The 144,179-nt window shown below is 43.6% G+C and overlaps 1 protein-coding gene and 2 long non-coding RNA genes across 3 annotated transcripts; 2 read left to right on the plus strand and 1 right to left on the minus strand.

Moving 5' to 3' along the window:
* The first annotated feature begins 7,987 nt into the window (after positions 1 to 7,987).
* LOC125939521 (uncharacterized) lies at positions 7,988 to 119,034 on the plus strand. The gene is made up of 3 exons (XR_007463079.1): positions 7,988 to 8,057; positions 18,845 to 18,932; positions 118,928 to 119,034. It is a non-coding gene; the product is annotated as an uncharacterized LOC125939521 (long non-coding RNA).
* A 6,928-nt stretch (positions 119,035 to 125,962) lies between these two features.
* Positions 125,963 to 129,056, minus strand: ID4 (inhibitor of DNA binding 4). The gene is made up of 3 exons (XM_049654978.1): positions 128,525 to 129,056; positions 128,074 to 128,132; positions 125,963 to 127,473 (listed from the first exon to the last, which is right to left on the minus strand). The coding sequence occupies exons 1-2, from the start codon at positions 128,963 to 128,965 to the stop codon at positions 128,088 to 128,090; spliced, it is 486 nt and encodes a 161-aa protein (XP_049510935.1). The 5' UTR covers positions 128,966 to 129,056; the 3' UTR covers positions 125,963 to 127,473; positions 128,074 to 128,087.
* Positions 129,057 to 141,848: 12,792 nt separating this feature from the next.
* On the plus strand, positions 141,849 to 142,960 carry LOC125939469 (uncharacterized). Its single transcript, XR_007463068.1, has 2 exons — positions 141,849 to 142,107; positions 142,782 to 142,960. It is a non-coding gene; the product is annotated as an uncharacterized LOC125939469 (long non-coding RNA).
* The last annotated feature ends 1,219 nt before the right edge of the window (positions 142,961 to 144,179 follow it).

The raw sequence follows: 144,179 nt of genomic DNA on the forward strand, positions 1-144,179 counted from the left end.
CTCTGTCACCCCTTTGTAGCCAACCCCACCCTTTATCTGCAGGCCCTGGCAACCATGAATCCATTGTCTGCTTCTATGGCTTTGCCTTTTCTTCTTTTAGGACATCTTGATTACTAAGGTTCGATATTATTTTAGTTAGGGGAGTCCCCATTAGGATGGCACAAGGTGCATGAATTTTAAAAAAGGATGGGAAAAAGAAAATAAGTGCAAGAGAATTTGAAAAGAAAAGAAAGGATCTAGAGAGAGGAAAAAGACCCAAAGTCGGGTGTGTGGTTGTGATAGAAGGTGCCTCGGATGTCACGGTCAACATCTGTTTGAAAACCTTTCCTGTCATCGTTGTGGGCTGACCCATTGTGCTGATTGGAAACTTGAGGGGACACACCACAGGCTGCATGGGAAGAGAAGCTTACCCCCAAAGCCACCGTGCTCATAATTTTGCGGTTAATGATTTGCATCCCAGATTAGTTTAGCTGTTACTTTCCTCCTGGCTTTACTACACTTTGGAAGGTGCTCATGGCTAAGTGTCTTGAGATTTGAGTTCTTTTTTTTTTTTATTTTATTTTATTTTTAATGTTTATGTATGTTTGAGAGAGAGAAAGAGAAACAGTGAGAGCAGGGGAGGGGCAGAGAGAGAAGCAGACACAGAATCCAAAGCAGGCTCCAGGCTCTGAGCTGTCAGCACAGAGCCCAATGAGGGGCTTGAACCCATGAACCGTGAGATCATGACCTGAGCCAAAGTCAGGCGCTTAACTGGCTGAGCCACCCAGGGGCCCCGAGATTTGAGTTCTAATCTCAGCTGTGCACCAACTAGCTGGCTAACTGCCCTGCCACCTCTCGGGGCTGAAGGGTAGGACTGTCAGGCTTAGCAAAGAAAAATATAGGCTGTCTGAGGTGCCTGGGTGGCTCAGTGGGTTAAGCGTCCAACTTCGGCTCAGGGCATGATCTCACCATTCATGAGTTCCAGCCTCAGGTCAGGCTCTGTGCTGACAACTCAGAGCCTGGAGCCTGCTTCGGATTCTGTGTCTCCCTCTCTCACTGCTCCTCCCTGCTTCCATTCTGTCTCTCTCTCAAAAGTAAACAAACATCTAAAAAAAAAAACTTAAAAAATATAGGCTTTTCAGTTAAATTTGAATTTCCAACAAACAACAAAGACTTTTTTAGTTATAAGTGTGTCTCATGCTGAGATAGGCTGTTAAAATATCCTGAAATATGCAAATGCCACGAAATGTCAAGTGGTCGCATTGTTTCAAAAGATATTCTTGACTGTGGGTGACCCCTAGTGATTTAGGAGAACAAATAGTATATAATCCTTGTCAGGGAAGGTCCTTTTGGATTCTAAGTACTGAAGGTAGCTTCAGTCTGTGAAACCATCCCGTTGTAATAGTCCTTGTAGTTCAAGGGTGGGAGGAGGGAAGGTGTGCCCAAAAGACGGTGTCCACTTGGGTAAATGGCGAGGACACCTCTAAGGCTATTAATATTTAAGGTAATAACACTGTTCCTAGTTCAGGTGAATTACATGTCCTGTGATTTTTAAAAATGTCTTCTGCGTCTCTTTTTCTGTTTGCTCATCAGTTCTTTTCGGTCGCCCGTTTGTGCTTTAAATCTTTGCCGTTTATTTTAATTTAGGATGTCATCCCCTGAAAAATAGATTTTTTTTTTATTCTGTGCCTCGGACACAGCATTGCTGATTTTTATTTATCTATCCATCTTTATCCTGCCTGAGGGAAAACAAGTATTTCAAATGTATTGTTCTCTTCATCTGTGAGTAGATAAATTTAGTACATATTTGCGACCGTGCCGTGGTCTACTTTCTTACTCGGAATTTGCTGTCGGCAATAACTTGGCCACAATCTTGACAGAATGTCTCTCCTCTGGGTATCTCTGTAGGGTGTCCATAGGCATTTAATCATGATAAGATGGGTAAGACTCTACTGAATAATGGGAGTGGACATTAGATTGTGACGGTTGGTTCTCACCAAAAAGTCAATTTAGCTCCAAGTTTTAGCTTTTTAGAAAATGTATTAAAAATTTCATAAGTTCATCTGTCCATCAAAAATCTAGTGAGTGCAGATCAGAATAACAGATTAATGTTAAACATGATTTCTGAGTGGCAGGAAATTTTGTTCTAGATGGAGCTGATGTCTCATACGTACGTGACTGACAGGTTCATAATGGCACACTACATTTACTCTATTCCTCTCGTGTGTAGATAAAAAAAAAAATCACTTACAATAAAGGTAGTCACATTTCTGATAACTTACTGTTAACTCATCATATAATGGTAAGTTCTTTCAGTTAGTACTCAAGAATATATTTTACATTGATTTTCTCTCGGTGATGCCTCTGGCTCCCCGGACCATTAGGTGCTAACTAAAAGAGGTAAGTTACAAAAATGAGATTATGCTTTTCTAAGCACGGGTCACTCAGTACTTTAGAGAATAGAACCCGCTAATAAAAACTGGCCTCCTAAATGTCACCTGGCACTTACACCCCACAGAGCTGGGCAGCGCTGGATCTGGGAAGGTCACTGCAGAGGACTATTCCTCCAGAGAAAGCTCACTGTCAGGATAATGGAGATCCACACCCCTCTGCAGTGGGCAGTGACAGAAACAAGGACAACACATTGGCATGAGCACGGGAATACCCGACAGAGTCTGGAGCTGAGGCATAGTTTTTCTTTCTTCTTCTTCTTTGTTTTTTTTTTTTTATTATAACCCCCAGCCATCAAAAGAACTTCAGTTACTTACTTTTGTTTTCCTTGTATAGAATGGAGAAATTTTGAGCTCAGAGGGATTTTAGAGACTCCCACCTCAATCATCTCATCATACCCATGAAGGGTCTAGAATTCGGATGGGGTAATTGAGCAACCCAGTGGCACGGATAATACTGGTAGAGTTAGGGGCAGGACTCGTTTCTCAGATTTTTAATGCTCTTGCAAATGTGGTCAAAGGGCATGAGCTTGGTAGAATCATATCTGAGCTAAATGACCTCAAGTAACAAGGTCCTGAACTCAGCTTCCTCCTCAGTAAAGTGGGGGTAATAACAAGACTTTTTTTTATGGGTATCTCATGAGATAATAAAGTTCCCTCCCCCAAAAAGAGTACCGTATTATTTTTTTTATTGCCACGCTAACAAATTACCCCAATCTCGACAGCTTAAAGAACCAACATTTATTATTTCACAGATTCTGTGGATCAGGAATCCGAGCCCAACTTAACTGGGTGCCTCTGGCTCAAGGTCTTTAATAAGGTTGTGGTCAACCTGTCAAGCAGACCCTTGGTCTCATCTGAAGGCTTGACTTGGGGGAGTGCCAAAGGAGCCTTTTTCTAAGGTCAGTTATGTGATGATTAGCAGGATTCCGTTCCTTGCGTGTGGACCGCTCTCTATAAGACCGCTCACAGCATGGCGGGTGGCTTCCTCAGACCATGTCAGCAACAAAGTGAAAAGATATGAGCAAGATGGAATCAAGTCTTCTTGTAACCTGCTCTTGGAAGTAATACCCTATCACCTTCTATTCATTAGCAGCAGACTACTGGGTCCCCACACTCAAAGAGCACGGATGATACAGGGCACCAATACCAGGAGATGAGGGTGATTGGGTCCACCTCGGAGGCTCCTACCGAGAGTATTATTCTCAATTCTGTGGTAATTACAAGAAACCATTAGATATTAGGTGTATGCCTGCTTTAATAAACGAAAGGTGGCATTAATACCTTCAAAAGCAGAGGGATTAATATCTTCATTTATTACTATTGATTGATTCTCTGGTCCTGAAAGAGATTTGAGGTGGCATCCCCGTCTGTCTACTTAGTATACGCTCTGTTCCCCCTGCTTAGAATGCCTTCCTTCTCAGCCCTTGTGCCCCTGAGAATTGCTGAGTCATCTTCTGCAAATCCACCCAAATGTTGGCTCCTGGGTATGTTACCGTGGTTCAGTTATTATGCTTTCTAATGTGAACTCGACCACAGGACACTGTACAACCTGGAACACAGTTGCAATTTTTAGCTGTATCACATGCCATTGATTTGTCTTCCCGGAGGAACAGTAATAAATGACCACAGGCAGGAGACCTATGTCTCACCGGTTAGTTCCGTTTTGAAGCCTAGACCTTGGATTATTTGTAAAGAATGCTCGAAATCTTTACAGGTACCTTGCTAGGGCTGGAGAAACCTAACGAAAACCGTTTGTCAAAGTGGGAGGAGGGGATCACCTGCAGCCCAAGGATTGGAAGGTGTTAAAAGTTCAGATTCCCGGGCGTTGCTCCAGGCTTACCAAGTAAGAATCTCGAGGGTTGATCCCAGAAATTTGTGTTTTGATTCTGATGTAACGTTTGATGAGCCTCGTTCGGAAGGAAACTTCTGAAGCTTATGAGAGACAGCATCCACACAGGTATTCTTATTTGCCTATATATTGGCTATAATTTGTGATGAGAGTTCTTCTAAACACCACTGATTGGACGACGCACCGTTATATTATGCAGTATTAAGAAAGAAAAAAGAAACCAACTCTGTTGATTATAATCTTAAGGGTCCGTAAAACCCATTCAGCTGGAGAGATGGTTAAAACATGAGAAAATTTCAGAATCAAAGTAATGTGACAAACTATCTTTCTTTTCTGACCTGACCAGATCTGAGATCAGCGCTCTATATTCTACTTCCTGAAACTTCTTTTTTAAATCCCTGCATTCATCCACCCAACCATTCCTTCCTTCCTTTCACGTATGTCACACAGAGTTACTGACGGCCTACTGTGCCAGGCACTGTGCTTGGCAGAGGCGATATAGTGGCGAATGAGATGTGCCTCGTGGGGCTTCCTCTATAGTGGAAAGACAGAAACGAAATAAGTAAAGACGCAAGTCAATACATACCTGCTAATTAAGTGCAATGAAGGACCAAGAGGAATTGTCACCTAGTAGTTACCTGGTAGACAGACACCATCAAAGGAATTGGCCCAGGTCTTAGGATACACCCCTCTGTGGGGTTGATGGGAGTAAACGAACAGTTGTGTCTGAAGAAGCTGGAAGTAATGGCGGGTGGGAGGTGGTTTGCATTAGCTGGACTCACGCCAGGGACTTCTTCAGGCCCAGCACAGAGACATGACTCTCGGAGCGTCCAGTTGACTGATGTCCGGAAAGACCAGCCATCCGCAGGTCTCAGCAACTGAGCACGGAGGACACCGCAGTCAAGAAGACAAGGGGAGGGCCAGGGGGGAAGGGAAGGCTTTGACTCCTTGGCAGACACAGCCTTTCAGAACCGGCCGCGATGCTGGGTCTTGTCATCCTTTCTTCCAACATTCTCCGGGCTTGAATTCCCTTCTGGGCTCACCACTGCCATTTGCCTTCCTGCCAACTGCACTTAATACCCCGAATCATCAGTGTCAACTCTGAGATGGATTCTTTACGATCCTTAATGTGACAAACTGGATTGATCCCCCGCCCGCTACCTGCCAGCTTGCTGCAATTTCTCCTTCAATCTCTTCTTCCCCCTCGCTCTCGCTTCCTACACTGGGCGGCAAAGGAAAGGCGTTTTCCTGCAAAGGCTCCACGGTGACACTGGGCGGTGAAGCAAGACGACAGGGTTCTGAGTTCTGGAGTCCGCTCTTGCCCTCCTTTCCTCTTTGTGCCAACTGGACGTGGTAGAATTCTGCAGCCGTGGCGGCGGCCTCGACGCACTTCAGTCTTTATTTTGGGAGACTTTGGTACAAAATCGAATCAATCTGGATGCCATCCGGCAGGCTAAAACAAACGAAATGGTAAAAATGTTTATCGCTGAGCCGTGATTTGAATACCCCCCTCCCCCACGCCCGTTACAAAGAAGGGAAGCAGATCAGTTGTCTCTGGGAGATTTAAAATGAAAGGTACTTTTCATCTTAAAAACGGAACTCGGGACGTCGTTTGAGTGTTCTGTGCATTCAGTATTCACGGGGTACAACATGAAAGAAATAACACGGATTTAAAAAAAGATATTATTTTTCTGCTGCACGCTGCTTCTACCAAACCACCTGAGAGGTGATTTGAGAAGGGCATTTTAGAATAAAGACATTGTTCTGACAGCAAATACAAATGAAATAAAATTGGCCCAAGGCTTTGATGCTGGAACCCACATGGAGAGCTGAGACGTAGCAACGCGCCAGCTTAATGCACTAGAGGGATAGAACCAGCATAATCTGTAGAAGTGTGTGAAGCAAAGATGAAAGAGGAAAATATTTAAAAAAAATTTTTTTTTTAAAAACAGGCACAGAGATTACAACAGACTTTTCTGGTTGTGTTAATTCCTTTACTGCAAGAACTTACCCATAAATATAACAAGGGGACAGAGTTAAGCTATAATATTTTTGTCCCCATTGTCAAGGGAAGATATGTGAGTGGGGAGGAATAAGCTATTTTCCTCTAATTTTTCAGAAAGTGAATAGAACGGGGACGTCTGGCTGGCTCAGGTGGTGGAGCGTGTTGTGGGTTCGGGCCCCGCATTGGGTGTCAAGATTACTTAAAAATACAATCTTGGGGCACCTGGGTGGCTCAGTCCGTTGGGCGTCTGACTTCGGCTCAGGTGATGATCTCAGGGTTTGTGAGTTCGAGCCCTGCGTCGGGCTCTGTGCTGACAGCTCGGAGCCTGGAGCCTGCTTCGGATTCTGTGTCTCCCTCTCTCTGCCCCTTCCCCGCTCACGCTGTCTCTCTCTGTCTCTCAATAATACATAAACATTTTTTAAAATCTTTAAAAAAAAAAGAAAGTCAATAGAAGAGAAGAGAGGGCTTAAGTCTTTTTTGGGGTACTAATGAGATTCTGGCTTCTGGCTGCAGCATACGACATACTTTGAAACAAACCCTACACATATTCTGAGTGGCGACCCCGATTTTCCTCACCTGTGAGCTTTGCCCTAAGAATCGGGAAGTTGCTTAAAATGGTTTCCAGTCAGTTAGGCATAAAACAAGCAAGAAAGGAACCAAAACAACAAGAAAATGAGACCAAAGCCATCTCAGCCTTTCCAAGTGACTGTGAGTTGTTCCTGGTGAGCAGGTATAAGAAGTTTAAGAAATAGGAACTTTCATTGAACACAGCTCTGAAGACGGTCATTTTCCTGTCGGTTTTAGACCCGTCACCAGGTACGGTAGCAGAAGACTGAAGGCAAGATCCTGAGTGCCTTTCCGGTGTGTTGGTGAAAAGCATGCCGTGCAGTGAGAGGTGGTTTTGTCATTCGGGGCAGGCAGAAGGAGAACACGCTTGATAACTAACTGTTCCGATAGACCGCTAAGTCTTTGGTCCCCATTTGAACAGCTAAAGCAATGCTGGCTGAGTTTAGAAAAGACGCTGTTTGATGTGCTCTCCTGCTCTTCAAATGTCTAAACAAAACAAATGAAGGCAAGGCAAAAGCTCGAATTAAAATTGCATTTTTATCTCATTCCTTAAATAATTAACTTCGTAATTTTTTTCCCCTTCTTAATAGATGATTTATCCTGGAGTGGAGGTCACTTGAGGTGTGCCTGGCACCGGCCACAATGTGAAAATAACACAGCACAAGCTCTGATACTTATTAGCCGTCTGATCTGGGGCAAGATGCTTCGCTTGAAACCTTGGAGTTTTCATACATAAAAATGGGATGACTATCTGCTTTTCAGGTTGCCAGAAGGATTAAGTGAGATATGTTCAATTGCTTAGCGTAGTGCCTTACACACATGGGCCACAAATAATTTCCCTTCTAAGGATTAATATTTAGATGGTTTTATTTCTCCCAGAAGGCCTATGAGAGGAAAAGTAAAAAGTTCCAGCTTTTCAAGTTTTCCAAGCCTATATTTTTTTTCTCCAACATATACTCTTAGAAAAAATCAAAAGACAAACTTGAAAGAAAAAAAAGTTACTGTGTTTCTCCTCATCCCTGCTTTTTACTTTGTACAGTTTTAGTCACCCAAGGCCAACACTGGTCTGTAGGCAGAAGGTCCTTCTTGTGACTTATTGTGACAGGGGCAATCTCCATCACAATGCCTGCGTCACCCCCCTCACTCCCTCCCTCCGTCTCATCACCGAGGCGTTTTATCATCTCATGTCATTACAAGTAGAAGGGTGAGTACAGTAGAATAAGATATGTTGAGGGAGAGACCACATTCACATAGTTTTTTATAGGATATGGTTACAATGTTTCTGTCTTATTACTAGACATTGTGGCTAATCTCTTACTGTGTCTAATTTACGCATTAAACTTTATTATGGGTATGTATGGATAGGAAAAAACATAGCGTATATAAAGCATCGTACTATCTGTGGTTTGAGACATCCTCTGGGGGTCTCAGAACGTGTACCCCGTGGATAAGGGGGGGACTGCCGTATTACCTGTAATCCCACCACTCTTACTATGTGTAAGTTACACATTTTCTGCATTTATTATAGTCTTTTAAAGACATTTTACCATTAGATACATAGATACATACAATTACAGCAAGAGCGTATCTTTTCTAAAATCAGCCAGCTTTTCAAATTCAAATGAGAGCAAAAGCAACTACATTTAACTACATAGTAGTCAAAACTTCGGGCACACATAATTTTTATTGGTTGTATATTCCACTTATATCATAAACATGTTTTGCTCTTGAAATTGACATTCAGATAAGTATATTCATGTATTTTCAAAGATGTACTTAACTCCCAAGTGTCTTCCGTAAATACATTTCAGGGCAAATGAATACTCACATTTTTAGGACTTTGGAAAGACCTGCCAAACTGCTTTCCTATAGAATGGGGTCAATTTATATTCCACAAGCAACGTGAGAACCTCACTTTCTAGTTTCACCTCTGCCTCGTGAATATTGAGTAGCATTATTGAAAAAGTTTTGCAAAGTGAAAAATGGTATTTTTGCTGTATTAATTTGCATTTCTTTATTACTGCGTTTGAATGCTTTCCTCTTTTGTGAACTGTTTGTTCACACCCTATGCCCATTTGGCTATGGGGACCCTCGTATTTTCTCGCTCATTTAAATGTACTTTCTCTATAGAAAAGAGAAACATTTGCTCATACTTGTTGGGAATATGTTACTAGCTTATCTTTTAGGGTTTTTTTTTTTAATACATTTGCTTTAAAATTGTATAGTTGTATTTATTCTTTTCTTATGGATTTTTCTTTTCTCTTAAGTTATCCCTTAAGAGAAGTTCCTGGGATTATTAATTATTTTTCTTTTGAAAATTTTGCCACTCAAAGGGTTTCTACACTGTACCAAAAAAAAAGCCGATTATTTCCTCTGTGTGTGTGTGTGTGTGACTCCAGTTAGAAGGAAACTAGAATGGAAGAAAAGATCACAAGCACCAACCTCAAACATAATGAAAATGGTACAAAAGTTTGTGTTTTTTCTTAAAAATTCCAAATGCCCATAAAATTTCATTGTGTGGTTTCAAGGCTTGGAGAGAATTAGAGCTACTGACAATAAAACGGAATGTTAAAACCAGCAGGCTTCTTGACAGATGCGAGAAACTATGAGTTCTATGAGGAGCTATTTGAGACAACAAGGGACGGTATAGTGAGACAGAATCTACCCAGACTTAGCGGCTCTCAAACACGTTTCCTATTTGCATTTGCCTGAGCCTGCCTGTGACAGATCTAAGCGAATCTGTGAACAGCCAAAGAGACACGAACGATTTCCAAACAGAAGGAAATCTCTAAGAATGTGATTCTTCCTCAAGCTAGCGGGGAAACAGTATGAAAAGTCTTTCTCAGTGTGTGGTCCCAATTAGGCTATCTGCATACTCTTTAAAGCAAATCTGTAACCCCACCCGCACCCCCACGAACGTAGTTGGCCACATGCACAAATTTCAATAAGCAAGACATTTTTTCCATCTCAGAATGTTCTCTATTTTAAAATTTCCTTTTCGGGGAGCCCAGGTGGCTCGGTCGGTTGAGCGTCCGACTTCGGCTCAGGTCATGATCTCACGGTCCGTGAGTTCGAGCCCCGCGTCGGGCTCTGTGCTGACAGCTCAGAGCCTGGAGCCTGTTTCGGATTCTGTGTCTCCCTCTCTCTCTGCCCCTCCCCTGTTCATGGTCTGTCTCTCTCTGTCTCAAAAATAAATAAACGTTTTGAAAAAAATAAATAAATAAAATTTCCTCTTCAAACATTAATCCTAGAGAGAAAGAAATCAAACCAGAAACTCTATACTTTTCAACTCTCTATGTGTCACAAAGTAAGTCATGAAGTCATGGGTTCTGCATGTAGAGGTACTGAGCAAACCGGATTATACAGACAGCGCACCGGGCTGCAAGGAATGTACCGTGTAAGAGGGTCTGTGCTGATTGCACTGTGTAAGGGACATGGAGATAAAGTAAGATAAAGACATTAGCTCAGTATCGGAATGAACCAAGAACACCACACATGATGCATACGTCAGAAGAGATATACATTTATTCACCTAATATGTGTGAGTGTGAGTATACTACGGGTCATTTGTGATTAGCACCAGTCCTTAGGGGACTTTCTGTGGGGCACTCCTTCATGATAAAAACTCTCTCAGTAAGGTGAAATGGAAGAGAAATCCTGCAACTTGCCAACACCACACTTATGACCATGTGTGTAGGTGACTCTACACAATCACCAGCAGAGGTGCTGGAACTGATGATCCTGGGGACGGCAGGAGAAGGTCCATTTGGTCATCGACACCACGCTAAAGACTTTGGGGTTAATTTCTAAGTGACAGGAGCCACGGAATACTTTTGGACCGAGGAGGAATTGGTCTGATTCTCGTCTGAGAAAACCCCTTGGGTCGGGTGCATGAAGACTGGCTTCACGGGTTTAATCCAGAAAGCAAAGAGAGCAACCGAGAGGACTTTGCAGTGGTCCCAGTGAGAAATGACATGGGACTGGACGAGGAGGGGGTGGATGGACAGCAGGGTGTACCTCCTGTACAAGGCAAGGGTATCAGAATGCGGCGCATACGGGAGCAAGGGAGAATGAGGAGTCAGGAGTAACGTTCAAGGCGTCCGGCATTGTTTGGGACCAAATGTGCATCAGTGCTTCTGAGCTGTTTAAAGCACTAAGAGAGGAAAACGGCACTTGGCGCAGAGGTGAGAAAGGAAAAACAATAAAAGTCCAAAGTGCATCTTTCTAAATGAGCTGAAATACACCGCGTCTTGTGATCTGAACACGCAGGCTGGGATTGCAATTCGTTAGTTTGTACCAAGTGATTTTTGTGTGTGTGATTTTGAGCTTTGGCCTCATCTCTGGGTGGGAGTTCGGTACATCTCCCGCACCCTCACGAAAGCTGATGGGAGGTTGGAAAGATTGCGTTCTATGAAGATCTGCCCACACATGATAATGAAGTTTTCTTTCAGTAGGTCTCTGGGAAGAAACTGTAAGTTATAATGAATGGTAACTTACCAGGGGAACTGTTCCTACTTTCTGAAGATTAGCATCCGTAATGACTTAGAGTCTGAACATAATGGTATCACGTTCTGAACTTCCATCCTTCATGTTTTCAGTTCTTTGCTGTCAAATGTGAAATATTAGAAGTATAAGAAGACACTTCGGGGTGAAAAATGCCTTTGCTTCCAGGAAAGCTTGCTGTTTTTCCTTTTCATTCCTGCTCACGTGGGAGTAGATATTAGCCCTTCTTGTTCTGTGGCTATTATTTGGGGGGGGGGGGATTACAAATAGAAGCCAAGAGTGTATTTTAAAAATTGAAGAGCACCAAGACATCACAGCCCGAGTTGGCCATCAAGATTTACAATTACATTTCCATCACAAAGAGCCTGGCCCATCATATTTGGCCACGACCATTTATGTTTTGATTTCTATTTCTTTGGCGGGACAACATCCCAATTAGACAGATGATCATCCCGTTCTGATTTTGGAGCACATCCTTGCTGGCCTAGGTTACTCCAGGGCTCCCGTGGTTCTTCCCTCCACTGTTCTTGCTCTCCATGAATTCTTAGCATATAAGAAGACGACGCAGGTTAATATGCTCAAGGTCCCTTAACCTGGATTATGGCTGAATTACCTGGATGATAGGCCAGAATTTTCCCCGAAATCTCCAGATTCTTATCTTTAAGTGCTTTTCACCTGTGTCGTGTAAATTGAGTGGAGGTGATAGGCGGTGGGTCGAAGGGCAAGGGCCCAGAATTTATTTTTCTCTCCTCGTATCCAGTAACTGGGTCATAATGTCTACTTTAGCCTCCCGGTAGCAAGCAACATTCTTTAAAATACCGCACGAAAATCGTAAGTAGAGAAGCATTATTATAAAGGGGGCGTTGTTGCCACGGATTCTGACTCGAGTGGAAAAAGAACCATTTTCGTTCAGGACTCCTGTCCTGCGAACACAATAGGTAGCTCCCCCATTCACAGTTGTATATTATGTTGTGCGTGGGTTCAGTGTACATCTTCAGTGAAGGAAAACAAAAGGAGAAACCACCAGACTTGTACTCCTTGTTAAGAAATGAGCCCCACAGTCACAGGACTTCCCCAGTTCTTCAAACCATTGCAAGAAGGAAAAAAAAAAAAATTAAAAGTGATTCCACAGACAGATTTTCCTTTCTTCAGGGTAAGAGCTGCATTTCCTTACTTTAAAAATGCTCGTTCATTCAAACAACACGAAATGCTTCCTGGTCTGGATATATAAAATTATTGGATGGCCACTGCCGGCCGTTCATCTGAGACCCCGATGTGCCCCACTCGATTTTTGAGAACCGCTCTGCCACTTAATGTGACAAACACCCAGCCTTGCAGTTTAAGAGATCTTTGAGAAAGGCCATCCCCACATGAAATGAATTTAACAGCGGCAATTTGTCATTTTGCCCTTCCTTTGCTAGGGAAAAAAAATGCTGGTGATTTCTTTTGACTTAAACTGGGCATTCAAAAAGCTGTTTTTATTAATGAATCATATTAAGCCACTAGTGAAAGGCTCGCTGACTCTGTTTAAATAACAGGCTATGATTCCTCTCCCCTCAAGCTCCCCCCTCCCACCCCCATTTGGCTCCGCTGCTATTAATTGAGGAGTTTCTTTGTTTCTTTCCTAATGAAGCTAACAGAACACATCTGTCAGGTGCTCGTATTCTTTGCCTGTCTATAGTATGTAATAGACCAGCTGGAGGCTATAATGCTACACAATACCCCTGGCCGTTACAGCAACTATTTATTCCTGGGCTTTTCCTCCGAAAGGGATTTGAAAAAAAAAAAAAAAAAGTCTGAAATTTGGGCCTAATTGCTATTTACCCAGCGATAGACACCTGTTCTAGCTGAGACATTGGCTCATGAATCCTACACCTGAGACCTTAGGGAGAGTCGAGGGGAAATTTCAAGCAGCTGGCAGTCCATTTAGATATAGACAGCTTTAGCTTGCGGGGTTTGTGTGTTTCTACGTATAGGCATATATTTTTAAATACTGTATGCTTAGTATGCACACCCATAACCAGAGGGTATATATTAAAAGCCATGTACTATTATTTCACGGTCAATTGCTTATCTGACGGCTGTACGCATCCCGGCGAACAGCTACAACCGTGACCGCTTTCAAAATAGTGCACTGGGGCTGAATTCAGTACCAAGAGCTGTCACATGTCCTTCAAAAAGTCCATTGCAGGCCTCCGGGGAAAAATGTCTTAGGATGAGTCTGGAGAGAAATCGAATTCAACGTAACTTTTCTCGGAGAGAGTCAACTTTGTTTTTTGCCATTCCCCTTGTCAAATAGCTCCCACTTCTCCCCTGAAAGCCCTCTGAACTTGTTTGTCTCTTCCTGTCTTGATCAGAGTGGCCCAATCTTCTGTGTGTGTGTGTTTACTTCTTGAAATCAGAAACACTATTTGTCCTTCCCGCCTTGGTTTGCCTTCGTAACACCTCTTTCGCCCACTAGCGTGAAAGAGAGAGAGTTCATGGTCATAGCGATGACAATTTACCTCTTGGGAAAACCACGAAAGCAGAAAGCAATTTTTAATGGAGGCTCTATGTCACTTAAGTTAGAATCCTGCCTCATGTGAAGTGTAGTAGTTGGAAACTGAAGTGTATTAAAATGCGATTCGCTCACCAAAGAGTACTGCCTTGCATTTGTAAGAGAACGGGAATTCCAGTAATAGCGTGGCCATACGTGCATATGTGAAATATCTCCTGACATCACACACTCCAATCTCACCGCCCTCTTTCTGTTTGAGATGCGTTTATGGGAAGAGAAGACTGGGGATACAAAGGTTTAGCTCAGGCTCATTGACAACAGAACAGAAATAAAACGTTATTGCCCTATTTTATCCGGCCTCTCTAACCAGAGAACATCCCTGATGCTGAGGGTTGGCAAGGGGAAGGCGGGGTTAGGTAGGAGGAAGGGAAAAGGAGGGGAGGTGGGTTTTTTTCCTCCCTTGTCTGGCCTTTTGTGTCTTTTTCCCATTCGGTCTGACTTCCGAGCTTTCTGAGGCACACTCCGTTGATACTGACGGAATGGCCTCCCATTTAGGTACCGTTGTGAGAAATTTGGCCTTGCCGAGCTAATCAAATAATTGCTGCCAAACACCATCTAATTTGTTACCAGACGAGAAAATTATTTATTATTTCTCCCAGAGGATACGGGAGCTGTATTAGATCCTGGGGTGAATTCGTGAGAATCCGTGAAGTGAAATTAAGAGGGTGTAAGGAGATTTAGAGGCGAGGCAGAAATACGAGTCGTAAAGGCAATAAAAATCAGCTGAGTGATGTCACGTGCACGCGCGCGCGCGCGCACACGCACGCACACGCGTGCACACCCGTGCTTGTTAAGAAATTCCCCTCGGTCTCATCCGCAGCCAGAGATGACCGAAGAGTCAGAGCCTTAGGAGGTGGCTGGCGACGACAGGAGAGATGGACAGTCCTCACATACAAATGAGCGCTTTGCCTCCGGGCTCACACGGTTGGATGGAGAGCTGATGCAGAGACGGAAATTCATTTCCCGGGGGGAAGGGGAGAAGTGCGCGGGGAACTCGGGGTCACACCAGAACAGGTGATAATGAAATTAGACTTAATGAAGGCTGGAAGAAGCCAAGGCCAGATGGGTTGGAGAAACTGCCATCCGAGATGCACGCTGAAACCAGACGCGGTGTCTCCGTGCGGGGAAAATCAATTTTGGGGGGCGCACAGTCCGGCAGTTTGGGGCGAGAGAAGAACCCCACCCTGTCTCGGAGGCGGGTCGTCTCTACTTCCAAGTGACAAGATTTTGAGTGTGGACGATTCCAGGAGGCAGGTTAGGCGACTGAGGGCGAGATGGGTAAGGTGTCTGAGCCTCAGTTTCCTTTCTGGTAAAATGGGGATAATGATACCGACCTTCCTCTTCTTGGGAAGATTAAATGAGATCGTCTTTGCAGAAAACACGGGTACACGGAGTTGGTATCCAATATATAACGTTTTCGTATTTCTTTACAAGTGGTGTCTATTCTTATAAAATTTCCAGTAAGGGCGATGTCAGTTAGCCTACCTGCGTAGTTGTGCACTTTCTAGAAGCCTAATAGTCAACATGCCACATCAGAAAAGATAAACGAACCCTAAATACTTCTTGCTGCTCTTAGTAGGTTTTAATATCTGTGGTGTATTATGAAAGATAAGGATTTTGTCAGGAGGAGACCAGAAACTAAGTGTTAGAGAGGTAATACACAGGACAGTTATTTAAATAAGGAGTTAGAGTCATTGCAGGGATCGCCGCCGGTTCTATGATAAAATGGATTTGGCGCTTCGTAGAGGTAATGATCGAGATAGATGAGCAGGCTTTTCCTCCCACCGTTCATAACACCACTCGATTAACTGTCGGGCGAGGCCTTTTGTGGGTCATCGGAGGCACAAACTCTCGTGTCTCTGGGCCGTGTTTCATTCGCCTTCGAGTACCTTTTCCTGGACCTCCGAGAACAAGGAATAGTGTCCCACGCGATAATATGCAACACAGTATCTGTGGCTGTTCAAAATCTTCTGGATCCTCTCTTACCCTCAACGCTTCCCACACCGCATCCCTGACATCTACTCGGGACCAGGCTACCTGGGAGCTAGGGTTCAGGCGCCTGGCCAGGGCTCTGCCAGTCAGACGTGTCCACATGAGACTTGGATGCCGGTGAAGCGTCCTCGGAGACCAGTCTCGGGGCGAGCCTGGTGGCAGACACGTACTGTTTTTCGGCACTGGTGCTGGCAATTTCTAACACCCAGTTCTGAATGTTGCGTTATCAAATGGCATTTAGAGTGTGTTTCGATGGCGAAAAGTTGGTGTGGTTGCATCGCTCTCTGGTCCAGATGCCCGGCCCTTCTGAAGATTCTGGGAGCCACACAAAACTTAACAAAATGCTTTTCTTTTGCCATCGGCCAGAGTGATTCCATCGTTTGCTATTAAGACTCTTGACCACTGCTTAGCTGTGACATATTTTTCTTTAATTTTTTTAAATGTTTATTTATTTTTGAGAGAGAAAGAGAGAGAGAGAGAGCACATGAGTGGAGGAGGGGAAGAGAGAGAGAGAGAGACAGGGAGAATCTGAAGCAGGCTCCAGGCTCTGAGCTGTCAGCACGGAGACCGATTTGGGGCTCGATCTCATGAACCATGAGATCTCGATAGGAGCCAAAGTTGGACGCTTAACTGACTGAGCCACCCAGGCGTCCCAATGTGTGATATATTTTTCTAAAGCTATTAAGCGTAATGCAAATTTTGCAGTTTAGTAGTGTTGTGGATGTAGGAACTCCCTCCCAAGCATCTATTTGCCCTTCTCTTGGTAATTACCCTGATGTTTTGGGGGGAGGATGTTGTGATCTATGATTCTGTAGCATAGTCATCTGGCTGGGGACATTAACTCTACCCTGACTCTAGGGACAGGTCATGTGGCTTAAGGCTATGCCAGTTGATATAATTCTACTGTTGGCCGTAGTTATGGAGCAGATATTTGGAGATATACGAGGAAGTGTTCCAGATGTTTCTAGGAAAGATCTCCTCAGAGAATTTCCAGAAACAACTCTTTCTCTCTCCATGCCTATCAGGAAAGATGTAAGTCATGGAGTTATTTGCTGCCTTATTTCATCCACAAGAAAGGAGCCATCTCTAGGATAATATAATAGAATGGAAGACAGAGTGGAAAGCCACAAAGAAGCCATGTACTGGTGACATTATTGGGCCACCAAATCTACCCAGTCCAATAGTCCAGCCTAGATATGGACTTTCTAGTTACAGGAAGCAGTTACTGTTAGTTCTGTCTACCGCTTTGCATGGAGTTTTCTGTTACTTGCAATGGAACGCACCCTAACTTACCCAATACTTTTTTTTTTAATGTTTATTTATTTTTGAGAGAGAGAGAGAGGGGGAGAGAGAGAGAGGGAATGAGCAGGGGAGAGGCAGAGAGAGAAGGAGACACAGAATCTGAAGCAGGCTCCAGCTCCGAGTTGTCAGCACAGAGCCCGACACGGGGCTTGAACTCACCAACCGTGAGATTATGACCTGAGTCGAAGTCAAATACTTAACCGACTGAGCCACCCAGGTGCCCCACCAAATACTTTTTTTAAAAAAACCCAGCAGGATGCTACTGATTATATGACTCACCAGTATTTTATAAACTATTAGGGAAACAAAATCTTGCAGTTAAACTGACACAATGTTTCTGTTCCTTAGAATTTTTGTTTTGTACTCACTGCAACAGCTCTTCTATACGTATTTAGACTTTTGTGTTTGTCATTTATTACTTTTGCATATATATTCTTCAACAGGAAAATATCAGTGAGACAAATTTGTCAAATATTCCAAACTTCTTCACGTTCTCTCTTTGTGTCTCCAGATCTGTTTGTCTGCCTTTCTCTGGCCCCGTGCCCTGTGGGGCTGACGCTATGGGCTGGATCTCCTGGGCTTCGTATCAACTGGGTGCTGGTTGGTTGAGCCAGTGAAGGCGCCATTGTGAAATGGAAGTTGGGTATGCCTTCTGGCTGTGCCTTAGTGGCTCTGGGAGTAGGTGTTCCCTCTCGGGCTACTTCCTCTCCTGTTCTTACCAAGCTCTTATCAAGATTTCCTCCCCCTATTTCTTCAATCTGAGAGGTAATAATGGCTTCTTGGTGGGACCACACTTTTGTAAGAAGTCCTTCCCGGGGGCACCTGACTGGCTCAGTTGGTGGAGCATGCAACTCTTGGTCTTGGGGTTGTGAGTTCGAGCCCCAGGATGGGTGGAGAGATTACTTAAAAAAAATAAAATCTTTGTTCTAAAAATTGTTTTGAGTTTATTTATTTTGAGAGAGAGAGAGAGTGAGTGGGGGGGGGGGCGGAGAGAAGGAGAGAGAGAATCCCAAACAGGTTCCACACTGTCGGCACAGAGCCCAACACGGAGATCGAACTCACGAACCGTGAGCATGACCTGACCTGAGCCGGCTACTTCTTTTTTGTTTTTTAATTTTTTTTGATGTTTATTTTTGAGAGAGAGAGAGAGAGAGAGAGAGAGACAGAGTGTGAGTGGGGGAGGGGCAGAGAGAGAGGGAGGCACAGAGTCTGAAGCAGTGAGCCGGCTGCTTCTTAAAAGAGTGGTCACTCCCTACTCCAGTGATACTTTCAAGAAGCGACTTTGAGAGGCAGCCCCATTCCTCGTAGTGACCTGATGTGCTCTCCTATGTGAAAATAAGTCTCTTACGCTCCTGTGCACACGTGTGCCTCCTATTTCGACACCTCTCCTCTCTTCCAATTAGGCCTGGCAAATACTGTCTTCCGAATAGCTCTGCCCCAGCTTTTCCATTTTTCTGCTTTTCCATTTTACACACCGCCGTCACACTCGTGCCCCCAAACTACCCAGTGCACCCCACCGTCTGCAAGATCAAACCCAACTCTTTGCCTGACGTTGAAGACCTTGTATTATCTCGCCTCCTCCAGATCTATTTTTTTTTTTCTTTCTTTGAAAAGCACACAATTTTCTTCTTTTTCAGTTGAGCTCCTGGCACGGACCAGCCACTATTCTAGGAACTATGGAGGCAAACATAAGACAGATATTCTCCACGTTTAGAAGACAGACAGGTAAGCCAATTATTATACCACAGTACAAATGCCACATATACAACCTGTTAGAGCACCCCAGTTTAGGGGCAAAAATTGGGTCGCGTGGACAGTTACAGGTATCATTATTATCTTTTACCGTCGTTGAGAAGGGTGACAAGGACCCCGAGCTATCCTACCTGGCGTTAAACCCCTGTTTCCTCACATGACCTCAGCCGTGCGGTCTGAACTCTCTGTGCCTCAGTTTCTTCATTTATAAAATGAGGGTAAGAGCCCGGACCATCTCATAGTGTTGTGAGCATTAAATAAATTTTAAAATAGTTGTAGAGTACTTAGAGCCGTGCCTGGAATGCAGTGATGGCTCAGTTAAAGTTAGCTGTTTCAGAGGGGGCAGTGTTTTTTCGATTCTTCCCCACAGCAAGACCTTCTCTTCAAAGCCCTTCCTGCCACCATCCTGCACACACCTACATCTTGTACTTTTGCTGTTCTTGGGCTCCAGCTTTCCTCGGCCACCTGAGGAGAAGGGAGCTTATTATAAAAATGCATGAAGTCTGGTACTGGTCCTCGGAAGCTATCTGATGACCTCAGGGAGGGTGGGGCAGCCGCTTCCCCTTTCACTCTCTTGTGGGCCCCAGGAACTCCACTCTGTGACATTTCTGCCTTTCTCTGCATGCCTCTGTATTTCTCTTATTCACTGGCTACTCTACCCTTTATCTTCTGGAGAGAACCCAACCGACTGGCTCAGAGGTTAGCCTTGCCCAACCAGACAGACTTTAGATGTTATATAGATCTCGTTATATAGATCAATAGCCAGCCCACGACTGGGCCCATCAGGGTGAAATGTTCAACCTGGTCCAATCAAGGGCTCCCCTTGTGCAAGGACCACTCTGCTTTGTTGGCTTGGGGAGCTTGGCTGGATGGTGGGAACTGGGATGCTATATGGGACGGCAAGAGTCACGAGACAGCATACTCTCAGTAGTGAGGCACAAGCTTTGCTCCCGGGGGACCAACATCTCACACTGTGGAGCGGAGTCCTAACCCCGGTTCTCCTGCCCTTCTACGATACCTGGAGAGGAAGGTCCTCTTTTATAACACGAGACCCCAGCTGCCCCTCCGGAGACCCTCTGTCAAGGGCCCACCCTCTACCCCCTTCCTGATGCTCCCGTTGAAACTCTTAAAGCCTGCTCACCATTCTGCCCTCACCTGATCCATGCCAGATTCAAAACTTCCAGCCATCTCCCTCTTTAACCACCAGAGACGTCCCTGCGCTTCTTACGGACTGTGCTTTTGGAGGATTTTTTCACAGCAAAGCTGTGATGCTTTTAGTACATGATTTTTCCTTTGCACTGACATTTCTTTTTTTCTTTTTTTAAGATTTTTATTTATTTTTTGAGAGAGACACAGAACACTAGCAGGGGAGGGGCAGAGAGAGGGAGACCCAGAATCTGAAGGAGGCTCCACGCTCTGAGCCATCAGCACAGAGCCCGACGCGGGGCTCGAACTCACGCACCGTGGGATCATGCCTGAGCTGAAGTCGGACGCTTAACCGACTGCGCCACCCAGGCGCCCTGTGCACTGATATTTCTCATACTTGAAAGATTTTACAGATCATTTGGGTCATCCGTGCAAAATATAGGCTCCTTCTCCCACCCGTAATTTCCAAATTGAGCTCTCCATGAAAGACACTTAGGGTCTGGACACATGGCCCCCAAATCTCATTCCATAAAATAATTTATTTCCTAATTCTCTCTTTCCATAACTCGTAGACATTGCAGGTGTGTTTGAGGTGGGAGTGGGTGAGAAGGGCTGGGTGAGGGAACAGGTTTGGGGCCACCACTGGACCACTGGCCACCCAGAGTATCATCCAGGCACCAGTTCCGCTCTGCAAAGTATCAGTAGCCTGGGTAAGAGAAGTACGGTGCTGACGTAAGGGTTTAGAACCCAAAAAAGGACGGACTGGTAGACCCCGTCCCCACTTCCAGCAACCTTGCAGTCAGTAAGTGAACATGAATTGCGATAGGGAACGAGGGAGTGTTCTGGAAGTGTGCATCGGTCGGAAGCTCGGGGAAGGCTTCCCCAGAGAGGCCACATCTGAGCCTGGGCCCGAACAATGAGCGTGTTACCAGGGCTGCGGGTGGTGGGGCGGGGTGAGCACCTCCCGGTGGAAAGCTACAGTGGGGTCCGGCCCAGAGTGTGAGGCCAGCAGGTGTAAGACAGGCGGGAAGGGCAAGAGAGTGCAGATGACTGGTTGCTGTCTGCGATGGCGACATTGTGGAGGGTTCTACAGAGGTAGCGGTGAGGGAGGACAGCTCTCTCCCAAGCCGTGCTGATCAGAATGCAGTGAACACACTTCTGGGGTGACTGGGGAATCAGGAATTAAAAAAACAACAGGACACACGCACACACACACGCACACACACACACACAGGAAACAAACCACCCCCAAACAAAACAGGTAACTCTGACAAAGTTAGGGAACTTTGTACTTTAGAAACCAATAGCAAAGAGAAATTCAAACAACGGATTCTGCTTTAGGGCTGTCTATACGTAATAGAAACCAGCGTATCGTATTATAACAACATTTATAGAGCTACTTAAAAAATAAAAAATTCAAGGCACATTTACTGAGTTTGGGAGCGACTACGTTAATTAGGTAGTCATATGGCTGGTGAACATAATGAAACATATTTTGGTTTTCTTCTTTCAACTTGCAAACACAACAAAGCAGGATTTTCAGTTTGTTTATTTGTTTATTTTTGATCAACCAAACTGTTTTTCAATGCAGTGAAAGTAGTTTCTTAGACTTGTTTGTAAATTTTTAGGTCAAACTTAATTCAGCAAACTTAATTTAAAATTATCTTCTAGTATGTGTTTCTCTTATTCTTTTTTTTAAAGTTTATTTATTTTTGAGAGAGAGACAGCATGAGTGGGGGAGGGACAGAGAGAGAAGGAGAGAGAGAGAGAATCCCAAGCAGGCTCTGCACACAGCCCGACACAGGGCTCGAACCCAAGAAACCATGCGATCATGACCTGAGCTGAAGCCAAGAGTCGCAGGCCCAACCGACTGAGCCACCCAGGCGCCCTCTTATTCTAACCATCTTTCCCGTTTTAATGGGCAAACTCAATCAGTTGGATACCTTTTTAACACAGATCCTTGCTCTATTTGTATGAGAGTCCTGGTTTTAACTTATTGACAACTGCTCTTGGACAGTGGATTTGTCTGGTAAAGTGTAGCATAAAGTGGCTCAGGTGTAAAGCGTATTGGCTTAGAGGATACGCAGCACCCCTCCCAATTGTACGAGTCCCCAAGGGTCCTCACCTCTATTCTGTGCACCCAATGGATGTGACGCTCCCGGGGAAATCTGACGTTGGCCAAAACGTCGAAGTCTCAGGTTCTTTCGGACTCAAACACTATGAATTTTCTAGATGTCACCGTTTTTTCTGACCGATCTGTGGTGTTTGTGGCCATGGTGATGAATAGCTGCTACATCATGCTAATATCATGTACATAATAATAACTTACCTAATGGAGCTTGACAGTCAGAGAGACTAAAAGGTGGGCAGGAAAGGGGAACCTAGCCCGCTGGGGGCTGTAGGGAGTTGGCACGACTGGCTTGAGGATGAGGGGACAAGGGAAACCGGCCTGGCTATGGATAGGTAGTGAGATCAGCTTGCAATGGGAGGGGTTCAGAATAGGCTTATATCATGAACTGATGGGAGGAGAAAAGGTTATGTCACTACCAATGACTCTCCTTTTAAAAGTGATTGGAGATGAAATTTTAAATTGTCATGTAAATACATTTTCAAACATGAGTGACTATGCTCTGTGTTCCTACAGTGGAAAGAATCACCTTTTAAAAATAATAGGAATGTGGCACGCCTGGGTGGCTCAGTCGGGTAAGCGTCTGACTTTAGCCCAGGTCATGATCTCACTGTTCGAGAGTCGGAGCCCCACGTCAGGCTCTGTGCTGACGGCACGGAGCCTGCTACAGATCCTCTGCCCCCTCTCTCTGCTCCTCCCCTGCTTGCATATTCTCTCTCAAAAATAAAGAACCATTAAAAAAATAACAGGAATATGTAAAGAACTGCGGAAAGACACAAAAGGGTATTGTGTTAGAATTCTCTGGACAAACTTGCGTCCCATCAGCGATTTGGACAAAATCTGCACATTCCTAAAGCAACGGAATGTAGCAATACATTAATAAGAAGGCAGGGGGCTAAGCTGTTTCATGTTATTGCAGTCTGATATTATTTACCGGAGAATATTCTTGATTAAGAAGAAAAAAACACTGAGGCTCAGGAAACATTAGAAGTCTGTAAAGGTTTTATCTTCTGTGTTTAATATTTTTCTTTTTGTTTGATTTGGTAAGGAACCCCAAGAAAGGGGTGTGATGCCTCAGTAACAAAGCAGGGTGGCTGATAGAAAAGAGTAAAAAGTCGGTTGAAAGTAATCCTGGGTCATGTCCCTTGTTTGCCAATTGGGACTTTGACTTTTTTCCTGCCTCAGTTCTCATTCAGTTTCTTCAGTTATTTCGAATGCACGCTTTTGCATTCGATTGACATTGCGAGTGTTTATTCTCCTACACTGCAATCCAACCTATATTTTCACTTGTTCTAAAAGGAAAGCGTTGGTTTTTCTAGCAGTGCCCATAGTCGATAAGCGGCTGTCGCTGTGTATCGCAGGGTAAGGAAGACATAGCCATATTCCGTGGGCAGGGGTGAGGACAGACAAACGAAGTAACTAAAGAAATCATCAACATAGCTTGGGTAGGAAAAGCCCTTATTGCTTCCAGATTACCCTAAAGCAAGAGTCTAAGAAAAGGAATGTTAGTTCTGCAGGTGGGTGGTACATTCAAGGGACCACAGTAGGCATTTTTTTTTCCATGTCTGAGAAAGCAAAGTCTAGGAAAAGCATTCAAGAGACTCCCTTGAGATGATGTTACTAGAAAATGATGTCTGAGACCTGGGGAGAATTTAAAGTAGGCTACTATGGACACCTATAGATAGCATCAAACAGCTTCCATTTGGCTGCCTAGGTGGGAAATGACGACCCCTGGATGTGATCAAAGCCCTCCCTCCCACACCCCCCCCCCCCCAGTTCTCCGGGGTTCCCCCATGAGTGGAACCATCGTAGCTCATTTAGATGCCACGCAGTATTTGGCAGGGGAAGGAGCTGCTTTCCTCCCGGTGCTTAACCTCCTTTCCCTTGGATACAAATGTCAATATTGGATTTAGTCTGGTTGAATGAATGTGTCAGAGGGGAGATTAGTGACTGGCAGTCACAAAAGGGTTTTTCAATTGGCAAAAGTAAATTTCTCACAAATGAATCAAAACAGTTTGAGGTGGAAAAGAAGCAAGGGGAAAAAAAAAGCCTTGCCAAGTTGAGTCATGATGCCTCATTTAATGGATCTGAAAACTTCAGGATGGGCAGTTTATCTGGAAGCTACTGGATTCAGCCAGCAGGAAGCGGGGGTGGAGGGGCGATGAGGGAAAGAGAGCATAGACCTTCATATCCTCAACAGAGCATTTTCTGTGCGAAGTCTCAGTATATTATCTCTTTTTATGACATAAAACCATCCATTGCCTAGCTTCGGATGATCAGAGTGCCTAGTTTATTATAACAATCCTTAGACCACTTAACGTAATAAGTTAAAATGATGGAAGTTTTTATTTTTATGGATGGTTACATTCATGCCTTTAGAAATTGGTTATGCTGTTTGCCTTGGCGTTTATTTGTTTGCTTTGAGTGCTTTTTTTAACAGTCATGCATCTCTGCTTTGGTCGAGTAAATGTAGGTGGTTCCCACTACAGAATCACCTTTTCTGTACAATTCACACTTGTGGCATAATTGCTAAGGCCATTGTGTCTGTGGTCACATTAATGCTTCCGGTCATTTTCAATATTAGGGGCATGTGGATTTCAAGGAATCTGTGTTCTAGAGTGGAAGGAAGAAGGAAAGACAACCTCTGGGGTGTAGTTATTGATTTATTAATTGAAAGCACTTCTGATTTATCCTTTTCAGGTTTAGCAAAACACATTAACAGTTATAAACTTAAAAGTTTCAAGAAGGGAATTTGAAGGTTATGGGAGAAGTGTGGGAAGTACCAAGTGTTCAACTCTGTAGATTCCTTGAGAGCTGCTGGCAGAATGTTTAGAAAAGTGGCCTCCACGTCCTCAGAAAACATCATTTTCATACACTACCCACATGTATTACATCTAAATTCAAGGCTATTGCCAAAGGACTGAAGAAAGAAATCGGTCAATTGGCTAAACCCTAGCGTTAGAGACTTGCTGCCTCCCTGAATTTTCTATATCAAAAGATAAACAACACCCGAGAAGTCTCTATGAGATTCATCAAAAAGACTTTGGAGGGTGGGGGAAGGGGCGCCTGGGTGCCTCAGTCACTTAAGCATCTGACTTTGGCTTAGGCTGCAATCTCCTGGTTCGTGGGTTCAAGCCCCACGTTGGGCTCTGTGCGGACAGCTCAGAGATGGAGCCTACTTCAGATTCTTTGTCTTCTTGGGGCACCTGAGTGTCTCAGTTGATTAAGCGTCTGACCCTTGTTTTCAGCTCAGGTCATGATCTCATGGTTTGTGAGTTTGAGCCCCACATTGGGTTCTGTGCTGGCAGCGCGGAACTTGCTTGGGATTCTCTCTCCCCCTCTCTCTCTGCTCCTCCCCAACTCGTACTCTCTTTCGCTCTCCAAAATAAGTAACATTTTTAAAAAGCCTTCTATCTTTCTTCTAGTAAAGAATAATCAAGGGGCGCCTGGGTGGCGCAGTCGGTTAAGCGTCCGACTTCAGCCAGGTCACGATCTCGCGGTCCGTGAGTTCGAGCCCCGCGTCAGGCTCTGGGCTGATGGCTCGGAGCCTGGAGCCTGTTTCCGATTCTGTGTCTCCCTCTCTCTCTGCCCCTCCCCCGTTCATGCTCTGTCTCTCTCTGTCCCAAAAATAAAAAAAAAAAAAAAAAAAAAAAAGAATAATCAAGCCATACAAGTTAGCGTTAGGTTTGGTCACGTATAACAAAACCCCACCAGCACTAATGTCTTTAACACACAAGGTTCCTTCTCGCACCTGAAATAGGTCCCGAGGTTCATGGGTGGAAGACCATTATGGAGGCTCCATGTGTAATCGGGACCCTTGATGGTTCTCTCTTAGCATCTGCCATCCTTTTCCCTGGCACCTTAACAAGGTACAGGTACTTGTAACTCTAAGTACTTTAAGAAGTTCTTTTGTAAGAGACAGGTACATAAAATGTAACTATAATGAATAAATAAAATAATAAGGGCATAGCAATAAGAAATATTTTTTCTTTCTTAAAGAATTTAGGAAGAATAATTGCCATGAAGCAGAAAAAAAATATGCGTGGGAAAAGAGTTTTGTGTATGTGTGTGTGTGTGTGTGTGTGTGTGTGTGCGTGTTGTGTTTGTTGTGGTTGTTAGCATTTCTTTATCTCCCTCTCTCTTATTTCTCACAATTAGCCAGACAATAACCCTGGCAATTCTTTCTCCAAAGTATTGTTTCAATTTTTCCTTCTTTCTTTCACATCCCCACTGATACTTCCCCTTCCCTGAAAATGTCTGAACTACTGCAGATTTTGAAAGATTTTGAAATGGTGTTTTTTTTCCATTTTTTTCTTTGATATTATTCTCATTTTGTCATTTTGCCTTAAAAAATTTAGGAGGTCTTGTCAGCTATAGGATAAATTTGGAACTCCTTAGCTTGGCATCCAAGACCCTTCACAATCTTTCCAGTGTTTTCTACAAAGATCTCCCTGTCCCCAACTAAACTATCTCCCTCATATTTCTTGAGCTCACGGATTCTGTATCTTTACACACATTCTTTCCCCTCTCTAGAATGCCTTATATATTTATGTTAAGAATCTATCCATTCCCAGGGCACCTGGGTGACTCAATCAGTTAAGAGTCCAACTCTTCATCTCAGCTCAGGTCTTGATCTTGGGGTCACGAGTTCAAGTCCCACATTGGGCTGCATGCTGGGCATGGGGCCTTCTTAAAAACAATCTATCCATTCCCTACCTCACACCCATTAGGACAGCTACTATAAAGCAAACAAACAAACAAACAAACAAACAAACAAAGAGTAGCAGGTGTTAGAGAGGAATTGGAGAAATTGGAACCCTGTGACACTGTGGGTAAGAATGTAGAATGGTGCAGCCACTATGGAAAACAGTCTGGTGAGTCCTGAAAAATTGAAAAATAAAACTACCATATGATCCAGTAATTCTACTTCTGGGTATGTATCCAAAGGAATTGAAAACAGAATCTTGAAGAGACACGTGTACACCCATATTTATAGCAGCATTATTTACAACAGCCAAAAGATAGAAACAACTCAAGTGTCCTTTGACAGAAAAATGGATACGCAAAATGTGGCATAAACACACAATGGAACATTATTCACCCTTAAAAAAGGAAGGAAATTCAGACACATGTGATCACATGAATGAACCTTGAGGACATTGTGCTAAGTGAAATAAGCGAGTCACAAAAGGACACATACTGGATCATTCCACTTATATGAGGTAACTAGAGTAGGCAACTTCACAGAGACAGAAAGTGGAATGGGGGATCCAGGGGTTGGAGGAAGGCGAGGGTGGAGACTTACTGTTTAACAGGTATGGAGTTTCAGTGTTGCAGGGTGAAAAGAGTTCCGGAGATGGGTGGTGGTGGTGGTTCACAATAATGCAACAGTACTCGATGGCACTGAACTAAAAACACTGAAAAATGGTGAAGATGGTAAATTTCATGTTATGTACATTGTAACACATTTAAGGGAAAAAAATCGCATTCCTTTAAAAGAGCTCACGTTCTACTTGTGCTTCGAAGCTTTCCCCAACCCATCCCAAGCTGAAATGCTTCTTTTCCTCTCAGATCTATGCTGGGGGGGGCATTTGACCCTGTGTAAAAATGGGAACAGATCTGGCTTTTCCCCACTCACTGAGTCATTTCACTTCTGAGCGGTGAGTTTAGGAAAAGAAACTGGGCGTGTTTAAGACACATCTGATGGCTTCTACCTTTCTCATCGACCTATTTATGGAGGCTGTTCTCTGGGGTCCTAATAGTAGCTGTCCTAATGGTATAGTAGCTGTCCTAATGGGTGTGAGGTAGGGAATGGATAGATTCTTTTTAAGAAGGCCCCATGCCCAGCATGCAGCCCAATGTGGGGCTTGAACTCATGACCCCAAAGAACAGGTACAGCTTGTTGTCCACTGGGACAGGGATTCCGAGGTAAATCAGTCTAACTCTGGGGAATACCAAAAGCATACCTAGCTACACATCTATGACCACATTGTTTATCACTTAAAAAGTTGATATTTTCATTTTTTTTCTCAGCTCCTATGTCTTATTTTTTAACTTCATCCAAACTCTATTGAAAAAGGAGTGTTTTGTACCGAGTGTCTAAAACCTTAATAATATACAGCATATATATCTATACATACATACATATATATGTGTCTGTGTATATATATATGTATCTGTGTGTGTATATATAGATAGATACATCTGCATGTATATCCATATCTAAGTTTAGATATAGATATAACTTTCCTTCAGCATATTGCTATTCTAAATTCCCACTGGTCCCAGGCACCATGACTTTGCCCAAGGCTTTGTGCCGTGATGCATTACAACAGGGTCAGAGATCCCCTTTCTAAAACACAGGTGGAAATTGGCAGCCATGAGCCAAATATGACCTGTAGTTATGAGTTTTTGATCAGCTTTTTAAAAATTAGTTACCAACATTTAAAAATTGAGAGATTTCAGAGAACAACTTGACCTCTGACTTCTCTTTAAGAATTAGATCAGCCTTGAGTCTCTGTTGGTAGAAAGCAAAATGCCTCTGAAACTGATCAGTTGCAGCCCTGAGAGACAAGGCACTCTTTCTGGTTTCCCATGGACCTACCCTCTCCTTTGCATCTTATATGACTTACTGGTCCTGCAGGCTCTTGTATTTGCAACTTTTTTTTTTTTTTTTTTGGGCAACTGCTGCTCTAAAAATTAAAAAAAAAATTATTTATTTTTGAGAGGGGGAGACAGTCTGAGCAGGAGAAGGGCAGAGAGAGAGAGAGAGGGAGACACGGAATCTGAAGCAGGCTCCAGGCTCCGAGCTGTCAGCACAAAAGCCCAGACCTGCATGGGGCTCAAACTCACGAACCTGCGAGATCATGACCTGAGACAAAGTCCCATGCTTAACCGACTGAGCCACCCAGGCGCCCCTCTGAGAAAGAATATTTGCACATATTACACTTAATTGTAATAAGACATTTCCTTCAGGTCAGGAATGATTTCTGGATGCTGATATTGGAGATCCTAGCCTGTGTAGTTAGTTAAGAAAAGGAGAAAAATTATTTAATAAAGGATAAGGAAGAAACAAAATTGACATTATTGATGAAGGGTATGATTTTCTAGGTAGAAAATCCAAGATAAAATACCAGAATCAATAAAAGAGTTCAGCAAGATTGTTATTATATAATATTCGTATTGACACAACACAAAATCAATGTGCAAGAGCAACTAACTATTAGAGGTCTAACTAGCTAGCTATCGTTCTGAATGATAAATCTAAAAAAATGCACAATAAATTTATGGAGAAATTTATAAAAATTTACAAAAGACATTTTAAAAGACCCTAATACGTTAAAAGGGACATGTGTTCATGAAAAGTTAAAATTCAATATTGTAAACTCAAAATTAATTTATGAATTCAAGGCAATGCTAATTAAAATCCTAAGAGGTTTCAGTTTTGTTTTTATGAAACTCAAAATGTACATTCTAAAATTTATATTGAAAATAAGGAGCCAGGACTAAGAAAAACAATTTTGTAAAAGAACAAGGGAGCATAAGCTTAAGAACTTGATATCAGGAGCTAGTATTAGGTTGAATCGTAAGAAATTTCTGTTTCTTTTCTAGTAATTGTAATTTGTAAGATATCGGCAATTCACCACAGAATTCAACCTGTACTAATTGAGACAGCCTAATATTGACCAAGTAATGAGTAAAAAGATCAATGGAAAAAAAATTAAAGACAAGAAGTAGACACCACATGTATATGGAAACATGACACTGAACAGGATTAATTTTCAGTGGAGAAAGGATAGATGAATAAATAAATGGTTCCGGAACAATTTGTTACCCATGCAAAATAATGAGAATCCATACTATTGTCTGTAATAAAAATGAAAGATTTTTTTCCCCAAAGTTGAAAGACACTGATATGTATGAAATACTTAAATGTGAAAGGGAAACTATACAATAATATAATTAGGAGGCAAAGTGAGAGACTATGTATGTAGTATCAAGGAAAGGGAGAATTTGTTAAACAAAACACAAGCAGGGTGAACAATAATGAAAAGGATAGATACAATTATATTGCAACGAATGCTTCCGTGCATCAAAAGACACCATAAAAAGTTGAAAATATAATAGACTTGACAGAGACTTAGGTAATATGTATAACAATCCCAGGATAAATATTAGAATATATAAAAAACGTCTAAAATCAGTAATGAAAATACAAGCAACCCGACAGAAAAAGAGGCAAACATTTCAATAGGCAGAATTGGCCAAGTTGTTCATGAAGATCTGAGAAGATAACCCAGTCTTCTCAATATTCAAGAAAACCCAGCTTAAGACTAAAGCCAAGATGACATGCATTTTACATCTATCAGAATGAAAAAAGTTTCAAGCACTGTAGTGCCCTGAGAGGATGTGGATCATTGGTAACTTGCATTCTCTGAGGTTCCTCTGAGGAACCTAGCACCACTTGGTAAAACGTAAGATGCACACACCCAGCAGTTTTGCTTCTATGTAGCTATCTCCCAAACGTATAAATGTTCTCATGGAGTCGCTCACAAGAATGTTCATACGACATTGCTTGTGGCAGCGAATGATTACCGATGTCTACCGTTAGGAAAATGGATAAGTATCCAAGAGTCAAAATGAATAAACTAGTCCATTCTTAAAGACTTAGGTGAATTTTACAAACACCGTATTGAGTCAAAAAGACAAAACAAAGACTACATCCAGTATAACACCATTTAAATAAAGTCTGGGTACATTTCAACAACACCACACATGGATAAAATAATAAAGAAATCCTTGAAAGTGGTAAACACCATGTTTGGAATAGCGGTTACTTCCTAGAGGAAGGAAAGGAGTTGATATTCAGGAAGGATATGCCCTGGATTTTAAAATATGTGTATAATACCTTATTTCTTTAGTAAGGTGGTGGGTATCATTCTCCATATGTTCTCGTATATCCAAAATATTAAAATAAAAATGAAGAGTGGATGGAATTGAGTAGAAAGTTCTTGACATGTCTGACCATGAAGCAGAGCAAGGTGGTAGAATCTGAAGGGAACTCTGGGTTCCACAAAGACTTATTACTGTAGTTGTCTTATTTTCGGTTGGTGATGGGAAGATATTGACTCTCCTGCTGCATACAATGCCCGACTCCAGAGAGTTCCATTTGCATAGCTTGGAGCAGGTTTGGATGCTGAGGAAGAGCTGGAGATACAGAAGAGAGACAGTGGCCACAGAAAGAAAGGGATTGCAGAGGAGGGGAACTTTGAGGGACCCTTTGGGGTGTTAATGGAGACAGTTATGCAGATTCGAAGATGGGAAGATGAGTGAGGGCCTCAGGGAGTCAGCGAGTCAGTACTTCAGTGAAATAGAGACAGAGCCTGGGGATAAGCAAGTGTGAAGGTATGAAATGGTCCTCCCTGAGAGAGTGAAGTCAAGCCCAGCAAATGAATGTAATTACTGGCAGTACTGAGTGCCGTTTAAAGGTGGTGTTCTTAGAGCCATGGTGACAAAGTCTTCTACATTACGGGCATCTCTCCAGTATCATTTGGCTACATCATATGGACAGAGAAAGTCTTCAGTGGAATCCATCCAAGAAAGTCATAAAGGTCTAGGGTAATTATATTGCTGGACCATCGAATATGAACTTGAGAAGAAATTCAAAGAAAAGAGGAAGAGGCTGATGAATACAGAAAACACAGGAGAGGGTTGAGGGGTTCAAAGATCTCAATGAGGTCAGAATTTTCTTTGTATGGAAAGTGAGTGGGAATGGGGGGGGGCAAACAGGGGAGTGTTTGCATTCCCTGAGGGATACTGGGCTGCCTAGTGGTATTCAAAGAAACATCATTCCAACCTGCAAGGAAGCATCAAAAGCATTTAAAAAATTTTTACTGAAATGCCTTGAAAAGGGGCAGAGAAGAATTACCTTCCTTGTCACAGCGAAGTATAAATTCCCCTTGCTCCTCACGTTCCCAGCGTCTCCCTTCTCACCTTCGTTGCAGCACCAGATAGAACTCCAGCCAGCGGATCCAGTGTTTTTCTCTCCACGTCACTGTCATCTTCCAGATCTCAGTTCTGCAGGGAAGAGCTTTGGGTCCCTTATAACATAAGTCAGTCAAGCTCGCTTTGCTCTATCTTGTTTCTCAGCGGTGCCCATTTTCTGGGTCGACACAACCAAAGCCCTGTCGCTTCCATTTCTGGTTCCTATCATTTGAATTCACAATCTTTTTTTTTTCTTTTTATGTTTATTTATTTTGAGAGAGAGAGAGAGAGAGAGAGAGAGAGAGAGAGCATGAGTGGGGAAGGGGCAGAGAGAGAGGGAAAGAGAGAGAATCCCAGGCAGGCTCTGTACTGTCAGCATGGAGCCCAATGCAGGACGTGAACTCACAAACTACAAGAACAAGATGTGACTGAAACCAAGAGTCAGATGCTCAACCAACTAAGCCACCCAGGTGCCCCTGAATTCACAGTCTTGTAAGTGGTGTGGTTTCTGTTGATAATGAGGCCAGAGGTGTAGCCAAGTGCAGCATAGAGAAAAAGGACATCGGAGGTGAGAAGACCCAGGATCTGAGAGGTCAGGGTATTGGACAGATTATTCACATAGAGCTCCAGGCTACGTTCAAGTGATGTCAGAAGTTGTGGTGAAGAAGATCCATTTTATGTTTTATTGAGAGAGAAGAATGACCAATAAATTGCTAGATGATTCTTGTGAGGAGGGAAAAAATTTCCATACGTCGCAGAATGATTGTTATTCAAGATGGAGGAGGCGTAATGGTCTCAAAGGAATAAGTTGAAGAAAAAAGCTTCCACCTAAGAGGGCTAGAGGAGAGCAGTATCCCCAAGAGAAAATCAACGTTCAGTTAAGGAAAGGAGACAGGTGGGGTAATGGTTCAGAGAGGAGGCTAAATTTCTGAGACATTAATGGAGAGAAATTTCCAAAAGGCACAGTGGGGGGCTGATTTTGTAATTTTTTAAATTTCATTTGATGAGGGACAGATATGGAACAGATTCAGGGATTTACTGCACAGTTTGGGGATGAGTGATAAGATAAACACCGGTGAGGTCTGTAACTTGCTGACTGAGGTACAGAGGGACAGGAGCATTTTGAATTTGGTTCTGATGGTCTTTTGGAGGCAAGTGAGTGCCTGGGACCCAGGATTGTGGTCCAAGGGTGTCCTGTGGGGAAGATGGCCCCGTAGGTCAGGCATATTTATGGCAGGACTTCTCAGAGCTTCTCAGAGACATGCAAGCTTGAGAACTTATCCTAAGGAATTAATCACGGTGGCATACAAATTTATGCCTGAGGATATTCACCACTCTCTTATTTTTAATAACAAAATCTGCAAGCATTTTAAATATCCAACAATAAGGAACTGATTTAAAAGGTTCTGACACATCCATGAGGGAATTCTGTGTAAACATAAGAAATTTCATATAGAAATGTGTTTAGTAAGATGCGGAAACAACAGAACGTATTTTTAAGTGAAAAATTCTCACTGGGCCCATAGGTAAATGTAAATTAGTTTTATTCTCACTCTTGGGTTGGAAATTGTGTTCATGGGTATACATTATAGTCCTGAAAACAAAACTAAAATAAGAGAGGTCTGTGGGTAAATAAAGGATGAGTGTATGTCATGATCCAGGAATTATGATTAATAAATAATGCTTCTGTTTAAAAAGAAAAGAGTAATTTAGGGGTGCCTGGTGGCTCAGTCAGTTAAGTGGCTGACTTTTAATCTCACATCAGGTCTTGATCTCAGGGTCATGAGTTCAAGCTCCGATTTGGGTAGGCATGGAGACTACCTTAAAAAAAGAGTCTCTCTCTCTCTCTCTCTCTGCCTCTCTCTCTCAAAATAAATAAATAAACGTAAAAAAAGTCATTTTCAAAGTAATGTATACAATGATCCTAATTTTTGCTTAAAAAATGTGAGCCACATTTGGTCTTGTCCCTCATTTCCTGGGCCTCTGCCTTATTGTTCATTCTCTGTATTTTAGCTCAGTATCACTGTTTTAGCGATCTCCTGTTGTGTAACAAATTATCCCCAAACCTACTAGCTTAAAACATTACACATGTGTTATTTCAGTTTCTGTGGATCAGGAATTTGGGAGCAGCTTAACTGGCTGGTTCTGGCTCAAGAGTTTCCATCAGGATATTGCCAAAGGTCGCAATTATCCGAAGGCTTGACTGGGGCTGGACGTTCTACTTCCAAGATGGCTCACTCACAAGACTCTCAGCAGGAGGCTTCAGTTCCTCACCTCATGAGCCTCTTCACAGCTGGCTCGAGTACCCTCATGACACGGCAGCCACTTTCCCCCAGAGTAACTAATCCAAGAAAGAGGGAGAGCAAGAAGGAAGCCATAAGACTTTTCATGACCTAGTTGCAGACGTCAGGCACCGTCACTTCTGCCACATTGTATTCACTAGACGGGAGTCACTGTGTTCACTCAAGGACAGAGAAGCAGCTGCTGGAAGTCGGAAGTTGGGTGGGCAGGCACAGGTGTAACAAGGCCTAGGGGGCTGTGGCTGGAGCAGCGATGGCTCTGTCACACCTCCCACTCTTGAAAAACTCTTGAGATATTAATCTGTCATTCCAGTCAGCTTTGTTTTTGTGCCTTCTCAGCATTGCCTCCCAGCTACAGTTCACGTCCTCTTCCCTCACCTTCCCACTAATGTCCAGATGCTCTCACCTAATTTATATATTACTTTAATTTAATTATTTTCATTGCACATCCTCAGTAGTTACTAGCATCCACCTGTCCACAAGTCAACCCTCCATCTGCTCTACACATTCTTTTAAAGTATTTCTCACAGGTGGTTATTCCGGACCTGCTTCCATACTTCTACTGAAAGGGGCTCACTACCTTACTACCTTACTGTAAAAGCTCTTGGTCAGCAGTGATTCTTTATTTTAGAAACCTGTCATATCAAAGACAGCCAGCTTACAAGATACATTAATAACACTGTGGCAGCCCGTGTTAGCTTGAGCCGCCATAAAAAAATATTGCAGAATAAGTGGTTAAAACAACAGAAATGTATTATCTCACAGTTCTTGAGGCTGAGAGTCCAAGATCAAGGGCCAGTGGGATTCAGTTTCTGACGCGAATTCTCTTGTTGGCTTGCAGATGGCCACCTTCTCCATGTGGCCATCCCACATGGCAGAGAAAGCAAGAGAGTGAGCAACCTCTCCAGTATCTCCTTTTATAAGGACACTAAACCTCTAAATCATAAGGCTCCCACCCTCATGGCTTCATAAATACAATTACCTCTCAAAAGTCCTTCTCCAAATATTATCACATTAGAGGTTAGGGTCATAGCATATGAATTTTGCGGGGGTGCAATTCAGTCAATAGCACAGACTCTAGAACTGCTTTTTGTATCTGAGATCAGATAAGAGATTTTTGCTCTTTGTCTTTTAGGGAGCTCATCCCTGATGCCTTTATAAGTACTTTGGCCAGAAATGATCATGAAGTGATGATTTTTTTTTTCTGCAATCTTTGCAACCCTGGCACTGACTTTAGGGTGAGGCTATGCCCTGGATCAGTTTTCTCTTCTCCATGAGACAGAAAAAGTAGGAAAAGTTCTCATTCTTGGATGCTGGCCCTGATTCTTCAGCATGTGAATAATGAGTCAGTACTATTTACCTAGGAGGTTTATAATGATTATTTCATGTTTCAAATTCAATCCTGATTTTTCTGCAAATGCAGCATTCAGAGGAAAAGAAAGAACTCAGCTGTCTCTACAAACATATGGAAATCAATGATAAATGGACAGAGACTGCACAGTATATTTATTAACCAAGCTCATATAAATCATAATTTTTCAACCACTTATTAAACTAATAGGATTGTTTTGGGAACATCAAAGAATTCTTTATTAGGTAAATAATCATGTTTATCCACTCAGTTATGGGGAAAAGCAAATCATTCACACTGCATTTACTCTGCCTCATCAGATTTCATTTCTCTTAAATGTCAGCCATTGATAATTTTTACCAAACAACCTGGTAAAAAAAAAAAAAAAAAAAGTCCAAATTTTTTCAGGCTTCCACCACCTCTCTGGTCCTAGAGAGTTCCACTGCTTTCTTCCCCAGTTGGGTAAATGCCCCATAAGGCTCAAAATGGCTCTCCCATACTGAACTCAAATTTAGGTACTTGGCTGCTATGGCCAACTATCTCTTTTTTCTTTCTTGATTCATCTTACGCTAATCTTTTTATTATATGACCACCCAGGCACATCTCTGCAGCTCGCTTTGTTGCTTAAACCTGAGCTAGATCCCCTCAACACCTGAAACAATCCCCTCTGTTTTCACTCTTCTTCTCCATCACACACCAGCTGATGTGGGCTCAGAGGACTCTGATGTTTCCCAGTGGAAATAAGAAGACAACACAATTAGGAAGTTAAGTCAGCTACCCGAACAAGGAAGACGTACTCCATGTTTGTCATTTTGATTTGTAATATTAATGTCCTGAAAAATTATTGTCATAAATCAGAATTATATAAATAAAAATGTATTTCAGCCATATTTAGCATGTCCCGGGGGAGTTAGAAATTGCATTTATTTAGGAAATATTTATCGATCGCTCTAAGGCCAGTAATTAGGCATAGTGGGGAATATGAAGATTTATTGATTTATTCAGTACACATTCACTGTGTTTCATCTATGTGCCAGACACTGTTTGACACACTGGGGATACAGAGGTGAACAAGAAACAAGACTCCTGATCTCAGGGAGCTGCTACCCCAGTGGGAAAAGACAGATGATAAACAAGAAAGAAAGCAAATAAAAATGACCGCCAAGTAGCAGCAAGTATTATAAAGAAAATTCAACAGAATAATATAAAGATGACTGTAGCAGTGAGGGAAGCACTCATTTAGATGGAATAGTCAACAAAGGTGTCTGGAAAGTGACATTTGATCCAATATAAATGATGAGTAGAGTAGGGCACATTCCTTTTCCTGGAAGAGTTTACAACCAAGAAAGAGTCCAAGATGCATTCAGTTTAGTGCAAAACCCCAAGCAGATGTCTATAAACTTTATGTTAGAAATGGCATAAAATCACACAACTCAAAGAATAAAATAAGTATCTACGACCCCACACTGATATAAATAAATTATTGAACAAACAAACAAGTGTGAAAGTGCGAAAGTAGGTAAACATTCCTACAGAAAAATTTTAAATAATATATATAGATACTCCTTTATCCAGAAGGGAGAGCATAATTCCATTCCTTTTGAGTATGATCTGGACTTTGTGACTTGCTTCCAAGGGAAAAAGAGAGGTGGAAAGAGAAAAACAAACTTTACAGTGGGGAAACCTGACAAACACCTCTTTATTGAAGTGATCAAGGTTAACATCACCAGGGATGAGTTATGTTGATATCATGGACCCTCTGATATGATGTGACAAGAAGGGCATTTCCCTTATGTGTTATCCATCCTGAAAACCCATAACCCCAGTTTAATCACAAGAAAACATAAGAAAATCCAAATTGAGAGACATTCTATAAAATTCCCAACCAGCACTCTTCAAAACTGTCAAGGTCATAGAAAACAGTAAAATGTCTATATCATTAAGATGGTGATACAGGTCATTCTTGACTTTAGTCACTGTCACAAAAAAGACCAGTTAGCAACTATCCATAAGCAAGACCCCATTGTGAAAATCCCAGAATCCGAGAATGAAGTTGAGGCACCCCCTGGTCCACAGAGACCAAGGAGGACCACATTAGAAGGGTAAGAGGATCAGCGTCACTCTGGAGGCATCACCCCTCCTCTAGACCAGCATAGATGCCACACTGAGAGAAGTCTCCTGAGACTATGGTTTCTCCAGTGGGGAAAAGAAAACCCAAGGTGGACATCCAGCTTCCTCAGTGTCGAAAGATTCTCTTCAAGAGGCCCATTCAGGTCTCTTCTCACAGAGATCACTGTGGGATGGATCACTGGGGATCACCAGAAAGGGGAGTGGGGTTTATGGCAACCAGAACTCAAATCTTTGTGCACCAAGTGCCTGTTTCCAGGAGTGCCAGAGTAGAAATCTTAGCCAGCCACTCTGCCCATTTGCAGAACTAAGCCAGTGTGGTCCTGTCTGGCCAGGGAGCTCAGCTCGCAGTTCTACCTGACTTAAGTTTTCAAGCCAATGGGCCATGACAGCCATGGAACTTATTCTAGACCCCATTCAGGCACAGGAACAAGTTCAAAGCCTCACACAACGGCTGAACATAGTGTTCAGTCCCATCCCAGAGAACCCAGCAACTGTGGAGCTTATCCTACAACCTGCTCGGCCGGGGATTCAAGCCAGCAGCCATGCCAAACCGCAGAGCATAGTCTCTATCCCTGCTTAATCAGGGAGTCTGAACAGTAACTCTGGGCTGCCTTGAAGCCCAATCTAGGATACCATCAATTCATGGAGCCCAGCCTGCAACCCTGCCCAGCAGTGGAGGCCAGCCTATGACTGTCTAACCATGGAGCACAGTCTCAAGCCCCAGTTAAATGCAGGGTAGAGCTGGAGGCCTTGCCCAACCAGAGAGCCTGGCCAGCGACATCATCCAACACCAAATACAGCCATGGTCTACCGGATTATGAAGCATAACGTGTGATTGTACCCAGTTTTGGGGCACAGGCTGTGGCTCCACCTGGCTGCAGAGAACAGCCTGAGGTCCCATTCAATTTCAAAGCCCTGTCTTCATCCCTGCCTGAACATGGAGTCCAGCCAGAAGCACCATCGGTTGGGGAGCACAACCTGAGGTGTTACCCAACCAAGAGTGGTTGCAGAGACCAACTAGTGGCTCCATCTGACCACAGAGCACAGTCAGTAGCATCCTTCCACACCCCCACCACATCAGAGAATAGGCAATAGCATAGCCACACTAGAGACACTGATAGCAAACCCCACCTGACCATGGATACTACCAGCCGATCTGTCTAGTACCCCAAACTGAGCCGAATGGTGAAGATCTTTCCCTGTTGGAATGAATCTGTAAAGTCTGGAAGAGGTAGCTTACTCAAATGCACAGATACCAATGGAAAGATACAAGGATCATGAAGAATCAGATAAACATGATAATAAAACTAGTAATTGACCATAAAGAAATGGATATCTGTGAATTGTCTGACAAATAGTTCAAAATGATCTTTTTAATGAAGTTTAGGGAACTATAAAACATGCAGATAGGTCACTAGACTAAATTAGGAAAACAATGCATGCACAAAATGAATTCAAAAAGAAATAGAGGGGTATCTGGCTGGCTCAGTCAGTTAAGTGTCTGAATGTTGATTTTGACTCAGGTCATGATCTCATGGTTCATGGGATTGAGCCCCACACCAGGCTTTGTGCTCTCTCTCTCTCTCTCTCTCAAAATAAATAAACTTAAAAAAAAAGAAATAGAATCCATAAAAAATCCAAACAAAAATCCTAGAACTGAATAATTCAATAGAGAGAATCAACAGCTGGCTTAACCCACATCCAACAGCAGCTGAATGAATACACATTCTTCTTAATTACACATGGAACTTTCTATGATAGATCATATGTTGGGCCACAAAACAAGTCACAACAAAGTCAAGAAGATAGAAATCATATCAAGTATCTTTTCCAACCACAATGGTATAAAACCAATAACTATATGAAGAAAGCTAGAAGTTTCACAAATACATGGCAATTAACACACTCCTAAGCAACCAATGAAGCAAAGAAGAAATGAAAATCAAAATTACAAAAATACCTTGAGACAAAAGAAAATGGAAGCACAACTTACCAAAATACATAGGATACAGCAAAAGCAGTTCTAGGAAGGAAGTTTATACCTATAAATGTATACATCAAGAAAAAAGAAAGATCTCAAATAAACAACCTAATATGGTACCTCAAGGATATAGAAAAATTACAAACTAAGCCCAAAGTCATCAGAAAAATGAAATAATAAAGATCAGAGCAAAAATAATTTAAATGTATAATAGGAAAACAATAGCAAAGAAACAAAACCAATAATTGGTTCTTTGAAAAGATAAGCAAAATTGACAGACCTTTACCTGGACTTTTTTTAAGAAAAAAAAAGAGATATAAGTCAAATAAATTGAATTATAAATAAATGAGGAGACATTACAAATGATAACACAGAAATCTAAAGGATCATGAGAGACTCCTATGAAAATTATATGCTAACAAGTTGAACAGCCCAGAAGAAATGGTTAAATTCCTAGAAGCATACTACCTACCAGGACTGAATCATGAATAAACAGAAAATCTGAACAGACCAATAAGGAGTAAGGAGGGTAAATCAGTAATAAAAACATCTCCCAACAGAGAAAATTTCAAGATTTAATGGTTTCACTGGTGAATTCTACAAAAAATTTAAAGACGAATTCATGCTAATGCTTTCCAAATTTTTCCAAAAGATTAAAGCAAAGGGATACTCCCAATCTCATTTTACAAAGCCGTAATTACCCTGAAACTAAAGTGAGCTAACAACACCATAAAAAAAGAAAACTATAGGTCAATATTACTGATAAATATAGACGTGAAAATTCCCAACAAAATGGCAGCAAACCAAATTGAACAGCACATTAAAAGGATCACACACCAAGATCAAGGGAAATTCATCCCAGGAATGCAAGGATGGCTCAACATAGGCAAACCAATAAATGCTATGTACCACACTAATAGAATAAAAGATAAAAATCATATGATCATCTCAATTGATGCCAAAAAAGCATTTGACAAAATTCAACATTCTTTCATGATAAAAATGCTCAACAAATTGGGTACAGAAGGAACATAATAAAGTTCATATATGACAAGCCCACAGCTCACAACACACTCAATGGTGAAAGGTTCAAAGCTTTTCCTCTATGATCAGTAGCAGGACAAGGGCACATGTTGTCACCACTCCTTTTCTGAGAGTCCAGAAATAAACCCATGGGTACATGGTCAACTAATATTTGACAAGGGAGTCAAGAATATTCAATGGGAAAAGAATCGTTTCTTTGCTAAATAATGTTGGGAAGCGGGATATTCATACACAAAATAATGAATCTGGAGCCTTATCTTAAAGCACACTTCTGTGTCCGAATATCACCAAAAAAGGGGGAGAAAACATGGAGATGGCAAAACGGATCTTGAATGCCATAGTCTAGAGGTGACACGTATCACCTCCTCTTATATTCCATTGTCAAGGGCTGGTTATATCACCACCCCCAAACCCAAGAGGATAGGAAATTAGGTGTGGCAACATATCCAGCAAGAAGTAGGGAATATACATATTGGTGAGTCCTAGCAGTCTTCATAGTTTTGTTTTTTTCCTTAAACTGTTGTGGATTTTTGCATATATGGGGCCTCTTCAACTATAAGCTCCTTGAGAGCAAGAATTGGCTTCTTTAAATCTACTATAGGGACTTATTAGAGTAGCCATCTTCCAAGATGACTCCCAATGTTCCCTATTTCCTGTAGGCATATTCTCATGTAATTCTTTTCTATTTTGAGTAGGCCAGGCCTGTATAGCCAAAAGGATCTTCAGGAAAGACTAGTGGAAAAATCATTGTGACTTCCACCTTGTTCTCTCTTGGATCCCAGGCTTAGGGAGGAGCCAGGAGCCATGTTGTAAGGGCACATAAGCAACCCTATGGAGAGATCCATCTGGCAAGAAATTGAGGTACCCTGCTATCAGCCAGCACTAACTTGCCAATTATGTCAATAAGCCACCTTGAAATGGATCTTCCCTCCATCCTCAGTCAAGACTTTGATGCCTGCACTTCAGAGTCATCAAAACTTTTTCCTACAAGATTCACATCCGTTCAGCCATTCAGCAAATTCCTTTCATTTGTTCCTCAAAAGATACGGCTGCATAATTACCTGAAGACTCCACCCAAGAAAGAGATGGGGAATTGGGTTCTTCCCACAGTCTCCATTGGTTGCTTGTGACCGCTAATATTGCTTCCAAGCCTCTGAGGTCATGTCCAAGAATAAAGGGTACAAGCCTTGATTCATCAGTAATACTGGCTAGGGAAACAGTAGTAGGGAGTTTGTAAACTATATATTTGCCATCCGTGGTCTAGGTATTCTGACTCTTGTTTTTCAAGGCTGCATCATCAGCTAGGAGCCCGTAGAGCCATTAAGTACCACTTGGCCTAGACAAGGGCCCTGGAGCTTCTGGCCTGATAAATGGCATAAGCAGAAAGCCGAAGCCAGATGCTTTTTGGTCATAAGTCAGTCAATTAAATCTGGTTTGACTTACTGTTTATTTATTTATTGTCTAACATGTGCCTTATACCATGTTGTGATACAAATTGGTCGCTGAGAATCATGTGGTCCGTGGATTTTGCAAAAGATCCCACGTCTCAGCTCTGACTTCATATTCTTGTGATTAGATTTTTCTAGCACCAGAATCAAGGGCAAAAATACTTGTTAAGTGACTACTGGAATTTGAAAGAAGCAGGAGAAACATTCTATCCTATCAGGGCTCATTTATATTCTAAGCAGAGTCTGGTGGCCATGTTCGCTAAATGCATAAATTTTCAGGTACTTGCAAAATGCCGGGGTCATAAATCTTTTTTAAAAAACAAAGCTTATTTATTTTCCTTGAATATAAAGAGGGTTTTTTTTTTTCATGGAAAATAGAGAAAATCTCAAAGAAGAAAACAAAACAAAAAAAATCCCACTATCCTATGATTCCACCTGTCAGAGCCAACCAATGTTTTTCTGTGATACAAAGTAGAAAACACATATAATGGGGATAATGTCATATATATATATAATCTTGTTCTGATTTCTTCAGTTAACTGCATAGAAAAAGCAGTTCCTGCGTTATTACTAACTCTTTGCAAGCATCACTTAAACTGTTTTCTATTTTATTATATTCCTTTATCAAAATGTATGAATCTATTTTCCTAGAATTAAGTTATTTTCATGGAGGGAAGGAAGGTGCTAAATGGCTATAAATCTTCAAATAAGCAAAGACAGTACTATTTCAGAGTGAGATTGTTCATTGACTCCTGCAGTCTTACACCTGCAAGGTTACCTTAAGTGAATGGATTATAATGCTTTTCTTTTGTAGAGGAAATAGAGGGCACTGGTTTCCGACTTGTGTGTGATTATCCAGCCCTCCAACACTACAACCACATTTAGAGCCTCATGCTTCTAGCAATTATACAGACATCAAAAGGAGAAAGTACATTTCATTAGTTAGGTGAAAGTTTCCCCCACTTTCTGAGAGTAGAGTGTTTCTATGAAAACTTCTATAAGCTGAAATGGAATAAAGCAAAAGGTATCTCCCACATTTTGAAAGTGTGTGTTTAGCCACTTTGCTTTTTTATGAAAGATCTACTTAGTACAGTCATGGTTTTCCTCCTAAAAGGGGAAATTCTTTTCAGATTTCTTTTTTAAAAGAAATTTACTTATTTATTTACTTTGAAAGAGGGAGGGGCAGAGAGAGAGAGAGAGAGAGAGAGAGAGAGAGAAAATACCAAGCAGGCTCCGTGCTCTCAGCACTGAGTCCAACTCAGGGCTCCTTCTCGCGAACCATGAGATCGTGACCTGAGCCAAAATCAAGAGTTGGACACTTAACTGACTGAATCACCCGGGCATCCCAGATTTCTTTTGTTTTAATTACGTTTTTATTTAAATTCCAATTAGTAAACATACGGTGTGGTATTAGCTTCAGGTGTACAATTTAAGTGATTCATCACTTACAAACATCAGCCAGTGCTCCTCTCGGCAAGTGTCCTTCTTAATGCCCATCACCTATTTCCCCCATCCCCCCCGCCTACCTCCCCTCCAGTAACCCTCGGTTTGTTCTCTGTAGTTATGGTTTTCCTCTCTCTTTTTCCCCCTCATGTTCATTTGCTCTTTAAAGTTTGTTTATTTGTTTGTTTGTTTTGAAGGGGGGGGGGCACAGAGAGGGAGACAGAGAATCTTAAGCAAACTCTGCACTATCAGCCCAGGGCTGAGCAAAATAGTTCTATCACCACCACAGAGGACATCTCATCTGCCTCCATTAGGGTTGGTAGATCAATTGCTTGAGGTTAACTCAACTTCAAGGCATGACTAGCAAGTGAATTGTAATGTTATCTGTGGGCAAGACTTGATCGTAACAAAGCTTTGTTCTGTCTTCTGCCTTGTTCAATTCTCCTTGATGCTTTTAGCTTCAATGGGAATTGACTCTGATGTAGTTCCTCGTGTGTTTGAGTGAAACATATTCTACTAGACAGTCCTTTGTAAAAACAGAGCAGAATATTTGCATGTCTGGGGGCTTCTGAATTCTCGGTGCTCTATAGAATAATAGCACAAGACCACCCTCACCTAGCCAGCTTTCTTTGCTACCTCATGTGTCTTCTACACTGGGACCGGAAGTGGCTGCCTTTAGAGAGAGGAAGAAAGGGGTACTAACTGATGCTAATGACATTAGCAATAAAGTTACTTGAGATGTTGATGATGCGCAGGAAGGCACGACCTTTCTTGCCATCCCTGTTGCTATTTGGCTGTGTACTGCTGAGGTTCCTGTTACATGAGTATCAAAAAACGATCGAGTAGGCATGGCAGGGATGAAGGGGAGTGAAGGTAGCCGTGTGGCTAAAACCCTCCAAATTCACTCTATATAAATCCTAGAAACGTCAAGGAGGTGGTACTGGAAGAAAGATTGGGCATTTCTGTGAAGGGAATACTCTCCGTTGTGGGATTCTTTTTCTTCATTTAATAAAGGCTTATTGAGCCTGGCAATGTTTGAAGCTCTAAGGATTCTGCCGCGAACAGAAAAGCCCCTGCTCTCGGGAGGGAAATGCTCTTTGGGTCATGTTCTTAATCTTTTATTTTTTTTTTTTGTAAGTTTATTTATTTATTTTGTGTGTGTGAGAGAGAGACACACACAGAGGGAGAATGAGTGGGGGAGGAGAAGAAGAAGGGGGGACAGAGGATCTGAAGCAGGATCTGTACCAACGGCAGAGATCCTGATGCAGGGCTCCAACTCCTGAACCGTGAGGTGGTGACCTGAGCTGAAGTCGGACATCTAACCGACTGAGACACCCAGGTGCCCCTGGGTGTCATGTTCTTAATGTTGGAGGGTAGAGGTGGTGCAGGGGTCTTTGAATAGGCTTATCCCCCAAACTTATTCCATTTTACAGAATCAGCCGTGATCCGCCCACTACCCCTTCTCTCACGTTCTGCCTCCAAACTGTCAGAAAATTCTGTTGACTCTTCTTTGCAGGTCCAACCAGAATCCGACCATCTGACTACTCGGTCCCTATTGCTACCTTCCTGGTTGAAACCACGATTATTGCAATAATGACATCATCTCCTACTGTCTCTCCCTGCTCGCTCACTCCAACGTACCAGCCCAATTTAAGGTTGTCATACTGGCCCTTTCCTCCCCCTGGAATACCTCTGTGCCAGACACACACTTAGCCAGTTTGTTCACTTCCTTTAAATCATTGCTCAAAACTGACCTTCTCAATGACACCGATCTGAACTACTCTATCGCATGCTGTAAATGGAATCCCTAACAAGTGCTCTTCATTCCTCTTGGTCTGTTCTTCTTTTTCTTCAGTGCATAAGCATTTCCCTTTCTAACATAATAAACCTCCATGATTTACCATGTTTATTTTTTTATTATCTGCTTTCTCTTACCCGTGTAAGATCCAGCAGGGTATTGGTTTTTGTCCACTTTATTCACTGATGTTTCTCAAGTAGTTGGGCCAGTGCTTGGCGATAAAGAGTTATTTCCTACATCCCGAGGTCCACAAACACCTTGAAATGGATTGCAAAATGTACAGATGTGATTGTCCACCAAGCAGTATTATAGCTTTTATTAGATAATCAAAAGGAATTGTGATGAAAACCAGTTTTAAAACCACTCTGTTAGGCTTACGTGTAATGTGGTTGATTTGGGGATTTCTTGGAAATAATTTAATTGGGAAAAAAAACACATGAAATTGTAACAATGCGTCTTATTGGATGGTTTCTTGACTCATGTACTGGCATGCCTAAAAATCTTCCTGGTGAAGACCAGTTCTAGAAGAAGACGAGAGAGAAAGAGGGAGAGAGAGTGCACACGCACAAGAAATAACTGGGAGTGTCTTTCTTAGCAAAAACCTCCAGAGCATGAATGATAATGATGCCGGTATGTTAATAATAATGCTAATACTCATAATTATTGTATGTGGAACTTTTCATTTGAAAGTCTCCAGGTGCCTTATAAACATTAATTAGTGACACTTCACGACACTCTGGTGAGACAAGTAAGGATTATTATACCTATCTTATACCTTTACATAAAAGAGTTTCTAAAGGTTGTATAGCAAGATCAGAATAGAAAGTCAAGTGATACTTGGAAATCCCCCTCCGCCAATTCCCCCTGTTCATCTACTCGCGCCCGTGGGGTTTGAGTCCCTTTCTTGTAGAACAGACTCATGGCCACGGATGTGGTGATGATGGAATGTTGAAGACAGTCACAGAGAAAGACAATCTTCCATGGTGGCCTCGGAGGGTTTGCTGGAACTCAGGGGTGGGTCTATTGTCTTGTTTTTATTTTCAAAAGAACTTTTCAAAGCAGGTAATATTCCCTTTGCTATTCTGTTCCCATCATTATCTTTCCTTTTGTGGGTTTGACCTGCGTTTCACTCTTTGGGCTCCATTCTATTTATTCCTTCTCCAGCCTCATCCGGAGCATGTATGTTCCGGTCCCAGCTGTCAATGCCACTAAATAACTGTGTGAAGCCAGGCAAGTCCCAGAGCCTCTTGAACCCCAGTTTATTCATCCATAAATGAGCACCCTGGCTTTGGCGTCTCTATGTTTCCTTTAACAATAAAAGACCGTGGTTTGATACGGGGGAATTCCTCTGAGAAGATTGCTTCAGGACAGCGTTCACCTTGGAGGTGTATTACGGCAAAAAGCTACCGCAGGGATACTTCTTCAATCCAGAAGAGAAGACTCAAATGTCTTGTTATTAAAAATTGTGTGAGGGGCGCTTGGGTGGCTCAGTTGGTTGAGCGTCCAACTCATGATTGATTTCCACTCAGGTCACGATCTCACGGTTCATGGGTTTGAGCCCTTGCGTTAACTCTGCACTGTTAAAACAGAACCTGCTTGGGGTTCTCTCTCTTTGTTGTCTCTCTCTGCCCCTCCCCTGTTCTCTCCCTTTCTCTCTCAAAATAAATCAACTAACATTAAAAAATTTTTTTTAATTGTCTGAAATAGATTTTGTGTCCTTTTTTATTCCCTTTGGAGACCCTTTTAATGTTGATCACAAGCTTGGATTTTGACATGGATGGGTTAGAGAAAGCAAGGTTGGTCCCTTCTTCCTCTTTTTTTGGGCTCTGAGAAAAGAGTACCTTTTCTTAGGAAAGGCTCTCTTTCTTATACTTCACCCACTTCGGTTTTTGCTTCCTTAGGAACCTCCCTGTCCCTCCCAGGGAGTGTCAATTCACATCTTAATCACATTGTGTGTAATCTCATTAGAGATAATCCCATTTGCCAGTGTTGGTATCTTTCCTTGGTACTGAGGCAGGGATTTCCATCATTTGTTTTGGAAACCCAATGCAGCTAGAGTTATAAATAGAGGAGCCATAGCTGAATTCTTCCCCTGACTTTTGACATTGGCACTGAAATATATGAAGTAATTCTTTAAACCTATCACACTAAGTTTCTATCTGTCTTAGCAATAGACAGAAACGGCATAATAAAAAAAAATAGGTTTTTTTGCACTTTAAATGAAGGAAATATTTTGTTCACTTACAAAAAAAACCTAAGACAACTTTGATAGATGAATCTAGTAATTATGTCCTCTTCTGATTACTCTGTTTTTCTTTGTGGGAATAGAAGTTATTAAAATAAGCAAACAAAAGAAGAAAAAAAAACATGACATGCACACACACACACGCACACACACACACTTGCACACACATACACACAAACACCAAAGACCTCCTTTCCTTTGTTGACACTTTGGACACTTGCCTTATAGGGATTCTCATCAGGCAGTCCTGGGAGGGCAAAATTCCTGATAATTCAAGCAACCATATTTGGTGATTGAACGCTTGTTTCAAGGAGGCCCAGGATCAAGCGCGCTTGGGAAGCGCGGCCACGTGAGCCAGAATCCATTTTTGCGGGACAGGCCAATCCGCCTGGCTCACGGTTTTTCATAACATACATCGCATTAAACGTGTGAAACAGCTCTCGCGGAAACCCCCATCTCGCTCTGTCGCTCCCCTTCCCCAATATGCAACAAATTCACATCCTCATCTTCTTCAAGTGGGGCAGGGTTGGGGGGGGGGAGGGAACAGCAGTCATTCTCATTTGACGGTTTGAAAAAAGCCACGACGTCGGCACCACTCACTGACTGGCTAATGAATAATCAGATTTCACAGCGTGAGCGCTGGGGTGGTAATTTGGTTGCACGCCATGCTCCAAACCCATGCAATAGTGCTTCATTAATGTGAAGACCTGTATAATCAAACAATTAGCAGTCTCTCTGCGACGAAGGCAGCTTTTCATCAGCATATATACTTCACCGAAAGATGAGTCCCCGATCGGTGGATCTGCCAGCGACTAGTCTTCCACTGACTCAGCGACAGTAACGTGGAAGGAGACGTGGGTGGTTTTCACCCATACCTTTAGCCAACGGTCCTACCTGCCACCTGTGTTTCGACATCGCTACAGGGGAGCAAATATTTGCAGGGAATATGAGATGGGGAGAATGTCTTCTAATTTTATGTATATACTCTCCTGTTTTATGACTCCTGTGTTTTTCTTCACTTCATACTTATTAGGGTTAAGAACCTTGGAAAGATACTTTGAATTATCAAGGGGGACAAGGAAAACTCTGATCCTTCTTTTATTGTGCTTATTCACGTCGGTGATTTGTGTTATCTTCTTCTGATATAGCTGATTAGCCTCTTTGGAGACTTTCTGGAACCATGGAGAAAGGATGCTGTTTTATGGTGGGCTCTCTCATTTGCGGTGTTGACTAATTCACATCAATGGATACCCAACGGGGCTGTTCATAGAACCAGGAGGCGGAGACCTTGGGTTCCTGGTGCCCTATGGTTTTGAGTCTCTTTTTACACGCTAAACAAGCCCTGAATATATTGGGTCGCTTTCAGCATATTTCTCAGCGGCAAGGAGATGAGAAGTCCTAACTCAATACTTTTTTTTTTTTTTAAAGTAAAATGTAAATTATCAAAGAAACTTCAATGGATTTGCAATAGCTGTATGATTAGTTAGGCTAGTCTAAATCAGGGATAGCAAACGTTCTCTGCAACAGGCCAACTAGTAAATATTTAGGCTCTGCAGGCAAAGAGGAAAAGCAGAGTTACCATGTAAGGACTTCTATAACAATTCATTGAAAACCATTCTTAACTCTTAGGTCTTACAAAAACAGACTGTGTGTTGACTTTGGCTGGCAAACCAGTACGTGGTCCAAATCACAGGTTTTAAAAAAATCTTTCTTGTCATTGAGCAAAGCAATAGCCTTTGTATATCTTAATTTCCTTACATACATTATTGTCGTTTTACTGGGGATAAGAAAATTTTGTGAATATTGTGTGTTTGTGCAACAGAAATAGTTAGGAATAATAAACAGAAATGAATGGAATGGCTAGAATTTATTGTGGTGAGAGAAAATGAATAAGCCTGACGTACTTTCTTAGTGTCTTTTCATTGGCTGAGCTTAGCAGCGGAGCAAGATATAACGTTCACTTGGGTCTTTATATGGATGAATTCCAGTTCACCTGATGGATCAAGGTTTGGGGTCTGATTCATGGATATGTATGGTGGTTTCACAAAAGGAAAAAAACACTGTTGCATGGCCACGATCTGTATCTTTACTCAAGTTAACTCTCCAAAAAGCTGGACAGACTGTCCCTGAAAGTATGGTTGGACCAAGGACGGCTAGCACCAATCTGGGAAAGAGCATGCCCTTCGTGAATAAAATCTCAGATTCTAGATTTAAACATTAACATGATTCTTTGCAAACACAATTACACAGCAAGTTGAAGCCAGGGTTCTCCAAGGGCAAGCTATCTACTAGCTCCAAGGTGGATTATCCAGTAGAAGGTCAGCCTCCAAAGGATGCTGGCTACCAGTCTGATACGGCCACAGATCGAGATTTCTAGTGACATGCCTGTTGGATGTTCTCTAGCGTGTTCTGTTCTACGTTTTTTTATTAAAAACTTGCATGAGGACAAAGAAGGTATTCTCATCAAGTCTGCAGATAATGAAAAACCTAGAGAGCTCACATTCAGTGGATTACAGGGAATCAACAAAACCTCTACCATTTACAAACACCATGAGTAAATCGAACAGAACACAGTTTTGCCAGGGTAAATCTACAATTTGTTATTTGAATTAAAGACAACAACTATAACTAATTATGCAAGCCCTGGATGGGAAAGTCCTTAGGAAAACACCAACGGAAACTTCAATTTTCAGTCGTCTCAATGAGCCCGCAGGGTGGTTAACAATAACTATGACTATGTTCAAAAATTCAATTATCTAACCAAGTTCACTTAGAATGCTAGGTTTTACTCTGTTCCATGCATGGCATATTTAGATGGTGTGTAAAAAAAAAAAAAAGAAGTAGATAAAATAAAAGTATATTTGAAATGGGTGCCTGGGTGGCTCAGCCGGTTAAGTGTTTCTGACTCTTGGTTTCAGTGCAGGTAGTGGTCTCACGGTTCATGAGTACGAGCCCCGTGTCGGGCTCTGCACTGACAGCATGGAGCCTGCCTGGGATTCTCCCTTTCCCCCTCTCTCTCTGTTCCTCCCCCGCTCACACATGCTCAAAAATAAATAAATAAACTTTAAAAAGAAAAAGTATTTGTGATAAAGAACTGCCAAGTCAGGAAAACAAAATTAAGTTGTATTACCATGTTGAATCAAGGACTATTGAAGAACTTGTGACTCTCTTCCCAGATTCCTGGGTTCTACCACAGACCTACTGAAGCAAAATTCCTGAGAGGGTGCCAGAGAATCTGCAGTACTAAAAAAATCTCTCCAGATAATTCTTTTAAAAAAAATTTTTTTTTAACGTTTAATTATTTTTGAGACAGAGAGAGACAGAGCATGAACAGGGGAGGGTCAGAGAGAGAGGGAGACACAGAATCTGAAACAGGCTCCAGGCTCTGAGCAGTCAGCACAGAGCCCGACGCGGGGCTTGAACTCACGGACGCGAGATCGCGACCTGAGCCGAAGTCGGAGGCTTAACCGACTGAGCCACCCAGGCGCCCCTCTCTCCAGATAATTCTGATGAGAAACCAGACTGGGGAGACCAGATCTTTAGTGAACGAACAATCCATCAAAATAGGTGAAATATTTAGTTAATAAACTTATATCTGATTCAGTTCTATTTCAGTAACTGTGTCATTTTTCTTCCATTTGTTCTGGAATCTTAACGCCAGACTGTGGCTCCTTTATTCAGGGGCCAAGAAGCCAGGGTTTAGAATTCTTTCTGTATGTGGACCAATTAACTGCTTGTTGGTGGGCTCAAACCCTGAGCCCCTGATGGTAGCCCCTTTTAAAAGAGAACTACATAGGAATTCCAAAGTCTAAGATTTGAAGGGAAGTACATACAGGGAGACGCAGTACTGAAGGAAGGGCTTTACGGTTCTATACTGCTTTATGTGCAACCATATCCCATATACACAACATCTAAATGATCAGATTAATGTCTCTTATGGCAATTACCTTTTTAATAGTCACCTACACTCAAAATCTAAGACTTCTTTCTTTACTTGCTCCTTATAGCTAGATATTTACAATTTCTCATGATCCCACCTCCAAAGTGTATTTTGAAGCCGTCTTTTACCCCTCTATTCTCATTGCTTTTTCCCTTTAAAATCTAGTGGATTGTTATGTTAGCCTTGAATCTTTGAATTCCCCCATCTCCCCTTCCCAAGGCTGTGTAATTTATCTCTTCAAACAAGGCCCTGACCCTGTTGTATCAGAAACCTACAAGATGAAGTCTGAGCCCCGAATGATGCTTCCAGGTCAGGATCCTAACTTTTGTTCATTAATTCATTCCAAAATAATTTGTTGAGCACCTACTTTTGGCGAGGCATCAGGGTAGCAAAGTTGAAAAAGCAATTTTACATCTAATTACATGGATCCCATGTTCTTGCTTTAATTCCTTTGCAAATGCTGGGTCTCTCCTACCTCCTGGTCTTTGAAGTTCATAAGTCCTGGTCCATAAGGTCTCTTGTCCTTTACAAAACATTCCCTGATTTCAACAGTGAGAAATAACCTATTCTTCTTTGAATGCCTACAGTGCAATGGTTATGGCAATTATCTCTTGTTAGTAATTTGGATATTTCTGCCAGGATGCAATGGTCATTAAGAGTGGAAACTAGGCCTTGTTTATCTCCACTGCCCCTAGACTGGTGGCCAATAGCTAAAACATACTTAGTTGTTGAAGGAAAAAAATGGCAACAAAAGCAAAAATAATCAAGTGAAACTATATCCAACTAAAAGGCTTTTCTGCACAGCAAAATAAATGGTCAACAAAATGAAAAGTCAAACTACAGAATGGGAGGAAATGTTTACAAATCATATATCTGATAAGGGCTTAATATTCAAAATATATAAGGATATTATACAACGCAACATCAAAAAACAAATGATCTGATTAAAAATGGGCAAAGAATTGAACAGACATTTTTCCCCAAAGAAGGTATATACGCATGACCAGCAACAGGTACATGAAAAGGTAGCTTGACATCACTACTCATTAAGAAAAAGCAAAACAAACTGCAATGAGATATCATCTCACATCTGTTAGAATGGCTATTATAGAAAAGACAAGTGATCACAAGTGTTGGTGAGGATGTGGAGAAAATGAAATCTTGTGCACTGTTGGTGGGATTTGAAATTGGTTTAGTCACTGTGGAAAACAGTATGGAGGTTCCTCAAAAAATTAAAAATAAACTACCATGTGATTCTGCAGTCTCACTTCTGGGTATCTATAGGAAGGAAATGAAATCACTATCTTGAAGAAATATCTACAATAACATGGAACTGATCTAACTGCCCATTGACAGGCGAATGGATGAAGATAAATGGATACACAACGCTGTATTGTTTTCCTTAAAAAAAAAAAAGGAAGGAAACCTTGTCATTTGCCATAATGTGGATCAAACTTGAGGGAATTATGCTAAGATAATAAGTCAGACAGAGAATGATAAATACTGTATGATGTTACTTATACGTGGAATCCGAAAAGACCAAACTCACGGAAACAGAAAAGCAGAGAATAGATTAGTGGTTTCCAGGGACAGGAAGAGGTAAGAGGAATGGGGAAAATGGGTAAAGGCGACGAAATGTGCCAACCTCCACTTGATGAATGAGTTCTGGGAATCTAATGTGCAGGAGGGTGACTATAGTTAACAATACTGTATTGTATTCTTGAATGTTGTGCTAAGAGAGGAGATCTTGACAAGTCTCACCACAGACACACACACACACACACACACACACAGTGGTAACTATGAGAGGTGATGGATGTGTTAACTAACCTTATTGTGGTAATCATATCACAGTATATACGTGTATCAAATCATCACCCTGTATACCTTAAGCCTACACAATGTTATATGTCAATAATGTCTCAATAAAGCCGGCAAAAACTAAAAATAACTTGTTTTATACTAAAATAAAAAAAGGGGTATTTGTTCAAATAAAGAATGTTTCAATTGGGCTAAAGACAGGGGCTTTATGTCTTTACGACATATGGTAACTGTGAAAAGAAATGAAGGATGTAAACCCTTCATGATTTAAATAAACGTATGCCCGAGTTGCTTGTTGAGGCCACATCATAACAGAAGGATCCCTCTCCTCCCGAACACAGTTAGCTCTGTGTGTTGCCAGTGGTCACTTTCTAGAAAGGCTGGAGGTTGACCCCTCAGTAGGTTTCTGCTCCCTGCACTCTAGGCTCAGCAGAAGGTGTATGTGGGACAGTTGGAATTTCAGTTACCTGCTGAGGTCCTGAATTTTCCAGCCCAGCACAAAGACCGTTTGAATGCATCAGACTCTACTTTTCAGCGATATGGAAAGGGTTACATTGGAGGAAGGCAAACACGTAAAATGGACATTGAACATTTCTGTTCTTCAAGGTCCTTTAAACACCTGCTTTGTCAGTCTCCAGCCTTCTGCTGTGTTAGTCCCCCTTTTCTATTTTTTTCCTTCCCCAAATTCCTGCTCCCTCCTGATCCAAAATTGTGAGCTGACTTTTTGTTGGTCTCCTTACATGCTATGTTTTTTCCTTCCCCATACAAAGTCGAGATGGAAAAAGATTTTATTCTCTCAAAGGTATCTTTGCCAGCCAGTCAATGACATTTTCTTCCCCAATTACGAGGACTTGAAGACAGGACTGGGACCCTGGAAAACCTTCAAGCATCACAGGATTGGGGGCTGGTCATCCAACCAAGTGTGTGACCCAGTAGCGGGTGGTCCAATCAGTTTAGCTCTGCAATCAGAATAGAATAAAAGAGGAAATATCAGCATTGTGCCATCTTTACAAAGGCTAAGTGCTTTGTGAAATTCATTTCAGTTGTGGGTTTCTGCGTGTGTGTCCTGGGTATGGAGTATGGAGTATTTCTTAAACTTTAAAAAAAATTTTTTTAAATGTTTATTTATTGAGAGAGAAACAGAGAGACAGAGCACGAGCAGGGGAGGGGCAGAGAGAGAGGGAGAAACAGAATCCACAGCAGGACCCAGGCTCCAAGCTGTCAGCGCAGAGTTCGATGTGGGGCTCGAACCCACAAACTGCGAGATCATGGCCTGAGTCAAAGTCAGACGCTTAACCAGCTGAGCCACGCAAGTGCCCCATATTCCCTACACTTTTAAAGTTACTTCCTTGACTTTGCTGAGCCTTGATTTCTTTATTGTTCAGCTAATGAGAAAAGAAGGTGAGCAGAAACATGGGAATGTTCTTGCCATTTCCTTACAAAGGGCGCTGCTTACTGGGCTCAGACCGAGACCCAGATATCTGGCAGAGAAGTGTGGCTAGCCAATTCTAGTTTCTAGTTCAAAAGTGCAGATAATGTAGCTTTTAAAAAAGTCATTAAAGGGGCGCCTGGGTGGCTCAGTCGGTGAAGCATCTGACTTCGGCTCAGGTCACGATCTCGTGGTCCGTGAGTTCGAGCCCCGCGTCGGGCTCTGTGCTGACTGCTCAGAGCCTGTTTCAGATTCTGTCTCCCTCTCTCTCTGACCCTCCCCCGTTCATGCTCTGTCTCTCTCTGTCTCAAAAATAAACATTAAAAAAAATCATAAAAAAAAAAAAAGTCATTAAAGGAGCCCCTGAGAGACTCCAGTCAGCTAAGCATCAGACTCTTGGTTTTGGCTCAGGTCGTGATCTCAACGGTGCATGAATTCAAGCCCTGCATCGGGCTGTGTGTGGACAGAGCAGAAGCTGCTCGGGATTCACTCTCTCTCCCTCTCTCTCTGCCCCTCCCCTGCTCACTCACTCTCTCTGTTTCTCTCTCTCAAGGTAAATAAACTTAAAACTTTTTTATGCCACTAAATAATTCTCAAGATTTTTGCAGAACTTAAAAGAATTATTTGATGATTCACGTGCGAATCTCAAAAGGGGAATTCATGGCACCTTCTCCGTTCTCTTATGCTCGATGGATTTCTAGTCTGATCTCTGCTGCTCTAGGTGGACGCTGGGCCAGTGTCCACACGAGGGCATGGCTGGTGCACCTGCCGGGTGTGCTCACAAAGGCATCTTGTGAGATGTTATTGTTACTGTGCGGGCTTCATCCCTATAGTAACACTCTAGTAAGATTACGGAGCCTCGAAGGATCTCATCCTCTGTGGTGGTACTCCAAAACCAACCAAGGAATGTTCCTCCTTTGTCGCCACGAATTTTTGGTTGGCGGCACGATGATGAAACTAAAAGCCAGCTCTTCTCCTGTGTCTTACTGTCCGTGTTTTCTGCTCTCCGCCACCTCCGCCCACTCCAGCCTGGGAAACCGAGAAACTGAAGCTAGACGTTCCGCGGTACTGACTGCATTAAACCCAGGCACTGCCGAGCCGGGGACAGTCTTCTTCAATCCTTATCTCTCTCCCTCCCAGACTCTTACCTTCTGGAAGGTTCTACCCACTCTCAGATAGCGCAGTCCTTGCCAGTGATGGGCCTTACTCCTTAGGCTGCCGTGTTTCAGAGGTGCTGAGAGAGAGGCCACCGAGGGCACAGGCACAGGATTTTCTAGGTTTCCTTCATCTCCCACAGGTCTGTCGCCTCCAGTCATTCACCCAGCACCCTGGGGAGAAGCAGGGCTATTTCCCGTCTTCCCCTGGCAATCCCTGCCATGTCACAGAGAGGCCACTTCTCTGCAGAAACCAGGAAGGGAAGAGCGAGGGCAGCTGTCCACACCCTGTGCGCACCATGGTCTGACAGGTGTCCCCTCTGGTCCTTTTCGTTGTGCCCGTCCCCAAACCCAAGCTGTGAGAAAAGGCCCATACAGCCCACGTGAAAAAGACTCAATTTCGCTGTGTCACGGGAATGTACCACAAGGCTGAAAAATGATAAGCAAAACTCGAATCTTGGGACCCCTCCCCTTTCAGCAGAGGGGACACTTCAGAGCTCAGAGACCAATGACTGGTTGACCTTGAAGAAACTGAGTTCGAACAGGAAGCAGGGTGAAGAAGAAACCAAGGCCCATTGTTTTTGGAGTACCACCACAGAGGATGAGATCCTTCGAGGCTCCGTAATCTTACTAGAGTGTTACTATAGGGATGAAGCCCGCACAGTAACAATAACATTTCACAAGATGCCTTTGTGAGCACACCCGGCAGGTGCACCAGCCATGCCCTCGTGTGGACACTGGCCCAGCGTCCACCTAGAGCAGCAGAGATCAGACTAGAAATCCATCGAGCATAAGAAAACGGAGAAGGTGCCATGAATTCCCCTTTTGAGATTCGCACGTGAAAATCGGGCTTGACTTGGGTCCAGAAACGACGGTTTGGGCGATGATATTTAAACTTATTTTTTAAAGTTCTGTTTACATGTAGTTCTTCTAAAAATCATCGAGAGACAATAGAAAGATTGGAAATCTAAGAGTTTATGTGATATCAGTTTGCCAAGCTTCAAACACCAAACCTCTCTAAACTGGATGATTCTATGTTGACATATCCATGAATATAATTCTACAGTATAAGAGTTTAAGAAAAACAATGGGTTTAGATAGCTTCAGCGTATCACTGGAGGGAAATGCATTATTATTCATTTATAGTTGATAAGTATTAAAACCTAGAATAAGGTTAAAGCGAGTCTTTTATCATAAAATCCATCATTTTCTTTCTCCCACCCCCCCCCATAAAACCTAGTAAAGGTTCATTTTTTTTAAAAAAATTTATAACTAAAAGAATTTTTTTTTGCAAAAAACTTAGGTTTAATAAATCATTGCCATGAGCTAACCCACATTTGAATCTAGAAAATGCACTTGGCATTATCCTTCTCTGTTCACATATATTTGAAGTAAATTACATCAAATTGTATTTGAAATACCAAACTGGCATTAATGGAAGATTTTTTTTGCTCCAGGCACCATTTTAAAATAGATGAGCATAAAAATGCAGTCTGCATCATTAAGTTTATATGAAACTAGTGAGAATAAAAATCACCATGTAAGTTCTAATAAGATGTGTTTTTCATTCCAGTTTAATAACCCAAGACTATATTCATCTTCCAGTATAATAAATACACCGAGAGGAATGTATTCTTTTGTGGGCTTAACATGTTGAGGTTCCTTTTTTTTTCCCCCAAGAAGAGAGAGTTTTCTGGGAAGCTGGGTGAAGAAAATTCTTTAATATGGCAGTGCAGAGTATTATTATCATAAATAATTAATGTGCACAGCAGAAGAAAGCCGAGCTTCATTAATAATTCTTATTTTTAGTTGGCATAAGCTAGAGGTGCTGTATCTTCTTTTATCCTATCTGTGTCAATTTCCTTGATTTTAATTTAATAGATGTTAAAATTTTTAAAGGTATGGTACATTATGCGGTGGGTTTTTGTTTTTGACTAAATAACATCCTATCGCTAATTCTTACCTGCCAGGCTATTTTTAGAAACAGGCAAAAGGAAGGAGGGGGAAAAAAAATGTTGGGATAAGGCAAGGTAAAGTGGGCATCAAGTCTGCGCCTTTCATCCTCCATTTCCCTCCGGGGCCAGTTAAGACGCTCCTTTGATTAGAAACCTCGGGAAATATGAAGAGGTTCTGCCATGAATTTCAGCTCATCAAACTCGCCTGTTTATTTTTCCAATTCAGGGCTGATCCGCCTTCTACACCCTGAAAACACAGGTTCTCCCTGACACCACCTTGCATTTGCGATCAACTGCATCACTTGTCAAAACCTCCCAATCTTTGATAACAGCCATTTGTAATTTATTAATTCAGCGTCGGAGCAGGAGAGCGGCTAAGTGTTTCTGATTAGCACAATGGAGGGAATAAAGAGCCTGCTCCGGAGGGCAGCGGGGTTGCGCTTTGCAAGGAACAACAAGGACCAGGCACGACATTCCATCTTAGGAGGATTGATAGGTAACCTGAGCGACTGTGAGCGAGCCCGTCAACGTTCTTTCACGGGGGAAATACAGCCAGGATGAAGGGGTAATTGCGGCCAACCTCAGGGAAAAATAATTCTGACGTGAAACAACCCGAAGCCCAGGTCGAGGCGTTTTTTATAGCCCTCCCCGCTGGAACACCGGGCTGAGATTCTTAGGTGCCACTACCAGGATCCCCAGCCGGCCCTCGCCTCACAGGCACCAAGTAGCTGTCCCTACGGTTCAGCCAAGGTGAGGGTGGAAATTCAAGCAGCACTGGTGATAGGATATGAGATAATCCCACACCCAGTCTCTTGTGTCAGCATAATTCAAGCGCTCAGTTTAATACCATTTACCTGGGGGTGTATTGTCAGTCCTGGAAGTCAATGCCAAGGCCGGATGAGCACAGCAGGCCACATGCTTCCTCCAGATCCCCGCAGTCCCAGCTGGCATGTGGCCTCCTGCTTCGAGCTGTGACATAAGACGCAAAAAGAACCCGGGGCTAACTAAGCAACGTCCTCTACCTGTTTGCCGGCCGGGTTTCACGTTTTCTAATTAACTGCAAGTTTTGGCATCAGGGATCCTGGGTGGCGAGCTCTCTCCAAGTTCATTGTTACCAGCTGATGGGACTGAGTAATTAGAAAAATGCCTTGCGTTTATTGAGCATTTACTATGTGGCAAGCATCACGCTGCTCAACGCATGGCATCTATCTCGCATGGCGAACCTTTGATGGGCAAGTTTCACATTATTAAAAAACAAACTGCTTCATCTATAATAGGAGCAAAATATTAATTTACTGAGAGGTTACAGAACTTTCCATAGTCCGTCCGAGTTGTCAGGTTCAGAATAGAAGCCAAGCCTATATCCATATCTGTATCGGTATTTCTCTCTATACATCATATTACATATAGGTATATCTCTGTCTGCCTACCTGTCATATATGAAAACGAATTTGTGTTTAGCATCACTGGCCTTTAATTTTCTGTTCATTCATTATTAGCTGAATGTGAAGCATTTACATTTTTTTTTTAACGTTTATTCATTTTTGAGAGACAGAGAGAGACAGAGCGTGAGCAGGGGAGGGGCAGAGAGAGGGGGAGACACAGAATCCAAAGCAGGCTCCAGGCTCCGAGCTGTCAGCACAGAGCCCGACGTGGGGCTTGAACCCATGAACCGCAAGATCATGACCTGAACCAAAGTCGGAGGCTTAACCGACTGAGCCCCCCAGGCGCCCCTGAAGCATTTTCACCTGTTTGTCAATTTTTCTTATCATGCAGCCTTCAGCTGGACCACCTTCCTTTGCCATGACTTCGTGTGCTGAGTATACAAGCTTATCTTAACATCAGTAGGAGATGAGTATTTAAAGAAAAGTTCATCTGATACCAAAAATGCACACCATGCCATGAATTTCAAATGCACTCTCAGCACGGCCTGCCAAGCCCCGTCCCGCCGCCCCCCGCCTCTGTATACCTGCGAGTGTGGGACCGGCTTTAACCTGGGCTTGAGGTCTGTGGATCCTTGGCGCCCTGCTGCAGGAAGTCGAGTTTGGGCAGAGAGCACACAGCCTCTGCGGTTTGGCGACAGGCTAGCCATTCTCAACTCATCCGACCTCTCTGACCTCGCAGACTCTCAACCTCACCAGTGGTCTTCGTGCCCTTAGAGGCGCTCCCACAAACATAGCTCACGGACTGGACGTGCTCTGAGCTCCTCCTCCCTCCCCACCCGGTACCACTCACCTTGCCCGTGGAGCTATTACTCTCTTCGCATTTCTCCCAGGGGGGCCTGCTGTTTGCAATTTGATTTCTGCTGACCTGGATTCCTGAGCTAGGCTCTGCATTCATTGAGAGCGGGCGGGGTGGGGGTGGGGGGTAGCTCTTGTCTTGCTCAGTGCTTGGACATAGATGGCTTTCACTAAAAAGGTGTTTATAGGAATGAGTAAGTGATTGCATAAAGACTGCACTGTGGAAGACGTCCCATCCCTCCGGGCTAGCTGTTCTCCTGCTCCCCATCCCTGCCGCACCAACCTGGGGTTATTACTGCCCGGACCCTTGAGCGATGCCAATTAGAAACAAATTGAGGTCTCCACTGTTCGGGCTTGGCCTGGCTCCTTCCGTCTCCCCTGTCAGAAAGGCCGTCCCCTTAGGCGATGCCTGTGGTCAGAGCACCTGTTTGACACATTGCTGTGCAGGTGCCCCTCTGGAGCCGGGCACAGTGCATCCTCAAGGGCGCGCGCTCTGAGACGAGTGTCTCCCTTTAGAGCTCCCCACGCCTCTCGTTTGGTGACCCAGGGAGGTTACGTTACTCTCCCGGGGTGACATCTTAGAATTTTTGTGGCAAAGATTCCAATGAGATAAACACACCTGTGTTTTAATTGTGTGTTTGCTTCAAGAACAGCAAGGGAGAAAAGTTTTTGGTTAACACTCCCAGGGCCGATAATTGGCAGAGGAGACAAATGATGTAAGAGGCAGAAGTTGCCAGTCTCGTAGTCTCGGTATCCACACTGCAAAACAAACAGGAATTGCAGCCTGGCTCCACTCTTCCCCCACTTTCTCTGGCCTGGCGGTGATCTCTGTGTTGCAGAACATTAGGTTACTCAGAGTAGACTCGCGGTTGAAAGTCAAGGGGTTGCCCTGGGAAAGAGTCCTTGTACCACATGTGAAAATCCTGACCTGAGACACACCGGTATCATGAAAGAGGATGTATTCCTAACGACCCAGGTCAAAGCAGGCTGAAGAAATGCTAGGGAATGCTACTGTGAACAGGGGAGTGTTGTTTAATTTAATAAACAAATGTTCTGGCTTGGTCGGAGAACGGTACATGCTACTCAAGACATTATTTGTTGAATAGAGATTTTGCCTAGTAATGAACAGGATGGACTGCAGACCTAAATTGCCAGGGTGCAAATCTTGACTACGCCTTTTACTAGCTGTGTGATCCTGGCCAATTTATTTAACCCCTCTGTGCTTTCATCATTTCATATGTAAAACGGGGATATTCTTAGGGACGTGGTAAGGACTTAAACAAATGATACACATTAAAAAAATTAAAAGAGGGCACAGCGCTTAGGAAGTACTTAGTGATCAGGGGTGAGTATTATCAATATTTTAATCATGCTTTTTAAGGAATTAAAATATAACGCAATTTCCATTTAACATTATTTCACTTTTCTTGGGTAATGACATCAGAAGCACGCAATGCTTTGATTCCATCGCTGTGATTGTATTAGGGAGTCAACGTCCATTTACGTGGATCCTCACCACATAGTGGAAATTGAGACTACAGGTCTGCACCTCACCCAGTGGTCATCCAACTTGTACGAAGCGAATTGGTACCTAAAGGTCAACTTACTAACTTCTGAGTCAGCATTTACCACTAAGTTGAATGGATATATTTGCTGGGCTCAATCAACTTATTCCCTTTTATGAGCAAACCAAATGAAGATGCTGTGGCTGGTTTTTGAACATAGGGAATTGAGGGATCTCGAGGGTATTTCTTGGAGCTGCGGTGATCTACAGAATTATCCGCACGCACCTGTCACACACCACCGCGTTTCTGGTGCTCCGGTGAACTTTATCCTTACACTGGAAAAGAAGCAGTAAGAATTTCTTATTCTAGACCTCTGTCTTTTCTGGATCCCACTTTTTAAAAAAAAATTTTAATTTTTGAGGAGAGAAAGAGAGAGAACAAGTGGGAGAGGGACAGAGAGAGAGGGAGACACAGAATCCGAAGCAGGCTCCCAGCTCTGAGCTGTCAGCACAGAGCCTGACTCGGGGCTCGAACCCATGAACCGTGAGATCATGACCTGAGCCGAAGTCAGTAGTCAACTGACTGAGCCACTCAGGTGCCCCTTCTGGTGCCTTTCAGGTCTGTTTGCCATGGCAATACCCCATCACATGTCACCCTACAGGGCTATTCTCTCAGATAGGTACACCGACTAAAATGCCACTTCCTAATAACACCTAAAGGAGGCCCCTTAAATGCCAGTATTCAAAAGCCCCAGAATCACACTCTAAAGTCCTACAATAGGAGGGGGAGAGTTTTCTTCTCTTCAAAGAGTGTCATTTTCTGACGTTTCCTGTTCTGGAGCAGCCATTTTGGATGGTGTCTGACTTTTTGTGGCTTATAGCTCACTGTGCTCCGTCTATCATTGTTACAAGTATCAGCTATCATTTTGCTGGTCAGCTCAGAAATGCCGTTGACTAGATAATTTCGGCCAATGAAATGGCAGATAGACCGTAGACTTCATATATCTTTTAAATCAGTCCATTTAAAAGGCCAGACCAGAAACGCCACCAAAGAAACAGACCTACAAAAGTAAAAAGGGGCAACGTGTGATTCTTAAGGTAACTGGGGTCTGTTAATCATTCCATTTACATCTATTTCAGCAAACAAAGAAACATCATAAGCACTGTACCTTTTTAAAAAAGTACCTTGCTCTAGAAAATTTGTTCCAAAAAGGATGTAGTTAAAATGGGGTTTTGACAATATTTATGCCATAAAGTGTTTCATTTGTGACTAAAACGTATCACACTTGAGAAACGAGTGAACAACTGGTTGGAAGTCACAAAAATATTAACTATAATGAGCTCATTTAAATAGAAACAGACGTGCTATCCCGCTGGTTGTCAAAAGTTTTCAAAGACGGTTTCTCTCAAGTAAGCAGGGTCCTGCAGACTGGGTCCATCTGTCTTCACGAAAGAACATTTTACGTACTGTGGAAGGAAGTGCTCCTGTGAAAACACCATTTGGAATTATTGATCTCTTGATCACTTGATCTCAGTGGGAAATCAGAACAGCGATGGGCTCAGAGGGGGAAACACCAGTGCCAAGAACATTAAAACAACAACAACAAAAACTTTTGGATTCATAGGTGGCTGGAATAAAAATAAAATCATATGTATTAAAGAGGGAACATGTTCATTTCTCTCTTCCAATCACACAAGGGATTTTTTTAAAAAGTTTTCCCAAAGCACTCCTTGGTCTTTCCTTGAACAGAGCGAAAGAAACGGGAAAGAAAAGTGTGCTGTGTACGTCTGTCTGTGTGTTCCTGGTTCGCAAATTCCTGGCCTCGGCTGCTGAGGTGGCACAGTCTGAGGCTAAGCAGTCTTGGGGGGCGGGGCTCTAAGACACACATTTTACCTTCTTAATTGTTCACCACCGGTGAGTTAGAGGATTAGCAAGGAGCGTCATGACTCATCAGGGCAACCGTAAGACGTCCGGCAAAACGGTGTATGTTATGTTGCTACTATTTCCTGAAGCCTAGAGCCCAGAATTCTAGTGAAGGAAGGGAGCTTAGATATCAAATTCACCACTTCTTCACTTTACACAGAAGGAACTAGAACCCAGAGAAGCGAAATGAGATCTTGGACTTCACGCTCACTTTTTCCTTAGGAGAAATGTCTCAGTTTAGTGAGACAAAAGTCTGACTCTGCAAAATGAATAAAAAGGGAAGAGGTTGGTTTCAAGATGGTTGAAAAGCCACCGTGGTGTATTATCCTTCCGCACCTTCTTTGTGATGATATATTTGGGTCTCTCCTATGTGGAGGCACTCATAATTATTTGTTGAATGATTCAGTAGATGAGAGAATGGGTTCGGAGTCTATATAACAAAGACCAGCTTCACAAATGGTGGGGACACAGGCATGGAAATGTACAAAATAATGTTAAATTTCAGGGAGAGAAGACAAAATAATTTGCGTCCAGCAATCACAGCTGTGCACAAATGTATTTTTGAATGTTACCGCAGCCCTGAAAAGGATGTGAAGCGACGTCTGATTTAAGGCTTTCCGAGATGTTACTTGAGCTTATGTTAAAATGAATTTGGCTTCAGGATTAAGTTCTTTCTTGGCTTCACGGTAGCGGCCGTCGCTTTTCTGCACAATTTTCTCTTTTCGTCTTGCTTTAGAGGATGTGTATTGAGGGAAGACAAACCAACTGGGACAGACTTCGCTCCACGTTGCTTTTGAGGAATACAGGAGAAATTCCTGCATAGATGCCCATGTTCACCTCCATTCGTCTCCACCTGCAAAGAAACACACGGATCTGGCTTCTTTGTGGATTCTCTTTGAGTCCTCTGACACTCCCAGGAGTGGTTCCTACGTGAGGGCATGTCACACATCATTCTCCAACCGCCCCCCCGGGGTCAGCTCAGAGCTTGGAGGAAGTAGCCTCTGAGTAAGAGCGCCACCCGTGGTAGACATAACCCACAGCTCCATCGGCCCAGATCACTTCCTGGGTGCAGCCCAGATCACTTCCTGGGTGCCTGTGTGTGCCTCCTTCTGATCCCAGGTTCTGTTCACCTCACCTGACACTTTCAGAGCCAGTTCTCAATTCAGATGATAATCTAGCACGAAAAATAAAACGACCCTCACCTAAAAGGAGCCACAGCAGCAAAGGTGCGTTAAACAAAGCATAGGCACTTTGAAAAAAAATTGGTAACTGGTCGAGAGGAAAGAAATGTTCGGTTACTCTTTTTTTTTTTTTTTGGTTTTTGTTTTTTCCTGCTTGGCATCGGGCTGTCTATGTAATAAGGATGAAATGGGCTTTAGAGGGACGAGGACCCAACAATGCTTGAGAGGCTGGCTGGGGGGACAGCCTCCAAGGCAGAGCCATTCAACTGCCTTCAGTCATTTCCTATTTTTAATATTAAAGGAATATGGAGAGAAACAGGACAGAACATAGCGTTCTGGGAAACCAGTAATCAAATGGCCTAAAGCTAATGTTTACTTTTTGGAATGTTTTATGAAGGCATTACTTGGAGATGTAAAAAAGAGAGAGAGCACCTAATAATAGCCTTTCAGTGGCGGAAACAGAAAAGCAGCACAGACATGATAATTGAATTTGGTTTGGATGGTCAAAATCTGTGTGATCCTACAGCTGTATTTTCTAAACCATCCGCTTGACTTTTAATACATGTTCTACGTTTTGTTTCCTTTGCCCATCGCTGCATTTGAAAATTGCTAATTACCTTACAAGCCTATTCAGTTTTCCTTTGCTACTATTTTTTTCTTTCCCTCCTGCAAAGGAAGACGCTCGGCCATCATTTCTTCTCAGCCCTCAGTTCCCTCACCCAGCCGTCCAAGCAGGTCAACAGAGGATCAGAGTCAAAGCAGATCCTGAAAACCTATGAGCAAAAGATCAGTAAGTCCAGCTCCATCCCTAGGAACACCCCCAGGAACACAGGTTGGGGTCACCAGCACTTTGCCCCACATAATTCAATGTGCACACGACAGGCAAACAAAATGAATGGGAGCATCTGTGTGGCACTTAATTCAAGGTTTGGTACCATCTGAATGATAGAGCCTGGGTTCCGAAGTTGTGATATAATTTTATTTATATGTTTCGAGTCCTTATTATGTCTCGTATAACTACTTATATCTCAAAATCCTTTTCGGAATCGTCCAAGAGAAGAATCTCCATGTGTCCCAATCGATGTTTATTTGACCTTGGGTTACGATAAAGAGCAGTGCCATATTCGTGCTATAATTTAATACTGCTCTCAGATGTTTCTATTATGAGTTCTGGACATCTGGGAGCTCATAAGATGACTCTGGGATTTGCAAATTCTTCCCATATGTGTGGACTTGCATAGACTTGCAATGTTAAGAAAATAAAAGCTCTATTACAGCTGGACTCCGAAAAATTATTGACCACGTTTTCTTCTTTACTCGTTGTTTCTTAGTAGCCCAGAATAATAACCTTTAACATTTGAATAAAATGTTCATAAAATATTTCCAAATATATTTTCCTATTTGATCTATACAATGTCAGGTGAGTTAGGGCACTGTCTCTTCAGAACACTGTGACTCCGGTAGGTGAACTAAGTTACTCAAGGTAAAATTGCTAATAAGGGATAGAACTGGGTTGAAGAAATACTCAGTCATTCATTTTTTCATTCACTCATTCATTCACCAATACCTGCTGAGCACTTATTACAGGAAGGGTGTGATGTTAGGCGCTGAAGATACAACCCAACCCCTGTCCTTCAAGAGCTTGTCATCCAGTGGCGATGATACATATATGCTAAAAACTAAACAATGATTTATTTGCAGCTGTGAGGTATGCTATGAAGGAAAAGTACGTGAACAATAAAGGTGTAGAGTAGGAAGTCTGTATTCATCAGATAATTGCAAGAAACTGAATCTGTTCTAGCTAACTTAAAAAGAAAGGGATTTGTTAGAGGGTAATGGGTTTACAGGAACTTCCAGAAGGACTAGTGAACCAGCTAGGATGGGACTTCCAGGAAATACTATAGCAGTAGATGGGTTTACTCTGCAGAGCACAGGCCATATCCAGATCTCACTGCAAGAAAAGTTTAGGAAATGTATGTTTGTTTGTTTAGTTTTCTAATATCTGTATATGGGAAAGGCCCCTTGGTGGGGTTTGAGATGGGTTTTAGGCAGCCAATCCAACATACTACGTCAAGAGCCTAACCTAGTCTGGGGTCTGGCTTCCCTGAGACTTGGGGTCTGGCTTCCCCGAGACTTGAGTTCAGCTGACATTGGAAGGTGGTAGAGGAGTTCGAGATGATCAGGTGAAGGCACACGGGTCTGGAGGAAAAAACCTTACGTGTGCTGGGGACAGCCTATAGGAAGGTCCCGCTGCAAGACAGAACGTTAGGCATTTGAATTGTTGACAGAAGGCCAATGTAGCCAGAGTGTATGAAGGGAGGTAAACAGGGGTCATCAAGGACTTTGGGAACACATTAAGTAGTATGGACTGCTTCCTAAAGTCAGTGGGAAACCATCATAGAGTGACCTAGGTCCTGCGAAGCTCATTCTGTTGATCCTTTCCCTCTTCTTCATAGACCTTGTGATCTTATGATATCAATAATCTCTAACCTGATCGCTGGACTCTTTGCACAGAAAGTGATCTAATCTGAAAGTATATCTATTTAGAGAGTTTCACACTGAGGGAAAGCCACAGACTGACTCCTACATCTAGCAGTTCAGCCTCTCAGGGGGGATACTCCCAGTAAATGAGGATCGTGATTCAGAGCAAAGCACCTGAGACATGATTTCATTTCATGTGGTTTGCCGTAGGCCATGGTGTGGGGTGGTTATGGGGTGGTGGTTATGGGGTGGTGGAGGCTCTCAGGTTCTGTGACCACTCACCATTCTCTGTATCCCCTCTCACTAGGTACTTCTGATAAATCATCTCCTTATCGGGAGTTGGCTGACATTGGCATTTTTGCATGTAGTTGTAGGGGGATTGGACCCTTCTCTAGGCTAGAGGTGAAGGCAGTTTAATACCCACCTGGAAACCCATCAGAGCCTTGACCCACACTCCTTCCACTTACCAATAACCTACCAGAATCCTCACTATCCCCTTTTAAAATAAATGGAATTGGAGACATCTTAAAAAAACATGACGTGTAACCTATTATCTAAATTTCCTAAAGCTCTTGTTTTTTTTTCACTTTTCCCTCTGAGTTCTTAGCTATCCCTAAGGAAATTCTCTTCAACGGAATGCAAAGGTCATCCTGGGTACATATATTATGCGATCATTTCAAATGAATAGCGTTCTTCTTTACTACTATGTCCTAATTCCTCTTTAATTTTATGAATCCCTAAAGTTTCCTTACATGGAGAATCTGTACCAATAAAGTGTAGTTCTGAAGGAAGCCAAAGTCTGCAGTCTTTTTTATTTTAAAATTCTAATAATTTCTTTTGGTCATTATTTGGGAAATTTGCCAGAAGTAGACAACTTGATGATTCTCTCATAGATCAATGAAGGGAGTTTTAAACACATTAAGCCCTACTGAATTGTCTTCAAATATGTCAGTTATGTATCCATACAGTATATGAAGGCAGAGACAGTTGTCTGTCCTAGGAACATATTTGATCTTCATTGGATGAACCACAGACACTCTCAGTACTGAGTATCAAGCCAGGAAAATAAGACCGTATTTCTCTTTGAATAGGATATCTTTGTGAAGTTTCAAGAATCTTACACCTTCTAAATGGAATTACTCTTGGGGGTCCAAGAAGTGTCGGGAGAAACTGTCACAGATATTTAGAGAAGTAAACTTGGCCTCCAGAAAGTACATTAACAAAAAAAAAAAAAAAAACAAGAAAAACAAAAAAGCAAAACAAAGGGAAACATCAGCAGAAACAAAGGTATCTGTAACTCTTCACCAGAACTCAAACCAGTTCTTCTTCGGGGGGACAGCATCGTGGACTCAGTTCTCTTCTTAAAACCATGGGGAAAAGGCACCATTTTCTGCAGGAAGAGAGTCAGACTCCCTTGACCACAGTGGGTTTAGAGGCCACAGCAGAAGGGAGAGTTTGAATCGACGAGTGGTCTTGAATTGAGTCATCTGAGGGTGGACTGTCTCATCCTTCAGCAAGAGACATGCCTGGTCTATAAATCCAATCCTAACAGATTTCTATGAGACTCACCGGAGACTGGATAACATTCAGAATGGAATGAGGTAACAAGTAGATAAGTGAATGTAATTCATTATTCTGATCTTCATAAGTAATATTCTGTTGCTTTTGTTTTTCTTATGTAAAGAACTTTATCTCTGCCCATTATGTCCTGCTTCTGAGAGAGCTGTTTTTTCGGGTCTGCAAATGAGATCATGGTACTGGACCAAATAACCAATAAGCCCTCCAATGCCTCTGGGAGGTTCCTACTGACAAAAGTTTCCCTATCTGGCAGGGATCGCTTCTGCGGGAAGTCTCTTGCAGGGGAATTTGCTGGGGATTTTTTTTTTTAATGTTTAATAATGATATGGACACACTTAGTCTCTCCTCCTGGCCTCTTACCCTCCAGCAAAAGAAAAATACAATCCTGTCCCAATTTGTCAGATATTTTCTTTTACTGAGACAATAATATCCACTTGAGACATAATTTCACTTCATTCGTTAACTATGAACAAATGTTCTATTTGATTTATCATTTTGACAAGGAAGTTGTATCATCTTCTTCGTTAGATGAATGAATCGATGCGTTGTGATCCACGCATACAAGAGAACACAGCTCAGCAATTGAAAGGGGCAAACCATTAACTCACACAATCACCTGGATGAATGTCAAACGCCATTTTGCTGAAGTGAAGGAAGCCAGACCCAAAGGCTACAAAATGCATGAGTCCATTTAAATGACATTCTGGGAAAGCAAAACTATAGGGATGGAAAACGGGTCAGTAGTTGCCAGGGATTGGGACTGGGGAGGGATGACATGATTATAAAGAGGCGGGGAATTGGGGGCGGGGGGCAATGGCACTGTTCTATACCACGACCATGGGGATGAAGGCACACCTCCATGCACTTATCCAAACCCATAGAACTGTACTCCACAAAGAGTGAATTTTATTTTATACAAATTAACAGGAAAAAAGCTATGTAAAATAAATCTACAATCAAGTTAGACATTATCAAGAAACGAGGCAGCATTATGGGGCACCGGTGTGGCTCACATCATGATCTCACAGTTCATGGGATCAAGTCCCAAGTTGGGCTCCGTGCTGAGCGTAGAGCCTGCTTGGGATTCTCTCTTCCTCTCTCTCTGCCCTCCCCAGCTCTCAAAATAAATAATAAAATAAACTTAAAAAAAAAAAAGAAAATAGGTCGCTTTATGTGCTGATCATTCTTTGCATAAAGTAGACAAGAAGACTACCAAGGTATATAAAGATGTAGTCTACAGTAGTGTTTCCCAAAGTGTGGTGTGTGGAACACGAGTGTCCCTAAGCATGTCACTAGGTATTGCTAAAAAAAAAAAAAAAAAAAAAAAAAAAAAAAAAATCCAAATGGCTTCTCAACGGTGTCAAATGAATTTGGGAAACCTTGCATTCATGATCCCATCCCCCTTTGGGAAAGTTATGGTCTATATTAATGTTAGGAGAAATTCTCCCACAGAACAAAACACACAAACCTAAGTGACAATCGCAGACACAAACTTTAACATAGTAGTTCTCAACCGTGATTAAAGGTGGAATTCTGTTCTTCATAGAACATCGATTAACATCTAATAGACACGGTTTGAGAAATGCTGATCTACGATAGAGAGGACATTTTACCACAGGAATCACACAATCTTAGTACCAAAAGGTCTTCCTGTCCTTTGGATGGAGCCCAACTTAGCCATTTTTTAACAGAGGAGAACATATCCTCTTTTCAAGTGTGACCGGTTCGTAACTTCACAGTTTTTTCTTTTTTTTTTTTGGTAATACGATCCATATTTAACAATGTTTTAAACTTTCCCCCCTCTCTCTCTCTGCACCCCCTACCCCTCCCACCTGTGGAGTTTGGAAACAACTCCTGGCCATATGCTGCTGTAACAAAGAGGGGAGAAGAGTGCTGATCTCTGGGGACGCTCACCCGGATACCCCTCTTCTCTGGCACTGCTCCTGAAATCTAGGAGCGGATGCTCAGCCAGCATGCCCTTCCTGTGTCCCTGTCCCCGCTTTGGCCTCACGTGAGATGCAGGTCTGCACTAGACCCACCAGATCCTTTCTCCCAGGTGCAAGAGAGACAAGCCTCAGAATGGCATACTCAAAGCTTCTTAGTGCCAGGGCCTCACAGACGAGCTTCATAGTTTTGCCCTTCCCGAAACTTGTTTTCATTTCATTTGTTTGGTTCGGCTTCCTTTTGCATTCAGCGAGTTACTGCCCTATCCTCAAGCACATTCCTCTTTGGCTAACGTTAGCCTTTGTCACTTGCAGCTCCAAAAAACTTTAGTATGCGGGGAGAGATCCAGTATCTTCCGAAACTTCGTCTGCCTGTTGGCAGGGTGGGAGGGGCCACATGGAGCAAAGATTGGCCAAATTGCCCCAAATTTCTGGAGAAAAGTACTAGGGGAATGAGGACCCAGTCCAACGTACCTGCAGATTAAGTACAACATTGGATTCGTGCTCTGTTCTGCCAACTAGCTCACTTCAAATTCTTGTTCCCCGCACTTGGAGGCCATCTTGCTCCCCTCTGGCTTGGTGGGGGGGGGGGGGGCTGGGGAGGTTTAGTTGGAATCCACCCTTGAGGAGTTGAGATTTCATTTTCAGTTAGCTCCCTCCCTCCTGTAAGTAGGATGGTTTCCTTGTGACCCCTCGTCTCTAACTCTTCAGCCATTTCCAGCCTCTCTGAAATTCTCTCCCAGACCCTTCACACTCCACTAAATACTTCAGGAAGTGACTTAGTCCTGCAGAGATGTGTATGGGCTTCTCTGGTATGGAGTCTAAGCGAGGCCTTAATTTTATCTCGACATCTGGACAGGCGCATTTTGGACTGGTTCCAAAGCACCTGAGGACAGTTGCAGTACCTTTGAGGTTTGCAGTAATGCAAAGATTTATATGCGGCATTTACCCCATGCTGGTCCGGAGTGTTATTCTTTTTCATCATTGATTTATACGCTTGCTCAAAGTTTTTCTAGTTGTAGGTCGGGATCTCTGCGTCGGCCTCGGCACACGAGTGTCCGGGAAGGCACAGCTTGCCTTCCGCAGCCCAGCAGTGCCCCGCACGACACCGGGCACGGGAGTGGGCATAAGGAAAGGTCTCCACAACGTTCACTGTATTTGCAAAGGGGGAAAACCTGGCAGCCGTGTCCTACCCCGGGGGATGGGCACCTTGTGTTATCACGCGTCTCAGGGCCTCCCAGCCCTCAAAAGAAAATCACATATACTCACACACACGGCGAAATGTCCTTAGATAGGACCAAAGCTTTATAAGGAAACTTTTTCTAATCTTTTTTTGTTTTTTTTTTTTTTGATTTTTCAATTTGATGCAAATGTTCTTAATTCCCACCGTGAAGCTCACATTTCCCTGGCTGCGCCGGAATGGGCCCTCTTCCCTCAGCCGCCCCCGAAGCCAGGTGAACCAGATTCGTGTTTTTGGCGATGTTGGCAGGTCCTGGCACGGCCTCCCCCTCTGTGCCTATCCATCCGATTCCACCTCCGATTCCTCCACCAGGATGAACAGAGAAAGTCTCCTAATCCTGTCGGGGACTGTGTTTTGGAACCTTGTGGGAAATTACCAACAGCCCTTATTTTCTATGCGAACTCTGCTTAGGTGCTTGAGTGGCAGGAAATTCTACAAATAGGTCAAGAGAAAGGATCAAGGACATTTTGGGGAAACGGGCACTCTGTCATACAAATAGAGCTCAATCATCAGATGCCAGAGAGGAGCAGTGGCCAGGAGGACCATCTTTCCTTCTTTCCTGTACCTTTCCCAGACCCCGGTCTGTTCTGGAAGCCCCTTCCCTGTGTTCTCCCAGTGCTCTGTGCCCTGGCTGGAGCCTATGCACTTGTCAGTCTTCCTGACTTGACCCGGAGCCCCTTGTGGAAGGGGCTGTGGATTCTCTGCATCACGGATGCCCATCCCAGGCCCTTAGTCATCATGTGGTGAATGCTGGCCTCTCTGGGCATACTCGGCTGGCTCCATCAGTCAGCTTCATGTGTTGTTTGCGATTGGATTATCGCCTGCGCCACCCGATGAAGAGAAAACACCCCCCTGTGCTCGGAGTCCCAGAATAGCTGCTCTCTCCATCGTTGAGGGCCCTGAGGGACCGAGCTGCAGAAAGAGAGGGTCGGATTATGAGCAACAAGCATCCCAGCTGGCAGAAAACTGTTCTTTCACGGTCCATTAGACTCTGGCCTTGAACCGGTGGCATCTCTTTGGCATTGAGGGTAGAGCGGAAAAAATGGGAAAGAAAACTCACCAAGTTCTCCCATGGAGGTAACGCATCAGAGAGAGAGCCCCGGACTCCCAACTTAACCGTTGGTTAGGATAGCTGTTGCGTACTGAGTCCCGGCTGTGTGCCAGGAGAGGGTAAATCGCATTATAACACTGTCTCATTGAATCCCGACAAACCTGTGAAACCAATATCCCTTTTTTGCATATGAAGAAACTGAGGCACGCACATGGAGATCAGAGAGTCCCTAGGCTGCTCAGGAGTGTGAAACCTCTCTTAGGTGGCCCACTATTATATTTCTAGCCCAGAGCCACGACCCAGATCTGAGGAGGAACCCCAACAACTCCTGACCCACACCCCTTTTAGGCCAAAGGGGGTTACTGATAAACTCCATGGCATCGGTCAGGCAATCTAACTTCTTGGAGCCTTATTTGACGGGAACGAAATTTAGGAATGGCGATGCCTACCTTTCAGGACACTCGGGAGGCTTCATGAGTGACGCACATGAGAGCGGAATTGTTTTTCAATTGTTTCTCACCTCCTTAGAGCTGGATATGCCTTAGGCACCTGAGAAAACTGAGTGATAAATACACCGGCAAGGAGACAGGGACAGAGGCGGCATGACTATTCCTGGCTGCTGCGGAGCTGGCTTGGGCCTGGGGATGGTTTTTCGTGACATTTGGGCGGCGCTGGTGTGGGGAGGCACACACACATGTAGGTCAGAGGGTCTGGGGGCTGCTTAGGAGTGATGTGACGGTGGGCCACGACCGTGCGGCCATTGCTGTTCACCTGCCTCTCCCACTCACAAATCTGCCAAATATGTGCGTGCAAAGAACTGCGCATGTGCGTGCATGTGCGTGCGTGCACGTGTGTGTGTGCATGCGTATGTAGAACCCATTTTTTCCATTATTAATAGCAAGATTCCCTCATCGGGGACATTTGATGGCTTTGATGCCACTGAACTCATTATTATTTTCTGCTAGACATGAATTCTGCATACATTTAAAAAATTAATTCAAGTTCAAACAGAGGAAAATCCCGATTTCACTCTCACCCTCACCTAGGGACTAGGAAGGCGTTGATGGGACAAGTTAACCCACTGTTTTGCTCAGGGCTGTACCGCTGTCGCCTGAAACAGCACCTGGCACAGAGCAGCTCCTGGCACACACTTGTGCAATAAATATGAGAGTCAGAGCAACAGCCAGGCCCATCTCCCACACTGTCATTAGAATTACCTTTCTAGAACGCATCTCCCGTGGACATATTTACAGGCTCATACCTCACTCAATCACTAGTAGCTTCCACAGAAGCCCACACACTATCGTGACTATGGGACTTCCCATGAGCTGACCTTTCTTCTTCAAGTTGCCCTCGGCACTACCCACTTACCAAGATCCTATTTATTCTTTCTCCTTTTAAGTTCATTTTTTTATCTTAAGAGAGAGAGACAGAGCGAGTGCAAGGGCAGGGGAGGGGCAGAGAGAGAGGGAGAGAGAGAGAATCCCAAGCAGGCTCTTGGAAGTCTGACGCGGGGCTCAAACTCCTGCGCCGTGAGATCATGAGCTGAGCGGAAACCAAGAGTTGGCCATTCAACCGACACTGAGCAGTGTCCCCACACTCCTACTCAATCTTAAGGGCCCAGTACAAATGCAGCCTCACTGGTGGAATTTTTCCCGTCCTTCCTTGGTAGAATAAGGGATCCTTATTTGCTCTGCCCCTGAGGCACTTTCTGTCTGCCTCTCTTCCAGTGCTTGGCTCTGTTCCCGATGATACTGCGATAATCTTATGTTGGTTTCTTCCACTTGACCATCACCTCTCAGGGGGCCGGGAACCTCTTTGTTTTTCTGTTCCTTCGGGCAATACTTACAGATACTTACGGAAACTGTTGAATGAGTAAACGAAAAATATGTGCAAAAAAGCCACGAGTTAGATCGGAAATGTAAAGAATAGGGGATACTATCAAAGAGAAGATACGAAACAAATTGCATAAGTCAAGAGGCTACCTCTACTGGTCTTCCTTGTTCACAAACTCTGATGAAAAGAATACATACTCTATGAAATTCCTCTTTGCTCTGTACATAACAAGGCCAAACAAACGACTCATGGTTCAGGAAAGCTAACTACAGGCCAGTCACAAAAGCAAGTCACGGCTTTATAATTCAGACCTACCCGAAACAGAGAACAGAGGACAGTGAAATTAGACCATGAGCCTCTCTTTTGTTCTGGTATCAGGAGGGGAAGGCTGAACTGTTGGTGAGGAGAGACTATCAGAGAAGAGTGAAAAATAGAGTTAAACAGAGGAATCATCCTCTGTTCAGAATTTTCTGAGCAATGATTAGACAAGTAATATTAACATCTAAAGCTGTATGAGTTGGACAGAACCTGGTGCCCTGTGCATTTATCGCCTCCCTCTTCCCAGATGCTACAACTCCAAATCAAGCTAATTTCTACAAAGGCCAATACCTACAGTAAACGTGAGCCGGCTCAAGTCCTGGGGCCCCCCTGGAAGCTGCTGCGATTCATTCACAGTGACTTGGGAACCTGGCCTAAGGCTGATCCCTCGGGCCCAAGGAGGCCCTCGAAGGCCTGAAGAAAAACAAATGGTAGACCAGATGGCCAGACATTAGTGGGCGCTCACACGCATAGACTGGATATAGGATTGACTGTATCCTCACAGGGACTCCTATCAAAGGAATCAAAGACAGCTCAAAGCTGAGCAGATCCTAATTTGTCCATATATCTTTGAGATGTGACTATGTTCCTCAGCTCTCTGGCAGTCTGCCCAATTCTCTGAGGGAAACTCAGTTGGCCAGAGTTCACCTGGGTTTATCAGTCCCCCAGGGGAATCTGTTTTCTCTGTGTGCTTCTTTTGTTATTCTGCGGGAACTGGGTCAGCTTTTCAAGAGTGGAAATGTCAGAGGAATAAAGAGGCTCCCTTGAAAAGATCTTTTCCACCACAGAAAGGAAACATCTCAGCATCTCCCTTAAATAACAACATACAGCGTGACAGCCTTGCTTCCGACCCAAAGAAAGAAGAGAGGCCGAGAACACTGGGCAACATTTACACACACCCCTTTGCTGGGGAGACAGCTGGGCTGGGGCTGGATCATCCCAAACACTGAATTAAAGGAACGGAAACATCAACTCTGTGGAATCTTTCGGATGGCAAGCGAGGCTAGGAAACAGACAAAGGAAGGCTTTCAGCAAAAGCCCGATTTTTTATATTGCAGCGTACTTGGAACGTAAGTCTGCTGTCCGGAGCAGCAGGGATCTGACTCCTGGGGAGAAGCCCCATCCAGACTGCTGTCTCCCGCACACCCCAGCAGCAGGCAGAAGGTCCGTTGAGGAGGCCAGCGAGCTGTGGCTGCACCAGTCCGTTCGTTTGTTCTAGAAAGATGCCACCGTGGTGAAATAGATTTCACCCTACTAGTCAGGCTGCTGGGGAGATAAATTTTGCCACAGTCTGGCGTGAAGCATCCCGGGAAACCTTAACCATGAGTCCACCGGCATTGTGGAAACGGGCATTCAAAAGTCGTAAGCCCGATTCACAGCGTGTATATGCCAAGCCCCTTCAGGTGACGGCATCGCTCACCAAGTGCCCCCAAGTTTAGCAGCACCCTCAGCCAGATATACCATCACCCAAACAGTCGACACCCCGGAACAAGGAAAACTGATTACTATTAAGCAACCAAGGGAGGGCACATCGGTGCTTTAGGGTCTTAGCTAGCATCTGTTCTCCCTCTACGAACCTCGATGTGCTATGAAACGCTGTAGTAGTCAGTGGGGGCTCTGCTCAAAAACGAGCGTGCCTGGCCCCCCCATGCCCAGTGTCCATACATCGAAGATAAAACAAACACCAAGATGGCATAGACAGAGCAAATAAGGGGTAAGCAAGGACTCTCAAGTTCAACTAAATTCTCTGGGATAAAAAGGAATGGCAAGAAGTCATGCCAAATCCTGGGAAGCTGATCTGAGAGTCTCGCCCCAGACTTTTGCCCGGGGGCGCCTAGATTCCCATTTGGGCACCTCCTTTCAAGACACCTCACCATTGCCTGCTCTTAACCCAGGTTTGATTAATCCTGGATGACGTGCTACTATTTCAACGGCTGACCAGTGGAGCATCTAAGGAGTGTTTTTCAAAGCTAGATTCACGTAAGAATTAGCCGCGGAGCTCTTCAACGGTAAAGATTCCGGGCTGCAGCTTCCGGATGGGATAGGGACCAGCAGATCTCAGATGGTGCAGGTGTTTGGGGACCTGCGCTGAGCAGCAGGGGGTACGCCAGAAGCACATCAGATCCCGAGGCCGTGTGAGGGGCGGGAGATGGAACCAGGCTCTTCAAGAAAAAGAATTCCACGTGATTCTGAGATGCCCTTTCCTTCTGCAATTCCCTCTCCGCATCTGAGAACACTGGCACTTTGTTTGGGTTAAACATGCCTTGGAGTGATCCTGGCTGTCCCTCTCGTGAACCCCCGTGGCCTTGACATCACTTTATTGGCCTGGGTGTCCCTACTTCGCAAATAAGAGCAGCAGTCAGCTCAGTGCTTGGCAACCATCACGGGGCATCAGACTCCACTGGGGGAGTCTTCATAACGCACAAGTGCCCGGGCCCCATCCGCCGAGAGTCTGACCTGCCTCCCGGCCTGGGGCCCTGGCTTTGGGTACCTCACACTCCCCAGGTGATGTTGCCGTAAGCGTAGCTCTGACGTTGTGTGACTCAGTGCTCACTTCTTATCTGGAGCCTTCCACAGATGATGAGCAGTCTTGCGGGTGGCACGTCCACGATGCTGCGTTAAGGGCCACACGAAGGAGGCTGGAGTCGACCTGCCGTTGGAGAAGCTCATGCGAACACAGAAGAGCAGATCTGCTTTACCTGGTGAGGGATGGCGCAGCCACAAGGTGTTGCCCGGAGCTTTCTGATCCACTTGAACCCATTCAAGACCCACGAGTGCTGTGGCTTCTCCCCGAAGCGTTTTTCCTTGGACAACCAGGTCCTGCTCTGATTCCAAATCCATTTCCTCTCAGAGAGCAGGTTAGCGCCCTAGGATTCTAATCGAGTGTGCGCTTGTGTGCGTGGGGGTGATTTTCTCGCTGACCGGACAAACCGGCTTGTGGGAACCGGGGCTCTGTCAGGGCCTTAGTGTTTTCCGCAGCAACGGTTTCCTGAAGGACACTCTCGAAGAGTCACTGAGCACTCGCTGTGAGCTGGGCACGGCTCCAAGTGTTTTAATTAGTCACCTCAATTGTCCCCACAGCAGCTCTGTCTGCTAGGCACTGCTAATGGTCCCACTGTACAGATGAGGAAACTGAGAAATGCCACCTTTCAGTAACTTCGCTGAAGTTACCAGTCAGTGACCGAGGCGGGATTTGAACTCAGGCATTTTCGCTCCTGAACCTGTAGTCTTTCTTAGGAGAAATCACTCTGCGCCATGTAATCAGTAGCTCGTGTTTGTCCTCAAATGCTGGTACCAGGCCCAACATTCCTCATCACCCTTTGATATCTTAGCTACTCTCAGCTAGTCTCGGGAGATGAAAGGCACAAGGCTCTGCGACAACCAGCGTTGCCCTTGATGTTGCAAAGACCAGGAGACATACCAGCTGTGGGTGGGAAGCTTTGGTGCCTGCGCACTTGCAAATTCATCATCACTTCCCTAAACCCGAACCAGACTGCGGAACGGCTGATCGGCTCTCTGTGACCCACCCCAGAGCTCACACCTGTTTCGGAGGCCCCCGGGCCCCCCCCCCCCCCCCCCACCTCCCTCCCCCTACACACACACACCATCCATCCCAGGGCGGCGGCTGGGGTGACTCAGCTTTACTGAATCCAGTTCTCCTGGTTGCATTTCTCCGGACTTCTCGAGCTGGAAAGCCCCAGACAGAGCAGGTTCGCACCCCTCTGTTCACCGATGGAAGCGGTGCTGTCAGTTTTTGGTTTTGTTTTGTTTTTAATTCAGAAACAACTGGAGTTCTGGGAACAATGTGACAACGTACGCGCCTCCCTTGTTTTAGAAGGTTTTGCTCTGTTCTTTGCACAGCGGACTCAGCCACAGTCAGCAGCAGCTCGTTTCCGACTTTTTTTTTTTTTTTTTTTTTTTGGTAATGACCCCATTCCCTGTATGTCCCATTAACTTAAAAGCTCCATATTACTGCATATTATCATTTTATAAATTGCGTATTTTTCTTGTTTCCTTAGCGTACAAGTCATAAAATGTAAAGGTGGGCTCTCACTCATACTGAAAATAATTTTATGATGTGCTCAGTTGAGCCAGGGGAAGCTGTTAATGGATAATGTGGAGCATGGGGTCATTCCGTGAAAGGGGGCAGTTAAAAGAACTTGTGTCATAAAAGTTAATGAGAAAAAGTCAAGAGTTAGGTGTGTGCTTAAGTGTAAATCTTGATGAACTGTGTATTAATTTCTCCCTTGGGTTTAAGCATCATTCAGTCCGGAAAGCAGCTGTGGAATAAATTCCGTTACTATAAACCCCCCCCTCCCCCAAATTGCCACTTTCCTCCTAAATATGAGAGGTTTGGATCTGCTTCTCAGTCAGTATCCTCAAAAATAGATGGAGACTTTATAGGTTAGGTAAATTTCTTAGAAGCCCTGGAGAGAATCCGCCAGGGGGAAAAAATTATACCCGTGTAATCAAGGCAGATATTCCTCATAGGATTATATAAAGCTTATTGTATATCCCTTACATATTATATTACATGTAACATGTTCTACGACATAGGAGCAATAAGGAAAAAAGAAGACCACACCTTCTCTATTTGTCTTAATCTTAGCACCTTTGCATCGATAATTTCCCCCTCGTTGGAATGCTTTTCCCTCTAAGGAAGCTTGGAGCCTGGATTCCTTTTTCAGTCATTTAGATCCTAAGTTCAATGATATCTCCTCAAAGAAGGCTTTCCTACCAGTCATTTAAAGTACCAGGAGCACTGCTTCATCATATTCATTGTCCGCACATCAGTTACCACACATCTGACCGTCTTCTTCTCGATTTAGTTGTATATTGTTCGTCTGCACCTTTCTAGAATGTAAACCCGGTAAGAACCTCAACCTTGCATGTGGTATGCACTCCTGTAAACCCAGTTCCTTAAAGAATGAGTGCCCGCGGTATCACGGGAGGTCATTAAATATTTACTGTAAGAAAGAGAAGGAAGGGAGGGAGGGGCGGAAGGGAGGGAGGGAGAGAGGGAGGGAGGGAAGGAGGAAGGAAGGTGGATGCTGACCTTGGGTATTAGATGTTGACTTGCACAGTCAGGGAAGACCAAGACTGTGACCTGAGTTAGATCTTAAAAGATGGCAGAGGTGTGGTTCCACGGCTGGAGGAAGGAGAGGCGGATTTTCTAGTTAGAACCTCTGAACAACCGGTTCTGCGGGCTGAGTGTCCTGGACAGCACATAGTGGCGTTACCCCTGGCTCAGAAGGTGAGCCAGCAGATGTTGATGTGCAGTTCACACAGAACTTGAAGAGCTTACACAGTCTCCTCAGTTCCTTTAGGAACCAAGGTTGGTAGGGACTTGTCATCAAAGCTGTTTATGCGTCCGTAACACGTGACCCCCCACCTCCCATGGATCCCGCTCATTCTGATCTTCTAATCCGGACTTAGCTATTAACCTAAGAAATAAGTTCCCCCAAGAAATAGGCCTCCACGTCTTAATCTCCTTGACTCTTTTTAAAAAATCTTTTTTTAATATTTATTTTATTTTTGAGAAAGAGGGGAGGAGGAGGGGCAGAGAGAGGAGGGACAAGCATCCAAAGCAGGCTCTGTGCTGACAGCAGAGAGCCCCATGCGGGCCTCGAACCCATGAATCATGAGATCATGACCTGAGCTGCGGTCTGATGCTTAACCGACAGAGCCACCCGGGCCCCCAAATGTCTTTGATTCTTAATATTCTCCTGGAAACTGGTCTTCTCCATTGGATTCTGAATTGCCCTTTACGTTGACTCTTGTGTCCCAGCAATTTTCCAGCTTATCTCGAACAAGAGTCTACCTGGCCTGTCATTCAGCTACCAGCAGCTTGGGGCTGTCCCTTAGAATCTCCCCCACCTGCACCCTGGCTTGGTTCTTGGTCTAAACTTGGCAGTCAGGATAGTCATTCAGGCCACACAGTCAACTGACTGTTAATTCTTTCTCGCAGTTCTTTCCCAACGCAGTCTATTCAGGCCACCACCATTGAGAGAGTCTGCTCTCGCGTCCTTTGTCACACTCCCCGGGACACACAGGGGCCTCTTTTGTTACCAGTAGCAAATATCAGCATTGTGTCCTGAGACCGTGAAGCCCTCTCTTCGTCCCGGCCCTACAAACCCAGGAAGGGAAAGAGAAAACAACTTCTCAGAAAAAATCCACTCTCATAGCACCAGTTCCTTTCCCTATTTGCTCCAAGTTGGAAGCCTCCTGCTATCTCGCTTAGATAAGATGTCGCTTAGGACACAGTGATTTATTTACACCAGCTCCAGGGCATCCCCCCAGAGGGGGCGATGGGAGATGCCGTTTGTGACACAGAGAAATGAAGTCTGTGTGCTTCTGAACACACGTGGCCCTGCTAACCGTCGCGCAGGGTGCCATCGGCTCGGGTTCCGGGGCTGGGGGGAGGGGAAGCCGTGCTGCCGCCCGCACTCGGGCCTTGGCAGGTCGCGGGGCGCTGTGCACAAGGCACCCGAACCGCATCTGCACGGCTCGCTGCTTATCAGGGGCGCACACTGGCTGCCATGCTGTAGGGCGGCAAAGGAAAACAAAACAACAATAAAGGGAGGCCTTTGTCATGGATTAAAAGGGTTTAGAAACATCTGAGCCATGCAGTTTTCCGGCAGCCGCACTGCCAATGACTTCACGACAGAGCGCGAGAAAATGTGCTAACGGGGTTAGCTGGAGTTGGTGGGGCGGCCAACACGCGTGCTTTGTGAACGGCTCCTTATCTGCCGGCGTGTGCCGATGCACGATTCACGAACGAGGTGACCTTTCACAGCGCGAGAGGAACAGGGTTAATGACATCACAGCATTGCTGCTTGTGATTGTGGCTGGGGGCTGGGGGCTGGGGGGGGGGGGGAAGGGGTGTCCCTAAAGAGTGCCGTTACTGGACAGGTGCTTCCTGTTTCAAGGGGGTTAGTCTCGTGTGCATTCCCAACTTGTTTCGCGAGGAAACTCCTCACCTGCCCTGATAGAAGGGTCCATCTCGGTGCAAGAGTGGAGTACTTGGCCCCCTAACCAGTGTTCTTCTGGGGCTCAACAGCGATCGCCTCCCCGCCCCCAATTCTATAGCTGGTGATTTATTTTTTGCTGTTAACCGATACCCCCCCCCCCACATTCTTTCTTTAAACATATAATTATGTGGCCCTCTTCATTCGGTTGCTCAGGTTTGCCTCCAAGCGTCTTTGGATGAATTTGTTTCAAAACATTCAGAAATTTCAGTGTCTGTCGGTCGAGATTTGATAAAAAATAATTAGAAAATCAGTGAGGATATTGACTCTTTGAATAACGCTATCATCCACCTTGATGTAATTGACATTTATAGAGAACTCCCTTCAACGGCCACAGAATAAACATTGTCTTTAAAGCACACAGGGAACATTTACCAAAATAGAATGTATTCTGGGCCATAAGACAGATCTCAAATTGAAAAGAATTCAAGTCATACTAAGTATATTTTCTAATTGCAATGGAATTAAATTAGAAATCATTAAACAGAAAGACTTCTAGAAAATGCCCCAAATATTTAACTTTAATTGAAATATTTAATATTTACAATTAAGTAATAGGACTCTAAATAATCTAATGAGTCAAGGGAAAAATCAAGAGGGGAAGTAGAAAGCATTTTGAACTGAATGCAACAAATGTAGAACATATCAAAATTTGTGAGATGCCACTAAAGCAGCATTTAAGCAGACATGTATTTATAGCAACAAATGTCTGCATTGGAGAAAGAAGAAAGGTCTCAAAACAAATGACCTCAACTTCTACCTTAAAAAAAAAAAAAAGAGAGAGAGAGAGAGAGAGAGAGAGATGAGCCCATGGCCCATGAAACCCAAAGTAGAAGAAAGGAAACAATACAAATCACAGCAGAAATAAAGAAATAGAAAACAAGAAAAAAAATTTAACCCAAAAGCTAGTTCTTTAAGTGAATTAAAGAAAATTGAGAAATCTCTAGCCAGATTTATTGGGGGAAAAAAGAGTGATGTCACAAATTATCAATAATAGGGATGAGAGAGTTGACATCAATATAGAATCTACAGATATTAAAAGAATAATAAGTGAATATTATGAGCTACCTTATGCCAATAAGTTTGACAACTTAGATAAAATGGACAGATCCCTTGAAAGAAACAAACTACCAGAGTTCATTCAAGGGCACATAGGTAAGTTGACTAGCCCTGTATCTATTAAATAAATTGAATTTGTAATTAAAAACCATGTTCCAAAGAAAATTCCAGGTCCTTATGACTTCACTGGTGAATTTACCAAACATTTGAGGAAGAAATAACACCAAATCCTAACAAAGTATTCCAGAAAATTTAGGAGAAGTGACTACTTCTCAACTCATTCTATGAAGCCAGCATTACTGTTACCCAAATCAGAGAGAGATGTGAGAAAAACCAACCAACCAGCCAAGACCATTATCATTCATAAACATAGATGAAAAGCTTCTAAACGTTTTAGCAAATTGAATCCAACAATATATGAAAAGCATTATGATCAAGTGGGGTTTATCCCAGGAATGCGAGAATAGATTAACATTCAAAAGTCAATGTAATTCACCATCTTACCAAACTGGAAAAGAAAGACCATAGTGTCTTCTCAATAGACACAGAAAAAGCATTTGACCACATCCAGCATCCATTTCTGATAAGGACTCTTGGCAAACTAGAAATAGAAAGTAACTTTCTCAACCTGATAAAGGACATCTACAGAAAACTTACAGATAACAGTATACTTAATGTAAATGCTGAATGCTTTCCCACCAACATTAGGACCAGCACGAGGATCCCTGCTTTACCACCTCTATTCAACACTGTAGAATAGATTTTTTTTTTTCTATTTTACTCAAGGCAACAGGCAAGAAAAGGAATTAAATCATCCTTATTGGGAAGGAAAAATAAAACTATCTTATTCATAGAAGACCCAATTTAACAAGGTTGAAGGAAAACACAATCAATATATAATATGCAAAAGTCCGTATGCAAGAATCAATTGTGTGTCTATATCCTAGCAATGAACAATCCGAAATTGAAGTTGAAATTGAAATTGACGGAAAATACCTGTATGCTGAAAACTACAAAATGGTGTTGAGAGCAATTAAGGAATAACCTGAAGTAGAAAAATAAAACAACTGAATAACAAGTACAGTAGGCTCCAATTGTTAGGAAATGAATTCCGTTAATCGGTCACTCCTTTGTGTGTTACATGCAAGAGAGATGTCTGGTAGGAAGGGCACAAAATGTTAGCTCTTTCTGAGTGGTTGGATTTGAGGTCTTTTGTTGATTTTTTTTTTAATTATACTTTACAGTGTCATTTGCTTTTAAAAAAAGATGCACAATCTTTTAAAAGAATGGTAATTTTTTAACTTAAAAATTTCTAAGAGAAATTAGAGTTGGTGGAAGAAATTCAAATAATTATAAACAACGAGTTGATATTTACTCTATATATGGTATATCTGAATTCAAATTAGGCAACTATCTTTTTTTTTATTTCTAAGAGATTTATAAAGAGATATTATGGAGGTTATTTGCATTGCCTATGGCTAAAATGTGGGCTAATTTCACCTAGAACCTTATAATTTTCTTTGTTACTCTACATTGTATCTATTGATTGTGAATCCAGTTGATTTTGAATACATACTTGTGTCTGCAAAGAAATTGAGTCAACTCAATCATTCCAATGAAGAAGGGGAAAATTAGCATGGATCATCAAATATGACAGAGATATAGCCCAGTCTCAAGATGGCACATCGGCAAGGGGAGTTGCGCCACAGGTCTGACAACTGCATGCTAAGGTCTGAGCATCGCCAAGACTGAGAGCACATTGCTACCCTGACCATTGTGAAGTTAAAAAACAGGAGTCAGATGAGCAGATCAAAGATCAGTGATTTTGTCCCCAATTGGGATAAGACCCAAGCCCCAAATATTTATCCGAAAAGTGAAGATTAACTGAATGCATGGCGGAAGACACCCAGCTACATATGGTTATCAGGTGGCAGTCGTGTGCTGATTCAGCTTCTCCCCTTAGTGGAACTCTTCTCTTTGGTACTTTGTAAACACCTGGGATCTTAGTTAAATATTTTAAGCTCGCAGAAAGTAAATAAATAGGTTAAGAACATCTGGCTTTGAAGTTTTTAAATGTATATAGATATTTAGTATGACTGTTTCAGTTAATGGGAAGGAATAAATGGCAGATCATTCAGTCACTTGGATTTCCTGTAGGAGCTTATGTTAGACAAAGGCAGAATGAAAGCCTGGGTAGTGGTTACAGTATCACACCTTTGGTGTTAGCAATGTATCACTCACTGCAGTGCTAAAAGCAGCTAATTCACTCATTTCTATACATCTGCTATCCATATGTAACATACATCTACATCTATATCTATCCATTTCAGTATCTATCTATAAACGTTAATGTCAATTTAGTAGCAAAGAAGATTTGTCTCCGTAGTTGCTTGGGTCCATGGAGACCAAACTGATTGACTATTTCACTGTTCAGCCAACAGTTGAAGATCTAGGAGAGAATTAGGAAGAGAGAAGAACAGACAGATGGATGGACGGATAGTTAAAATTGTTTACTTGCCTCTCTCAAGCAGCCCAAGATGTCTGGATAGATCTAGCAGCTCCATTCATGTTTGGATTAAAAAAGGCTGGAGCAAGGAAAGTGTTGAACCGACCCAGTCCTGCAAGGGCTGTGGGTGCATAACTGGAGAAGAGGGAAAAATTTTTTAATCGCTACAATTTGTGTAGATGGGGGTTCTTAGTTGCAAACAATAGAATTCACTGAAGCTACTTGAAGCAGACAAGGAATTTATTGAAGGATCTTGAGTAAGTCCCAGAAGACTCATTTGGACCAAAAAGCCAGATTTTGAGGCTATACAGCCATGAGTGATGCCAACCACACTGAAGCAGCTCTCGTGAAACATGCCCACTGGCTTCTGAGCAAACACAACTCTTAGCACTGGGCACTGTTACTCCAGAAGAAAAAAAATATGCCTTGCCCCCAAATCGATATCCCTGCGCAGCCACTCCTTCGTGATGGTTGGTTCTGAACCCAAGTCTGTCATCAGTGTTCCAATTGGCTGAAGGCAGGATAATCATTAATACTAGGTATAAGGCATTGGGGGAATATGAATTCTACATAGCTTCCACCTATGTAGAATATTAACAAAACATGAGAAGGGTGCTGGCAGCCAAAAATGATGAATGTTTACCCCACTAGACAAAATTTTCCAGGTGACTTCTGTTTCAAGAAGCTATTCAGAGTCATCTCCAGTCATCTATTCTTCTATGGAAGGTAGCAAATTATTTGGTAATGTCTATGAAGTGCTGGAAAAGTGTTACTTATCTCATCTTCTCTGCCATTGGATTGGGAAAATACTTATGAAGATCTTTCATCAGGTCTCTCAAGGGTTTCTAAACAAAGTTGAGCACATTTTCAGCAAATATGACAGATGAGTACATAACCAGGTGGTTCAGCCTATGGAGAGAATCCAACTCACCCCCCTCGGGTATATACTCTACAGCTCCAGGTTAGAACTACTGTGTTCACTTTGACTTACACCTGGAATACTAAAGTGAGCTGGCTTTGGAAGGATAGGTAAAAGATGCTAGTTTGCAAAGCCATTTTCAGTCATGCGTACAATCCCCAGGTTGAAGGCTTTATCCAGAAACACTTGAAGTTTTTTCACTGTGACCCAGAAAGGTGAATGATAAATTTTCTTTGCCCATGAGCATCCATAGGAGACAATGTTTTTACAGATACTGCTCATCTCTTCACCTACCGAAAAAAAAATTCGAGAGTAAGTTGCCCTCAATTGATTAACGATTGTAACAGCTCTGTTAAGTATTCCTTTTAAATCTTCATTCGTGCCTCAGGTGACAAGGACTTCCTTGCGCATTCAGAAAAAGAACAGATTTTGCTTCTGGGAAACATTTTTAATACCTGGAACTAGTCCTCATTTTAAACCATCCTGGCATGATCACATTTCTCATCTATATTATTCTTATCGATGTTATTATATTGTCCATCTGATTTTTCACTAAGTTATCAATATCATCCATTTTCAACTTCTCTTAATGTTATCATTTTATATAATCATAGTATATTTGTCAAAACAAAGTTGTTACATTGCTATTAACTAAACTCCCAATTTTATTAGGATCTCATGAGTTTTTCCACTAAAGCCCTTTTTCTCTTCCAAGGTCCCATCTGGGATGTCACATCACATTTATACATCATGTGTCCTCTGGTCTGTGACAATCTATTCAACTGTGCTTGTTTTCCTGATCTTGACTGGTCGCGTGTGGTAGAATGCGCATCGATTTGGGTTTGATGTTTTTCTCATGATCAGACCTGGTTTATGAGTTTTAGAAAGAATGCCACAGGGAGAGGTGCCCTTGTCATCACAGTATATCAGGAAGTATATGATATCAACATGATCCATCACTGATGGAGTTAAAAATGGTTAATTAGTTAAAAGAGCATTTGTCAGTTTTTTCCACTGTAAAGTTTCTATTTTCTCCTTTCCAAACTCTACTCTTTGAAAGCAAGTACTAAGTCCTCCTGCCTCCTGGAGGAGATGTATGTACATATGTTACTTGGCAATTATTTGGCAATTTCTCTAGGGAAGATTTATCACTTTTCATTTATTTATTTATTTATTTATTTACTTATTTATCCATTTGTATCAATATGCTGTCATGTATGTTTTATACTTTAGATTGTATGTAATTCAATAAAATGCTACTAATTTTTTTTTTTTTTTTGCTCAATTTTTTCTTGCTTTGACCTTGAGATATTTTTCAGGTTGGCTCCTATCTTCCTTTACATGCTTCTACCATTGTGTTTTGCTTTGACTTGGGTGTTGTTGTTTTCTTTTGTTTTGTTTTGTTTTTTTGAGCACTTTCTTATTTTCTGGCACTAGACCATGCTTCAAGCTCACCTTGTATTTTCCTTGACCTAACTCTAGAATCAGCCATTTCACGAAGGAGCCTTGGTTCCCTTTATTGGAGATTAGTATTTAGAAACTAAGATATGAGTGCTGGGCACATGAATCAATAGGTTTTTAAAGCACACAGAACAAAATTATGCAACACAAAATGTTTTGTTAGACTTTTTAAATTATACAAACACCAAGGTTAGCCAAGTTCAAAGTAATTTTGAGTTCATCAGTTTGCATTGAATAGCATCTGGTTGGTTGTACTTGGGATAATAACCATTACTTATATTTTCTGCAATGATTTTATTACATGGAGACCATAGGTTAATGGGACAGAAGGGGAAGAGTGTAAGAACCCTGGGTGTCAGTGGGAGGGGAAATGTAGTAACCAAGGTCAATGGAGAGAAGGTACTCTCCATGGGGACAGCAAGGTTGCCCCCTTCAGCTGTCATGCATATTACCTTTTTTAGACAGGGCTAGCCCTCATTAATGCAGTGGGGATATTTATAGGCAATTCTAGGCTTGTCCAGGGAAACTAATCAATTAAAATTTTGGCTTTTAGCCTATATTAAATTATTAGTTACTTTTCATTAGTATCAGGTGGTTAAGACAAAGAATCAGTTTACCAGTAAAGAGCAAGTTATCCTTACTTCAGCTCTACTATGAGAGTCTTCTTTGTTTCGAGCACATCTCTCAATCATTCAGCATTTCTGGTGTCACAGTAACGTATCTGTTGGCCTGTGACTCAGGACCATGTTGCTGAGTGTCGAAGGAGACAAAGAAGAAGGCTCTGCAACTTGCAAGGTGTGTGAACCGGGGCAAATTATTTCCCTTTTTAAATCCCCAGATTCTCTACTTGTAAAAAAAAGATCATAACAATAATATTTAACTCGTAGAATTGTTGTGGGGATTAAATTAAAGAATGTTTGTTAAGTGCTTAGTAAAATATCTGGCACATAGTACATAATAAGAACCAATTTTCATAGCTATATGAGAGAGAGAGAGAGAGGTCACAAGCAGGGGAGGGTCATAGAGAGAAGGAGAGAGAGAGAATCCCAACCAGGATCCCCACTGTCAATGCAAAGCCCAACGTGGGGCTTGAACTCATGAACTGTGAGATGATGACCTGACCTGAGCTGGTCATCAAGATGATGACCTGAGCTGATATCAAGAGTCGGGCACTCACCTGAGGGAGCCACCCAGGCACCCCCTAGGTACAATTATTAAGGTTAATTTTTTTTTTCCATCTCAGGGGTTCGTGTTATGTTATAGAGTATGTCATTTGGTCTTCCTGGTCATTTTGGTTCCTGCCTTTTGTGCTTCCTACGAAGATGTGAGGGCGTAGTGCTCACTCTTTCCTGGGCGGATAAGGTGGAGGCTCTACGCCCTTCAGATGGACTCTCCGATGTCCCTCTGCCCCTTTCTGCTGACAGGAGCCACGAGTTCTCCCAAAAGTCAAATACTGAACCTGAATTTTATGCAGAAAACATCCACTGATCCTTCAAGATGAGTTACTGTATAGTTTTCAAAATATCATGTGACTAGGCTTAAAATTCAGTCCATTCTTCCATAGCAGTAATGTCCAAGGATGGAGGTGGGTGAGGTTTTCTAGATGGTCAATTTGAGCTGCTACAGTTCTAACATTTACGATAGCTACGGTTCTATGGGTTTTCTTCTGTTATAGGATAGTAACTCACTATGGTAATAAACACAGAGAAATATCTTGCTTTTTTTCCCATCGCGTCGGAAAGCTTATGGGTTATTTTTATCTTTTTATATGTTCCGTGTATATATATGTGTGTGTGTGTGTGTGTGTGTGCGTGTGTAAACATTTATGTGTGTGTGTTTCAACATCTTCTAGTCCACTCTTAAAACCTTTCCACTTTTTGCCTTAGGAACTTTGGCTGGTATTATAGGGGTGATGGGTCTGAGAGATTTGCAACGCCCTCAGGTAGGTCTGCTCAGGCTGCCTCTTACACATGCTAAACACGCTTTAAATCCTGAGAGCGAATGAATGCATTGAGTAGCTATCCAATCCACATTCCGTCTGAAAGTGTTTTACTTTAACATGTTAGATTCAAAGAGACAACTGCTCTCTGGCCTAGACAATGTCAAATAAATTATATGCTTGAACCTGCCACTTGTCAACAGCTCATTTGAGTGTCGTACAAGCTCCGCCATATAGTCTCGAGAGGAAGCAAGCACTTCGAGTCCATTCTTCACTTCTAGGAGGGCACCGTGGGTGTCCTTTGAGAAAACAAAGAAACACGATTCCATTTGTTATCTTTCAGATTTTCTCTTTAATCTAGACATATGCCAGATTCTAGAAGGAAAAGTGCTAGTTGCCTTCTAGGTTACTGATTGAAAGAAACATTTCCCAAATCGAACCAAACTGGCTTAAACAGGCAAAACTAATATACGATACTAGAAGTCAGGATCGTGGGGAACGTCTGGGGGGCATCGACTGGAACAGGACATCAGTGGTCTTCTGTGCTGAAACAGGTTGTTTCTGGACGTGTGTGTTCATTGTGTGTTTGTGTTCATGGGAAAATCCATCAAGCTGTGCGCTAATTATTTGTGTGTTTCACTGTAGGTATGTTATGCTTTATTCAAGAGTTTACTTTTGTGGTAAAACTAGACAGTGGAACATTATTCAGCACTCCAAAGAAATGACCTATCAAGCCATGAAAAGACATGGTGGAAACTTAAGTGCATATTATTTAAATGAAAGAAGCCGACCTGAGAAGGCTATATACCACGTGATTCTAACAATATGACATTCTGGAAAAGGCCAAAAAAGCCCAAGAGGTCATAAAAGGATCAGTTGTTGCCAAGAGTTAGGGGGCAGGGAGGGATGAACAGATGGAACATGGGTTTTTTTGTTTTTTTTTTTAATGTTTATTTATTTTTGAGAGAGAGAGAGAGAGACAAAGCATGAATGGGGGCGGAGCAGAGAGAGGGAGACACAGAATCTGAAGCAGGCTCCAGGCTCTGAGCTATCAGCACAGAACCCGATGCAGGGCTCGAACTCATGAACCATGAGGCCATGACCTGAGCCAGTCAGACGCTCAACCGACTGAGACACCCAGATGCCCCATCACAGGGGATTTTAAGGCATTGAAATTATTAGAAGATAATTTCTAATCTTGTGGATAGATACCACAAGGGTGGATACTTATCATTATATAGTTGTCCAAATCCATGAACGTACAACCTCAGGAGTGAACCCTAGTGCAGAATGTGGAGTTTGGGTGATAATGATGTGTCAATGTAGGATCATCTATCATGACAGAAATACCACTCTGATGGGGGATGTTGATAACGAGGGAGGTCTGGTGGGGGTAGGGGGGCAGAGGACATGTGGGAAATCTATGTACTTTCTACTCAAGTTTGCTGGGGATCTAAAACTGCTCCAAACATAAAACTTATTTTTTTTAATCATGCCCACACACATACACTTTACTTTTAAACCAGAGGCTTTCTTTCTTATCTTAAATAGAATTGCCTACTCGTCATCTCCCAAACATCTAGGTCATGCTGTACAATGTGTTAGGAGGGGGATGGGGAGAGGGTAAAAAGAAGCCAATCAGTAACTCTTTTTGGAGTGCTGACCTATTAGAAGTGAACAGACATCTTCTTTTTTAATTTGTAAGTGTTTATTTATTTTTGAGAGGGAGAGAGAGAGAAAAGAGAGAATGAGAAGGGGAGGGGCAGACAGGGAGAAAGCGTGGGGCACAGAGGACCCCAAGCAGGCTCTGGTCGGTCAGCACAGAGCCCGATGCGGGGCTCGAACCCATGAACTGTGAGATCATGACCTGAGCCAAAGTCGGACGCTTAACTGACTGAGCCACCCAGGCGTCCCAGACATCTTTCAAAATAAGCATTATTTTGCTATTGAATGGCTTACTAATACTTGTTATTCAGAGCAAAAGATTGGGTCAAATCGACATGTCTCTGTATGAATTATTGGATACAGAATCCCCAGAGCTTTATTTGCTTTGTAATTATTTAACATAGTTTTAAATTACCTGGAAGACAAAATGGACAAGGAAGTCACTACATATGCACACGATCTTGAGCTCTTATGCCTAGTGAAATGTCGGGAAACTTGAAGACCTATTTTTAAGAGCTGGTGGGAAAATGTAGCAGATGAATTTTACTGTGGGTGAATTTTGATGGAGTATGAGCCATTAACTCTTCATTCATTCGTTTAATATGTACAAATGCATAGTATATGTCAATTATTGTAGAAAGTACTGGGGTTCCCGTCCCAAGAACTCACAACCCTTGGGGAAAGACAATAACTGACTGATAATAGCGATAGATTATGATATGTACGATGACAGGGCAGGGTGTTCTGAGAGCCATTGGGCCCCTGAACTAAGCTGGGAGAGAGGTCTTGACAAGCCCGTGGGGGGGTGATGGCAGCCGACGTGGGCCTTGGCGTAGAGAAGGATCTGGGGGTAATTGCAGGCTGTTCCCTCAAAATACCAGAGCAGAGGCCTAATGACTTTGCGGGCACGCAGTTGATGAGAAAGCAGGAAGTCCTGAAAACCAGCAAGTTCCCGTGTGTGTGGCTCCAGTCGGTTCAAGAAAGATACAGAAAAGCTGGAGACGTGTCAGAGAAGAGTAATTCAAATACGAAAAGAGATTAACTCCCCTTTGGGGACACTGCATATTTCAAAGTATGAGTCCATCGCTCGGGCTACATCTGTATATTTGACCCCTCCTCCCCACTTCCTCCCACCCCCCCCACCCCAATTACCAGTTGTTGCTGCTGCTGTTGCTGCTTCAATTACCCACGGGTAAATATCAGCTAGCTGCGACTTTGTTTATGCAACGTTCTGGGAGAAGTCATCCATGGGTCAGGTCCTAGTGGCAAGACTCATGTTGATCTATGTGGTGAAGAGAGGCTGCAATCGGAAATTTCAGGTTTGAAATCTCACGTCCATCTGAATGTACCATGCATCTCATGATGTTGTGCTAGAATAAAAGGAAATTCATGCTGTTTTTAATCTGACGCTTTTATTTTATTTTATTTTATTTTTTTTATTTTATTTTTGGGACAGAGAGAGACAGAGCATGAACGGGGGAGGGGCAGAGAGAGAGGGAGACACAGAATCGGAAACAGGCTCCAGGCTCCGAGCCATCAGCCCAGAGCCTGACGCGGGGCTCGAACTCACGGACCGCGAGATCGTGACCTGGCTGAAGTCGGACGCTTAACCGACTGCGCCACCCAGGCGCCCCTAATCTGACACTTTTAAAATGAAGGTGTCAAGGGGAGATTTGGGTTACATTTTATGAACACCACGGAGAAGAAAGCTAACCTGTGTTTCCACGTGGCACAACTCCAGTGGTACCATGCATCATTTGCATAATGATCAGCACTCCCCGGCCACTGCAGTATGGCGCCCCTGGAGATGGCACGCATTTGGGTAGCCAATCTCAGGATCCTAGCACTGCGGCAGCCATTGAAGCTGCGAAAATATAAATTTAAGATAGATGAAATAATTTCTATCTAAGAGAAAATCCTAGATCTTAGTTTCTGAAAAAGTGTGCAGGCTGAACATATAAATAGCACAAAGTAAACAATGATCATATTGGAGGATAGCCCAAAGAATAGAATACCCGTGATTCTACAACGATAATAATAAACGATGGTCTAGATATAGAAGTAGGAAGGAAGAGACAAATCTTGATACTTTCTCCCGTTGAAAGGGGAGTTTATGAATTCTCTTCCTCTGAAGTGTGCATGGACTTAGTGAGTCACCTCCAAAGATTAAAATGTGAAGGATGACCAATAAAAACTCCACAGTGGAGAAAACCGGCAGACCCAACCTTAACTAAGTGGTCAAGGTCAACAACACCAGTGATAAGCCACGATGACATCATGTGCCTTTAACATGACGTGATGAGGTGGGCACCTTGCCCTTTGGTATTTTTTCCAGAACCTCACAACTCTAGTCCCACGTGAGGAAAACATCAGAGAAACCCAAATTGAGGGTCATCCTATAAGGTATTTGACCAGTGTTCTTCAAGACTGTCAACGTCATGGAAAACTGGCAAGTCTGAGAGACTCACGGGTCAGAGGACACTAAGGTGACCTGACAATTAAATGCAATATGGTATCTCAAATGTTATCCTGGAATAGAAGAGGGGCATTGGTAGGAAAACTGGTGAAATCCAAGTAAAATCTGGAGTTTAGATAATAGGTCTGCAGCAAGGTTAATTTCTTAGTCTTGACAAATGTACTTTGGTTATAATAAGATGTTAAAATTAAGCAAAGACGAGTGATGGTCATACAGGCTATTCTATGCCGTTTTTACAACTATCCTGTCATCTAAAATTATTCCAAAATGAAAAGGATATTTGAAATACATAAATAGATTCTAGAAGTATTTAGTTGGGTTAGTAAGTGATGGATCCACCAGGTGGACATTACTGGAAGCCAGAGGTATTTGATGCAAAGCTTTTAACTTTGGGGTATTTACCAAGATTCGAAATCAGCCCAATCTATCACTTACTAACATACGCTCTTACACAATTTATGCTCTTTCCCTGACCTCAATTTCTACATCTTTAAAAACTTGAATACCGCTATCTACTTTATTGGATTAAGTGGCTTAAATGAGATAAGGTATATAAAGTGTTTAGCATAGAGCCTGGCATGTAGTAGGCACTTAATAAACAGTGCTTTCCTCCTTTTTCATAATACCTATCTTAAGCAATCACTAGCAGAGAGGATATTAAGTTTTTTTGTATGATATAACTAACCCCAAATGACATTTTTTATAGAAGAATATTTTACCTATAGGGAAAGAGATCAACACAAAGAGGTTTAGTCTTTGAAAAAAAACCTTTTAGTAAGACAGACTGAATATACACACAAATTTCATTTAAAATGTAAGTGGAAATGAACAGAAAACCAACTGAATGATGACATGTCAAAGACATGCATTGAAAAATAGACTAAGTCAAAGAAAGCTTCCCGGAGGAGGTGAGACTGAGACACAGAAGGGAGGGATGCGTTGGTGCAGGTCTTGGGGAGGATCACGCCGGAGGATGGTGAGTCGCTTCTGACGCAAGAGGTCTTAGGTGCTTGGGCCGATACCCCGTAGACAAAATTGCAAACAGTTGAATGTCACCCTAGTTTTTTTTTCTCTTCTTTAACAAGGGCCTTCCTCAGTCCCCCCCTGATCGGGCCTTTCTCTCCCCTCTTAGTCTGAAGATCTCTCTTGCCACCTCCCACCGCCAAGGACCATGCCCCGTGGAAAGTTATTTTGCTTTCAAAAGCCATTCCACACGCAACCTTCCAAGATCTCTGGCCATTCATCCCAAATTATCAGCCAGGTATCCCATTCCCCAGGGCTTTTCTGAACGTTGGAAACTAACCTTCCTCAGGAATCCCTGGGAGTGGGTGACTATGCTTTCCTGTGCAGAGAGCACATATCTTAAGTTGTTGTTTTTGTGTTGACCTCCAAGCGTGATTTAAGCAGACCTTTTAGCCACTGTGGTATAGCCAAAGGAAAAAGCTTTTGTGCAGGGACCAAATGTCATGTACGCACGGAGTCTGGCTGAAGCCTGGATGGAAGAATGGAGAAGTGATGTGGTTAACGACAGCAGGAGCCAGGGAGGGAGGAAGAGAACAGGGGCAGGAAGTGAGTGGAAACTTAACCAGCTAGTGAGTGGAGCTCACCCAGAGGAGGCTTTCCCCACCTCAGCACTAATGACATCTCGGGCTGGATAATTCCTTGTGTGGGGGGAGAGGCTGTCTTGTGCACTGCAGGATATTCAGCAGCGTCCCTGGCTTCTACCCACTAGACGCCTGAAGTACCCTCCAACTTGGGACAAGAGGAGACGTCTCCAGATATCACCAAATGCCCTCTTGAGAACCACTGGGTTAGAGGGTCAGGCTGTTGTCACTGTGGGTGTTTGTCTATTTGTTCTGCGGATAACGTGGAGGCAGTTTCTGACAAGATATCCTGCTCAGCTAGGCTGTTTCTTGCCTCGGTAGTTTTAATCGTATAATCTTAGTTGATTGCACGTACTCATGTTTTTCTAGGTAGAACTAGTCAATAAAGAGGCGTGAGGCAATTGGGGAGCCTGGCTGGCTCAGTGGGTTAAGCATCTGAGTTCAGCTCAGGTCACGATCTCGAGGTTCGGGAGTTCAAGCCCCGCTTTGGGCCGGTTGCTATCAGCGCAGAGCCAGGTTCAGATCCTCTGTCCCCCTCTCTCTCTGCCCACCCCGCACTCGTAGTGCTCTCTCTATCTCTCAAAAATAAACATCTTTTTTAAAAGAGGAGTGAGGTGTTGGCAGCTTTCCCATGCTAACGGGAAAGTAATCACACACAAGACCTCTCGTTATTTTCCTCCCCAGAAGGGAGAGCTCCTGGCTGCCTCGCGGGTGTGGACGAGCTGTGTGTGGAAAGGACTAGAGATATGTCCTGCTAAAGCAGGTCTTTGCTTTGGTGTGGGGAGTTTCCTGAAAACCATTCTCCACATCTCCACGGAGGACAAACTGTAACCTGGTAAATCGAGGAGGAAAACACTCAGATTTTGCAGTGAACAAGCAGACTTGGATTGGGGGACGACACAGGTTTAGGGAAATGCTTATCCTTTGCTACTGAGATCGTGACGTTCTCATAAACAGTGGACTCTCTCCTGCCTGGGGGACAGGATGGGACATCAAAATGGAGCCATGGCCACAGCATCCCTCCGTGGGTTTTCTCTTGCCAGTTATCATCTTGTCTTCCTTTACCCCCATCAATATCCAGGAGACCTGTCTTTGAAGTGGACTATGAAAAAGTGGCATGACACTTGGAGATCTGGGGAAGAATTTTCAATTTATTCGAATTCTTGGCAGGTAATAACTATGGTAACACCTACCACCCTATCTCCTAGTGACCTCTGTCCACCTTTTATGCCTTTCTTCTTCTTGTTCCCTATCTCTTTTCTTTACTGTTGTCACATTATTTATTCAAGAGATAATTATTCAGTGTCTATTACATGCAGAGCCCGCCAGACCAAGAACGGCCAGTACCCAGGGACTCTGGGCTGCCCTCCGGCCACCAGGTGGGACGGGTCACCGGGGCAGGTGGTAGCGGCTGGAGAGGGAGGAGTCCAGGTGAGATGTGCAGAGGAGGCTGGCCACCGGACGTGGGCAGAAACCCCAACCTCAGTTCTTCAACCTGAGCTGGGGCCCCTGAGCTCTAGCCCCGCTATGGGGAAAAGGACCTGACAGGGACCCCTCCTAAAATAACCGAAGTCCTAGGCAACTTATCCCTGTACAGACTGAGCAGAACAAACCAGATCCCAGTGACCAGGACTGGATGGGGCCAGTGCCCAGCTGGCCGAGACCGCAGCTCCCTGCCTGGGGTCAGGACACTCTGGCCAGAGGTAAAAGTCCTTCCTGTTTCTGCCCCTGCTCACTAGCCGTCATTGGGGCTGATTAATACTGAATTCCATCAGCTCCTGGCCTACGCTTCCTCCCATTCCATTGGGTCGGGAACAGGACTGGCCTCGAGCCTTCAGGAACGCAGCGTTCAAGTGTACCCTTCCCTTCAAGGTAGAAGAGGAAAACGGTGTGGAACAAAACGGGAGAGAGAAAGAACACTGATGGCTTGTGATTCTCAAAAAAACTCTGCTGTCTAGCTCACCTGTGTCCTTACAGATGATTCTTGGGTCATCCCGTGCGCATGCGCGGGGGCGCGCACGCGTGCAGGTGCGTGTGAAGGGAAGGGCTGGAGTGATTTGTCCTCGGTTCTCGGGAACGAGTGTCCTTGCCTTGGGGTCCATGGTGGGCTTCAGGAAGTCTGTGACTCTGTAAAACGATACGCACCGGTGAATTTTCTTGTTCTTCGCAAGGAGGTCGTCAGCGCCCCTCGGATCCCCAGTGCGATGCGTGAGCCTTCATGCCGAGAGAGACAGCTCGCTGGGAAGCTGATGTGTGACCGAGGGAGGGAGGCCTCTCTATTCACATCGCCGCCTTTTTCAGGTTCTCCCTTTGCAAAAGCCCCCGCCCCTCCCCCACTGGCTCCTGCACCCAGGTATTCTCTCACAAATCCATTTTAGAACACAGGGAGTGTAGACCCGTAATCCAGAGTCTGTTTCTATTCAAACAACACTGAGCCCTGGGACACTATACCAGTGCTTTCCCTTTAAGTTGTCTTCAATGTCACAAGTGTCCTGAGAGCTAGGTGCTATTCCTCCTTTTACTAAGAAATTGAGACTCAGAGAGGTACAGTGGTTTGCCCAGAGACGCACAGCAAGTCAGTCAATATCGTGCTGAGATGCAAACGTTTCCGTCTGATGCCGAGAACGGGCTGTCTTCCCACCACCCCGGGATCCTGCCAGGCTGGAGCAAGAAGACAGAGACCACAGCGACCAGAGGTTTGTACCAGATGGGTACTTCCTCGTGACCACCAAAGTCCCCGCGTCTCCTTACAGCTGCTTTTAACCAGTATGGAAACTGAGGCCAACAAGAGCCATTGTCAGCCGTGTCAAAAAGTGCAGAGAGCGGGTTTCTCCATCTTTGTTTCTTTCTCCCGAGGCCTTTAAACAAATGACAGTGATGGAGAACGGTTATTAAAAGGAAAAATCCAGTGCACAAAAATCTGCCTTGATAATCTCGGAGTTGACTTTCTTGCATCTCGTGGGGCTTGCAGGGATCCAAACGGGCAGTCTACCCAGCTGGGAATTGAGGCCATTAATCAGATTATTCAAGGTGAAAAACACCATTGCTTCTATTACCTGGAGACTTCAGGCATTTTGTTTTTCTTAAGAGACGGTTTCTTTGGTCTGGCTTATCTGGCTAATCCCCTCTTCCTCAGCTTTGTTTTGCTCACTGTCACTCTGATCACACAGGAGCTGATATTTTCGCAGCAAAACCATAGACGAATTTTGTGTGCGTGGGGCGGGGGGGATCGTGCCGTAAAAAAACAATTTTCCGCAGGGCAAGGACTTCTGTTAAATAGGCTTTACACACACACACACACACACACACGCAATTAGGGATTCTTTCGCTGTGTGCAAAGAGCATCTGTATTTTTATCTATAGACTTCAAGGCTCCTATCTCCTCATGTAGGAACGCTGCATAATATAAACATAGGTCATGTTTATGATCAGCTCATTGTGCCCCTGTTCGGCGATCGCTCTCTCTCTCCCTCTCTCTCTCTCTCTCTCTCTCCTTTTCTGCCTCCCGCCGTTCATCTCTCTTTCACTGTTCAGTGCTTCGGAAAGCCCCGACAGGTATCTGAAGAGCGGCGGCACCCCAGTTAAGTCCTCGTTCTGCGGTGCGCTCGCAAGACGCGCGAGGCCAGCGCCGCTCAGTGATCTCCTTGCCAAGCCTCCCTCTCCACCTTCCAGTCCCCATTCCGGGAGCCTATTAAATTAATGAGATAGAAGTCCGTGCTGCCGCGGTCGACGTGTTATTCGCGTACAGAGCCAGTGCTGGTGCAGTGTGCCTGTTTACTCTCCTGGGACCTTTAATTTCCGCTCCTCGAATGAGCTGCGAAGCTGTGAGGCCTGGCAGCTCTCGTTCTCGGCACTCTGTGATGCAGATAATGAGGGTACTGATAGGAACCTAGGAGGCTGGGATGGCTCCAAGAGCAGCCATGGTCTGATAACGCTCTCTGCCAGCGGTGTCACGGCGGAACCACTATCATCCCTCAAGGAACGGTTCATCTTTATGTGTAATACAGCAGCTGTCACCTAAATGGCTAATGGGGAAGCAAAGTGGAACCTTCGTGCCAGTAATCTTGGCCACTTACTAATTCTAAAGGTATCGCACCGCAGCGTCTCCTGCAAGTTCGAATAAAAGCTCACTCGCAGGTTTTACGTTGTCTGTGGCGGAGTCTAGGTAAATTGAGAAATCGGCAGTGATGCGCCGTGCAGATCTAATTTACTATCGTTTGAATGGCCAAGTAATTAAAATGTATTATAGGTGGAAGATACTGGGACGGTGGAGTGCCTGCGTTTAAGAGGAAGATTTATTGGACTCGCGGCATCCACTGTGAACCTTCTACAGCCGCATTAGCTAACATCTGTTGGAAAATGTCAGGATGCGGGGCTGAAGACACGCACGCAGGATGTATGCTTTCGTGAGCTGGAACAACAAACCGGAAGCATGGGCAGCCCTTGCAAGTTAAATTAATTAGCGATGGGACCTGTGTCTGCGCGGGCACATGCCTGCATGCACGGGGCGGGGGTGTGCGTGTGGCTGTGTGAAGGGGCACGCGTGTGTGCACGTAGGTACACACAAACACACGTCCTTCCTAATTAACATCCAACCCCTGCCGAGCAGGAACTGAAGTCTGATTGGATTTAAGGAGCAAGGTAATAATAATGGGACAGTTAATACAAACAATGTCTGTGTTGACACTGGCCCATTAGTATTTCCTGGCAGATTGTTTTGTTTGCTTTGCCTAAGTGCACAAGATTATAGGAGGTGATTTAGTAGGCCAGGGCGCTGGGTTCTGAAGGCGAGCCAAGCTAATTTCAACCGCACCTACAACCAGACTGTTAATCTTTGGGGAGTCACTGCACCTGGGCTGGCAAAGGTTAAGAGGCGAGAGATTCTAGAAGGCACAGATACGGCAATCGTCCAGGGGAAGGGGGTAGAGATAGGAGGGGCCCGTAACTCTCTTAGGGGATAAATCGGTGGACGTTTCGAAACCTGAAAAATACACTGGTGGATAACTGCCAGATATACCACCCAAACAAACACAAAACACGCTCCAAGAAAATAGTGGTCGGGCGGCTGTCAAGAGTGCTTGCTAACCCATGAAAGATTGTCAAATGCGCACGAAGTGTGTTTAAGCAACACCACGTGTTGCAGCCAACTCTCCTCATCACTGAGCGGTTTGGGCGTACTGTCCAACTGAGGCTCGCCAGGAGAAGAATAACCAGGTGGGACGGGGAAATGAGGTTCTGAACGGTATTTGACGTTCCCACCTCACCTCTGCCTTCCAAATCGCCAGGCTACCCTCCTCCGAAAACTCTGCTCAAAGGTGAGCCATGCAAATGAGAAACTCCAGTGCTGTAACCCACCTCCCTCCACAGGCTGATCTTCCCCGGCTGAACCCATTCAGCGTGGCGCCCAGGCTCCCGGGCGTCGGGGTCCACGGGTGTGAGTGTGTGTGTCTGTGTGTGCGTGCGTGCGTGGTTCGGGCCCCTCGAGATTCTACCATATTCATATTCCTCTCAGAGGACGCAGTGACAGCTGATCGTCTTGAATGAATATGTAGTTTTAAATAAGGTTTTGAAAAGCACCCTCTGGCTTGTGATGTCTGAGCCAAAAACAGGTATTGACACAAGTGTTGGAAACATTTGCTAACACCTGCAGTCTGTCTCCTCAGTCATGTGTCTCTCGGCAAGGAAGAGAGGCGAGCACAGCAGAGTCATCAAAAAATGAGGCCGGCAAGGCAAAAATGAAAACATTTGCTTTTGCCTAATAGAATAATAACACGGTGGTCAATGTATGTTCCGATTGGTAAAAATGTCTTCGGTAGTCATTCGAAAATTATGAATCACCAAGAGCTCTCTGGGAGTCCTTACGGATATAATTAATAAGCTGTCCGCAAAATCCAACCAAATTTAGCCTTCATGAACATCCTCTTAATATCGGATGTCATATTTTAGGTCAGGTCTTTAATTCACTGCCGTTTCTGTGGAAAGCCCTGTGTTAGTGTTTTGAAAATCATGGAAAAAATGGCTTTTCCGACGTGGAAGTTTGAACGTCAATATTGGCAGCATTAAAAAAAAAAAAAAAAAAGGAAGCTAACATATCAAATGTCTGACTCCTTCTTCCCTCATTTATTCCAACCAAAGGTTTTGTTCCACATAGAGCACAGAGGTAATGATCAGGCATCTGTTGCCATAATACAGCGAACTGGGGAGGACTAAGTACGTGCAATTCAATAAAGTATATTTAGCATATTTTCATTGCACCAAATATCAGCTGATCCACCTCTTATTAGTATAAATGGCATAGATTAGTGTCAGGCATTTTCAACAGTGAAGAAATTACAGGAGTCTGCAAGGCTCATTAGGCTCTGGCTGCATGTTAACGAGGGGCCAGGCCTTATTAATAAGAAGAGGAAAAGATAAAAACTCAGCTTCGAGGAAAATAAAGGAACAGAGCCCTCCTTTAAAAATTCTCCGGGATTTAAAAGCGAGAAGGCTGCACAGGGCGATTCCTTTCCTTCCTGATTTCCCAGACATTGGTGACAATGGGTATTTTCCTTGATGGAATTATTTATTTTTTGCAAAATGTATAAAATATATGTATTTGCATATATATGTGTATACATATTGTGCCGAAAACTATGTTATTTTACTGATTTTACTTTATTTATTTATTTCTGTTAGAAGCTATGTTATCAAACATTTTCTTTTGCTTTTGGAGAGCTGCTCTGGGGTCTGAGTTCAGGGGGGGCATTTCAGTTTTCTCTGCCTTCTCCCACACAGTCAGTCAATGAAGGTGGGAAGTGACCTGCCCACAGAAATCAAAGGATCTGTGTCTCCTCCCAGCTTCCCCATCTCACTGTGTTCAAAAATCTGAATGGCAGTACTCGAAAAGCCATCCTTCCTCGGAGAGGAAAAGAAGAGGCTTTCCAGGGTGTTGATAATCCAAACAGGGCTGATGATGGCTTTCTGTTAACCCAAAGCTCCTGATGAATTCTGCTTGGAGAAAACCAGCTCCACGAGTAGCCATTTTGTTTCAATGTTGAGAAATTAATCAATATAGGCTGACTCCTTTGTACAGGGAGTATAAGAGCTACACACAGAAGAGTAAAACTTAGGGTCTTGGCTAGAGGGTGCGTTGGTTCAACACTGTGTCATACCGAAGGCAAATGAAAGCCCTCCAGGCTCAGTACACGCGATGAGATGATCTTGAGAAAGGGAGAAAGAACAAACATAAGATATTTCTCAGAGTCTTTAAAATGTATATATATCATATTCACAATGGAGCAATTCCACCGCACAGCTTTTTATTTAGTTTTTAATGTTTATTTATATTTGAGAAAGAGAGAGTGCGAGCGGGGGAGGGGCAGAGAGAGAGGGTGACACAGAATCCGAAGCAGGTTCCAGACTCCGAGCTGTCAGCAAAGAGTCCAACGAGGGGCTCGAACTCACCAGCGGTGAGATCCTGACCTGAGCCAAAGACAGACACCCAACCGACGGAGCCGCCCACACAAGCACCCCTACTGCATAGCTCTTTAAAAGCAACAGCAGAATAAATGTAAATAATGCAAAATTGAAAACCGCCCACATTTTGCACTTCTGTAGTCTTTCAGTCACAAATATTTCCATGTTTCTTTCAGGCTAAGTTGTTACAAAAAGATAAGTTTTTACATTCAAGGAAAGACAGCTAAAGTAATAGTCTATTGTTGAATAGTCAACAGTAATTAATTTAGAGTTTCTGGATGTTTTGAATAATCCTGCAGTACCTTTATGCCTAAAACTCCCATTTCTTTTCTACCCTCTGGTGTCCACTCTGATTCACCTTTTGATTTTTCCCACTGTGTTCAAAATGGAAGTGAAATGATCATCTATCTTGAGGTTCGTTTTGAGCCAACATTACTCCAGCGTCGTGATGCCAACACAGAAATGTTGGGAGTCTGGGCACAGAGTGGTGGGTTCCGTCTACATGCTACCTCCTGAAACTGGTCGAGTGCTTGAAGCAGTAGTAATTGTCATCTTAGTCCGCATTATTCTTTTTTAATTTTTTAATGTTTATTTTTGAGAGAGAGAGAGACTGAGACAGAACGAGAGGGGGAGGGGCAGAGAGAGAGGGAGACACAGAATCCGAAGCAGGCTCCAGGCTCCGAGCTGTCAGCACAGAGCCCGACGCAGGGCTCAAGCCCAGAAACCGCGAGATCATGACCTGAGCTGAAGTCGGATGCTTGACCGACTGAGCCACCCAGGTGCCCCCTGCATTATTATTATTTTTTTTAATAATTTTTAAAAAGTGTTTTTTCTACTCCACCTAGCCTGTTTTCACAGACCAAGAATCGGTTGCAAATTACTGCATATATGCCATTATATGTTTAGAAATATTTCCCTCTAATAAAATTCTGTGTATATACAAAATTATATCCTCACATATTTGACTATAACCTTTTAGAAATGCCGGTTTTTAGGCACTGGATAAGAATTGTCTCAAATAGTTAAATCAAACTGCTAGGAAGCCAATTTTTTTAAATAACTCCACAAATGTGTCCATTTTAACTATACCAGCTTCATCAAGGCAACTGCTGTGCAATAATGCCGCAAAAGTTTCTCACAACGTGAAGGAAGTAACTGTTTCTCTTTTCTTTCTAATCTATAATATGGAGACACAGAAATATTTTCTGACCGTCATCTTTCCAAGCAGGCTTTACCGATCGAATTGGAACCCAGCTCGTGGAAACTTGGAAAAACTCAAACCTCCAAAATCCCCATCATGAAAGATCGTGTGTTTCACTTGCTTTTCCAAAGTGACAAGACGTACATTAAAAAATATTTCTCTTATTGTTACATTTCAGGCACGTTTACTGTTAGCTGCTTGGCTTCATTATGTATCATAGTCTGAATCTACAAATCAAGTATAATTAGACTTAGGGAACTGATTGGATTTCTAATTAAGCTACATTGGAAACAATGCACAATCAGTAAATACTCTGACTAGGTACATTTTAAAGAGCAACTCTTGGGCTTTTTGGTGATGACTAGACGCCAGTGTCATTAAATTTGTTGGTGGCAAGCAAATTTTAAAGCTAAAATAGAGGCAATTAGTAAAGATCTTGAAATATTTAATCACGTTTGTCCAATTAGTGTGCAATTAGGCAGTGGTGTGGCGTGGGACAGGCATTCTGCTTCAGTGCTCGGTACAGAAGGATCCCTTTGAAATTTTGCTGTTTAGTTTATTGATATATAAAAAGGAAGTTATGGTTGTAATTTCCAATTTAAAAAAAATACTGTGCAGATGGTCTGACTATATATTTAACAATGTTAAACAAATCCAAACAAGGGAAGCATGTTACCTGAAATTACGCAGCTGTGATCTGTGAATAAGCTCTGGATCATGGTACATTACAGCTGCGTTTATCTCCATCATTGAGCCCGCCAGGCATTTTACACTGGAGAAATCGGGAACCTGATAAGCTCCTCCAACAGGTCTTAAAATGACTGGCTGCCCCTTCCTTGACCAAATGCGCCCTCCCTGGTGCCCTCCCTGGAGCTCAGCTCCTCTGAGTTCCAGTGGTTTACATTTTACGCAGAGGGCTAGCCAGGAAGAGATCCTGCAAGAAATTGATTTGGTAAGTATCGATAAGTTGAACAGCAACGTTTCCCGGTATTCTCATTGCAAAGGAGTGCTCCTGTCTACTTAGCTGTATCCGGGGATGGGTCAAGGTCAATGGGAGGGTTAAGTAAGGAAGAATGCCTTTTATTTTTTTAAACACTTAATTTGCATCGCCTTGTTACAGAACCCAGTACCACTCTCTTTAGCTTTGCTGGAAAGCAAAGAGTATTTGCCTTTCTTTTCCGGATAATCTTCGGAAAGCAATATCCTTTCCATTTAAAAGAGAAGAGCTAAGGAGGGGGCCCGGGGCCCTGTGTGTCTCAGGCAGCTGTCAGACCCAGGGATGAATGACCTCAAAGATACCTGGGAAGTGTCGGTCCATGGGGTTGTCAGATGCGACAATGAGGTAATGGTAAAAGAAAACTGAGGTACATAAACATTGGTGGGGAGGAGAGGAAGGTGGGTTGGGGGACTAGGAAGAACTTTCTATGTACTCTAGTATTCTGTGGAGATTGTTTGGGTCAGAACAATGTCTCCCATTTTCTTCTGGGGTATTGACTTCATGCTCAGATTTAACAATCCAAATATCATCTTAACTGGGAAAGAAAAAGATGTTCATAAATAAATAAACTTCTTTTTCTAGACCCTGGTAACCTAATACATGGAAATATGTTCAATTGGGGAATCTAAGGAGGGGCTTGGGGGATATAGATCCATTTCTCCTAGGTGTGCCGACCTGTCACATTACTAGATGTAAGTGTCTTCTGTTTGGATAACTTGGAAACCAGTGAGAAGAAAATCCCCTGGGTATCCATAGATGTAGAAGGAAGAGTTCACAAGAAAAGTGCAAAAGAAAATGTCCTTGAAAAAAAGGTGAATTTATTTGGAGGATGGGATTAGCATACCCAGGAATACAAGACTTTATAATAGGCTTACTGGGATTTTAGTTTAGGGAGCCTTTATCATATTTATTTACATATCTACCTTCTTTACCTAATTTCGAAGGCATTTTTGTCTGTCTAACATCCTGGAAGCAGGTTACAATTATCATAAGTCAAAGCCAGCTATTTTGAAACCTTTGGTTATAATTAAATTTTATACGAAATTTAATTAAGTTCTTAATTAAATTCTATCTTTAGATTTTTTTGTAAATTTGTAATTGTAAATGTAGTGAATTTTAAATGGAAAAAAAAAAAAAACACAACTCAGGACATTAGGGAATAAGTTCGCCATTTATTGTACCTGTACCTTACTCTTGACCCTGCAGGTAGGGGATCCTAGATCATGGCTGTTGGCTGCCGTGGGTCATTGCAGGCAGGTCTAGAAGGATAATGTGTCCTCAGCCCCTTCTGCCTGCTGTCCAAGCTGCTAAGGGAGGGGAGAGTCTCTTGATTTTTACAAGGACGTGGCAGTAGGTACCTGAATGAGTTTGAGAAGTCAAATAATTTCCTGTTTGGCATAGCCCCGCTTTGTTTGGTGGTCTTTCGACAGTCTTCCTTGCCTCCTGTCAGGGTCTCTATGTCCCTGTGCTTTTTCCATGCCCCCCTCCCGCAGCCTGCTCTCAGAGAGCCTTCTGCATAGGCTGAACCAGATTTAGTAAATCAAAATATAGGCTGCCCCGTTCAGTTTGACTTCTGGATAAGCAGCGAATAATGTTTTAGTATAATAAGTGTGTCTAAATATTACACGAGATATACTTACACTAAAAAGTATTTGTTGTTTATCTGAACTTCAAACATAACCGGTATCCTGTATTCAATTCAGCAACTTTACTTCTGGAACACATTCACACTTAGGTATACATAATTGAGAAAAGCATCATCTTTCACCCAAGGGCATGTATATTTTTGTGTCAGTTAGAAACTCAGGTGAGAAGCAGAGAGCCTAATGTTGAAATTTCAGGCATCCATGAAGGTACTGGTTCTCAATCTTGGCTGCATATTATAATCACCTGGGGAGCTTTTAAAATCACAATGGGTAGGCCAAAACCCAGACTAATTAGATCAAAATCTCTGAGGGTGGGACCCAGGCATCAGTATTGTTTAAGGTTCCCTAGTGATTCCAAAGTACAGCCAAGTTTATAAACCACTGAACTAGAGAAGGGTTCTCAACTATGGCTGCACATCAGACCCACCTAGAGAATTAAAAACATGTACTCATGTCTGGACCCCAACCCCAGAGGTTCTAACTTAATTGGCCTGGGTGGGAGTCTGGCATCCATAATTTTGAACCTCTCCGGGAGATAGAGAACCACTGAGTTAGAAGATGTGCAAAAGCGTCTCTTGAGGAGCGATGGGTCATCCTAATACTCTACAAATCACACCGGGGTCCTAATGTGCTCACATCTAGAGCTGTGTGCGATGCTTGGTTTCTGTGAAAAGACTCCATCTTCCCTCCATGGCACTGAATTTGTCTACTCCCCAGTGTAAATCAGGGTCTTATATTTCCAGGGACACTTAGGATGCCCCTGAAAGTTGCCTTGGGGGAAAAAAAATCAGATGTGACTGTGAAGTATGAAAAGCATTTTTTTTTTTCTAAAGGCTAGAATAAACTGTATCCTACTGGGCCAGATGGGTAGATTAGAGACTTGCCATGAGATAAACGATTATCAGGCGATCTGGAAAAACCAACAGGAGAAAGAGATTGGACATGAAAATATGGTCAAAGGAAAGAAAAATTCCACAAAAAGATCGAGTGGGATGGGAATGAAAATCTTAAGGATCCAATGAACGAAATTAAGCTTAGCCTGGTAGATTTTTTTTTTTTTTTTTTTTTTTGCCGCAAACCAAAACAAACCTTAAGAAATTGATGTGTGTGAGTGACAAGTGGCCACTGGGAAGGACTAGCACCTCTGGGCGAAGTTGGCTGAAATCAAACTGACAAATGCTGTTGAGTAAACTGACAACAGACAGGCGATGGGCATCGGCTCCGTATTACTTGTAACCCACACTGTTACCCAATGTGGCCCACAGCAAGACCTATTTGTTCATTTGTCATAGATTGTGCAGTTCAGAAGATGGGAACTCCTTCAAAGTACTAGCCCTGAGGAGAGAGTAACTAGGCGAAGAACGTTTGGCTGAGGTCAGATGCCAGGAAGGACACAGAGCAGGTACCAAAGCTCTGTAGGAAGAAGAGTATGAACAGATCCAAAGCCAGGCTGAGGTCAGGGTCTGATCAAGAACAGGAGATGTTAAGTCCCACTGTGTGCACGTGTGTGTGTGTGTGTGTGTGTGTACGTGTGTGTGTGTGTTGAGGATCTCTGGTGAGGGTCAGCAGATGTTGAGGAGTAGGTAAAACAGAAAAACTTGGAAATACACACTAAAATTATAGAGCAAGTTGCTGGACAGCTTCCTGCTGGGTCAGAGCCTCCATCCAGACTCCTGTGCTGTTCCTCTGAGAGCATGGTCCTGGGGCCAGATCCACACTTAGACGTGGAGCTGCACCACCCTGGTGTGAAACACCTGCCTTGGGCAGAGTTTCTAGGGACTGAGGCTGTCTTGCCCAGGGCCACTGAAGAAGGAGCAGCCGCCACGTCCATATTTTATGCCATGTGATCCCACCCGTCCCACAGCTGGTCGGGATAGGAGTGGGTATCCTACGACAGGACAGGAAGCCCTGGGACTAGGCCGTACCTAGAACTCTGTTCAGAAAAAGAGAAGCAGAGTCCATCAGATTTCTCTCTTGGAAATATGAACTAAGATATTGTAACAAATATATTCGGATGGTGGGAAGGGGGCTGCTCAGGGTAAATCAGGGTCAGGGGAGGCCATGGGGGGGTCGTGTTTAAGGGGGTTGGAAACATTGATGAAACAAAGGCGGCTGATGATAGAAAAGAAAACGGTGGAGATACGCTGAGAAATGAGGAGCCATGGAAAGAAAAGACATAATGCCGCCTTTGAGACAGAGAGTAGCTGATCCCTGGAGCTGTGTTAATTTCTAGAGTTTTGCAGCTTGTGGTCCAGTTCCAGTCTGTGAGTATCCTTACCACAACGCTCTGTCCCCTTTTCTTGTATTCTGAATGGATCTCTGTTGCCCTAACCACAAGCATCCAACGAAAACAGAAGGACACAGAGCAGTTTGTGGTTCCCAGCGAGAAGGGCTACTACTAAATGGGGTCTTGAGAAACCGCCCCCCCTTCTCAACACCCTGAATGGGTCACCATAGTGACAGATCTGGAGTGCCATAGCAGTGCTCTGGGCATCTTCTTGGGGGCTGTTTATTCTCTAGTTCCTCAGAGTATCCCCTCCCAGAAGCCTCCTGGCTTGTGGCTATTCCGCCAGCTCTCCCAGGCTTCCAACTATAGGTTGCTATAATTTACAGTCTCACAATATTTTAAGCCATTGTTAATTTCATCCCCAGTCCCAACTAGAATACCCATCCAGATGGTCTTGAGCAGTAACTCAAGTAGTTGTAGAGCCAACTCTTGGGTTTACGTGAAAGAAGTTCACATCACCTTGACTCATCCTTTCTGTGCCTCACGTTCCTTAGCTATAAAATGGTGATCATAATCGTAACTATGCAGAATTAAATGAATTAATACACGTGAATCATTTAGAAGAGTATCCAGGGAATATTAAACCCTTAACATACATGCGCGATTATGTTGCATGCATGCCCCCCTCTTACTCTCAGGGACTTCCATTCTTTTTATAAATGCACCCACCCACCTCCCTAACTTGGATGCCTACTAGAAGGGAGGGTGTCCCTTGACCTAACACCCTGGTTATGCCGAGTACCTTCTCCTTCCGTTGCCAAACTTACTTTGTATTCCATCTTGTGTCTGGAAGGCACTTACTGTGCTTTTGGAGAGGCACCCATTTGATCATTGATTCTCTGGAAACAATCTCCCACCTTTGTTGACCAACCCATTTCGAATTCCAGTGAAAGGGAGTTCAGGCTACTCAAAGTAGGATGAATTTAGGCAATTCTACCCTCAAAGTGATCATAGACCCTCACTTTTCTCATTTGACCTAGTGGTAGACAATAAAGCATGGCCATTGTGTCAACACCCTCGCTCAGAATGAGGCAACGCTAATCGGCATCTCTTCTGGTTGTTATCTGGGCTGCTAAAAAGAGCGAAAAGCTAAACATAACAAAATGACTAACCACGACCGAGTAACATCAACAAAATAATGATGACCATTTGCTATATATACCCACCCAAAACAAGGCATTATGATGACCGCTTTCTACAAATTATCTCCTTCAGTCCTTCAATAAGTCTGTGAGGTCAATGCTTTCCATTTTATTTTTATTGATGGGAAAACTAAGGCCTCAGGAGGTTCAACGACTCTTCCAAACTGAACAGCGAGCACGTGACAAAGCCAGGATCTGAACCCAAGTCTGTCTGCCTGCGAAGCCCAAGTTCTTGGCCTCCATACTACATGAGACATGATAACCCAAGTGGTTACGACTTGGAGGTGATGTAGCATCTCCAGCCTACGTGTGTGTGAGTCCTATTTGAGGACTTAGAAGCCACAACCAAGAGGAAAACAGGCTTTGGGAATAAAGAGGGGGATGTGGAGCCCATTTGCCCCTTCTTTTTTTTTTATGTTCTGTTTTTAAGGACAGAAATAAACCATCAAGCAGATTCTCCTTTTTGGACAATTGGATTCTAAGCTAAAACATCATGGGTACGTTGGGGAAATCCAAAAGGTGTAGAACAGAGCTTTTAAAAACAAAGTAGGTCATTGATATATACTTTGACACACGGCAAGTGAATTTTATTTGGTTGTGAGAATTCTCTGTGAATTTCCAGAGGCCCCTTCAAGTAAATGATGGCCCTCTGGAGGGTTGTGAAAGCAGGCAGGGAATCTGTGTCTCTCCTCTCCCCCAGCCCCTGCCTCCTTGGTACCCCTGCTCTTGCTACACACTTTCGAGAGGGAGGGAGTGATTATATGCAGCTTAAATTTTGTTCGCAAGAGTATAGAAGACGGAGAGGCAGATAGCTTTTTTTTTCCCCTAAAAGAGTGATTCTTGACATAGCTCTGTGGCTTAGTCACCATGCTTCCTTCGTGAGATGCTCCCGGGGGACTGAACATGGTACCCATAAGGATTACAGTTTTTGCCAGTTCAAAACTTTTTGGTGGGGAGATTGTACATCGAACTCAGGCCTTCCTACGGTCACAGCGGTTGCCTGCCAATCTTCCCAGCTGGCGGAGGACTCAGCAATTTTGATATAAAGAAAGGAAACAAGATGACTTTCTCTCTTTGCCCTCCCCTGCCTGCCCCCTCCCCCCATATTGTACACAACCATGTGGATTTGCTGAACAGGTCTGTAAAGTTAATTACACTGTGAGTGCTTGGTAACCAATGAATTGTAAATTGTGCATTATTAAAACAGCATCAGAGCTCTGACTGATCTATTATTCTTGGGGGAATGAACAAAGATAAGAGCTTTATGTGCTTTGGAGGTCTTTCTTGCCACCATACAGCAGGCATGGAGAGGAAATATCAAGTAGTTCTTCATTTTGTTTTGTTTGTCTGCAAGTTGGATTCAATAGAAAGAGTATCTTTTTTTTTTTTCCTATTCTATTATTAAACTGTTATATGTGCCCTCCCCCGCTTCTGTTGTAGCGTCTTAGTATGGTAGGGGGCACTCGGTAAATGCTATTCGGCAGTGATTGTGATAATGGGCACCCAAAACGCTCCTACACAAGCACAGTGCCGTGTCACCCGAACGTGAACAGGAGATATACGATATGACGCGGCATCGTAACCAAATAAATTGTGTTGATGTAGTGCTTCTGTGCAGCGACTCAGGAAGAATTCAGAGTAAACAGTAGGACACAGAAAATGTATCGGCTGAGTATGTATGTGCCTTGGGCCTCGTGGCTTCAGCTGAAAAAAAAAAAAAGACTGGAAGAAACAGTTTTTCTTGTCTCTTCCTTCTAGACACAACAGGATCACCCCTGGGACTTGCTTGTGAACCTCTCTTTTTACTGAACTATCTCCCCCATGCAGAATTTCTCAGTGTCTTTTTCCTGGCCGTGATGATTCCTTCCAGGCCCTTTACACGGTTCTCCATGGACACTTTCTCTCTCCGTAACTGACCGAGCCCGCGGTCCCTGGAAATGTAACTGCCAGCCAGCCACGCTGCATTACCCTTACAGTAAGCAGGCGTTCTAGCCAAGAGTCCGAATCAGGTCCAAGGCTACCACGCGGCATTCCATGCCCCCTGCGCCGCCCCCCAAACATAAACCTGTATCAACCCACCATTTCCGGGGGGAAATAGGATGCCTCAGGACTGGGCTGTCCCTGAATGCGACGCAGGAGCAGATCCGTAACTCGTGGGGCACAGTGCAGAAAGGCAACGTGGGCCCCTTACTCAAACAATTGTGAGAAATGTCAAGAGGAATGCCGTCAAGATGGCAGAGCATTGCCCGAAGTGCAGGCCCCTTCCAGAAGCACAGGCCGCACACCCAGGAGCAGAGGGCCATTTGCCCAGTGGTTTGGGAGAGCCCCTGTATTTTGGGTGCATTTTCATCTCCTAATGGCCTAATTGGACCTTTAGGGCACTTTCAGTATTCTTCCCGGGAGAAGACAGTGCTGCCCATTTTTCCCACTATGAGCTGGGGGGGGACCACATCTCCAAGTCTCCACGCTCAGCACGGGACTGCTATGGCCCGGAGGGGGCCCAGGGGGAGTGGTGTTCCAGCATCTAGTCTGCGAAGGCTCTGGGGGTAGGGTGGAGCTCAAAGCAGCTTGAGAGAGGCAGACAGACACGCAGAGAGATTGCCATAGAACAATGGACAGAAATCAGCTTCCTCATAGAACCTAATCTTAGACGTCGCCTCCTGGTTTTTCTGACCCTCCATTGCGGCCGCCTTCTTGTTCTTCAAAGAACGCCTGTGATTTTGGAGGAAAGACGACAATAGATTCTTTAGTTTTATTGTTAATGAGCGTATCCTCACCTGTTCCTTCATCTATGAGTTTGGCACGGGAAGTGGGGGTAATGGCCAGAGGACGTGGGGACGGAGATGCTGTTAGGGAGGGCAGGGGAAGGAAGCATCACGCAGATGGTTTGGGGGTGATGGAATCACAGCAGAGCGTAGCTGGTAGAGGGGAGCAGGGGGGGCAGGGGGACCCTGGCGCCAGTAAGCTGTACCCAGCCCAGCAGGTCTAACTTCCTACAAGGCCCTCTGATCTCAGTGTGACCCAGCCAGCTCTGTGAGGTCCTCCACCGCTGGCTGTTGTCCTCAAAGAACAGATGTGTTTAGCCGGGCAGGTGTATGGAGTGGATTCAGACATCGAGTCTTCTTCTAGATTCTTTGTCACGAGAATCTCATGCGTGCAATTTCAGGGAATGAATAGATCAGCCCAGAAGGGGCAGTGGTCTGGGTGATAAATTTGATTCAGGTAGGAAAATTAAAACGAAAACAAAAGCACAACAGCATGTCCAATCGTTCATCGACTGGTTTGTGGCTGTAGGAGATGGGTCTTGCTTTCGTCCCCAGAACGCCAGCAGAAGACATCATATTCGTGGGGGTGGGGAAGCTGAAAACAGTGTTCTGATGGCGCTGGACTAGCCTTTGCTGGGCATCAGTAAACTGAGTCAGAAGGTTCCACCTGCCCCAGGACAGGGAGCGGAGGCTCCTTCAGGCAACAGGCCCTATTTATGGGTGCAGTGCGTCCTAAAATTCAAAAGAGGGCAGCAGATCACTGACACAGCCCATAGCACCAGGAAGGCATGGAACTTGAGGAACGTCAGCAGGAAAATTTGCTGGCTTATCCAAACTCTCGTCATGCAAGGGTTAGCCATGCCAGAAATTTGTGTTTCTAGAACCGTGTGTTTAACATAAAAGCAAATCATTAATGGAAGCTCACAAGCTTCGGTGTCATTGAGGGCAAGTGTCGGCCCGTTGGCCACCACAGCATTATTCAGGGACGCGAGACCTGTGATGGCAATGCCAGGACATCAGGACCCCAGGACAAGAGAAATGGCCACACAAGTGCGAGGTGGAGAGACCACCTGTACGCTTCGTGCCGGTCTGGAAGTGCCTTTGCTGATTCTCTGAAATGAGCAGGACCCACCCCACGAAGGGTGTACAATCCCCTCCTATGCAGTCCGTTCCACAGAGTGTGAGACACGCAGGATGTGGGAGAAGGCGATTCTCTTTGATGTTTCTAGCGCTTCCAGAAGACTGAAAGTTCGTGATAGGAAGAACAGGCCCCAGCTCCCTGGAGATTGGGATTTCGGGGAGGCTAGGGTCACAGGGGGTAGAGGAGAGGAGAAATTTGCTGGAGGGAAAGACAGCTGAAGTTCTCAGTCTTCAACCCAATCCTGCAGAGTTCAAGTATTAGGATTTCATTCTCGGGATCACGCAGTGGACCACTTTATGATCCCTTTTCCTAAAAAGAGTGGTGATCGGGTGTCGACCCCCAAACACAGCTTCACAGAGAAGTTCTTCTGTGTCTTTGGCAGGGAGTAACAGTGAACAGAAAGGAAATCTTATTTTTAAAACATACCCTGAAACAACATTGCAAGGCTTAGGAGACCTATCATAGTCTTTCTTATAAAAAAAAAAAAATGTTTTTTTCATGTTTATTTTACTTTTGAGAGGAGAGAAAGAGCACAAGCAGGGGAGGGGCAGAGAGAGAGAGAGGGAGACACAGAATCCGAAGCAGGGTCCAGGCTGTGAGCTGTCAGCCCAGAGACAAACGCAGGGCTCAAACTCATGAACTATGAGATCATGACCTGAGCTGAAGTAGAACCTTTAACTGACTGAGTCACCCTGGCTCCCCTGTCACAGTTATTCTTATGTGACCTGGTTTGAAGTAATTATTTTCACCCCTGATTTTTTTCTAAAGCATTTTAAAATCATTTCAATCTACTAAGCCTCAAACTACATAAGAAATCTAGAAGAATTTGCCTCTTAAAAGTTGAACTCTATTTTTAGCATGTTTGCGGTTTCTAGAAAGAACTGAAGATGTTTTTTTACTCCATCAACAAGTTAGACTATTTAGACTGTGAAGAGTTTCCATTAAGACTTGAGAAAATGCACATGATCTTTTTTTTTTTTTTTTCTAAACCTAAAAATTAACAGCTGCTATCTTGCCTGGATATCCACACCTGATGCCAAAGGGTTTCCAAGAAACATGCCCTAAAACTTTGCGCTGATTTAATATTAAACAATTACTATGGAGCTGAGGAAACCAGCCCCTTTATAGATGCTGGTGAACAGAAGATTCTCTTTCTATGTATAATAATAAAAACCAGACGTGGCAAGAGTGAACAGGTCCACGGTGATTGTGCATTTCTTTGTATTCTCTAAAACAATGAAGCAGGAGATTGTTTTTTACTGGTGTTTCACATGCCACGAAGTTAGATCTGCAAATTGGTAAACAAATCGACAAGCTCCCTAATGTCCTGTAGGATCACTCGGGACTTACCAGGCTCTGGTAGGTATCCTTGGAGTCCGCTTGTGGAATCATCTAGGATGATCATGAGATCTTTCACTTTGAAATAACTCTGGATAAAAAGATTCCTTTCTCTTTTCCAGAGTAGTCATCTCTAGAGTTAAAAAAAAAAAAAAAAAAGTTTTGTTCTCTTAGGAACATAGCCCTCCTGAGAATGATCTCAGTACTCAAATTACAAATGCAAAAAACAAAAAACAAAAAACAACAAAAAAAAACCCCCAAAAGGTTGGGTTTACAGAAATTTTTTAAGAGGGAAATGAACTGCAAGAAAGAAAAAAGAAATACAAATTGCGTGCATCAAGATAAATGGGAGCTGGATATATAAATCACCGTATTCTCTATTGAACTTACTAAAGTAAAGGACACTATGATTTCGAACGCCTGAGCTTTGCTAGCAACTCTGTCCTTATCTTACATCTTCTTACAAGAGGCCCATTTTTACATTCATTTCCGAGCCTTGGTTTCCTTGTCAGTAAAATGAGGGCATTTGATTTTTCGTCAAAATTCTTCCTTTATGATTCAGCAAAGTATTGCAATCGACACGGCAAACTCCCAACCCTTGTTCTCTGTACCCTGTTGAATTGATCTTGGCTCTGTTTATGGCAAAGTGTAGCTACCAGAAAGTATGTTAAACATATATCATCAAAGGCATACTTTGCTAAACCATGCAGAAATGTACAAATTCGAAGCTCTTTTCAACCTCAGTCTGTCTCTTACACACCACTTGGTCTACTATGTATCACTCCAGTGTTATACCTCTGGTTTCAAAATTGTTTCTCAACCAGGAGAATGTTATTAGGGTCCCAGATAATTTAGCACTGACTATGGGAATTGGTGCGTAGGGTTCCTCCCCTGACCGCACCCTCAGTATCTGTCTTGGTCCGGCAGCGCTTAGCTGTGTCTCAGAACAGAGATCAAAAGGCCAACAAGCATTCTGCTTGACCATATTAACAGCGAAGTCGACAGCGGTTGAGGCCCACGTCTTAATTTCCCGTAATCCTCTGTTGTCCTCTGCCTTCTTGCCACTGAGGTTCTTTCTTGTTCCTCAGACTCCAATCTTTCCTCAAACCCTTCTTTTTCCCATCACTGTTTATGCCACTTGTGTCTTCTGTGCGCAGAGTACCTCTGGCTTATTCTGGAGAGAAAGAAATGACCCAGAAAATAGTTTCTGCATACAGAAAGTTGAAAATCAGGGTCTCCCGGAAATGTTGGCCCATTTACCGAATTCTTTGCCATCCACATTGAGGACGGGGTTGCACAGATGCTCCTTGCTTCTCCATTTTTTGTTAACCCCATTTTCATTGCAGTTAGAGAGCACGCACATATTTAGGTCTTACAGGATGAGTATGGCAGGAAGGGTGTGAGGAAAGGAGCTAAATTATACTGAATGGCTCACATGCCTCCCTCTACAGTAGGAGCTTTGCACACATGACTCGCATAAAGACTCCTATTGCCAAATATTGAGACCTCTTTCTATAAAAGAAAGTTTAAATAAGGCTCAGAGGGGTAAAGTACCTTTCCTGAGAGCACACAGTAAGCAGCAGAGCTCAGAACGCAATTCCACAGACTTACTGATGTTTCCTTTTATAAAGCTCTCATTCAACTTTTGAAGAATTAAAGTTATTCTCTCCACTGCTTTCAAATCCATAAAAATCATATACAATTCCACTAAGGAGAAATCTGTTATATGAAACTAAGGTACCATTGTACTCTACCCCGATTTTACACGCGTACGGTATTTTAACATTTGATAGCTATCAATGAGGACAGCTCTAAGGTAAGCACAGCGGTTGGAGAAAGACCAGCTTCCTACATCATGTTATCGGTCATCCTTAGGGTGATATAATATAGTGGGGGAAATGAAATATTCTTTCTCTAAATTTGTTCACCCATTAAAATAATTATTACATTAATGCAAATATATTAATTAAATAATATTAAGATATTATTACTCATTGCTGCCTGAACAGGCATGGCTTCTCTGAACATTCTTGTTGTTTTTAGCTTTTTAATGTTTATTTATTTTTGAGAGAGAGAGAGAGAGAGAGGGAGGGAGAGACAGAGAGAGAGACAGAGCATGAGTGAGGGAGGGACAGAGAGAGAGGGAGACACAGAATCCATAGCAGGCTCCAGGCTCTGAACTGTCAGCACAGAGCCCAGTGCAGGGCTCGAACTCATGAACCGTGAGATCATGACCTGATCAGTCGGGTGCTCAGTCGACTGAGCCACCCAGGCGCTCCTTTCCGAACAGTCTTTAGCTCACCACATTGATATAATGAGAGAATGTAATGATTTGGCATGACCTGTGAAAGGGTGAGAAAATGTCTTCCTGCTTGTATGCCTTTCTTCAGAAAATTTAAGATTTAACACACTAGGTAAAGCAAGGGTTGTCACGAATGTTTTGACTCAAAGAAAGATTCAAATAAGAGTAGGGAGGACTCAGCATCTTGATGGCAGACTTGTCTCAGGGACCACGCCACGGTCTCATTTTCAAAGCAGCTCCCCTTCAGAGGCATCCCCTACCGGTACTGACTTCCTTTCTCCCACTGGATATTTTTGCCATGACCTTCTGTTGATGTTATATCAACCTCTCCGCCTCACTTGATCGGAGCGCCTGCAAAATTGGAAAAGTGATGTCTAAAAGTAGGAGAAATAAACCATGTGTGTCATAACAGCCTAAGGCTCTGTAACATCTTATATTTTACAGAATGATTTCTCAAAGTGAGGTTCCCCGGAGACTTGCCTCAGATTCATCAGGGAGAAGCTACAAGACAGGTTCATGGGTCCTACCCCACACCAGATCAATCAGAGTCTCAGTGGTAAGAGGGAGGGACGGGTGAAGTCAGGAATTGAAAAGTGAAACATCTCTCAAGATAATTTTATATATACCTAAGTAATAACCATCGTTCTAAAATATTTTCATCTATGTTACTTTCTTTGTATCTTTCAAGCCCCCTCTGTGCTAGGTAATTATTACTATACAGCCATTTTACAGATGAGGCCATTGGAACTTGGAAAAGTTGCTTGCCTGAGGGAATATAGCAGGTTGTGGAGCTCTGAGCCCGTCAGTCTGTGACCCTTCGCCACACCACGCTGGCCCTGTAGACTGGAGGGGGTTCTGGCCACAAAGATGTGGTAGCTGGAATTGCAGGTGATAACATAGGGTTAAATTCTTTCATGCGTTTGGAGCTGTATCTAAAAATTCATCACTAGACCCAAAGTCACAAAGATTTTCTCCTACATCTCCCTCTAGAAGTTTAACCCTTTCGTACCTACATTTAGGTCTAAGATCCATTCTGAATTAATCTCTTTGAAAGGTCTAAGGTGTCTGTCAAAGTTCAGTTTTTGCATTTGGACATCCAATTGTTCCAGAATCTTCTGTTGAAAAGACTGTCCTTTGTCCATTGAATTGCCTGTGCTTTTTTGTCAAAGAATTTTGAAATACTTGATGCTTGTTATAAAAGTACGTTACCTCTGTTTTTTTTTATTTTAAAAGGCAGACAGGGGCGCCTGGGTGGCTCGGTCGGTTAAGCGTCCAACTTCGGCTCAGGTCACGATCTGGCAGTTTGTGAGTTCAGGCCAGAGTCGGGCTCTGTGCTGACAGCTCAGAGCCTGGAGCCTGCTTCGGATTCTCTGTCTCCCTCCTTCTCCACCCCTCCCCCACTCATGCTCTTTAATAAACATTAAAAATTTTTTTAAAGGCAGACAGACCAGACCTACCTCTAATAATTATTTGCTTATGATTTGGACCCCAGCTTCTTAGGACTGAGCATGAGGCAAATTGTAGACTAGAATATATATAGACCAAGAGAAGCCACGTAAGAGGAAACTGGAAAATAACCCATCCATAGGAGGCTGTGGTGCTGGATTAGAGATGGAGGAACCAGGTTCTAGATCGGACTCTACCCCTCCACTTTTTAGGCTTCTGTCTTCTTCACTGGACGATGAGAGGTATGTCACCAGACATATTCCAGGTCGCTAGTCATATGAGTCTACTTCCGGGGCCCCATATCGTAGGAGCGGAAAGGAAACCTTCATGCCTACAAGGTTTTCCCATTCAGGTGGCCAGCCTGGTCCTTTCCAAGCTGACTCGTGAGGATTCACTGCATTTGCTGCGGTTGATGTATCCCATGCCTCTTTCACCGATCGATGAGAACAGAGGCCAAGGGCACGCCTGCGGAGACTGATGCTACAGTCTTCCTGAGTGCACCCTGCCTGCTGCTTCCACCCCACACCCTTCCCCGCCTATGCCTGTGGGGTCCTCCTTCCTTGCCCCACGTTTTCGTCTCGAGGGGTGTGTCCTAACTCACCCCAGCTTAGGTCAGTCCTATTATTTTCTTCGGGATACAAGATCTGCTCTGCCTCTCTCCTCTCCTTCTCAATCTTTCCTTCCAACTCTCTGCCCGAGGCTGACCACACTTCCTCATCCTCAGGAACACACAGCTTGTCTATTTTTCATGTTTAAGGCGGCCAAAGACTTTCAAAAGATAATAATGAACACCCCTCAACTGCAATTTTGAGTTGCAAAGAATTTGCTAGATTTTCTGGCACAGAGCGTTATAGGAATGTTCTTCTGGTACTTTGTGGTCTGGAACTCCCGGGCTATCAGGGATCTACAGGGAACACAGACATGTGAACATAATTACACGATAGCATGGGTGTGTGTGTGGATGTTTTGGGGGTGAGGAAGAGAGGCGTCATATAGTTTTTGCGGAAGTAGTGAGAGACGAAGGATGGTGAGGGGTTTAACAGCCAGCCCGCACTGAGAGTAGAGGTCAAGGGATGCAGACAAGGCTACCACCATATGCAAAGGAAGGGAAGCATGAAAGAGCATGTCGTTCCGGATGTGGATGGGTTAACCCTTACCCGCAGGTGGGGAAGTTAGCCTGCGTGGCTGGATGAGCAGGTGACCCTCCCTCGGGCCCATATTCCATGTTCCATGTGTATCCTTCCTGAGCCCAGGCCCTTCTTAACTCTCAGGAAATCAACCTTACACTGTCCAGACTAGGGAGATAAGCATGCTTTGCTGTGTAGGATGTACAGGACAAGACCCTAGTTGTGGCTGAATGTGTGCTTGAGGGCAGCCAGAAGTGGAGGAGAAAAAGGACGGGTCGGCAATGACATTCAAAGAACCTTTATGTCCAGGGCATGGAGGCAGGGAGAGAGCCTTGCTTAGCTCCGGGTTCTTTTTGCATTTGATGGTGCCGCTCTACGGAGGCGGCCACGTGTCACGTGTGACCGCGGAGATCGGAAGGAAGCACGTGGATTGCTATGCTCAGCCAGCAACCGCGGTGACTTCTGGGCACCTTGATCTGGACTTCCTAGCCTCCAGAGCCATGAGAAATAAATGTCCATTGTTTAGGCCATCGGGTTTATGGTACTTTGTTACAGCAGTCCAAGCTGACTGAGACAATGAGGAGTCTCAGACAATAAGGATTTAGGGGGAGACCATAAAATCTTGTTTCAAATCCACTGTGCTTCAGAGATAGGACCACAAGCGGTTAGATAGGATGGTCCGACGCGGCCGTGATTCAGTGTAGATAAAAGGCCAAGGAGAAATAACTGAGAGCATGACCTAGGGACTCTCCCAGGGGACCATTCTTCATTCAGGTCAACACCTATTTTACAGGGGCGCCTGGGTGGCTCAGTCGGTTGAGCGTCCGACTTCAGCTCAGTCGTCATGATCTTGTGGTTCGTGAGTTCGAGCCCCGCGTCGGGCTTCGTGCTGACGGCTCGGAGCCTGGAGCCTGCTTCGGATTCTGTCTCTCCCTCTGTCTCTCTGCCACTTCCCTGCTCATGCTCTGTCTCTCCCTGACTCTCAAAAATAAAGAAACGTAATGAAAAAAATAATAAAAAACCTACATGTTTTACAAAGCTCTGGTTAGGCACCCGAGACACACAAAGAGGAATCACACACGGTCTTCTACTTCAAGGAGCCTACCTTGTTTTAACTATGGCCACCGACTCACGGTCAATATGCATGAAAAGTGTCTCCAAGAATTCTTGCTGACGTAAGGTGTCAAATTCAGGTCTACAAGTTTAGATCTGTTCCCTGGGCTCTGTGGGTTTGACATATATAGGTATGTCCCTCTTTTTTTCTTCAGGTTACATATGAATTTCAACCCAATTCTAGCATATGATAAACACAATTGATTTCCTTGCTCTTTATTTTCTGTCCCGCTTTATGCTTAAACATAACATGAGTGACTTATAGCTGTCCAGGAAAATGGGGAGTGCATTTTTATGGAAATCTTCAATCTTAGGAATTAAAGAAGAGAGAAAATGGAAGAAGGTTGATACGGCTTACTTATTTTTTTTTTTTAAGGCGACTCCTTTTTGAAAATCATTCTTCCGTGTGTTCATTAACTATTTTTAGGTGAACACACACAGAGACATACACACAACTACAGTCTCTCAATGGACTGCCTAAGTTTGTGAAGGAAATAGCAAATGTTTTAGAAAATGCTTAAAATATTTAAGGTGATATTTAAAACATTTAAGACAATATTTAAATAAAATTTAAGAAACATGCTAAAATGTACGAATTTGCATGAGGCATTGTATGTAGATTGCAATTCTTCCATTGGAAATTAAACTTTGTAATAAAAGATAAAATTTCAACACGTGAACTCAATATGCACATCAAAAGTGCTAAAATTCACCTTGTATCACGAAGAATTGAGAAACCGTAACTTGAGGAAATAACGGCATCTTGTTCCACTAGGAATTTGCATATTTTGCCAATGCTTATGTAATGAATCTCTCAGAAAATTCCTTCCTAAACTGTGAGATTTCTTATTGGAAAAAATTCTTATTGGCACAGAAAATTGGGCTTGCAGGGGCGCCTGGGTGGCTCGGTCAGTGAAGCGTCCAACTCTTGGTTTTGGCTCAGGCCGTGATGTCAGGGATGGTGGGTTCAAGTCCCTCATCCGGCTCCACGCTGAAGGCAAGAAGCCGGAGTAGGGATTCTCTCTCTCCCTCTCTCTCTCTCTCTCTCTCTCTCTGCCCCTCCCCCCTTCAAAATAAATACTAAACTTAAACCAAAAAAGGAAGTTGGTCTTGCAATCTCTTTAAACATTTTAAATTCAGTTCCTCTTCAGCTACGTCTTTGCTCCTAGAATATAGGGAACACCTTTTGTTCTTTCTGCAGAAACCCGTGTGTTTACTTTTATGGACTCAGAGGGGCTTTTCAAATTAACGTCAATTTTTACGGCCCCTTTTTCATATCCTGTGTGTGAATTTACTGTGGACACTTATGAATGATGGAACTACCTCCAGCAGGCCACTGGTGAGTTAAGTGGCTCACGTGAGTGTAGAAAACCTCAGGCAATATGGCTCAGACCTGAGTTTCAGCACCGAGGCAAAAGTTTTTAGAGCCAGCCAGGATAGGAATCAATATAAAGGAGGCACTTGAACACAAAGCACGCTTAAAAAATTCGTTGAAAATTTGAGAGCATTTTCAACGAAGTAGATATGATGGAACGTTGTCTCCCTTGAACAAATTCCCGTTTGTCAGAGTTTTCTTTATCTTTTAAAGTACTGATTGGATCAATGCTCAAGGTAGAACTAGGTACAATTACAATCCTAAAACCTTTTGGGCAACGGTTCTAATTAATGTAATTAATATTGTAGCAAAACATCATGGGCTGTAATTGAAAGAAATCATCTGGGTCTGAAGGAGACCTACTGAGGGCAGCCTTGTTAAGATGAACTCTGAGGTGTGTAAATTAATTTCCTGGATTCGCAAAGCAGGAAAGGGGAGGTTTTCCTTCCTTAGGATACTGGAGGGTTTGGTGGTTGGCCCTGTTGAGACCCCCGGGCTATCTGTGCTGATTAACATATATGTAATTAAAGTGCACCAGCTAGAAAGGGAACGAGTTTTACTTGGCTCTGTACTACTGTGAATAATTTCTTTCTGTCTACGTTATTTACCTTCTGTGTATGTGTGTGTGTGTGGGGGGGGGGGGGGGGTAGGTCTAGTTTCCCTGGACATCCTACTGCTGTCTTGTTTAGGATTATTGCTTCTTATTCTAGCAGACGCTAAAGAACAGACAAGCTTTCCCCTAGCATTCAAGCTAGATTTTCTTTCCGTTCATATCACCATTTTTAAGCCACATTTTTCATCACAGGGTAAGAAACACTGTAAATAATTGAGGTGATCCATCAAGAGACCCATTCTTGATAATGAAAAATTGCATAACTCCATAGAAGTCAATTAAAAACCACAAACTTCAGACCCCTTTACTCAGAGAAGATTTATTTTTATAGGAGGCATTTAATACAATAGATTATGGGAAGGGGCTCAGAATTTTTTAAAGTTCTGAAAATTCAGTTAAAGCTTGACAATAAACGTAAGATTTATACAGTTTCGAAGTATAGAAGTCCTTAGAGGGAAAAGGGTTCCCCCCACCCCCTTCCTTTTTGAGGTATCAGAGATGTTCAGGACTTTATGACCGGATCAGAAATGACATCCCACTGTGGGATACTTTTTCATTCTTTTCAAAATTTTAAATGCTTCTTACGCTTTGCTAGTCCCTATACAATGAAAAGTAGATAAACTAAGAAGGCAGGATATTTTCATTTGCAAAGCCAAATATCTGAATACTTAGGACTAGACAAATGACTCAAAATGTTTTTGTTGTCTGGTTGGTCACAGCCAATACAATAGCATGTAATATCTTATACATGTCCATGTAATTAAAACAAAATGACAGTGTCGTTAGAGATATCCAAACTATGCAAGTGGCCAAGGTGAAAATGCCAAGTGTGTAAAATGTAATGTGCCTAACGCTTTTCTTCCCTTTCAGTGGTTTTTCATGCCCCAAACATAACGTTAACTAAGAAGCAACACCTATCCTCAAACACAAAAATACTTAACCATTTGTTTTAAGGTTAGTAATCGCCCGCTATAAATTTGAACTGTGCCTAACGGCTTAAGTAGTGTTCAGCAGTCAGGCCCGGCAGATGCTTAACTCCAACCAGCAGTGCTCATGCGACTTGCTTCCTCCTGGAATTAAATGGCTAAGGAAAAAGGACGGATTGTCCCCTTTATTTAATAACAAAGAACACAATCCTTCGAATTCTTCAGATTTGGAATTCCAGCAGTGTTTTTCTGTTTTCCTCTTGGTGTGTGACAAGAATGAATAATATCAAAAATAAAAATAAACCTCATCTAAACAAGCAGTCCTTTGACTTTATAAGGCTCAACACCAAATACATCAAATTCTAAAAATACCGAAGACCAGTGAAATGTCAAAGCTGGGGGGTAACGTGCTGTGGACAGGACAGATTTTTAAGCCTTTCAATGTATCTGAATGTACTGGCATTAACTTTGTTCATTTATGCTGACGGTTGCCTCTTCAACTGACTACTAGGGACCATGATATTTCATATTCATATAAATATTTGACTTTGACCCCAGAAAAAGTCCCTTGGGTCTGTAATACTTTTATTCTTGTATAATCTGAAACAAATCCTTTCTTTTTAAAAAATCAAACAGACCACATTACACACACAGTTGACTAACTATTTACAAAGCACCCAATTAAATCCTACTTAATTCTCTCTCACTCTAAAAATTCCATCCAACTGGTGTGCAAAGTACTGATCACGCTAAATGCACAATGTTCACAAACCCTGATAGTCCTACACAACCTAGAAAACACTTTGTTAAAGAGAAAAGAAAGTCTTAAAAAATAGGTAAAGGGTTTTGAAGAAACGAGACCAGAAATCACAGTACAAGACAGATAAATCTACTTTAATATTCACATGTAAAAGTTACACATCACGAGAGGTTGGACAGTAGTTTAGCAGTTAACTAACATAGCTATAGTGAAAATCATTTTTATAAAAAAATAATCTAGATGCGGTCATCAGAATTTTTTGGTCTACTTAAGTTAATGTTTGAAGATCGACTTTTATCCCTGCTTGAAGGATTTGCCATTATGCCTTGTTTTTTTTTCTCCCACTGTTGCCTATTAATATTCTTTGGAGGAAGGAGAGCAGAAAACGTTCATTTCCAAGAGTCTGTCCTTTGGTAGCAAGCAGAGAACATTTTTCATTTCTATGACTTAAATAATCTGTACAGACATGAAACGCAGTGACATTAAGCTTTAGTGTAAAATGAAGAATGATAAGCATTTTTCTTCACTTTCATAAAACAGTAGATTTCATAAACTCCTTAAGGATCCAAGCATTTCCCCATTCCCTATGCAAAACCATTCAGAATCCATTTTGACCTCGGTTGAAAAGCAAACACTTACTCTTTATATATTACACTATCGAACCCTGTACTTAAAAACTGATAAAGTAGATTTCCAACAGGTATGTTTCAAATACAAAGGCTTCAATCTAGGTTAAAGAAAACACATTTGAATGGACTCAGAACAAGTTTATTTTGTGATTAAACATCTCATGCAGTCATGCTGGACCACTAACTCTATTACTTCCAAGTCCCCACGACACTGGATAAAACAGAAACAAATTAAATGCTAGGCCAAACAGTAACGACATTCAAGATATCAAGAGCTCTGCAATGGAGCTGAAAAATAATTTTCCAAAAGAAATAATCCCATAGATTTAAAAAAACACACACATAATATTTACAAAAAATATTTAATTAAAAATATCTTATAATTACAGTAGTCTATTAAAGCATATACTTTCTCACACTTATAGAACATCTCTATATATACATGGTATGAAATGTCACTCAGATATCTATACAATATGTAACATTCTTGCAGGGAAAAGAAAGTTCCCTGCCCCCCCATTATAATCATCTATTTTAAACAATAGATGTCAAAAAAAAATATCTACAATGCTCTGTTATATTAGTAAAGCTTCAAAACAAAAATTGAGCTCCTTGGTCACAAAGTAGGCTTCTAAAGTTGATTTTCTCTTGATCTTCTAATTTATCAGTTCTGTCACACTTAAGCTTAGAAGTTTAACTGCACCTCCGAAAACACAGAAATGTACATTTCACAGCGGTTATAAATGAAGAGACAAAAGAGAATACATACGCAGAATGTTTATGAACGTGCAAAAAAAAAAAAAAAAAAGAAAAAAAAACGATGAAAGTTTTATCTTTCTTCCCCCGCTCTTGGAATGACAAATGTAACGTTTCTAGGATTTGCTGATTTTTTCTTTTTTCCTTTCCTTTCCTTTCCTTTCCTCGGGTGGCTTTTTCTCTAACTTCTGCTCTTTCCCCCTCCCTCTCTAGTGCTCCTGGCTCGGGCGCAGGCGGCCGCACACCTGTGGAAGAGGAATGAATAGATGGGGTGTGTGAACCTTCCCGCTGCAGACTAACGGGCGCCACCGACCAAACTCAAGACATGCTTGATCAACAACCCAAAACAAACCACCGGGTCAGACAACAGCCGCAGCCCGCGGCCGGCCAGGCGACCGGCAGGCAGCTGCCGCCCCCATCACCGCCCCCCCCCCCGCCCCGCCCCGCCCCAGGAATCCCGGATCGGGGATCCGCTCGCAGGTCCGGCCCGCATCCCACTTTGTGGGTGTCAGACAGCGCGGGGGTGGGTGCACATCGGACGGTCTCCATGCTCACGAGGGTGCCCTCCGTCGGCGGGAAGGAGGGCAGTTGCCCTCCGGTCACCGGTGAGACACGGGGGTGGCGGGGACGGGTGGGGGGACAGGAGCTGATCCGTCTCCATTTAGAGCGAACCCCAATTACTAAAGCGAAGTACGCTTGCACGGAGAGGGGGTGTCCGCCTCACTGGGAGTTCGCCCTCAGAAATGTTAGGGGCGAAGAACACTGCGGTGGTGCCTGGCACCCGCAGCCCCCGGGGACGGGCGTCTCTGGGGACCGGCCCCCGGAGGAGGGACACGCGCGCTCACCTGGACAGCGCGGCTCAGCGGCACAGAATGCTGTCGCCCTGCTTGTTCACCGCGCCGGCCTGGAACAGCAACGGAACACCAAGGGAAAGGTTAGCCGGCGCAAACGTCGCCCTCGGCGCGGTCCCGGACTCGTTCTCGGAAGCCAGGCTGGCACCCACCCCCACCCCCACCCCCGCCAGCAGCCGCGGGGGGCTCCCCCACCCCACCCCACCCCACCCCGGGCGCAGGCTGGACTTGACAGCCCGGGAGGCGCACAGCCCCAGTCCCGCCCCGCGCGCGTCCACCCGGACCCGCGCTCGCCGCGCGGAGCCCGCGGCCGGCGGCCCCGGGCGCCCGGAGAAGGAGTGGGGGGGGGGGTTGCTGTCATTCCCCGCCGCCCCTGCCCCGAGGAAGGGGAGCGGCCGCGGCCGGCCACCCCGCCACCGCCCTCCCGCGGCCGCCGGCCTCTCACCGGGTCCGTGTTGAGCGCCGTGAGCGGGGTCCGCGGCGGCGCGGCCGGACAGGTCCCGGCTGGGTGGTGCGGTGGCGCGGGCGGCGGCGGCTGCCTCAGCAGAGCCGGGTGCGTCTCCAGCGCCAGCTGCAGGTCCAGGATGTAGTCGATAACGTGCTGCAGGATCTCCACTTTGCTGACTTTCTTGTTGGGCGGGATGGTGGGCACCAGCCTCCGCAGGCGGCTGTAGCAGTCGTTCATATCGCACTGCAGGCACAGCGCCGGCTCGTCGGCCGCCGCCTCCGCCGCCTTGCAGCGCGCTGCCGCCGCCGCGGCCGCCGCGGCCGCCGAGCCACCCAGGCTGTGGCCGTGCTCGGCCAGGCAGCGCAGGGCCAGCTCCCCTCCGCCGCAGCCCGACGGCGCCTTGCGGCCCGAGGGGCGCACGGGGCTCACCGCCTTCATCGCGCGCGCCCTGCGCCCTGCGCGAGCCGACCGGCTGGGGCGAGCGAGGGACGCAGGCAAGCTCCGGGCCCCCGCCCGCGGCCGGCTCCGCTCCCCTTGCCTTCGCGCCCGGCGCGCTCGGTCCGCGCTCGGGGCACCGCGAGGCTCCCGGCGATCCCGCGCCCAAGAATTGACGGGAGGGTCGCTCCGGGAATCTCCGCTCAGTGGGCGACACGCTCGGCCGGGACCAAAAGGCAAGAAAAATCGAGAGCACCGGAGAGAAAGCAGCCCACCGGGTTCCCTAGTCGCCCCCTTCGGAGCTCCGACTACAGCCCGGCCGCCGCCGCCGCCGCCGCCGCCGCCGCCGCCGCCGCCGCCGCCGCGCTCCCCTGCCGGAGGCGTCCCCACCGCCCCACCGACTCAGTAGCGCGCCTCCTCTACGCTCTCGCCCCGCCGGCCGCGCAGCTGCATTTATAGAGCCGCGCGCCCCGGGGGCGGGGCCAGCGCGCTGGCGGGGTCGCCGCGCGAGCCGAGCGGAGCGGGGCTGGGCGCGCGGGCGGGTGCGCGGAGCGAGGCGGCGAGGGCGGAGGCTCCGGGCGGCGCTGGAGGGAGGGTAGGGGACGGTGGGGGGGACGGTGGGGGAGGGCGGGGAGCCGGGCAACCCGGGCGGACGGGTGGGCGGGGGGTCGGGAGTGGCCAACCAATCGGGCGGACGGTGCCACCTCAGGGAACGACGCTCGGGCCAATGGGAAGGGCACTCCATTCCGTCAACGCCGTGGGTCGGGGTTCTGAGAAAAGAGAGCTGAGTGGGAGTCGGGCCAGGCTGGTGTGCGCCCTAGGGAGGGGAAAAGAGAGGGAGAAGTTCCCGGGAAGAACTGCGGGAATGTGCGGCTGGAATTCACTCTCCCCCGGCCCGGGCTGCTGGGGAGGGGGCGCCGGGCCCTGCCGGAGGATCTCCTGCCACCCCTCGCAGCAGCGCGGCGACCGGGGACCCTCCGCCACCCAGCACTCCAGCCCGGGGATTCCAGTGCCTTGAGAAGGACGCCGTTCGAGAAGGCACGATCGTTCTCCTCTGTATTTTCCCTCTCAGGCTCACTATTCGCCTTTTGACAATCGCCGAAACCATCATGATGGAATGGAGTGGAATGTGCAGCCTTTCCGTTTTCATTTTTTAAAAGGTTAAAGCTTAGCAGGAAAAAGGAAAACCACACACACACACACACACACACACGCACGCACGCACGCACACACACAAAGGAAAAGAGTGCCGAACGCAGATTTTTGGTGAAGGGACAGGCAAAGAAAACAAAAAGCGTCCTAAGGTTTTTCTTTTACCCGTCTAGATGCACAAGTGGGCTCGAGAAATCCAAATGCCTGAGAGCATTAAATTAGGGCACGTAAATATTAAAAATGCATGGGCACGGAGTATTTAAAATTCCACCATGACATATAATATTAATCCGTTTTATGTAAAATTCATACCTGTAACTTAATGTAGGCCATTAACACACAGCCCCACGTGTTAGTCTAAGTACCCCGCTTTAAATAAGACGCTAAGAATGTCCAAAGTCTCCTCCTTTTGCAGCAAAGCATTAAAATTCACACTTCTAGTCCCTGGAGTCCTGCTTGGACCACACCCTGCAGAAAGTCTGTTAATTAAGGACGTTTCTGTGATGTCTGATAGAAAAGCTGTCCTTTAAAGGTTCAAATAGAATTGCACAATGAACTTTGATAGGACCTGGTGTGTGTGCATCAAGGCAAAATTGAGCCCTTCGGTTGAGACATGAGCTCAAAGAGTCTCTGGTCAATGGGGTTATAAATTTTGAGTGTCTTCAGCCTGCAAACCCCCCGCCTTTAGACACACTAGAAGATGGGTCACCTCAAGAATTTTCGTTTGCGTGCATGATATAGATTGGTGCCTTCATTTTTACAGATCGTCAGGAGAAAGAGCTATGGACCTTGCCTCTTCCTGTCCACCCTCTGCAAGGAAGCTTTCCCTCTCTCCCAGCACTGTAATACCTGCATCAGGCAGGTAGGTATTTTGTTTAGCCGCGTGGGTATTTTATAACTATTGCATGACTATTTCCCCAGAGCACATTCCTTTTTCCTGATGAAATGAGGAGTAAGTATTTAATGCTGGTTTCACAGGAAGATGCAACAACCCTCCTCTCCCATGATCCTTATACATTACTGCCTCTAAGAATTGTGTCAAAACGAGGGACATTCTCATTCACTTATGTGCATACCTACCTAGATGGTCCACAGACAGACTTGCCAAGAGAACAATTGTAAAACCCCAAAGAAGACTTTCTTCTAAATACAGGCATAGTTTTACATATTCTTAAAGTAAATAAACACAGAGAATATTGTCATTTTAGACAGAAAGGTGGGCAAAGAAGCACCAGTGGGCATTAGCTACTATGTGGGAGTTTGTGATATCAGCACAGATGATAACAGTAAGGGGATATTATGTATGAATGCTTTTGTTCCACTGATATTTTTTTCTTTGCTAGAGTTTTTTTTTTTTTTTTAATGTTTAAGAGAGAGAGAAGGAGGAAGAGAGAGAGAGGGAGAGAGAGAGAGAGAGAGAGAGAGAGAGAGAGAGAGAGATACAGCACTATCAGGGGAGGGGCAGAGAGAGAGGGAGACACAGAATCCGAAGCATGCTCCAGGCTCCGAGCTGTCAGCACAGAGCCTGTTGTGGGGGTTCGAACTCACAAACTGTGAGACCATGACCTGAGCCGAAGTCGGATGCTCAACCAACTGAGCCACCCCGGAGCCTCCGTTTGTTAGAATTTACCAGCTGCTCGAATATTTAAAACCTCAGATTTTTTTTCTGGCAAAGCTGAACTATGTTAATATACCCAGGGCACACTCATTTCAAAACTTTACAGATCATAAGTTGATTAAAGCTTAAGTTTTTAATCTGTGACGCCAAGAAACAACATATCCATCTCTCCGGACTTTGCTAAATCTCAGGGAGCCATACCCTGGGTGTGACAAGTGCCAAACAAGTGCCAGAGTTTCAGGTTTTGTTGGAGTAGCTGTGTGTTACTGGCTTCATGTCAGAATAGCCGGGGTTACCTTGGAGGCTAAGTTCAAAGGAATGTACCCTGGCCACATGATCGAGAACACCCAGGAAAAATGGGATCCCCTGAATCCTGCCAGCAGAATAGGCATAAGCAGTTATTATGTTCCTCGTTTTTGAAGGTTGGAAGATATTAAACAATTAAAGGCTAGGAAAGCATTCTCCAATGGAAAAAAAAAAAAAAGAATCCAATCCTGTGCTTTTTGGCCTACAAAACCTGACCGTCCTAGGAGCGAAGCAATGTATGTTTTTGATTCTTAGACACCATCACTGGCATGACGTCAAAGCTGAAGTCATAAAAGACTCCCGTCACTGGTAGTTCAAACCAGAGTTTACTCAGCAATTACGGGATTTGGGGAAAACTTTGCAAGCTGCATTATTTCTACCGTGTGGAGAAGGAAACTCTGTTTCCCACGACTCTTACATCAAAATGCTTCCCTTGCCCTTGCGAAAATAAGACGGGCTAGCCAAGAGCCCTTTGCCACGGAAGTGCTACAGGCTCCCAAAATGTTCCTCTGAGGGATCCCGGAATGAAATAGTCCGAGGAAAATTGCTGGGGAGCCCTGGTGACCAGAGTCATGTGTACACCCTTCCTTCAGACAAAGAGTTCTGCAGCCCTTTCTTGGGATGCTTTCTAGATGCTAATCAGACCCTTGCTGAACTGCAACCCCCAGGCTCTTAGAATTCACAATCGCCCTGTGTTTACATGAAGCCAGGGTATCCGAGCATATTGTGCTATTCAGTCCAAATGCCTTTTTAGGACTTGATACTTCTTTCCCTATGGCTTGCGGTGAAGCAGTGGGTGGGCTCAGACACACAGATTAACACGAGCGTTCCCATGCCTTGCTGCCTCTGAGGATGGAAATGGTCACTGAAGGAGGCACATACATTTTTTCCAGGCATGAGGAACCCGTACGTCCTCTGCTGCAGGACTGTCCCTTGCTCCAAAGAGTAAACTGGGCAGTGTGGCAGTTCAGGCTCAAGGCTGCTTTATCTGGCACTGACTGTTACAGACTTACTTCTGCTACCCTTGGACAGCTAATACCAGTCCCGGAAACACTGATAACCTTTCGATTTGCCCAGCCTTGGAAAAGGCTTATTATAAGAAGGGGACATTATATATTGAACATAGCCTAGCAGATGTGGCCATCAAAAATGCCTCCTTCAGGAATTTTGAAAGGTAGTCTGTTGAAATAAGAAGTAGCTGATTTGGGGAAGAAACAGGTAGCATTTGTTTTTACTCTAGGAGATATAAAGAGCGTGGGCTGAAAAGTCAGAACGCCTGGGCTCCAATTTTGGCTCCTTGGTTTAGTTTTATATCATTAAGCTGGATTTTTAAACTCTTGTGCCTCTCATATATGAAATGAGGATAAAAACCGTATCTACTTTATGAGGTGTTCATGTATCCCTCTATATAAACTTGTGTGTAATTCTTAGAACAGGATCTGGCACTTAATTAGTGTTAAACTTTATTATTATTTTTGGTAAATATTATTTCTCAGTCGGTGGCTTGTCTTTTCATTTGCTTAACAATCTTTTGAGAGCACAGGTTTTTAATTTTGATGATGTTCATTTTATCAATTTGTTCTTTTGGTTTTGAATCGAAGAAATCTTGGCATAACCCAAGGTAAGGAAGGTTCTGTCTTGTGTTTTTGTCTAGATGTTTTATAATTCTTAGGCCCAGTTGGTTTCATGGAACACAACTTATGCAGCCACACAGGGTCCCAGGCTTGGTTTCATGCCTTGATGTTACCATCTTGAAATTCTCAGCAATTTTGAACAAGGGGACCCGTGTGTTTTCATTTTGCACTGGGCCCACAAATTACGTAGCCAAGTGCCGGTTTTAGGTTGTATGTTTAGGTCTGTGATCCATTTTCTGGTTATTTGCGTATGTAGTTCGAGATGTGGATTGAAGTTAATATTGTTGCATACGCATGTCCGGTAGACCCAGCACCCTTTGTTGAAAAGACAATCCTTTTTCCATTGGGTCGGCTTTGTACCTTTGTCAACAATTGGTTGTGTACGTGTATGGTTCTATTTCTGGCCTCTGAATTTTGTTTCTTGGGTCTGTTTGTCTGCTTTTACACCACACTTGCTCGGTTCCTATAGCTTTATAATAAGTCTTGAAATCAGGTAGCGTGAAGTCATGTAGCGTTCATTGACTGATCCTTCCAGCTTTGTTGTTCTTCATTTCAAAGCTGTTTGACTTTTCTGGGTATATGTTGCATTTCCATATGCTTGTTCAAATCAGTTTGTGAGTTTCTTAAAAAAAATATATATATAAAGAGCATATACCGAGAACATATAAAGGTCTCTCAAAACTCAATAGTAAAGAAGGAAAAAACCCAATTAAAACGTGGGCAAAAGACTTGACCAGACAGTCCACTAAATAAGTTCTACATGTGATAAATGAGCACAGGAAAAGAGGCTCAGTATCACCAGTCATTTGGAGGATGCTTCAAAGCTACTATGAGATATCACTACACACCTGTCAGAACAGCTAACGGTAAAAAAAAAAACCAACCATACTAAATGTTGGTGAGAACCCAGAGCACCTGGAATTCTCAGCACTGCTGGTGGGAATGTAAAATGAGAAAAGCCACTTTGGAAAACAGTTTGGCAGTTTCTGAAAACAAAAACAAAAACATACGCATACCACGTAACATACTATAATTCTGTTTGGCGTCTATCCAAGAGAAATAAAATAATATATCCATAATATATCCAAGGGCCATGTAGGGACACAAGAACAATGGGTATGTTTATTATCCAGATGGTGGTAATGCTGATGTCAAACGTATCAAGTTGTGCGATCTATGTATCTCTATCTCTCAGTGTATCATATGTGGTTTTACATTTATGGCAGTTATATCTCCATAAAGCTTTTAAAAAGTATTAATTTTTAAAATGAGCACTTGAATCTTAGAAGAGCTTTTTCCATGAATCCACCAGCTTTCATTCTCTAACTTCTGTAAATAGACATTTGGTAGTCTCTCTCTCTCTTTGTCTCTCTCTCTCTCTCCCTTAACTTCTGGCTCGTAGTGCTGTCAGGGGTCACAGCCTTAACCGAATGCTGGTGAGATACCCTCCAGAGCAGGCATGAGGCATGTGCGATTTGATATTTCAGCTGTCATGGTTATCCATTAACATATTCAGTCTCTTGCTGGAAATGGACTCTGCTAAAACCATATCCACTCCTCCCTGATTTGTATTGTTCTCATGTGGCATGGATTTGAGGCTCCGAGGAGGAGCTCTCGACCTGATGATTTGAAAGACTTGCCTTGTGCAAAAATGAAAGCTAGGTTCTGGGCTCTCATCTCTGTGCTCTGCCCCAGCTCCAGCCTCTGCTGACTTGGTTGCTCCACAGTGGCAGCTGCCTTCGGGCAAACACACACTGGATGGGGAAGATAAGAAGCTTCCTCCTTCCATATTCAGGATGGCTTACCGTTTTCTCCTCTTCACCCTTTCTGTCTCAAGAAAATAAACAAATCTAACAGGATTAAATGCATTCACTTCCAGAGCAGGGAATAAAAATAAATCTCGGTTGGCACCCTATTTTTGCCTCTAAAATCTTATGGCTTGGTCTATTAGCCTCAACTTCCTCATCTGGCGAGAGGAGGCCTTTCTAGGGAATGGAGACAGGATTAGCTGCTTTGAAAGCTCCAGGAGAAAGGCAGGAAGTAAACAATAGGGGGCGGTAGACTTGTGTATCATAGATACTCAGGGCCCATTGACGTCTGTGCCATTATTGAACGTGCTTGAATAGGTAAAATGGTCATAAAGATGCCAAAGAAAACAAGTTCTTGCTTTAGTTCAATCTTTAGGAGAGAAATTCAAGACAAGAATGGTATGTATGTATGTATGTATGTATTTATCAGTTAAAATTAATCCCAATAAATACTGATTGTATCTGTCTGCTACATCCTTTGAGCAGGTAGTACCACAAGGGAAGTCACTACTGAGATGTGTTCTACTCACAGCACAAACTGGTGCCAGATGTATACTGATGACGTCTTTCAGCTCCATTTCCCTTTCTCTGCCAGTGAATGCAAAAGAATCCCCTGGTATAGAAAAAGCACACTTAACTGTATTTCAATTACTTAAAAACACTCACTAAACGGTACTTTGCTTCACGTCTTCGATCTGAATGCTGGACATGAGCCCGTCACAGTAAATCTGCCTTTGCTTAGGATGTTGATATCTAGGTCACCATTCCTAAGAACGGACACAATGTTCAAGAAACAGTTGCATTTTTTTCCCCAAAGAGGAATTTTTGAGACATTTTTTGCAGATCTCACACAGTTGTCATTGTCGTTGGATGGCTCACGATGTCCATGAACTATATACCTGCATTGAAAAATAGCCCCGGAATGTAGACAAAACAGTATGAAAACTCACTTGCATATGAAATAATTGAACTAGTACATTTTCTGTTAGCAAAATATGTGCCACAAAACACTAGAGGAATTAAAGATGCACCATTAAAGGAACAAGGGACTGAGTTAACTCTGAAGTTTATCAACTTTGGTAACCCTATGTGAAAATAGTCCAGTTCAAACAAAACCATCCCTTTGGGAGGGATTATAGTTAGAACTATTTTCCCTTGAATAGAACTAAATGATATTTATAATCTTTAAAGACTAAAAGCCTTAATGAAATACTTTTTCATAAAAGTCTCTTTGACAGAATAATCTAAAAACTTGATAAAACATTACATAATAGGGGCACCTGGGTGGCTCAGTCAACTGAGCATCTGACTTCCGCTCAGGCCACGATCTCGCAGTCTGTGGGTTCAAGCCCCACATGGGGCTCTGGGCTGACAGGTCAGAGCCTGGAGCCTGCTTTGGATTCTGTCTCTTTCTCTCTCTCTCTGCCCCTCCTCTGCTCATGCTCTGTCTCTTTCAAAAATAAACAAACGTTAAAAAAATTACATAATACTAGTTGGTCCGAGGGAACCATATTTACCATTTTAAAAACATCTTCTTCATTAGGTCACCATCAATGTATGATCATCCTTGTTTGCCTTCTGTTCTAAAAATGGGTACGACTTATATTATCAGGAAAATTAAGACAGTGACTGTGACATCGTAATAATGCTACATATATCATCTTTGAGGCTTTGGGGAAGAAGATTGGAGTTGTGAAGTTGTATGATATCCAAGTGGCTTGTTGAAAAGGCTTTCACATTGGTCATCAACCCACTGTTCTGTCTTTATCAGGGATCTGCAACTTGTACTACATAAAATGAGTTCACCCTTTAGCAGATTATTAAATGGGAAAGTTTGGCGGCTACTCACATTGTCCATCAACAGTCTTCCCAGAGTGGCCAGCTCTGGATCTCTGGTGAACACGGCTGGAAGAACAGGAATGCTTTCGTTTCATCCAGCTTCTAGGAAAAGCATCCTAATATCCCAAAGAGATGCATGCTTAACATTTCTATATGATGCATTAAATAAAACCTAACTCTTCAGCCTTATTTTTGACGCTCTTTGTCAACTAATCTTTCACCAAAACTGTTTCGATTCAAGTCGACTCGGGTCAAGACTACAAAGCACGTATCGTACATTTGTTCTATGATGAGACCGTGTTTAAGATACATAAGTCTCTTGCCCTCATGGAGCTTGCTGTTGACATAATGGCTTAAGCAAATTAAAAATTAATTAATGAAATACAACGCATTCTGTGTGATAGTTCAGGCCTGTTTATGGGCCACATTGGAGGCCAAAACCAGAGCCTGAGGCAAAGGAAACTTGGAAGAGGAAGAGTTACTTGAGCTGGATCCTGAAAGATGACTTCATCAGTGGTGAAGGCTTTCCAGGTGGTGGCAACAGCAGGTGCAGAAGCTCGGAAGGGTGAAAAGCGAGGGTCTTCCTTTGCCGTTCTTTCTGCTACTGTTCAAACACTCAACTTTCCCTGCTTTACATTCCACTCGACTTTCTTTTCTCATCTCATCCTAGTCTTCCCATTGACACCATTTTTCATTTTCTTTACTTCCACTCTACAGCCGCCAATTCTTTCAAAAAGCATTATAGGACTTGGTACAATATGGCTTCCACATCCACGAAGCCATCTGTCATTAATTCCCCCACTATAATTATTTCAAAGCAACTTTACTGGTTTCCCATTTTATAATCAAGGATATAAAGATTGCAGTATAATTCAGAAACTGCAGAAAACCATAAAGACGAAAATAACCCATGCCTAGAAATAACCACCATTGATATTTCATTGTGCATATTTCCCCACGAATACGGATATTATTTCTTGAGCCAAGATTTTTAACGTGCAATATGCACTTCATGGAAATCTAAATTTCACTTTATATGGCACGGGTGTAGTTTCCTACCCATAGTTACTTGTCTTGGTCATCATTTTTGTGGTCGCATAGTATTCTATTATGTGGCTATGCCACAACTTCTTTGACAAACTATTATAAATACGTTTATTGTTTCCAACTTCGGTCTGTGATTTCTCATCACATCTGACACCCTTATTTCAACTCCACAGTACATGGCGGATTGCATCTGTCGGCATGCTACGGTGCAGTTCTCTTCAGGCTATGTTGGATTGGATCTTCAGCTGCCAAAAGCGTCTTAAGGCAGGGCCAGTTCCTCCTTTGGCTATTTTTTATGAGTCGGTAGAGAGATTTATTCATATAGAAGTGCTCAAGTGGCCCCTCAGGTGGGCTGGCACAGTCTCCTGGGGTGACATCCTAATGAAGAGCTGCTCCAGAGTGACCAGCAGATTTTGCACATACTCAGGAGGGGCTGGCTTGTCGAAATGCAAAGAGGTAGGGTTGGCGCCAAGTAATGGTGGATCCGCTCTTCAGAGACCACAGAGATCACTGGGTCAGCTGACATCCCAGGAAGGTTCTAGTTTACTTAGCAAAAAGCTTTAGGAAAGCAGCTAAAACTTTGAATTATGCGTTTGCTGGGTATTTCTCCAGGGAGGGAGGTGGGTAGAAAGCAGAGCATGTGGTCCGCAGGGGTGAGCACTGGAATTATGAGCACCATGAGTCAAACCATGTCAGTACTTCTATTACCGCTGGTTCTCTCTCTACTCAGGGTTCCGTTCTAGGCTGAGACTCTCATCCCTTCCTTTCCACTCTTTATTTTCTTGCTCTATCACCTCCTACCCCCCGAACTTAAACGCAGCTACAAAGAGTGACGATGAAGTTGATGTCCCCTCTGCACACCGCCTAATCATTCTATTCACCCACGTTGACCCAAAGCCTTCTATTCCTCCAGGTCAAACCAGTCTTCTTTTGAAGTCTGCAGTGAGCATCCTACTGTAACCCGGTAGCAGAAGATAAACTGCTTGTCCCATTGGTTAAAATGTAAACAAGGAATAAGTAAATAGAGAAAAAAACATTTTTATCAAGTTTCTTTTTGGAGATTCAGGCATTCATTCATTTTATTGAATAACCAAGCACAGAACTATGTAACTCAAGTAGGTGTAAGGGTCCCATTCAACAATATGAGTTTAGAAATGGCTATTATAACAATGCCACCAATGTAATTGTTTATTTTGGCAAATTTTGTCTTGGAATAGAAGTGTCTTTAGTACAAAAATGATTCTTTATTTTCTCAATGTAATATGATTAATGTTTTAACTTGATGAGACAGCAGTTTTACAACCCGGGTGGTCAGAATTCCGTTATTTAATTTCTGAGAGGACACAAAACAGCAATAGCGCAGCACTCTTTTTCATCCCGCCTTAGTGTATTTGCTGAGCCATCAGGCTCCAGATGCATCTTTACATCTGTCCTGCGGAACTGAGGAAGAGTGGTTATCACTCTACCAAAATGGCGGCACTAAGGTCTTTACAGCAGGCGTAACAAGGGATCTCTTCCTTCCTTATGATTTGGGTAACCTAAAAAAAAAAAAAAACCAGTGTTATCTGTTTTACGTCCTGATCAAACTTAAATTGTTTCAAAAAATGTGAAGAAGTGTTGGCCACAGCTGTATCTCTTCAGTTCTTGTCAGTACCTTTCCAGATTTGAGAGGTGGGTAGGCCCACGGAGCATGTACAAGAGACCATTTCTAAATCAGCTTGCTAGTGGGATCCAATATGGCAGAGGAGGGAAATTGGCTGAAGGTCTCCCTGTTAGTTCTCAGTCCCTTAGCATGAATAAAATCACACCTCTAAAACAATATGGCTTTTCCTCTCGGACATTTAATTTTTCTATTTCTACCAATGATTGTAACATGCTAACTAAAGGCTATTTTACAGCCGGCAGAAGAATTTGGATTAGTGATTGGGAAGTATCTGAGCACTAACAGAGCAAATAAATTTCTAAGAGCAAACTTTTCAAAGATCACGGAGAAACTAAAATCTGAGAGGTGGGGCAAGAATCCAGGTCTGACATTTAGGAAAGTAAATACAAGGAGGCAAAAAAATATTACAGGTGGTATTTTGAACCAATGAGCTATTGTAATCAGAGTCGCTAGCATATGACACAAATATTTACTAGATAAACACATAGAATTTTCCCTGTATTCACATATTTAAAGCAGAATATAATGATCTGGGTGGAAGGTTGCAGTGGAAAGTATCTATCTAGGTCCCTTCCAAATGTAAATGTCTGTGATTCCCTGGCATTCTTCTGTCATTGTGCATGCTGTTCCTTCTTCATTTGAAATCTCCAGTTAGCTTTGCAATTATAGTTTTAGTAAAATGCTTCACTGGTCTTCACTTCAATGCCTACCTAATACCACTCACTTCAGTACAGGCAGCAAAGAGATAAACAGGTACCTTGATGATGAAGGTATTTGGCTTATGCCAATAACAGAAATATCTCATCTTGCAAGAGATACAGCACTTATTTCAAAGCATCCTATTTGTTTGGTGCTTGCCTTGTACATTACCATCTAGTCCCAGAGTCTCATCTGTAACTTGGAAGACTTTTATATTCATGTAGTGGATATATTTTTGAAACACAAAGTATGAGTCTATATTATCAGTTCTGATTTCCATAAGTCATCCAAGAAAACTAGTCTCATTACTCCACAGTCCTATTGCATAGATAAATCCTGGTTATCTTCCCCATTTTTATCGACTTTTTTTTAGTAGAGTCTATAGTTGGAAACGATATGCAGTTCACCTCATATACCACAGCACATCATTGGACTCATCTTCTAATTAAAGCAGGGAAATAAATAGCCAGTTTCCCCAGAACGATGTCACTCGGAGGTCACAGTTTGGGGCAAAGCATGCATTCACTCGTTCATCTCCTCAAGTACCAAAGGATTCAAACCTGAGGAGGCTTGAATCCATTGTATTATCATTCATTCATTACCTACCAATTTGCACTAGGTCCTTCTATCTCCTCTGGAGATTTCAAGTTTTTCTTTCTTTCTTTCTTTCTTTCTTTCTTTCTTTCTTTCTTTCATATTTAGTTACTTTTGGGAGAGCACAAGTGGGAGAGGGGCAGAGAGAGGGGAAGAGAGGATCTAGAGTGGGCTCTGTGCTGACAGGCTGACAGTAGTGAGCCCGATGTGGGGCTAGAGCTCATGAACCGCGAGATCATGACCGGAGCTAAAGTTTTGTTTAAATGTTTATTTATTTTTGAGAGAGAGAGAGAGGCAGAGAAAGAGAGAGAGAATCTCAAACAGGCTCTGCACTATCAGCACATAGCCTGACGCAGGTCTTGAACTCTTGAACTGTGGGATCGTGACTTGAACCGAAATCAAGAGTTGGATACTTAACCAACTGAGCCACCCAGCTGCCCCTACTCCTGTGGAGATTTAAATCTTTATAATCATAATATGTATTTCATTCCTATCAGTAAGTTCTAGAGAATTATACTCTGCAAATATGGGTTACTTTAAGGATGAGGTAAGATCAATCCTTCTTTCACTATCTTAAAAATTATTGGCAAAAGTGATGGCATCGATGAAACATGGGAGGGATTAAAAGACTAACTCTGTTCCTAAAAGTTGGTGTCCAGAATGATCTCCTGCATACTTTCTTTAAATACAGATATCTGAGAACCATCCCTACCTTATCCAGCTTCAGGTGATTCAAATGCAGTGATTCAAGGACCACATTTTGAAAAATATCGGTCTAATCAACAGTGAGTATAATAATAAATTAAAAAAAAAACACACACACCGTACATATGGGATGTCCTCAAGCCTGTAGGTAAAGATAAATGATTCAAGACAGAATTTTTCGAGAGTTAGATGTTCAGAAATTTCAAGGAGTTGACACACTATGAACGGAAATAAACTGGAGAGGGAACAAAGTGGAGACGGATGTCAATGATGACATGACAGCATATAGACGCGACCATTTACTGAACTGTGACTATGCACTAGGCACTATGAAATGGCATCACATATAGATATATCATTAAATCTTACAGTTCTGAGAGGTATCTCAAAATGAAGGACTGAGTAAAACTAGTTAGCAGTTGCAATCAACAGAGTAAATGTAGATTAGGAACTTTAAAAGAGAAAAAAAAAAGGTGAATCAAAGACATTGATAATCTGAATCTATAACCATGTCAATATCCTATGTATTCATTTTCAGATATTGGAATACAAACCATGTAAATACTAGCATTCATGTGCATTCAAGTTTAGAATTAAGCCAGGCATTAACCATGGGGGTGAAATGTTAAAAAAATAACTATAAAAAAAAAAAAAACAAAAAAAACCCAACATGAGCAGGGTGAACTGGTTCTCCAAATATAGACTCTCAGGAGTGAAAGGAGTAGCATTTACCCAGCCAAGTTTCCCTTTGCAGAACTCCCAGTACAGAGTAACCACCGTGGCAACGTTGACATTGCCGTTTATTGCAGCCAGCGGAGGGGAGGGTGGAGCCCTTTTTCGGACAATGAAAATGCTTCACAGAGTTTGGTGAGAACAACACGAGCTCACTTCCCAAAAGATCTCAAAGTTCAACAAGACTATAAGTCCTGAAAACATGTTACTGACTCTAGTATTTATTTTAAAACCAAAGTTACACGTGGCATCCTTTCCTAAAGCTGAACTATGTAACTTCTGTAATTATAAGTTAACTGAAGATAGATTCGGAGGGCGCAAAGTGTCGGTTACGCGAGATGAATGAATTCTAGAGATCTGCAGATAGAAGTAAAGCATAGTACCTGTGGTCAACAATGCATTGTGTAGTTAAAAATTCACTAAGAGGAAAAACGTTACGTAAAGTGTTCTTATCACACACACACATACTGCTACTACCACTAAATAGTAATAATAAAGAAGGAGGAGGAAGTTTTTGGAAGCGATAAATATGTTTATGGCATAGATTGTGATGATGGTTTCATGGATGTACACTTATCACCAAACTCATCAAATGGCTGTACATTAAATACATATAGCAAACAAGAAAAAACTCAGCTAATTGGGGGAGGGGGCTGTGATTTACAATTTGCAAGATATTCTGAAAAATTCCTGGATTGCCGGCTCTGGAGAAGTGATAAGGCCAGCACAGTAAACCTCAGTCCTAGCTGTACCGCCAACGGGGCCAAGCTCATCTGATCTTTTTGCCTTTACTTCCCGGTCTGTCCGTGCAATGAGAGGCTAGAACAGCTTGATCCCTAAGGTTCCGTGCAACTCCAGCATTCCATGCTTGTGATAATTAATTAATTTGTTCATTTGGGGTGTAGTTTCCAAAAAGAGTTAGGTTGCGAGCCATCGTGACTTACCTTCCTGAAGAATAATAGCAAAGCCTTCAAGCTAATTAAAAAAAATTTTTTTAATGTTTATTAATGAGAGAGAGAGAGACAGACAGAGTGTGAGTTGGGGGAGAGGCAGAGAGAGAGAGGGAGACACAGAATCCAAAGCAGGCTCCAGGCTCTGAGCTGTCAGCACAGAGCCGGATGATGCAGGGCTCGAACCCATGAACCGTGAGATCATGACCTGAGCCGAAGTCAGACGCTTAACAGACTGAGCCACCCAGGCGCCCCTGCCTTCAAGCTAATTTTTAAGTAGTGGTCAAGGGGATATTGAGAAACATGGTGGAGAGCCTGTGGCTTCTGTGTTGATACCATTCTATAGGATAAAAGGACAGGTGGGCAGGAAGCTGCTGTTATAATCCATGCTTTGACCAGGTTGATTCAGCAGAGGTGGTGAGAAATAATTATAGTATTTTGAAACTTTGGCCTGAGGTATTGGCCTATGG

The sequence above is a fragment of the Panthera uncia genome (assembly GCF_023721935.1).
Source record: "Panthera uncia isolate 11264 chromosome B2 unlocalized genomic scaffold, Puncia_PCG_1.0 HiC_scaffold_25, whole genome shotgun sequence".
NCBI lineage: Eukaryota > Metazoa > Chordata > Mammalia > Carnivora > Felidae > Panthera > Panthera uncia.

What these genes read in the sequence shown, in the direction of transcription:
- ID4 (XM_049654978.1), bottom strand. Translation starts at nt 128,965, where the DNA reads ATGAAGGCGGTGAGCCCCGTGCGCCCCTCGGGCCGCAAGGCGCCGTCG. An exon ending in CGGCGCTCAACACGGACCCG is followed by an intron (nt 128,133 to 128,524) that starts GTGAGAGGCCGG and finishes TTGCTGTTCCAG; the next exon opens with GCCGGCGCGGTGAACAAGCA.